The sequence below is a fragment of the Molossus molossus genome, unplaced genomic scaffold (assembly GCF_014108415.1).
Source record: "Molossus molossus isolate mMolMol1 unplaced genomic scaffold, mMolMol1.p scaffold_m16_p_8, whole genome shotgun sequence".
NCBI classification, from domain to species: domain Eukaryota; kingdom Metazoa; phylum Chordata; class Mammalia; order Chiroptera; family Molossidae; genus Molossus; species Molossus molossus.
The window spans coordinates 24,998,294-25,142,472 of NW_023425402.1; the positions used below are offsets into that span (position 1 = coordinate 24,998,294).

At 37.3% G+C, this 144,179-nt stretch overlaps 1 protein-coding gene across 1 annotated transcript; it reads left to right on the forward strand.

Annotated features, from left to right (window-relative positions):
* Positions 1-36,342: 36,342 nt before the first annotated feature.
* FAM83B (family with sequence similarity 83 member B) lies at positions 36,343-97,845 on the forward strand. The gene is made up of 4 exons (XM_036249007.1): positions 36,343-36,843; positions 86,084-86,248; positions 87,256-87,380; positions 95,455-97,845. Exons 1-4 carry the CDS (start codon positions 36,400-36,402, stop codon positions 97,748-97,750), a joined length of 3,030 nt encoding a protein of 1,009 aa, XP_036104900.1. The 5' UTR covers positions 36,343-36,399; the 3' UTR covers positions 97,751-97,845.
* Positions 97,846-144,179: the final 46,334 nt, after the last annotated feature.

Here is a 144,179-nt window from a genome sequence, read left to right on the forward strand (position 1 = left end):
GAACTATTTCAGTATAATTCTTAGAAGTCTCATTAACTTTGAGAATGATTCCTCCTTGAGAAAAACTCATTGGTAATGAAAATCTATTTAAATTTCATAAATATTTTGTATGAGAGGTATGTGTTTGATTGTCATGTTTCACACTGGGAGATCAGAATTCATGTAGCAGCACTTCTAATCTCACCCATGAAGCCATTATTAAATGAGTAATTAATACTAGTATAAAATATACAGAAAAGCAAAGTTAATGAACTCAAAAATTATTATTTTTTTTACAATGAATATTAACTTTTTTTTTCTAACTCCCATTGAATGCCTTCTCTTGCCAAAGCTATTCTTGGTGTTTCTGGGTAGCATAATGAATAAATATGCTGAAGTCCATGCCCTTGAAAAGACTACATGCTAATAGGAAAAGATCACAAAAATCATAGAGACATAGAAAAAAGGCAATATAAAAGTAAGTAAATTAAATAAAACAAAGAAGGGTGAAAGGGACTAGAAAATGACCAAGTGTGTTTCTCTTGTATAGAGTGATGGGAGAAGCCCTCACTATGAGGTCATATCTAGTAAGCCATGTGAGCACTTGAGGAATGGATGTTTCAGCCCAAAGGAATGGTAAGTGCAAAGGTGCTGCAATGAGACTATGTGTGAAATGTATGAGTATGAGGATACTGTGTATGTAGCATTATAAAAAAGGGGGAAGTCAAAGGCAAGGAAATCAGAGAGGCCCAAAGAGGAGAATTTATGTACTTTGCAGACTATTGTACGAACACTGGATGCTACTCTGAGTGGGATGAAATGTCATTAGGAAGTTTGATAATGAAGAATTATATGATCAGATATGCTTTTAAAAAATGTTACTCTTGTTGCTCTGTGAGAGTAGACATTATGGGGCAAGGGTAGGGAAACCAGCTAAAAGGCTCTTCCAATAATTAAGGAGATAGATTTCATTCATACGGTGATTAGATGTCTGGGTGGTTGTTCTTGCTGAAAATAACTGGATGCTGAAGAATACACTATAAGAAAGTGTAGCAGAAACTGCTAGATGCATCCCAATTTTTACTTTCATTCTCTAGTAACATTATTAGATCAACACATTGATGGAAGGTTCACATACCTCCTCACTTCTCTTGTAGTTAGACATGGCCAATATTCCTGCTATTCATTAGGAGGGTAGAAACATCATATGAGGACTCCTAGAAATACTCCTTAAAAGGTGGGTGCCACCTTTTCTTTGTGCTTCCTTCTCTCCTTGCTCCTGAGAATGCAGGCAGGTGCTGGCTGAAGCATAAATCTTAGATTGTGAAACTTTTCAGCCAGTACAGTGGAACAGTGAGATAAAAGGATGCTTGGTCCCTGATAAATATGGAACCTCCTGGAAATTTCTATCTTGTTCATGCCACTGCTTGTGTATTTCTATTCAATAGAGCAGAGTCAAAGCTTAACAAACACAGGGGCAGATTAACAGGTTTGGAGACTTCTGTAATAGTCCAAGAAAGAAATGACCAGAATTAAGACATAATGGGATAATAATAAGTGGTAAGACATGAGATATATTTTAAAGGATAATTCAGCAAGATTTGTTGGTATATTGAATGCAGATTATATTAGAAAGGGAGAAATCAAGCATGCATTCATATTTTTGCTGATATAAAAAGAAATGGAATTGCTATTTACTGATTTGGGGAAGATTACAAGTGGGGCAGAATTGTATTTTTTTGTTTGTTTGTTTTACTTTTTAATGCCTGGCCTAAAAAAGACTTTTTTTTGATACATTGGTTTTATATGCTCTTATATATCGAAATTGAAATATGGTGAGGGCATCTAATAAGTGATTCTGCAGTTCAGTGGAGAGGACCAGGGTGGAAATAAAATTATAGACCTATCAGAGATCATCTAAGGAATAAGTATAGATAAAGAAGAGGTAATAGAATGAGCCGAGGTGTGCCGGTGTTTGTAACTCCAAAAGATGAAGATGAATCAACAAAGAAACTCAAAAGGAGCAGCCAGTGGAGCAAAGAAATGAGAAAGTAGCTTGTAAATTTTTAAATTTTTTTAGATGGGGCTGTGTTCATGGAAAATGTTCAGTGGAGAGAATTGGTGGACAGGATGAAACAAGAGAGAGGAAGCCATGTCCTATCTATGAGTGGGTGACAAGGGATGGAACCTAGTGCGCCTGTGGAGGGTTGAACTTTTGCAGAAATAAGGATAGTTTATCCAAAGGGTAAAGCAAGATTTTATTTTTAGGTTTTTATATTTGGTTACTGAAATGTTTGGACATTTTCTTCTGATGTCTTCAATTTTCTCAGAGGGTGCCATTATTGGTAATGACAAGGTCCAGGATATGATCATGAGAGTGGTTACCTGAGATAGGTTGGAGAAGAGATAAAAAAGCAAACAAATAAACAAATAAACAGTGATCAAAGTATATTGGAAAGATAATCTATGTAGATACTGCACTCACCAAAAATTAAAGAGCTATACAGGTGCTAGAATTGAAGAGCATGACTAAAAAATCATGGGTGATCACAACAAGAAGAGATAATAGGTGGCCAACTACTCATGCATTTCTTCAATTGAACTATCTTAGCTATGTGAATGCACTGGAACCTTGAGATAATTCTGTGTTTGATACAATATTGATTTATTTTTTCCATTTTTTGTCAAGTACGCACCAAAGAAGGAAAGGTGAATTAGGATGGCATAGTCTTTGATGTTGAGTACATCATTCTGATAGAGGAGACAAATATAAAATAAATGGTAATGCAGAGAAAATGCATTGCAGCAATCTGAATGTCTAACAACAGGAACTTATGGTAGTGGCGAATTGTTGAAATAAAAACCTTCTGGACCATATACAAGTCACCCCTAGATGTAGTTAAAATATAGATCGACCTTTCATTGATTTTTCTCAAAAGAATCTACTGAGTACTTCATAAAAGGGTCAAAGTGCAGAAGAAGATACAAATGTATATTAGATTAAAATCCAGTCTTTATATTGAATTATAAGAGGTCATGTCATAGGTGAGATTTCCCATGGTTAATTTTATCCTGACATTTTATTTAGGCAGCCATATTAAGTTCTGTTCAGCTAGGGGAAAAGTTGGTTTTTCCTGTTATAGCAAATTGTCTGAGTCATGGAAGCTTTAGTTTAAAATGTAAAGCCATAGTTTCAACTAAGAAAAATATCAGGGGAAAACGAAACTAGATACTGAAGACAGAGTGCACCAAGTGTTATCTCTCTAAACATATTCACAAGATTTTCTATGAGAACTTAAAACAATCTCAGTATCAGTGGGACATATATTTTTTCTTTTATATTTTGGGTCAAATAATCATACACACCAAAATGACTCATAATGCCACCTGATGGTTGGCATTTTCCTCTTAATAACTATCACACTGTGCTAGTGAATAACCAACGTCAAAAAAAAAAAAAAAAAAAGTTGCTTACTTCCGGGGATTATTACTCACCTTTCCTGTTGGAAATTTAATATAATGACATAGTTTATTTAAAGAAACTAAATATTTAATGATTTTTAATCTATAGTAATATTTTAGTTGAATAGTTTTTCAACTAAGCATATAATAGTATAAGTTAGTATTTACTTAATCATATTTAAATTGGGCATACTGATATATTTCATGAGGTTACAATGAAGATTAAATGATATATGTAAAGCTATGAAAAATGTTCAATAAATTTTAGCTAACTTTATTACCACTGTTATCAAAATTGTTATTACAACAATACAGATACATTATTTTAAAACAAAACCCAACTAGTAATAGGGCAAGTACACAATGAAGCTTAGTTGACTTGGAGAAATGAAGGAGTGAAATAAAGGGCTAAAATAACGTTGAGCTTCAGAAGGCCCAGGAGAACCATCAGAATTATTTTTCCACCCTTCTTCTTAATCTCTTCCCATGCACAATAGTTTTTTCATCTTAGTACAATGGTGTTCTGTGCTTTCCATCTTCAGGGTAGAGTCATGTTGCCATAATGTTGTAGTTTCAGCCACAGGCCATGACTAACTAGCTAACTCTCAAGGTCATTTCCAAATAAGACAGAAAATGCAAGCAGTCCACCTTGGCTCAGTCATCTCCTGAGGTTTTTGGGATCAAGGAGTAGATACAATTTAAAAATCACTGTCATCTCACTCTTGTGGTGCTTGGGACAGTTTCCAAAGGAAAGAGGATTAGTGTGAGCACTGCAAACAAGGCATACTTGATCGTATTCTTATTTCTCAGCACACGTTTGTGTTTTTTCCATATATATCCAAAATATATCCACGATTCAGCTAACTGATGCCTAACAGTGAACATATCCCACTATTCCATACATGGAGGAAGCCTAAAATAAAAGTTATTGCTTTACCCAGAGGCATTCCATAGGACATCTATTGGGACTTTTTTTTTTTTTTAGGAAACAACTCAGACATTTAAAACTAAAAGGAAAATTCACTAAATCATAATTGGGAAGTCCAAAGATATGTCTAGATTCAGGCTTAACTAGATTCTAGAGTTGAAACAATTTTCCAGTATGTGTATCTCTATGGCCACAGCTTTGTTCTGGGTGTGACCTTAATATTCTCTGCTTCAGAGGGACTTCCTCCCTGTGTCTGGGGTAGATGGGTCACTGTTAGACTCATATGGTACGAATCCGGTTTTCTCTTCACTATCTAAATATATCATCCAGAGAAGGACTGTTGTAATTTATCTTGTTTTAGCCATAGGAGCAGTTGTTCTATTTAAGGAAAATGGAGTTCGAATTGTGAACAGGCCTGTGTCACGTGTTTATTTCTGAGGCCTGATATTCAGGTGTAGCATACAGATGTGCTCTGTGATTGACAGCCCCACTGGAATCTCAGGAATGGGAAAAGAATGATTCCACAAAGGTAGAAGTGCTCATAAAATATTGTCCAATCCATTTCTATATTCTATGCATGGCTGCCAATCATCCGGGTTGTAACCAATTATTAAATGTCTTCACCTAACATGCTATAATAATTCTAAGCATTGCCAGATATATACCAGCCCCTCTCCATAGGGCAACAGATCAATATCATCTCCAGATGATACATGTATTGATGTGTACTTTCCCTTGATCAAGTCTGGATATGGGGGTTTCTGTGATGTATTTAACCACCCCAACAGAATCTGGCGGTGGGCAGGTAAAAAAGATAACTGCAGTAAACCTACTATTGTGAAAAGGGGACAGGAAGAAGTCATAACTGTTACTAGATTTTAGCCAAAAATATATTCCATAGGAAGGAATCCCTTCTTGGCCATGGAGTAAATAGTCACAGATTCACTTCCTTTTGCTCTGAAGGCTGGGATGATTGCCCGAGTCCATTTTCCTCAATGACCAAGTCTGAAAGTAACAGATGGAAAGATTCCCTCTGTAGGACTGTAATTGCTTAATCCACCCCTATTCTGCAGATATGGTTATAATAACCTGAGTATCGAGTTGATGGGTGAGCAATAATAGATTTCTGCTTTTCAAGCTTGAGTGTTTTCTGGCAATTAAACATCCTAAAACCACACTCTTCTACTTGTTAATTTATTTCTGAAATCTCCACAGCATAATAAGCAGCAGTAGCAATCTTGGATTAAGAGCACTGGTGTTTCTCCCACTAATTGTCCTTAATGATCTGCTGATTTCTCGAAGCCATTGCCAAATGACTTCTAGTGAGCTGGTGGTGGTAAAGTGAGTCCATCTCTGCCCTGTCCTGCTGAATCACAATAGATAGTGCTTTATACTATCTACTATCTAGAGAGAACACTTCCTCTGTCCGTCTGGCTACATACAGTGGGAGAGTCCATTTGGAAGATGAGTCTATGACTTATGCAGTTCCTAGGTACCAACCTTATTTCCTCACCTCCTTGCTTTTGCTTGTTGCAACGTTTTTTGTTTTTTTTTTTTTTGAGCAAATAATATTTTTGTTTTATAATTAACAAAGCACAGGTTTTAGGGCTCTCGGCGATCTCAGATTCCAGTGTTGTGATTTATTAACAAATTAAAATATTCCCTTTCTACTTGCAGATCACTAGATTGAGCATCAAAGCTTATCCCCTCTCTTGCAGGATCTTACCAGAAGATGCTAAAAATAACCTATGTTTGGTAACATTCTCATCTTTTTACTAGGGCCCCAAATTTTTCACCTCAGGAAGGTAGGGGCTGTGCATTCTTGGATGGATCAACCAACACTTCCAACTTCTGATCCAGAGACAGAAATCACTGCTGCTCAGACAGTTTCCCATGTCAGGGAAAAACCCACAATATTTCTTTTCAGGACACCAATTTATATATGAGGACTCTTTGGGGTGTGAGGGACAAAGCCTAATTTAAATCAGGTTAATTTTAAAATGGGATCTGGGTTGATGGTTTTGTACTTGGTTGTATCCAGGACTCAGTCATTTTAGGAAACTCTGCCTCTCCCCCCACCCCTGCCACACACACACATGCACACACACACACACACTATTTATGGCTATTTTTCCTTATAAGTTGGTTTGATGTTCTCCCCTTCAGCATTCCTCCATGCAGTCAGTGAAGAGGGAGGCCAACACTCCAGGCTCCCTCACCTCAGATTAGTTGCCTCAGCAGAAGGATGGCTGCTGAATTCTCTAATTGCTTTATGCTCTTTTGATATAGTTTTAAGCCTTACAAAACAATTTTGTATATCATTTAGGAATGCATACATATCTAAAGAAAAAAGTATCAGGACCAATATAAGAGCAATAAACACCAAATTGGGGAGAGGAATTACCTCTGTGTGGGCACGGGGCAATGAGCTATGGTGGGTACATAGAAACTTCAGCTATTTGGGTGATATTATTTCTTGTTTTATATACATATATTTACACATTTAGTCTGGCCAAGATATTTTATAATTAAAAAAAGGAAAAGAATGTTATGTACAGTGAGATTTTGATTGCAGAGGTAGTCTCTATTTGGCTAATTGAAGCAGTCCATTCCCTCACTTTTATTTGGCTAATTTGAGCACTGCATTCCCTCACTTTTATTTTTTTCAGTAAAAATTACAAGACTAAGTGACATGCTGACCACTGTGGCTGTGGGTAGAATGAGAAGACAATGTACTCAGCCCCATCAGATCCAAAAGAAACAGGGAAAATATGGTTTAAAGAAAAAAAAAAGAGGTGTTAGTTGGGCAAACACGACTGAAGGATATTTTAATGGATTAATTTTCTCTAAGTGAAACTCATTTCTTCTCTAGCTCATTTTCAATCGGTCCAGGTATGGATTCTTATCATCTTATATACTATCAACTGAAATCATAACTAACCATGGCCAGTATACCTGGTAAACAATAGTGGGGCAAACAAGGGGAATCTTACATACAGTAAGTCTTAATCTTTTCCTTGTGCAGTGTCATTCAAGGCCACCCCCAGGAGGAGCATGAGGAAGGTTCCTCCATGTGTGGGTGTGTGTATATGCACACACACTTAGGTATGCAAACACCACTTATTTCCTAGTCGTGCTTGAATTTGGATCTGAGGGTAATCCAAGTGGATAACATTCCCCATACTATTTATTATTATGAGCCATTGTGCCTCAGAGTTTCACACCACTGTGAAACCTTCTGGGCTATCATCTTTTGACTTAATTTTGGTGGACTCAACTATGCAAAATAGTGTTGTGTTCCCTCAAAAAATCAAAAATAGAAATGCAATTTAACCCAGTGATCCCATTTCTAGGAATATATCCTAAGAATCCTGAAACACCAACCAGAAAGAATATATGCACCCCAATGTTCACAGCAGTATTATTTACAATAGCTAAGATCTGGAAATATCCTCAGTGCCCATCAGTATATGAGTGAATAAGAAAGCATGGTGCATTTACACAATGGAATACCATGCAGCTGTAAAAAAGGATTTGTTACCCTTTGAGATAGCATGGGGGGGGGGGGGGGCTGATGATGATTATGCTGAGTGAAATAAGCCAAACAGAGAAAGCCAAGTATCATATGATCTCACTTTTATGTAGAAGATTCCACATATTTTGTAATGAACAAAATAAACTTATGAATAAAATAGAACCAAAGGCATGGAAACATGGAACAGACTAATGAACCTCAGAGGGAAGCAGGGGTTGGAGGGGGAGAAAAAGATTAACCAAAGAATTTATATGCATATATGCATTTCCCAGGGACACAGACAGCAGTGCCATGAAGGCCTGGGTGGAGGACAGGCGCAGGGTGAAGGAGAGAAAAGCAGGACATCTGTAATACTCTTAACAATAAAGTTAAAAAATAAAAATAGAAAACAAACAGAAATAAAACTAAAACACTTTCACAACACACTGCCTTCTTGGTCACTCTCCAAACCTTATTTTACCATGAATACTTTCTGCAGATGATAGTAAGCTGTCACCAATGCTCAAACCTCATTTTTCTTTGCTCTTGACCTCAGCCAGCAACCAGGAATGGGTAACAATGGGTGAAGAAGGAGTCGTTCTTACCATGCCCACATTCTGCTCCTTCTTCCTAACAGTGTGCTGATTGAATGAGCTTTGCAATGGAAATCAGAGATACTCACTGTTGGGAACAAATGTTTAAAGACATGCAAGGGGGTAGGGGTCAGGTTGAATAGATATACACCCAGTATTCAGATTCTGTGGTTTTCAATCAGTGCATCAGTCTTATCTACAGTACCTTGTGAGTCTACCTACTGCAGTTCTATAATTTATGATTAATTTTTTTTCTATATAGACCTCAAATATTTTAAATCATTGACCCAGTTTTTCTTTATATGCTTGAAGCTGAATGCAGAACTGAAGAATGGGCAAAAACAAAAAATTTCAAGGTGCAAACCACACGTATGCTGTTATTTGCTACTATTCCCACTAATGCTGCATCGTTAACTCATATTTCATCATTAGGTAAGCACTCTGCTTAAGTCTCAAGAGTCCACAGATAATAGTTTAATCAAATACTTCATTGTGGCATGGTATGGGCTATCAACTTTCTCCTCTGGGGTGGGAAACGCCTCCCTGGTCCTGACCCTTTCCTGACTTGTCCCATCTGTCTGACATTCTCTGAGCTCTGTTATTCTTAGATCTCCAACTGATTCTAAAATATGTCATTAATTCTCAAGAATTCTAACAAAAATGAAAATCAGCTTGTGTTATAACAATGGATGCACACCTCCCAAAGACCAAGAACAGGACTGCATTTAAGCCCACAACAGAATCTGGATTTAGGAAACAAAACGCAATTAAGCCTCAGTTTTTCTTTTGACTTCGTGCTGTCCCATTGTGTCCATGTTCTCTTTGCAGGCCATTTGTTTTACTGTCTACATGACTACATATTGCTCTACAGACTCCAGATACATGCTAAAGTCATCTCTAAATTCCAAGAGAAAATCTCTTTGGCTTAATTTAAGACCAATGCTTTCCCCCAAGTCCACAGGTTGTGCTAGGTGCAGACTTAATTTGGGGGGTTATTTTGAAACATTAGATAATCTCTTGAGAGCATGATCAGTCAAGGTGAAACATCAGCATGGAATTCTACCACGTAGTGAATAATACTGTGTTTTCCATCTTAATTTATCTTAGAGCTCGTCTTGGCTTTGATGTTGGAAATAGGTGTACAATGTCTGCAGTAATGATAACCATATTAATATAAGACTTTTGTACAATAATTGCAGGTTTTCTCAGCTATCCAACATCTCTTTGAGGTTTGTTGGTATTACTATAATTATGCCAGATTTAGGGATATAGATACAGAGAGACAAGAATTTAAGATGCTGTGCTAGGGGTCAGGACAAATCCCGGATCTGTATGCAAATCAACTGACTCCACAACTTGGGCTCGATAAATTTAGACACTGGTATTTGATTCCAATCTTTGTTCTACCTGGATGTCTTTCTTTTGTTTTTATTTATTTATTTATTGGTTAATCTTTACCCGAGAACATTTTTCCTTTTTTTGTGTGTGTTTGTTTGTGTTTTTTTTAGAGAGAGTGGAAGGGAGGGAAGGACAGAGAGAGAGAAAGACATTGATGTGAGAGAAACACATCGATTGATCTCTTCCCACATGACCCTGACTGACCCCTGGGGCCTGGGATCGAACCTGCAACCCATGTACATGCCCTTGACTAGGAAATGAACCACTGACCCTTTGGTCCATGGGCCAGTGCACTAACTGCTGAGCCAAACCAGCCAGGGCTCTACCTAGATTTCTATTTTCCTCTCATCAGTTCTCATTCTAGATACTCTAATGTCCCAATTGATTTGTATAGTAGTTTTTTTTTTAATTTAAAAGAAACTTATTCATATAATAACAAATAGCAAGTAATCTGTCTGCAGCAGTAGTATCCTATATGTTTTGCACTTTTTTTGTTGTTGTTGTTAAACATTCTCCCTTAATTCCCTTTTTCCAAATAATAATCATATTGATGGTGGATTTTATTTTGCCTATGCTTATAAGCAGAGTTGGAGTCTGAGAGAACATCTGCCTAAATGAAGTTTAGTGAGTTTAAATTAAATTCCTGTTTAATTCCGACTGGGGAAATATAGTTTGGGTTGGAATATGGGGGCAGAAAAAGACACTGTTCAAAAGTGAGTCTGCTTGTGTTTAAATATGAATCATTTCACTCAATAATTAAAGCAGTGATTAAGAGATTAATTTTAATATTGGAAGTTTGATACTGAGGAATATAGAAGGCAGATCTTTGAAGCTCATGGTACCTTTCGTGTATCCTTTTCAATTCTCAAATCTCAGAAGAAAAAGAGGAAATGTCAGCTACAGGAGTTTAGAGACAAAAGAGACTATGCAAGCATTATTTTCAAGAGTTAAGTAGAGGATGCTCTAAGTTATATTATTTTAAGAATTCATTCACTTTATTCACTTCCTCATTCATTCTTCATATTTATTGAGTTTCTATCATGCAGGAGGGATACAGTGGTGGACAGAAAGAGATGGATGCTCGCTCTCTGGGAACAAGTGTGAGTTCTCCTGGAACTAGAGGAGTTGGGCTTTTGCATAAATAAACCTAAAGTTATAATTATGACCATTTTTAGGAAGACAAAGTAAGTGGAAGTTTATAATCTTAGAACTTACCTGGTTTGTGGAGCCAGAAAGACTTTCCTATGGCAAAAAGAGTTGCATTTAACTCTGAAATGGAGTTTATAGATTATTTTTCTTAAATGCACAAGGATGTTTATTGCAACACTGTGACTAGCAGAACAATACAAAAGAGATACAAAAGTCTAATCAATAGGGAAATGTCACGTAGATAATAGAGTATATCCTCACAAAAAGACATTATGTACCTATTACAAGAATTGATTAGAGTTTTCCTTTTGACACAAAGTTATACTGAGTAAGGATAGGAACAAGTATATATAGGAAGAATCAGCATTTGCCAATGTCCCGAGGAAGATGAGAGCCTGGTGAAACAAATGAACTCAGAGAACTTTGGTGGAGTTAGAGCTCAGAAATGCGGGCGAGAGTGCAGGACAAGGGGAGGAGGAAAGACCAGGTCAAGTAGAGAAGTACACAGGCCAGATCACACAAGAATAGGCCATGCTTAGGACTTTGTTACCATTCAATAAATGATTTATACCTTAAACGATTTGTTCTTTCATTACTTAGCCATTACATGCCATCACTGAGCTGGTCCTGCAGACTAGTGAGCATATGGTAGAATGGAAGGCACTATGTCTGGTACAAAGGAACTACTCAGTAAATCCTAGCTTTTGACTTCACTTAACTTCTCCTTTGCATCCTGCTTCTCCCAAGGAAGGTATAATCTGGTTCTGTAGTTCTCAACTCTCACACTCATGTTCCTCAATGTTTTTGAACAAATCAGGTTAAGAAGATTAATGTCCCCTTATTATAGCAAAACCAAATAAAATGTATTGATAAAATAACTTTAACCCACACATTTAAAAAAAATAATGCATGCCTAATTATAATATAAATTTATAAAAAGTACTATTTATTTTAGTATGTAAATATTCACAGACAACCAGACCAGAAAACAGGTGGTTGTCAGATGTTTGACTTACAGGTGCCCAGGGAGACCCATGCATTTTATTGTTAACTTTGATGTAGTTATGTTAGTGCTGTGAGTTACAAAATACAGAATAATTCTTAGAAAATGTCTAAATTAAGGAAAATATGTTGTAAATTGGATTTTTGGAATTTGGTGTATGTTAAAACTTCACAAAACAATTCTTGGATTTGTGTATGAAACAGAGAGCAGCTCTAGTTTTGGGCAATTATAATGGATTTTTCACTCTTATTATATCTGTTGGGAGCTGCTATTATTTGCACAAGACATGGGGTAATTTTCTATTGCGCAGGACTCATTACAGGACAAATGTCATTCCTCCAGGTCCTTGCCCACCAAGTGCCATTAGAGATTGAGAAATGCCTCAGTCATTTATAGCATTTTTAAAATGTCTCCTATGGGCTGGACTGGTTGGTATCCCTTCCACTGAGAGTCACTGATCTGATTGGAAGACAAAGCACTGGGGAGGTTATATCATACCAGCAAACTTCAATAACAGCCCAGAAAAATAAAAGAGTCACAGTTTTTGGCTCATGCATCTGAAGGGACTCACACAAGTCAAAGTTAGAACTAGACGATGTGGAGTATAGATGGGTCTTGAGTCATGGCTACCCTGCAGAGAGGCAGAAAGGAGCAAGGAAGGCACCCCAGGCTGGAGATCTGCTGAGAAGAGCTGCGCAAAGGTATGAAATGCAAAGAGACACGAGATGTCTGGGTGACATGATACAGAATTGCAGACATCTGTGAATTAGACCTTCCAGAAAAGGCATTTGAATTTGCAAATTCATTGCTACTTCTCTCTCTCTCTCTCTCTCTCTCTCTCTCTCTCTCTCTCTCTCTTACAAAAGTATATCCTGGACCTCAGCTGACCTCTGTGAAATCCAGTTCCCCTGTCCAGACAATGACTGCTTCTGAGAACACCTAGAATGATCACTACTGATGTATTTCTATCTAACTCATACAACGTGGAATAGTAACAGATGTGTAAACAATATTGGTGATAATGACTGTTATATACTACATGATAAAATACCTCTGAAGATGGCTATTTGTATTCATCCATAAAAATGATTAATAGCTAATGACTTTTGGGAAATTAGGTGAAGTACTTTAAAAGATATTGTAACAGGGCAATGTATGTCTCAGTAAATACTAGTAACAAAGACAAATAGATATATTTAAAATGGAATAATTACAATAATTAGTATTTTATATTAAATATCTTTTTATTAGCATCACTGCACATTCTGTCCAGCCTCCTAACTGCGTGATTATGTATTTTACCAATTGATAGTGGCAAGGTTTTTAGTTATTTATGTGTGTTTTCAAAAATGTAATAAACTTCATATTTTCATGTCTTTGATCTGCAGAAAAAAAGAGAAGAGGAAATACATTCACGAGAGAGGAGGATATGATGAGTTTAGGTACTTAAAAATAAAGGACCATGGTTTTCTGTTGTTTTATCATTTTATTTTTTCCCTCATTCCCTAAAATAATTTGTTATAGTTATCTATCTTTTACAGATACTTATGAATTAAAAAATAATAATTATACAGTACTACACCATAATTTTGAAAGAGTGGGGAGGTACAAAGTACAATAATGTTTCCCATCCTTCTAAAGGAATTTAGTATAAGAAAAAAAAACAGCAAACAGAAACACAATTATTAATCTATATATCTATCTAATTTGATTTAATTACATCTATTTTCACACCTCCTTTCACAAATACTCATACATCTTTTTTTTTTTTTATCCTAACCCGAGGACATTTTTTTTTCCATTTTTTGTTCAGATAGAATGGGAGGGAAAGAGAGGAACAGAGAGAGAGAGAGAAACATCGATGTGAAAGAAACACATCAAGTGGCTGCCACCCGCACGACCCAACAAGGGCCGGGGACAAACTGCAACCGAGGTACACGCCCTTAGCGGGAACCAAACCCGGGTCTCTCAGGACCGCAGGCCCACGCTCTAACCGCTAAGCCAAACCGGCCAGGGCCATCTTTTTTAACTTAAAATTGTATTTAATTTTTTCCATTTCTACACACACATGAATGCACACACACAGACAAGTCAAGGATTCAAATAAACCAATCCTAATTATATTACTATTCTTTATTAATCTTGCCATTTTCTGCCCCAACCGGTTCCTGGCACAATGCCTTTCCTAGAGAAAACTCTCAATAAATATATGTTAAATTAATAGCACTTACATAATACTTTATGTAACAATTTAAACATAGCAGGTATATACAATGATCACAAAGTTTATTTCAAAGTTCAATAATTCAAAAATTCAATAATTTTACAGTAGTCTTACATGAAATGTCATAAGACTATTAAACTAATGTTATGATTCAGCCAACAAAAGGTTTTGCCAACACTAACAGGAGTTTTGCTTCTTAACTTCCCCAAACTAGTTGGGGAAAATATTAGACATGGCATTCTTTCTGTATCAGTGGCTTTATATACCTGGAAGCCATTGTCTTGAAGTGCATTAAAATATGAATATATTAAAGCTCTTAAAATAGTAGAAGCTTAATCTACAAATAATTACTTTTATCTACAAACAATGACTGAGACTTTATAACCCAATGAAATAACTTCTTATCATATTTTTAAAGAAACGAGTTTGTTAAATGCAATATAAACAATTAGGAAAAAAAGTCACCAAGAATATAATTCTCTTCATTCCCAATAAACTGTAGTTGCTTCCTCTCTTCTATAATCGTGTGCCTTTTATTTTTATTTGTATTTTTGTGCATATCTATAGTAATCTCTATATTATTCTATTTTATATATATTTTGTTTTCTCAATTAAATTATAAGTTCTTTGAGGATAAAAAAAAACGTAAAAAACTGATACTGCTTTATAATCCCCTTGTATACTTGAACTCAATATGGGAAGTAAATTGAGATCTGTTTAATGCAATTTAACATGTCCACTATTTTGTACTTGAACTTCAGACTAAATTTTGTAGCATGAGATAAAGTTCCAATAATGATTGACTTGCTATTTTATCAACAAATAGTGCCTTGGGGACTCTTAATCATGAGCACAATCTTCTCATTCAACTAATTATGTTTTAGATATTAATCATAAAATTCTAATTTTAGTTTCTGTTTTTAATATAACCTATTGGTTGTAAAAAAGAAATCAGAGTTGAGGATTTATTAGGCTCAGTTTTCATATGGAAAGACTGAGGTTCAAGTCTCCCTGCCCACAACATTTGGACCTTGTTCCTTACCTACTATTTTTTTCTATCCTCTACTTCCTCCCCGCAGTCCTTCTCTGAGTGCCTGTAGAGAGGTCCCCAACATCTTAAAAATAACCTCCCACTTGACTCTGTTCCTGCCTCTTTATACTTTTTACACATGTCTATTGTACTCTTTCCTTCCCTCCACTGATAGCTTTTAGCAGCTTGAAACTCTAGTTATTCTTTATTTCTTTCCCTTTAACTTCCACATCCAATCTGACCTCAGATGAAATTGACTTTCAATCTAATTGGCTCTCAAATTGATCTCCTCCTTTTCATTTTTATTGTTCGAACTCTTGTAACCCTTTTCATACCACAGCTGGGCTGAACTGATCTTCCCGACTTCCTAGAATTTATACTAAAGGTCACCAAGTGTTAAATAAGTCACGATTATCACACCATCAGTAGACACAAGTTCGTATTCTTTGCCTTGCAATCAGGGCTCATTCACCTAATTATGCTTTAGATATTTGTATTTTTGAGCATATCTATAGTAATCTCTATATTATTCTATTTTATATATTTTTTGTTTTCTCAATTAAATTATAAGTACTTTGAGGGTAAAAACAACAACAACTGATAGTGCTTTAGTCTGACCCCCAGCACAAGTATAGTGGCCACTTATTGAGGTCTTACCATCTATCAGGTGCTGTGACAAGGGATTTTACGTATCTATTTCTAATTCATAATTCTCATAACAATCCTAGATGGTAAATAATACTGACCTCATTCTGTCAGTGAGAAAATGACTCTAAGCTTGATTTCTAAACTTACCTTCCAACACAGCCATACCAAGTTCATGGCCAAATCTCGCAATTGATGTGTATGGGCCTGGAACTTTTTCACACCCAGCCTTTACTCTGTACCATCAACATCTAGTCCTATGTTAATTTCAGACTCCTGACAAGTCTGCTCATCAGTCAGGACCCAATTCAAATGCCAATAGTTCTGTGGAGTTTTGTCAGCATACTCCAATGATCTAAACAGTTAATCATTTCTTTCTCTTACCTCTTAAAGGACTTGCGTTCTTTCCACTTAAAGTCCTCACACCGGCTTGTACTAATTAGCTCCTTTTCCTTGAGCACAGGTCCTCTCTGCTCACCTAGTTTGTAGGCACCTTAATGGGCCAGGTCAATTTTATATATTCTCCTATCCCATGAAGGATGGAAAGCCCTTACATGGTGCCTCTAATGAATTTTCCCTCTTCATTTAAATTTTCCTCTTTTATTAGCTTTGAGTAAGTAACACTGTAGTAGATGCCCTTCCTTGTGATTTCACTGGATTTATGCATATCAATAAATTTAAACTTCCCATGGGACCATTTTAATTTGTTGCATCTAAATATTCTTGCTGTTTTTATAAATAAGTGTGTATTATGAATGCAGTCTCCGAATGCTCATAAATATTGCTCCTTTGAGAAATATCTAGAATCATTTTTGAACACTGAAAAGGAATACCAGCACATAAAGTACCACACAGAAGACATGCATTGAGTGAGACAATGGCATGTCAAAAATGAAGACCAGAATTGCAAAAATATTAAAAGATAAGGCATGAAATTAGTAGAAACAGAAGAAAAAAAGTAAAATATGTTAAACAAGACAATTTTCTGTATGCTGTTGAAGGAAAAAACAAACAAACAAACAAACAATAACACACAAAAACTATAGTTCACAGATGCCACAATCCAGAAGCTTAGTTTTGTACTATCCTGGAGTTTGCTTTTACTTTCTGCCTTTGGCCTTTGCTTTGTTTCGCCATCTAGAATATGAAAATTTAATTGTCCTATCTAAGTCTTCTCATCAGTCAAGACTTAATTCAAATCCCAACAATTCAGCATTTCCCCAAGTGTTTTATTCAGAGCAAAAGAGCCATGAAAGTCATTTTTTTAGGTGAATTCCATTTTATGGCAATTTGCATATTCTGGAAGCTTAAAAGATTCCTATTATTACCCTTAGTTTCATTCTTCCCTTAGGGGGCTGCATTTTTACCATTTGCTGCTAATGACTATATCTATCTTGAAGACTATGTGGACTGTAAACACTTATAATTGATTTACTGAGATGTAGACAAGGAAATAAAAGTGAATTTTATTAATTGCTGTTTCTATATTAAAACCAAATTATAAAGTCTCTAATGCCATAACGTTGCTTTACAACATCTCACCTAGAGTGACCGGCTTATCACTCAGGTGTTCCGATTTAAAACAATGTCTTTTCATTCCAAGTGAGTAACCAGGGCAATCCTAAGTCCAACCAAATCTTTACTGATACTTGAAATTCTTCTTTCATATAAAAATATAAATACACAAGTACTTTTTCTTCCATCTTTGCACTCCCTGGTCTTTTCCAAGCCTGAAAACACTCAAGCGGTTGGGGAGGGGTCTGCATTACTGGCTGTTGATAGGAATTACTAACTGTGGGCTGAATCTGCCCCACTCTCTGGAGGGTGGCAGGAGCCTGGCTCCCCCCTGCACCCCCCTTGGCCTCCCCTCTGTGCATTCCGGAGCTAAGGAAGGGCGGGGAATGGGAGCACAGCCCTGCTCCGCCGGGTCCACCCTCTTCCCAGGTGAGCGCCACGGTCCTCCGGGTCTCTGCCCGCCCAGGCCGAGATGCGGGACTTGTCATTGCTGGGTAGTCTGGGGCTGATAGGAAAGGTCGCTTTCCACTTTGCTGGTGGAGGGTTGGGTTTTTGAGTTCAGACAGGTTCCGAAGCACTTTCGGGCTGCACGGAGTTTGGTGTGACACGACTTCGGACTTGTTGTAACTGGTCCCCACACCTGCCCTGGCTCAGCTCTGCACCTAGCCCCGGGCGTGCGGGCGCGGTGCGGGCCGAATCGGCTTCCCTGCGCCGACCTGACGCTCGGCAGGTAACTCCCCTCCCCGCCCTCCCCTGCGCTCGCCGCTTCCTGGGCGGCAAACCGGCGGCGGCGGGCGCGGCGGCGCGGGCTCCGGGAGCTGCTGGCGGTGAGTGCGGCTCTGCGCCCCTCCGGGGGCTGCGGACGGCGGGCGGGGCTCGTGGGCTGCGCCCCCCGGGGGAGGGAAGGGGATCTCTGCCCTGCGAGCGCGGGTCGGGTTCACCTGGGCAGTGTTTCCTGTGCCCCATCTACTTTGCTGTCCTGGCCGGGACGTGAGAGTGAGTTGGGAAGTTTGAAAAGTTAAGTCTCAGGCGGGGTGGGGTCGGGTTTCCCCAGGGACCTGCGCTGCCCTGTGGACTCTGGGTTTGTTTCCTCTTTCTGCGGAGAGTCGGGACCGGGGAGGAAGGGCCCCGGGGAGGAAGGGACCCGGGGAGGAAGCGGTGGAGAAGGGCCGGGAAGCGCCTCGTGGGAGGAAGTCAGGGGTGGAAGTGGAGGGGCATGTGTGGAGGGGGTGGGAAGTACTGGGAAAGGTAGGGAGCTTAGGCTGCTGAGCGTACGGGGTGTCCTTTAGATCTCCTGTGAGGGCCAGGGCTGGGAAAGGAAAAGTTTTCCTTGAGAAAAATCTTTTTTTTTTTTCCAGAGTAGTGGTGAACTGTTTTCATGCTTTAGTTGACCTGAGCCTGGGTCCTCTTCCTTGATCAGCTTGCTAGGTGGTTGCATCCGATTTTGAGAACTACTGTTCTAGGTTGTGGTGACCTTTAAAGGAGAGTGTGACTAGAGGAGATTGCTCCAGGAAAGGTAGTTGGAAACTTTCGTCCTTGTGTTTGTGACATGCAGGGAGAATTACTACCTATATAAGTAAGGTGGGTGAGGAGGCACACAACGTGCGTCTGTTAGTTGTTGAAATCAAGGGTCTGTAAAGAGGCAATAGTGCTTTACAGGGCGGCGTCTGGAGGTTATGGGAACACAGAGCAGCATGTTGACTGTGCGTGGAGTATGAGGTTGTAGGATCTCTGGCTGGAAAGCGGAGATGAAAACCAAGGAGGCCAGAGCGTTAAGTAAAAGCCATGCTGGTGGTGAGCAGTCAAGACTAGACTGTGATGTTCAACAGCTCACATCCACATTCCCACATGCTAGACATTTTGCCAGGTTACTTACAGAGGGGAACCTCCCTTCTTTCCCTTTCTCATCCTCAACAAATGCAGGAGCCCCAGGGAAATCCATGACTGAGGCTGAATCAGTCCTAACAAGCAACATAGGACAATGATGAAAGGGACTTGTGAGAGAAAGCTGATCTTTTTGTTTTTTCAAAATAACTAAAGAATGAGAATGGTGTGAAACAGGATGAAGGAGGGGGGTGTGGGTGGGTCTTTGTTTGTTTTTCCCCTGTCTTCCTACACTTCCCAGAATGATAGAGGTTCCCACACTTTCCAGATCCAAATTCCACCCCCCTTGCTTTTGGGCTTAGGTCACACATGATGTACACACCTATTACGGGTGCTGACTTCGCCCTGCAGAGCCTGCCCAAGGGGCTGGGTGGATCCTACCTTCACAGCTGGCACATTCTAGACCACAGATGCTCAGAAGGTATTATGGGAAGCATCGCCAAGTGAACAGTTGCTGAAAGGGATTGCTTAGATGCAGACAAACCACACCTCTGATGCTGACTCAGTGATGTTGCTTGTGATTACTCTCTGGACAGTATTACTTTAGTTAAAACTGGGTAAATGCTTTTGGGTTAATTTTATTATTCTTTTTATTACATCCCCTTCTGTTACCATAAGCTCCTTTCAGTTTACGGTGGAGGATCATGCATTGATTATTTTGTGACCATGACTTACCCTGCAACAACTCACATAGTTTCCCATTCGATTACATTATTCAATAATGAGTTTCCAAGATGCAACATTGTCCTTTAAGCCGACAGAATCTCATGATGAAATTGTGGTCCCAGCAAAGCAGGTCTCTTCTGTAACATAAATCTGGTTGGCAGAGACTTTTTGGGAAGGCTCCATTTAGCTTAACTTAACTAGTTATTTGTAAAATTACAAGTTGGCCTTGTTCTGCTAGTTAGGTAAGTTTACATGTCTGTCCCTCTGTAACTTGCAAAACATGAGCGCTCTAGGGATGTTTCACAATTCACAGAGTTTGTTAAACATGTCACTGTTAATTTTGAAATGTACTTTCATTCATTTAATTATTTATAATCTGGAAGTAAAATATATTTTAGAACTTGGTTAGTGAATTTATTATTATTTGAAAATCAAAATACATCCCCTCCTCACCCTCCTTACCCCCAATGGAAATATAGTTCCAAAGGATGGTTATGGATTTGAAAGATACCATTTTATACAAATAAGTTAAATTTTGTACAGACGACACCCAAGCTCCCTCAAAAAAACAATCCCATGAACATTTCTCTGAGAAAAAATATGCTGGAGCTTTCAGATGGTGCCTCCTTCCTTCCTACAGAGGTGGGAGCGTGGGGTGTCTGTCACAGCCCATAAGGCTGAGTAGGGTTCCCAGAGGAATTGGCACTGCCAGCCCTTGGAGACTGAGTACTGTGGGGTGGTGATACAAGAGCTGGGGAAATGGTGAACTTCCGTGGAAAAGGTATATGTGTGGGTGACCGGGATGGAGTGGAGTGGGGAGCACATCAGACCAAGGATTGGGGATCAGGGTTCACTAAGGAGTCAGGAGGCTAACATACACAGGAGATGGGGCTGGGGGGTCAGGGAGACGAAAGATATTTTCAGCAGCTGTGATGCTGTGAGGAAGATAAGCCTGGGTTGGAGCAATGATCCCAATATAAGGAATTTTCTCACCCATTGGGCACGTTTATGTTGGGAAGTACTTGAATAACATGATTGTGAATGATATGAGGAAACTTTTCCTCTGGGGACAGCTAATTACTACCTAGTTTATATTTTGTTTTATTTTCATAAAGTCCTTAGGAGTGAGGCCAGATGTCTCCTAAAGGCACATGGCGTTTATCTTTTGAGCTATGTATCAAGTAATTTGTAGACTGCACCCATCCCTTGGGAAGGTAAAGTAGTAATGGTCAGCCTCTTGAGTACTGGCGTTGGATCAGGTGTAATCCCCATGTTATTGTCAGTGGCCCATTTTAAAGAGTTTATATAAAAGCTATGTAGTCATGATATCTAAAGGTCATAACTGTACTCTTGCACTCTGTCCATCCATTCATTAAACACATGTTATAGGCATTTGTGCACTCAGCACTGTGTTTCGCTCTGGGGATGTGAAGGTAATAAGATACTGTTCCTGAATCTCAGGAGGCTCACCTAATAATCATTATTAAGTACAAACAGAAATTAATGGATCGGTTTCAATTACTTAGTTTTTCTTTCATATTCTCTGAAGGTTTCATCTGATATTGTGTATGTTCATTAATCATTTGGGAAATTGAACATTAGCAGATCTGAGTTCGTTGTGAGCTTGGACAAAGTACTTAAATTCTGTTGGCCTCTCGGGTTTTTTATTGGCATGGTGAAGGGTTTGAACTACGTGATCACTAGTGTGTCACATTCTGCTCTGAAATTCTCAGTGATCACTTTGTATCAAGGGTACCATAAAATAATATTAACTAAGGTCTCCCCCAAGTATCACCGGGAAGCTCATTATTTCCACTTTTACTGTCAATTTTCATTTCAAAGGATTTTAGTTCTCTGTCATCAGGTTGCTTCTCTGATTATATAATCATTACTCACGTGGGTAAGAAAAGGCAGTTTTTAAAGCACTAAAAAGTGGCATCTTCCACCTCGTTGGCTGTAATAGACTCACTCACCATGGAATGGTTGTCTGGCTGTCATTTTTGTACATGCACAAGCAATGATGGCTTTAATTCTTAACAGCACGTGTCTCCAAATACTCAGTCTCATCTGACTCATTCAACAGCTGTTTCCTGATGTTTTAAAAAGAGTGTTTTTCTCAAATAAATTTAATTTTGAGTTATTTGTTAGAGAAGAGCAAAATAAAATGAAGTGGTTTTTAGAATAAGGAACTATTGATAATGTTCCCAACTAACTCATTTTCCCATTTCAACCCTTTCTTTCCTTCCTTATCTCTATAGTCCCTTGATTCCTTTTGTCTGATCTTATCTCTTCAAGCCCCTTTTTGTTCCTTCTTGTTTCTTGTCTTCCCTGTCCTTCCTTTCTTCCCAGTGTGTCTCCTCTCTTCCCTTTCTTTATTTGCCTTCATTCCCCTTCCCTTCTTTACTGATCTCTTCTTACAGTTTCTTGTATTTTCTTTTTCTACTCCACCTTTCATCTTTCTTTTTCCTTCTTCTCTCCCATTTTCTACTTCTATTTATTTGTCTATTTTTTCATCTGTTCATCTATTTATTTTTAAATTTTTATATGTAGTATCTTCTATCAGTACAGCTCTCTACTGTGGTATATTGTAATTTTCCAAAAATAAATAAAAATCAAATAACAAAAAATGTCCAGTTATACTTTGAATGCTAACTAAAATATATAGTCAACATTTTATACAGATTTTTAAAAATTTGTTGTTTGTCTTCACAAGGGAGCATGTGTATAGTGATTATCCTGGTAAAACTAATGATTTGCCTTTTATGGTATATATAGTGATTTTTATATTTTCTTTTTTTTTTTTTTTTTATCCTCACCCGAGGACATTTTTCCATTTTTTTGTACAGATAGAGTGGGAGGGAGAGAGAGAGAGAAACATCGACGTGAAGGGACACATCGAGTGGCTGCCACCCGCACAACCGACCAGGGCCGGGGACAAACTGCAACCGAAGTACGTGCCCTATATTTTCTATTATATTCAGTTTATTAGATAAACTCTGTATCACTAACATCAAGACTTGCATTTTTCCATTTTCCAAAAGCTTATAAATTCAAGTTGCAATAAAATATTCAAATAAGAGTGCAAATCAGACTGTAAAAAGGATAATGATGTTATTAAAACTGTGAAACTGTATGTTGACATGCTGATAGCCCCACTGTGCAGTACACAGAAACATTTTTTTAACTGATGGATTAAAGATTGGATTTATCACAGGAAAGGTACTTTGAGTATCAGTGTCTAATGCAGAAAAATTTGAAGGTCAAGAGAACTAAGTAGGGAGCCACTTATGTATATAATTGGACCTTTCTTTAAAAAGAAAATCTCAATATGGATATGATACCAAAGGAAATTAAAATTATGGTAAAACTCAACATTTCCTTTGTCTCTTAATGTCGGGCAAAAAACCCCATTAGTGTACATACATTGAAAGTAATATAGAAAGTACTTGCAAAAGTATTTATTTGTGCAACACTGGACCAGTTGTAGTACACTCATATCTGAAAGTATGATCTCAGAAAGCTGTCACTTCTGGAATACACTCAAGGCCTTGATTCAGAGCCCTGTTACTGAGATAGGATCTCAAGCTATTTTAAAATTCCATATTTGTTTTTAGAGAAAACTTACTCCCTTTCAGCAGGTTAAATCTTATATGTAGAAAGTTACCACAAAAAAAGTCTTAAAAGTGCATAAAATCTCTTCAAGGGTATTGGATACAAAATGTGATTCCACAGAAAATTGGGACAGGAGCCCTTGAGCATAATAAGTAGGTGTGTTCATGTATCACACATAGAGTGAATGGCTTGATAAAATTATTAATTATCTGAGTTAAGGAAACGATTGTCTAAGATTTTAATATCACAACATAGTGACACCATTATTTGGGGGAAGCCCCAAATAGTTCATTTTATTTTGTATACATTTCATATGAGTAATTTTCTAGATTTGTATAGACGATGGCTAAAACTAAAGAGAAGATAGTTTTATTTTTTATATCTTTAAACATTTTTTTTTTCTTTATTGATTTTAGAGAGAAAGGGAGAGGGAAAGAGAGACATTGATGAAAGAGAACATTAATTGGCTGCCTCCTGCATGCGCCCCCCCCCCCCCCCCCCAGGGAATCAGGCCACAACCTGGGCATGTGCCCTGACTGGGAATCAAACCGAGACCTCTCAGTCCATGGGACAACACTCAATCCACTGAGCCACACTGGCAAGTCTGATATTTTTAGATAATATAATCATGATAATACCTTCAGGAAAATGCCAAGGTCTTTCTACTTAAAAATGTATGTTGTAGGAATTGCTCAATACTAGCCATATTTGGGGAGGGCAGGGGCTAAGTTGAGAGACTAAGAGATGATTTCTGCTTTTGAAGTCAGAACTCTGAACAGCAAAAGAATGGAAGGGGCAAGATTCACACACATGCACACACGTACAAACACACACGAATGAATGTGCAGAACAGAAAGTCATCTGTGATAGTCATGATGCTGTGTGGCCATGCCATCTCCTCCTTCACACAGGCCTTAGGGACAAATGAAAGTGAAACAAAGGAGCTGACAGGTGCCCTTTCTGGTTCAGGTCTGGTTTAGGCAACTGCGACTGAAGTTTTATAAACATCAGCTTTGTCTCAGTCATTATAGTCCCCCAGATTAGAACCACTGTCAGAGGAATTAAACACAGTTATGAAGCGAGATTACAGGGAACCCAGGTTCACATGTAATCCACAAGAGGTAGAAGTTCATCTATTCAAATCCAGCATCTTTTTACACACTTAAAGGTGTGTTCACTTCTATCTTTTTTTTTTCTTTTTTTTTTTTTATCCTCACCCGAGGACATTTTTCCATTTTTTGTACAGATAGAGTGGGAGGGAGAGAGAGGAAGAGAGAGAGAGAGAGAGAGAGAGAGAGAGAGAGAAACATCGATGTGAAGGGACACATCGAGTGGCTGCCACCCACACGACCAACCAGGGCCGGGGACAAACTGCAACCGAGGTACATGCCCTTAGCGGGAACCGAACCCGAGTCTCTCTGGACCGCAGGCTGATGCTCTAACCGCTGAGCCAAACCGGCCAGGGCTGTTCACTTCTATCTTATTGATTCATTTCAATGTGTGCTAGTGTTCTATAAACAAGTGAGAGGAGCCAATGAAGATTATTTTGAAACCAATAAAAGGTCTGAACTAGTGTGGTGTAGTTTTCCAATCAGATTTTTTTTGGAATTTCTGTGGAAAAATAAAAGGATCACTTTATTTCAACTGTGATACAGCTGTATAAGCAGGCTTGATTAAAAGGGAATCTTAAGGGAAAAGATGAATAAAGGATTGCTAGACACTGAGATTGTTTTAGATGTTCTGTTTGTGGCTCTTTACACAAATCAAAATTAAACCTTATCTGGCTAGATATGATAATGACATTTAATATATTTTGGTATTTTAATAAAATAAATCTCTGCCTACTCACATGATTTTTACATTATCTCTGTTTTAAACCTCTACTTTTTAACAGTACAAGATTGCTTTTTTGGCCACTAAATATTTATACCATTTGAATTTTGATAGCTGGTCACAGCATACCTAAACAAAATACATTTTCTTAAGGCATTTAATTTGCAAACTTTCACTTTTTCATAGATGAAGCACACTGATTTATTAAATGTATTCAGAAAGCCACTTGAATGGCTCATATTGAGGCATATATTTATTGTGTTTTCCTACATCTCCTGTCCCTCTGTGAATGTGAAAGTGTACTGAGATTGACTTTTTATTGTCTTAAATAGATGCGTGCATATAACACATATTCAACCTTTCACTCCTTCGGACCCCTGTTGCCTGTGATGCTATCATTTGAATCTATAAAGTCTCTGGTATAAATTATACTGAAGTTCAGAAATAGGTTGGATGATCCTGAACCCCACTTCCTCTGGTAATCAGGGAACTGTGGATAAGTGTTGTGAAGTCCGGAGGACAGGCAGGCAAACAAGTGAGGAGATGAATGAATGGACGAATAGATGGACAGATGGACAGGCAGATAGATGATAGATAGATAGATAGATAGATAGATAGATAGATAGATAGATGGATAGATCGATCCCTTGTTGTTTCTCCTTTATGCTTACCCAATGAGGAAAGAATGGAACATAGACCCCAACATACTTAAAATGCCAGACAATAGGCATTATCCAAAACAGCCGTGTTGCTCAGTATATGCAATAACCAGAATGGCAGGGACACTGATAAATTAGAATATACCAGCTTGGTGGCATTTGAGGAGTTTCATTCTAGTGAAGGGGATACACGCAGTCACAAGTAAACAGACCCCTTATTACTGTATGTAATGATAAGTTCTATAAGTTAAATAAAGCCAGGTAATACCATTAAGCATGGCAGAGAGCGTGGATTCTTTTCAAAGTGGGTAGTCTGAAAGACCCCTGTAAGGACATGGCCTATGAGTAAGATAGGAATGGAAATAAGAAACATTCCAGGCCCTGGCTGGTTAGACTCAGCGGTTAGAGCATTGGCCCATGGAGTAAGAGTCACAGTTCTGATTCCCAGTCAAGGGCACAGACCTTAGTTGTGGGTTGATCCCCTGCCCCAGTCCAGCCCCAGTCCGTGTCTTCGGGAGGCAGCCAGTGGTGTGTCTCATACATCGATGTTTCTCTCTCTACCCCCCCTCCACCTCTCTCCCACTCTATCTGAAAGAATCAGTGGGAAAATATCCTCAGGTGAGGATTAAAAAAGAAGAAGAAACATTCCAGGCTGGTGGAACAACTAGAACAAAGATCCTAAGATAGGAATTAACTGGGCTTGTTAAAGTGTAAAGAAGGAAAACCTGTTAGATAGCCAGGGAGGGTGTCCAGAAACCTCTTGAATGTGTGTCTGAAATCTAGGGGAGCAGTCAAATCTGGAGATTATCGATTCATCTGTGGGTACATGTTAGACTTCATGAGATTACCCTGGGGAGAGCATTGACATAGGGTTGTCCTTACACAAATAAGCCAAATATTTCTCCAGTAAAATGTATTTTGTTTTTTATAGGGGCGGGGGCGGGGGGCATACAACAGAGAATTGCGATTCAGAACATGCAGTCTAATGGCCAATCAAGGCAAGTCCCGAGAAACAAAGGAATGCTCTTTTATGGACTTGGGAGGAACTGTTGTAAACAGAATCTGTTGGAGAAAACTGAAAGTTCAAAGTATAGTGACTTTTCTTTGGCTGAGCTAAGGCTGTCTCCCATTGACTGAGCTGTTACTGGGCAAGGAGTAATCTCCCTCCTCCCCAGGTAGTCAGGTAGTGTCACTTCCTGTTAGAGATGCAAGGTCCTTACCTCTCTTCCTCTCCGGGTCAGTAGTGGTGCCTTAAGTGACACGTGCATGGGAGTTCTCTGTTCTAGCCTCTGGAATCCATTTTACATGAGATTTCTGGTTATTAATTTTCACAGTAAAGATGAGTCAAGCTCCCAAGAAAAAAAATAAGTAGCTCTGAAGGCATTTGAAGGAAAGTCTTAGCCTTCTGTCCTAGAACTGGGCATTGAGGATTTCTCAGCAATGATTTTCAGATACCATCAGTACTATCAGTAATCACTATTAAAAATCATGTGCCCTCCACTGTGGTATTCTCAAAAAACAAAACATTCTGATCCTGTTGCAAGTTTTACCAGCTTTTAGACTAGAGAGATATACCTATTTCTTGAAACCAGAATTTGGCTTGGGATCTGGATGATTTATTGGATACATTTAAGCCTCACACTGCTGTTTTATCAAGTTGTAAACTATGCACTTCTAGACTTCCCAGGGCTGCTCTGGAATATTTTGTTTATTCCAACTTCATCTTAATGATTAACATCTCTACTCATAATTCGTTTAAATACCCACTTATTTCTTTCTGCTGAAGTAAGTTCATATTAGAACAGAACTGATACCAAAATCATGAGAAATGAGTCATGTTTTGCAGCTAATATTTATCAACACTTATGTTGAAAAACATAAGACTTAGAACTTTATTTATTAAAGGTAACTTAAATACACAGAAACTATTTTCAGAATGATTTTAACATAATTAACATTTTTAAATACAAATTTGGGGGAGGATCCCCAAACAACACTTGATAAGATATCTGTTTTTCTGATAGAGTGCACATTTGAAATCAGTATTTATATTTTTTGGCAGAGATCTGTGGATTTATCTAATTACTTTTACAGTACTCAGTGGGTTTCTACTTACAAATGGGTAATATTTTGCATTATCAAAAACCGAACCTTCATTTAACATAAACAAATACATGCTTCAATCATGTAAAATTCTGTATGGGTAGGATCATACTTTAAAAATAGATTTCAGCATTTTTTGGGGACTTATCATACTTTAATCAACTCTCATGCTGTTACATTAAGTTGTTAAGGTAGTATATTATTGTTCTCAGGATTAATAATTGCACTAACAGATAGTCTCTGCCGTCGCAGAGCTTATCGGCTAGTGAAGAAGGCGGAGAAGAATGCCTTTAACTAATGCAGAAGAAGTGGTCACCTGTGGGAATTCCTGTGGGAGCTCCAGGGAGTGGCTCTGGTCCTCGCCCCTGAGAGTTAGTGATGATACTGTGTCAGTGAGCTGCTTGCTGAGGCCTCATTAAGTGCATGTAGTTATTTTTATTTTTATTTCCTTTATGATCCCTTACCCAGATAACTTTAGTTTCTGGATATTCTGTACTTGCTCATGTGTTTCTCTGTAAGAATCATTAAACTATTTTATATGTAAGGGGTTAAATTACCTATTACGATCAACTTAGTACATGAACGAAAAGAGGAAGATATTCTAAAGTGAAAAAAATAAACACTATTAGGGTACTTATTTCTTTCAAAACTTTTCATTTTCTCCAGTGCAAAACAATGCATATGCACTGCTAAACATTTGGTAGTTGTGTTTTTTATCAAATGTAAGAGAACCATAGACCCACCACTCAAAGACAGCTGCCCTTATTTTTATGCATATGTTTTTCCTTTTGTTTTTGAATGAATTTTATTTAATTATAATTTTGTTCTTATGTTGTTTGGTAGCCTGCTTGTTGTCCACATCATAACATAAGCATTTTTCCATGCTCTTAAAAGTGCTAGAGGTGGCTTTTGACTTTCTTGAGTTTTCTGTTTGTTTGTTTTGCATTCGAAAATGGGTGGACATACTGTTTATTTAACTTGAAAAAAATGAAACTGAACTGTGAAGGCTGACTCAGAAGAAACTGGGAAGAGGAATAAGGAATCAAAGGCAGTTCCTTGTCCCACCAGAGTAAGAAATACTGTCCTAACCACGTCCCTACTTCCAGGCAATGTTAGCAAGTGTGTGAGCATCACTCATCTTTTCAGCTGGCAAAATAAATATCATCTTAGAAATTTGAAACAAGGGGTGTCTCAAAATCCAACTTGTTACACATTGTAGAACTGTGTCAAAAATATGTCCTCTGCTTGAATACATACAGAAAGAGGGTATTCAGTAAGAAAGTGATATATGAGCTTTATTAATAGATAAAACTCTTCCTATTTTCCTACCTATGTTGTAGTACTTTTTTATTAATTATTTATTTTTGTTACAGATGTTTCTCCTTTTTCTCCCACTGATTCCCCCCCTCCCTCCCTGCCCTGCCCCCAGTTTTGTTGTCCATTACCATTGTTCATGCATACATGCATGTAAGTTCTGTGGTTTATCTCTCCTCCCCACCCCCTCTTCTGGGGATTATCAGTTTGTATCCCATTCCTCAGACTGTTATGTTTATTATATTCCTGTTGTAGTACTTTTTATGGCTAATATAAAGTTGGGAGCTTTCATCTCATTTAGTTGCTATTACGCATACTTATCAGAACCAGGATGAGATGGACTTTGGCACAGCCCAAGATACAATCTCAGCATTTTGTGCTTCTGGAATGTTAATATCATGACAGAATATGATTTAGGAGTAGTTTGGGTGTTGGTAACAGGGTATTTTGCTTTAATTTCACTTTCATTTTTAGCCATGCATAGAGTATTCCTCTGCAATTTGACTATTGAGTATATGCTCTGAGTAAAGGGTTTATTGATTTTTCTATGAATTTCTCTACAGGAATCACTCAGTGGTTCCAAATGATAGTGAATGATTATATTTTAATGGCATTAATATATATTGAAGGCCTTTATATTCTTATATCTGAACTATAGTTTAGACTGTGGTTGGCAAATATATTGAATAACAACCAATATAAATAAACCCTGGGATTAGTGATTCATTATCACTTTATCCCCCAATTCAATTCAATTAAGGAAACTAAGAAATATTTTGGTATAAGGAAATAGAATTTTTATTTCAGGTTTATAAAATTAATTTGAGTGTGTTTAGGTTTGTCTTTTTCATAAGTTTGATGGGTTGGGTGATTCCACTGGTGATCTGAATATGGAGATGCTTGTACCTGGCACTCTGTGACTGAGTGTGTTGTATGTTCTTGTATTCCTTAGCATGCCAAAAATTATGCTCTGGAAGAATGATCTGTGCCATTGAGATATTTGTGTATGTGTTATTATGAAGCCAGCTTAGAATTTTTAAATAAGTTTTAATGCTAAATTAGATTTCGAATTGTACTTGAAAACTTGAATACCATAGTGAATTTTTAATTTAATAGTAACTTCTTGAATGTTTTAGTTGTCATCTTAAATTTTTGGCAATAAAATTCAAAGCAAAGACAATTTTGGCCACTAAAATTTTGAAGGAAAAAGAGATATGTGATTTTCAACTCTTATGGATCATGGATTATGATTTTATGAGACAGAGATGTTCCAAAAAAATCCTTTATAAAACATTTTCTTATATTCTGTAGGTAGACATTTTGATAGACATCATAAAGTCAATTACCCTAAAAAGATTGTTTGAGATTTTCTTGTCAATATTTGAAAAACTAGAAACTATTTTTTAATAAAATTTGCTCAAGATTTAAGTTATGTCAGAGAATTAGTTTTATATATAATCACATAAGCTAGGAAAAGTACTTGAAATAATTTCTGAATGAAAAATTATGTTTTTATTTATTATATCTATTTAAAAATTTTAAGATTTAAAAATAAACTTCACACACCCAGCTGGTGTGGCTCAGTGGTTGAACGCCAACCCATGCACCAAGATGTTGCCAGTTCGATTCCCAGTCAGGGCACATGCCCAGGTTGTGGGCCCGATTCCCAGTTGGGAGCATGCAGGAGGCAGCCAATAGATGTTCTTTCTCATCTATGTTTCTCTCTCTCTCTCTCTCTCTCTCTCTCTCTCTCTCTCCCTCCCTCCCTCCCTCCCTCCCTCCCTCCCTCCCTCTCCCTTTGTCTCTCTCTAAAATCAATAAAGAAAAAAAATAAAAATAAAAGTATTTATGTGTATTTGTATTAGCTTCATGGTGCTGCTGTAACAAAATAAAACAACAAAATTAAAAAAAAAATTATTCTCTTATAGTTCTAGACGCTTGTAAATACTCCTAAATTGATGCATCATCATCAGGACCATGTTCTCCCTTTGAAGGCTCTAGGAAAGAATCTGTTCCATGCCTTACTCTTAGCTCTGGTGTTGCAATGGATCGTGGTGTTCTGATCTCCACCTCTGTATTCACCTGGCCTTTGCCTGTGTGTTTGTCTGTGTCAACTCTCTCCTTATATAAAGACACCAGTCATATTGGATTGGGTCCCACTCTGATTGAACATGTGCTCATCTTAACTTGATTACATCTACAGAGAAGACCCTATTTCCAGATAAGATTACATTCACTGGTACTGAGGATTTGTCCTTGAACATATCTTGATGGAGGACACAGTTCAATCCATAACAGTGTTCAATAGTTGAACAGAAACAGCCTTAAATAGACTTTGGAAAAGGGACATCAGAGATATTAGCAGCTGTGACACGTTGGGTCTTCTGCTTACATATTAGTTAAGTACAGTAATCATAACCTCAGACTATTTGTGATTTAAGAACATTGTAATTTCTCTTTGAAACATTTTCCATTGACATTTCAGAAGTATTTTCAGTGAATCTCAGATCAGAAACCATAAATAAATTGACACTAGATTTGGCTGTTTATTTAATACTGCAGTTGCCGAAATAGTGAACAACAATGCTAATGGTATGGCAGAATCATTATCTTTTCTTGAATCTTAAAAAACTATTGTTGACATAAGTGACCTGTCCAAGAGCTTCATTGGAATTGGGCAAGCTCCCTTTGAACTTAGCAGTCTGATCCTACAGATGAGCTCTCACCTTCTATTCTATCTATTGTTGTTGTTGTTTTCTGTTCAAGGCCCATGAAATTGCTCATTGGTATGCTTTTGTCAATTAAACTTTTTTATTTTGAGATTATTGTCCATTCGCAGGTGGTTGAGAGAAATATCTGACAGATTCCTTATATCCTTTTTTCAGTTTCCCCCAGCGGTAACTTGCCAAACTATAATATTATATCTCAACCAATACATAGACATTGTTACTGTCAAGATACAGACCATTTCCATCACCACAAAAAGGCACAGCTCTTGCTCTTCTAGGTCACGACTACCTCTCTCCTTCCATACATCTTTCTTAGAATGACTCAGGGAGGTGAACCCTGGCAGCCACTACTCTGATCTCCATTTCTATAATTTTGTTAATATTATATCAATGGAATCACGCACATAACCTTTGGGGATATTTTTTTTTTCTACTTAGCACAATTCTCTGGATATTTAAGCTATAACATGTATCAATAGTTTGTTCAGGTTATTGCTGATTAGTATTCCACAACAGTTTAATATTTACCTGCTGAAGGACATTTTAGTTGTTTCCTGTTGGGTTGCTATGAATAAAGCCACCATGAACATTAAATGTCAGTTTTTGTGTGAAGATAAGTTTTCATTTCTCTGAGATAAATCCCAGGCATGCAATTGTTGTATCATATGTCCTTTGCATATTTAATTTTAAAAAATGAAACTGCAACCTCTTCTGAAATCTAATTTTTTACACCTTGTTTTGTATCCTTTGTATTTACATATTTAACATTTGGAAATTATACCTTGCAAAAATGACATTAAACATTTACTATTAAATGCAATTTGTAATGGTTTTGAGGCATGGTTGTGATTCTCTTATTATATAAGGCTATTTTTCTGGAATGAGTCACTTAACTAGTAGATGAGCCTAGCAGGTTGTCCAGCTTTTACATCATAGCGAGATCTTATTTTTCTCTACTCATTAACTCCATTGTGTATGCTAATATACTTTCTAGGAGTGTTTAGTGGTTATTAATAGAGTAATGTGCTTTTGTATGTCTAAAGGCATACCCAATTAATTTTATCCTCAATTTAAGCCCTTCAAATGTTCAGTGATCGAACTCTTGAGAGTTCGATGTTAAGTCTGTCTCTAAATACAGGTTCTGCTTGATTGCAGTATCCATTCATGCAAGTGCCCTGACCTTGCTGTTCTCCTTTAAAATTTCTTTGTAGATTGTTCCTTCCCCAAAACAACCTTTGAGATGATAAATGCATATATCTCTAGACAGTGGTTAGAGTGTTGCTTCTTCAGTAGGACAATATCAAGTGTGTTTATTTCTTATCTTAACCCTTGTACCTACTATCTCAACTTCCATACTCACAGGTACTGCATTTTTTTTTTTATCATATAGTTTTTGGCTTTGTATCTGGCATTGCTATTTGATTAGTCCTATAGTGTTTTACTTTTTCTCATCTTTAATTTTTGTTTCTTTCATGATTAACTTTTCAACTGGGTCTTTGTGGTTTTATTTTACTTTCATAGTTCTCTTGATCTCTATGATTTCTGAGATTACCCATAGTTCAAGAACAATTTTTTTACAACAGCAAAGTATATATCTGCATTGATGAAACTCAGAAATGAATACAGTTTTTAAAAGTACTTTATGCATTTTAACTTCCAAATAGGTAATAGGTTTTTAATATCACATGTGATGGGAATTCAAAAGTTAAAATTTTAAAATGAAGATATAAGTGCTAAGAAAACTTAAGATTTTTTATTTTTTTTTTTAACAACCAGTAGTTACCTGCCATTTTTAACATCTACCAATAATAAATGTGATTTTTATGCGATCGCTGGATGTTTGTCCTGTCATAGTCTGCATATACCAAATGAAAATCACACTTCACTAAACCTTAGGAAAGTATACTTTGATCAAATGGATTTATTCTGTTAAATAAATACAAACCTTTCTTCTTTGTTACAAATGGCTACTCCATGTAAAAGAAAACTTTAATGAATGCTGAAAAGGTCATTGATTAGTAGTATGATACCATGCATGTAAAGTGAACAAGCTGAAGATTACCTTGGCAACCTTGACATCTTGGGCCAGATATGTAGGTGGCTGTCCTGTGCATTAAAGAATGTTCAGCAGCATCCGTAGCCATGCCAGTAGTAGCAGGAACATAGTCTGTCTTTATTCTTACATCAGATTTAATCTTTAGGCTCTCTATATTTTTAGACTGTGTTAAGGAAAATTCTGAGCCTAGAGATGGGGACAGGATTGTTTCCACTAAAACAGCAAAGTGGACTTCTTATTTTGCTCCTCAGCTCTGCTTAGTATATGCTGGATCTATTTTGGTCTCTGCCCAGCAAAACTTGTGACCCTGTTGTCTATTCCTTTTCAACTTCTCTGTATGATTAGTGACTCTTATCACATATTTTGAGCTGAGGAATGAATAAATGCTAATGGTTCCTCAGTTACCCACTCCAATCAGATTTAAATTTTTGTACGCCTGAATCTGAAAAGGCTGAGTTACATGGAAAATTTTAAATTAGGGTGAGGCTCTCCATATGAACAATTATAAACCTAATTTTGCCCCACCCTGTATTATAATAACTATATATAGTTTCAGATGGGCACTAGACATACTGGGTGATTACTTTGTAAATTATATAAATGTCTAAAATTAATATAATAATTGCATGTCAACTGTAATTGAAAAAAAATATTAAAAATAAATAAATAAAAAGTAAATAAAGGTAGGGCAAGGCCACTGACAAAGATGTTTGTGGTCAAATTAGCCCTTCAATGCTTGCAGCACATCACAGAGTTGTACTTTATCTCTATCCTCACAATGGAGATCATGATTTCAAAAGCCTGGAAAGTCCATTATTTGAGTGAAATAAAGTCCAGTCCAGTATCTCACACAGTGAGTGGTTGAATGAATACCATTGTGTGGCATTGTGAAGGATGGGGTATGAGCTTGAATAGGCAGATTTTGATTCCTCAGAGAAATCCCTGAATTATATTAATATCTTAAATTTCTCCATCACCTATACGCTGTCAAGCCACCAGATCTCAGTTCTTCCTTTGAACCAACTCTTGAATACACGTATCACTTCTTCATTGTATTTGAATGCTGAAGACTCTCCTAACTACTTGTCTCTCCTCCATTGCCCTCTGCCAGACTGTTTGTCTGTTTTTTTCAAGTTTTGCTGAACCACAAAAATCTCCTGTGTTTCTTCACACCTGGCTCCATTGGGTCTATTCAGCATTATCTCCTACTTCTACTGAAAGGAACCTGCTTTCTCACAGACCACATTTTTTCACTAAGTCCTGACCGTGCAAACTCATACCTGTTCTGTGCTTTTTGTTTGTTTTTCACTTTTGTGTGAGATGAAAACATTCTTGCCACCTGATTTTATTCTTACTCAGTACCCCAGGTTCACCTGAGGCCCGCCTCCTGCACAGGGGTATCCATCAGTCCTTTATTCCATATTGATTTCTCCTTGCTTTTATCTAACAGTATTGATGGCAGGCAGTGCTTATTTTGGCCCTTACAATAAATACCTTTGTTCAAAGTAGTAACAAATAGCTTTGTGTGTGCATTTTGCCTCTTTATCTAATTAATAAATTCCTGGAAAGCAAGTGTTTTGTGCTTTTTATATTTCATTAGTATGTGATTATATGCATAACAAGTACTCAGTGAAGACTTAGATCAATGGCTGGCCAGGTACTGATGGCATTCTAATTCCATTTTTAAATATCTTAAAACCAAAATCAAATAGGCTTATAGAAACTGATAGCACCATGTGTAGTTATCAGGCTAAAGTTAAGAACATGGACTTTCTGGATGTCAGAGAAGGAAAATGTATTTCCTCAGAAGAGAACTGAAAGTAGAGGCCTTGGAAATGGAAAATCAACTAATAGTCTATAAAAGGACATCTATTTCTGATAGTGTTAGAATTATGGGGCAATTAATGGCACTTCTGATATGAAATGCATGTCATTATTGACCTACAGGTAGTAGAAATGAGTAAATAACTGGTAGTTGACATGGATCATAAAACATTTGATTACAGAATTCTAACTGATCTTAATTTTTTTCTCTTCAGAACCCAGATACCTCTCGCTGCACAAATGGACATTTGAAAGTGCTGTTGTCAAACACTTGCAAGCATGGAGACTTCGTCACTGCTGTCCTCATTGAATGATGAGTGTAAATCTGACAATTACATTGAGCCTCACTACAAGGAATACTATCGAGTAGCCATCGATACGCTGATTGAACATGGGTTAGAAGCATACCAAGAATTTCTTGTCAAGGAGCGAGTATCAGACTTTCTAGCTGAGGAAGAAGTTAATTATATTTTGAATAATGTCCAAAAAATTGCACAAAGTACAGTACATGCTACTGATGATTCCTGTGATGATACCTCGTCCTCAGGGACTTACTGGCCCATTGAATCTGATGTGGAAGCTCCCGATCTTGACTTGGGCTGGCCATATGTGTTGCCTGGACTCTTAGGGGTTACCCATGTAGACCTCCTCTTTCATCCACCAAGAGCACAGCTACTTACAATTAAGGAAACTATTCGGAAAATGATAAAAGAAGCAAGAAAGGTAAAAATATTTTATTTCTAAGTGAAATATTTGAAATATGTGGAAAAGCACCAGAATAGTATAACACATATGTATAGTAAAGTAATCTCTATATGTATGAACCATGCCTATTATTTTTAGGTAATATACATATGGACATATAGGAAGATTGTACTTCTGATATCTTGCATATATCTGAGACAGTTGTAGATGCCCTGCTAATGGTGGAAATTTCATTATCTTTATAATGTTCATACACCTGAGAACTTATGTCCATGAAGGCTAAGGTGTGTGGACACCTGAATGAGATAATTTAACATATTTACAAAGTTCAAAGCACTTAAATTTTTCTTAATCTCTGAAAGGAAATATGTTGTTGGTAAATCTGGTGAAATTTTCTTTGTTCTCAATAGGACTGAGCCTTAATTTTTGTTCTGGATATAGTTTATACTATTAAATAAATCATGCATTTACTTATTTATTTCCTGAGTTGTGTGGAATCAGTATAAAATCCGGCATGGTAATGTAAAATTCCAAAGGAAGGTCCTGACGTACTTCCTATTTTGGGGCAGTATTTCTTATGAAATATTGATGTTGGTTTATAAATCTCAGAAATTCTATTCTAGAGCTCATAAGTAACTGCACAAATTTTCTTTGAATCCTTTAAATAAAAGCTACAGAGAGTTATCTATGTACTCAGTACCATGATAGGCACTTTGGAGACTATAACAAAATTTCCTAAGCAGTTTATTGAACTCAACCTAGAGGTTTAAAATGTGTGGACAGCCTGGCTGGTGTGGCTCAGTGGTTGAGCATCGACTCATGCACCAAGAGGTCACAGGTTCAATTCCCGTTCAGGGCATATGCCCAGATTGTGGGCCAAATCCCCAATGGGGGGCATGCAGGAGATAGCCAGTCGATGTTCTCTCTCATTGATGTTTCTATTTCTCTCTCTCTCTTCATTCCTCTCTCTCCAAAATCAATAAAGAAAAAAAATACATGTATATAAAAATGTATGGGCATAAAAGTGGCTAGTTCTTAGTTACAGATACTATGTAATATAGAAATTTAGATCTAAAAGATCCTTGTTCACATGCACGGAGTTGTTTTCTTTTATGTCAACAAGGCACAGAAATGCATGAAAAGCATGCATTTATGAAGTACAAGATCCTTGAAATCTACAGTGACACTGTAGAGTGCAGAACAGGCAACTGAAACCCTCTCAATCATGTTAGGGAGACACAATGTTCTGAGGCTGATGTCAAATGGAAGTTTTCTCCTCAAACCTCTTAAGCTCAGATAACCTGACTTTTTAGTTGTGTTGACTCCTTTAGCAGGATTATCTTAAAGAAAGCACTAATCTATTTCATTTGTTAAAAATTGGCAATAGAATCTGACATACCGTAGGTATCCAAACTTTTATTGAATGAATTGAAATGTCAGTTCAGTTTCCTGAATTGAACCATGAGTATTTTGAAAACTGTACTACCCTATGCTCTGTGAACAAAGTATACAGTTTTATTTTATAAAACTACAGAACAAAAGTTTAGACTATATAGATGAGCCCTTGCCAAGGTAAAATTAATATCAAGTACCGACATTTGCTAATTTTTGTTTGGGAACACAGTATGTTTTTGAACCACTGTGTCATTAACTGAAAATTTAAAAATGCAATTGTGAAGATGATTATTATTGTTATTATCATCATCATAGTAAACTTAGTAGTTGCGAATTCCCAGCCCATACCACAGCTAGTTTCCTGTGGGGCATTGCATTTCTGTGACACAAAATTAAATTCAGGAGGTATCATGAGTTCTTGGGCTAGCACTAACTAGAAACTAAACAGTAGGCACAAGCATTTGATGTATTTTTCTTTTCAACGTGGCAGCTATTTATATAGAAAGACTCTACAAGTAATATTCTCTGTCTGGTCATTGTCTTCAGGGAATTCCCATGTGCATTAATGAGCTGAGAAACTTGAAGTCTGTACTGCGAAACAGTAGTGTGGTATTAGGTTTCTTTTACACAAAATCAAAGTGACATAAGATAAGAAAGAGAATTTCTACCTTTATTCAATTTGTATATACATATCCAAGATGAATTCAAAGAAAGGTAATTATTTGAACCTTGTAAATTGCAAATATTGTAGTTGAATATAAATCATAACAGGCAAATTCGTGTTCCTTTTTTTCCCTCAAAGCATTGAAGAATGTGTTAGTTTCTCCCCAGCTGCAATAAGTATTGAGGTCAAATTATATATATATATATATATATATATATATATATATATATATATGCATGGAATATATTTTTCTGAAGTATTTTGGAAATTTCTTCATATGTCACTATGTTTATTTAAAGATTTTTGAAGGATCCAGCACTCCAGAAATAAAGAAAAAATTATTGGCCTCCTTTTCCAAGAGTTTAGACTGTCTAGCCCATACTGGACAAGGTCCTCTGATAATTTTTGAAATAAGAGCAAATGTTATGAAATAAAAACCTGTGAGAATACATTGCTTTTAAAAATATTAAACACAGTTCTCATGACAATCACTTGTTCAGCAGACAAGTCAGTTTCTTATAATTCTTCAGGATCAATGGAAGCCTATTATTTATCAGGATAAACTTTCTGTTTTTGAACTCTTTTCAGAGGACAAGTTCTCTTTATCGGTAACTCTCAATGAATTATCATGGCATTATAAATAGGATGATCTTTTTTCCAGAAAATGTCTGATTAGTGTATATTTTCATGGATAGAAGAAAGTTTCATGTCTCCAAATTTCTCAGGGATATTTTTTTGGTAATCAACATTATGAAACTCTATGGAGATACGAGGCCAAACAAGTAGGGCTAGAAAACAGCAAACAGAAGCCAGAAAGCCATCTCAGAGAAAAATTTAAATCCATTTTCACTTTTCTGTTTGCAGTTGAGATAAGGTACTTCTGATTACAAATGTCATATTATTGAAAAATCTTAAAATTAATAAGAATCAAAAAGCAATTCTGTTAGTGGTCTAAACATCTGAAGTCTAATCATGACCACCAAGTTAATGTTTCAGTCCCTTGAGAAAGTAAATACAAATACTATATTTTATTTATCTTTACTGGAAATATTTTGTTTTTGAATTTCACTAATTTATCTGTAATTAATTTGTTGACCTTAAACAATTAGCTAGATGTTTCTCTAGCAAAAATGGGTTATTCAGGAACAAAAATGAAGAGCCATTTGGGACATGTGATCTAACCATGAACCATGCACAAATCCAGAGAACAAAGGAGACGAATATGTTTTTATAAAGGGAATGAGGGACTTAGAGGGGCTGTTGTGAATAGAATCCATTGGAGGAAAATGAGAATTTGTAAGGTAGTGGCTTTTCTTTGGCTGAGTTATACCAGTCTTTTATTGGCTGAGTAGGAGAAGATTCTCCTCCTTGCTGCAGTGGTAGTAGAAAAACATCTTCCTGTTGGAGGTGGAAATTGACAGAGTTGGTACAAGAGAGCCTCCCCCTCAACTACAATATAAATGAGTTTCTGTTTCTTAATCTTTATAATTTCTATCTTAATACAATCTTTAAGTCATTATGCTTTTATAAGAAGGATATACTCTTCATAATATTTTAGAAATCCATAGATTTTTTTTATTCATTTTATTTTTGCCGTTGTCACTTGAAGTTGTTTAGAGCTCCCCTCCCCCTTTTCTTTTGCTTTTCCCACATTTCTATTTGCTTATATTGTTATTCGAATTTTCCTTTGGGAAAATGCAATTGCAGGTAACATCTTATGTGTACCCTAAAAGGGCCATATTTGTACTTACTGGCCATTTTTCTAACCTTTTTCTATTTTTTACTATGTGGTTGACATAATTATATTTGGGTCAACTTTGTGAAGTCTGATAGCGTCTAGCAAGACTTTCCCAGGTAATTATTTGTCTCTCAAGAGGTGTTCCCAAGATGATATATGCATATATTCCTAATTACTATGAATAACTCTTATGAAAATACCCTCTCTCATTACTGAAAAATGTCATCTTTCATTAAAGTAATTTTTCTTCTAGCCACTCAGTGTTAGATATCCATAAATTATAACTCTTGATAGTCTTGAATATGTAAATGTTTAACCAGAATGCTATTTGCCCCTCTGTTTCCTAATTCTAGGCTAGCTGCTTCTGGGAGATGTGAATCTTACTCTTGTGAAATAGGCATCAAGAAGATACATAAGCAAGAGTCTAGTGAGAATTAGGGCAGAGTAATTCCTGAGGTGCTCTCTGCTGCATCTGCTGAGTTCGGGACTTGGTTCCTCCCTGAGTCACTGTTCCTGGGTGTGTCTGTTATGGCCTAGGGAGTTATTAGTAATACAGAGAAACATTAACTACCAGCTGGTCCCATGGCAGCAACTGGGAAGGTGAAGAGATGATGGGGCGTTTCCTGGGATGTGACTGGTATTGTAAAAATAGGACTAGATTAGAGGCTTTATCACCAGGGTTCTTCCAGTAACTAGGTATGGATTCAACAAGTTACTGCACCGCCCCGGTGTCTTCATTTATTTAGTGAAATATATGAAGCAAAGCATTTTAGTGTGTTTTTATAAAAATCAGATGATCCTATCAAAATCTCTAAATGGTGCTTACCAACTCAAGATTATGTCAGTGTTATACACCTTGCTGAATTAGTCCATTTATGAATAATTTTATTGTGTCATAGTGTGTCACTTCCATCTGCATTACTTTGCAACTATATCCTGCCCGGTTAACTGATATTTATGCATTCTTCCTTGTTAGTCTGAGACCGTCTCTCTCCTAATGTTCTCAATTTTTGTTAATTTCCTCTCTGCCCCTGCCCTATTCTGTCTCACTGTGAATACTTTTAGAGTACTTGGAGTTTGAGTCAAAATTACTTTCTCCCAGGAAATATCTTTTGTTTGGTGAGATTTAATGACATTTTCTATCGTTTGATGTTAATTTGAACATCTCTTCTCTGAATAAGATGCATTATTTGTTAACATATATTTGTGTGCATGTGAGAGAGAGAAAGAGAAATCTTAACTCTGCACTGGCTTTGCCACCAGGGAACGGTTGCTATGTATGGGAATACTCTTTCTTTGCCAAACTACTTCTAGTGCTATACAGAGAGATAACATGTTCTGTATTCTGCTCAGTTCATTCACATACTACTCCCTCCACTACTACCAATAACTATGATACTGTCAAGTATATAATTTTTAATATAGTTACTGAAGGGAGAGGAGAGAGGAAGGAAGATAGCATATGGAGACTCTTGAACTTTATTGCAAGATAGAGTTTTGGGCTTCCTTGATTGATTTGATAACAAAGCTGCAGTCCCTCTCTCGTCCCCCTCTTTCTCTTTTTTTAATTGCCAAATTCAAATGATGCTTTTTGAAAATGAGGATTCATGGAATGGTATGAAGGCTCTGAATCTTAATGTCCCAAACAGCTGTTTGTATTTAGACATTACACTACAGTCTGTCTGCGCTTTATTTTCTGCATCTGTAACTTGGAGATCCCAATACTTCATAGGATCCTTGTGAGAATGGAATGATGTAGGTGTCATATCTAATGTGACACCTACCACATATTCAATACCCTGTGTGCTGTTGAGATGACAACTCCTCTTCCTGCGCCCCCTACTCTTACCACATTATTCCAGAGCTTTATTCTGTAAAAAAAAAAAAAAAAAAATTGTGAAGTCATCAGTCTGTATTTTTGCATCACTGTGATTGGGAATTTTTTTATTTTATTTTAACTTTTTAAAAATTGATTTTAGAGAGAGGATGGGAGAAAGATAAACATCAACTTTTCCCACATTTTTATGCATTTATTGGTTGCTTCTTATATATGCCTTGATTACAGATTGAACCCGCAACCTTGGCATATGAGGATGACACTCTAACCAGCGGAGTTACCTGGCCAGAGCTGGGCATTTGTTGTTTAAAAGTTCAGCATCTCACAAGATAGGATGTTACTAGTTATGCCATCTAGGATTTTTAGCTGTTTGTGAAATGACTATTCCCAAAAATACTTGAGCGCATTTCTGAAGTATCATGATGGTTGTGTCCACTGCATTAGCTGGAGAGCAGCACAGCATTTTCCCAGGGCTATTTCTTAGAAAGTTCAAAATGGGGAAACACTGATTCAACATAGTATATTTGAAAATAAGACCTACTGTGGAGATAGCTTATATTCAGAATGTGCTGAAAGATGTCCTCTTTTACCGGAAGCAGGTAAGTGTAAGAGACAAAATTTGAAACCATACTTTCTTACCTAAAGTTCTGAAAATCTAAAAAACAACAATGCTCCAATGAAAATCTAAGGGAGGGAGGGCATGAGCTATAGACAAAAAGATAAAAATAATCTTTCCATTTTCACCTAGAACTCTAAATATCTTTTTTTAAATTTATTTTTTTAGAGTGGAAGGGAGAGAGATAGAAACATATTCATCAGCTGCCTCCTGCATGCTCCCTACTGGGGATGGAGCCTGCCACTCAGGCATGTGCCCTGACCGGGAGTTGAACCGGGACCTCTGAGTCCATGGGATAACACTCAATCCACTGAGCCACACAGACCAGGCTCAGCTAGAATTTTTAAAAGTGATAATTTTATTAGCTTTTTAAATAAAAACATTATAAAAGGGTTTTATATTTATAGGAAAAAAACAAGGTTTTGCAACATTTTAAAGTTAATATTTATCATAGACCTACCATTTGTTGTCAAAATTTGGTTTAAAAACTCTTGGGTTTTTGAAATATTATTACTACTTAACTTAGTATTTCTGACATAATTCAAAAAGTGATAATATTATTTAAAGAGTACAGTAAATAGCCTTAGCTTAAAACAAACAAATAAACAAACAAAAAACCCAATGTTTTCTTGATAGAGGGGCTACTTTATGCTTTGTTGAAGCAAAAAAATATCAGGGCTATGAAAAAATAAAATTGTGAGACAAATTCTTGGTTGCACACTAAAGTCATCTTTATGAGTTTCAGATGTTTTACTAGACAGTGTGTTATCAGGTAAAAGTTAAAGATCACCCATGATTTCTATTTTTATCCAACTTTATTTGAAAATTAGCAACTTGGGAAAGAGTTCAACCATAAAAAGAAAAATTAGAATTATTATGAGAGATAATAAATTCACCAGAAATGCTGCCTTGACAATATTACACTATACCTCCATTAGTAGTTGGGGGGAATTTAAAAAAAAAAAAATTATTTTCTTTTAGAGTGCACATGACTTATGTCATCAAAGGAAATGTTTTTAAAACCATTTTCTCTGCCCAGTTATTATACCTTGATACTCTTTTATTTATTTATTTTTCAAAAATAAGCTGTGAGAAACCGTTCCTGCAGGGACTGTACGTGGTTTGTATAATAATCTTTCCATTAAACTTTGAGGGATTGTTACGGACTATGGGGAAATTTTAGTTCTGTGACTTCTCAGATCTTTTAAGTAGAGAGCTTATTTTTTATGATTATATATGTTATTCATTTTTCTTTCTGTTACAGGATTAAAACAAAACCCCAAAATTCATCTAGTTACTTTTTGAATCGTCTAATATTTTTTCTGATAACACATCTTTCGTAGTTTGTTGGAATGGCAAATCTAATTTTTATCATCAAACATTACGTTAATAAAAAACAGTTTTCCTAATGTGTAAATAACACCTAAATTTCATAGGGATAGAATTTAGCAAACTCAGATGCCTTCAAGGCCAAGCCAGAAAAATAACCCGATAGAGGAAAAGGGGGCAAGGGGTATTCCAGGGAGTGAACGCAACGTGGAGGAAGAGAAGATGACTGGACTCTATAGGAATTCTTATTTGTTTATTTTTTTATTTTTTATGGAAATTAATTTTTATGATATATATTTGTTGCTGAAAGTATTACAGATGTCCCTGCTTTTTTCCCCTATTTTGACATCCCCCTCCCCGCTCCCGCCTCCCAACTCTGCCTTCACTGCATTGATGTTTCTGTCCATTGGTTAACTTGTTTAAAATGTTATAAATAAAATGTAGCTTGCAGCTGAATGTGATGATACGCTTAGGACCTCAGGTACACCTTGAGACATCCTATCAAAAGTTAATTTCCTTAAGAATAAGAGCACATAGCATTCCTTATCTGTCCTCCTCATGAGATGTAAAATCTTGTAAAGGTTAGTTATGAGGGTCTTTTTGAGATGATTAAGGCTGTTAACACTGGATGGACATTTTGTATTTTAAGGATTCTGCCTGGTCTTCTAGAGTTGCCACAGATTCATCATGTGGTATATGCTTTTATATCAATCACTGAGATCTTTTAACTAGTCACTCTTCAAATTATTGTGAAAAAACTGTTTGTCTTTTATACTCAGGAATGGATTGCCTTCTGATTCTATGTTATGAAATTACATTATATGATCTAATAAAGAGTAACAGGTAATATTGATTGAGCACTTTTGTTATACACTGTGTTAAGCACTTTAGATACATTATGTTAAATTGACCTTTAAAACCATCCTGTGAAATACTTACTTTTATCATTCATATTTTACAGATGAATAATCTGTATTCTTATGATAGGTGTGCCTCTAGTCAGTGGTAATGACCCAAGATGATGATAATTGGAAAGTAATCATGACTGCATATTCCTAAATAGAGGTGATGGAGGACTTAGTTCAGAGAATCTAGGATTGACACCAGTGGGTGATGTGGAAGTATTAGTTTCTAAATTAGCCAGGTACAAGGACATTATGGGATTGCTATTAGAAGTCAGAAGTAACATACATGGAACTGAGAGAAGGTTACAATGAGTAGATGAGGTGTAGCACCTAGAATGCAGACTAGATCAGGAGACACTGAAAAGAAATGGGTTTTCTGAGTTCAGATATGGGGGAAATTTTAAAAAGTAAAAAAGTAAGAGAAAGACAGTCAGACAATGAAGTTGTCTTTTGGCCTCTGCTGGGTTCGGCTATGAGGAAGATCATTCAGTCTTTGGCTAGCCTTACAGGTGAAAAGTCTGGCAGGCGATTCTCACTCAGCAAATGTTTATTTAATACCTACTGTATGCCAGGTGCTATTCTAGACTCTGGGGATATGTAAGAGAATAAAATACCAAAAAAAAAAAAAAAAACACATACCTTTGCATGGACCTTTCATACAAATGGGGAGAGAGATAATAAGCATAATAAATGAGGATTGCTATGGAGAAACACAAAACAACCCATAAATATGGTTGGATATGAGGTTTGGTGGTGGGGGTTAATTTTAGATAGAATTCTCAGAGTAGACCTCATCAAGAAAGTGACTTTGGAGTCTAGATTTGAGGAAAGAGGGAATGAGCCATGCATCTATTTTTGGCAGACCAGACCAGACTCTGTGTGTGTGTGTGTGTGTGTGTGTGTGTGTGTGTGTGTGTGTGTGTGTTGACAGAGAGAGAGATGGTAAGGTTTAGGGCAAAAGCATGGCTTCTTGTTTGTTAGAAGAACAGTATGGTTGGCAAGTGCTGGACCCATAAAAGCAAAGGGGATATGAGTAGGTGAGTTGAGAGAGGTAATGTGAAATAAGTTGAAAAAGATAAGACTACTCCACTAATTTTGGCTTGAGAAACCGGAATGACGGTGTTGTCATCCAAAGTTGGAGACAGAGTCAGCAGGGGGTTGGATTAGAAAGCAGGCACAGAGGCCAGGTTACATTTGGCCATTTTACCTCAGCCATAGGATGGTTGGCCACTATTACCTCAGCCACCAAGACTTACAGATATGTCTAAGTAGAGATTAGGGTTCACATTAGAATGTAAACACAGAGTGCCTGGAGTTGGAGATCAGTCCTCATTTTGAGGGCGTAGATGAGGGATGACAGGCATTAAAAGTAACTTGGATAAGATTCAGATACAAAGGAATGGGTAAATACAGAGTATGAGATAAGAAGAAGACTGACTGGATGCTGACCCAGGACCTGATAAAGCAGATTATATAACCTGCCAAGAAGTAGAACCTCCCAAAGGCAATTATTGAGCTACTCCCATATACTTGGGTCAGGTGTGTGAAAGACGGAATAAGGAACCAGGAAGGTATCATTTGGGTGATCCCTTTTTTCATAAGTCATTTTGGTTGAATGAATTTTGAGAAGTAGGACATTTGTGATGGAGAGCATGGCGTTTTTAAAGGGGGATTTGGGGGGAGTAGTGTTGGGTGGAAAAGGGAAGTGGGGGTTGGTGAGAGAGGTATATTGAAATCAAATTGTGCTGGTTCCATAACTCAGATTTGTGGATACGGATGGTGGGAAGTTATGAAATGTTTCTGAATAAGTCAGAGATGCCATCATACCTGACATTGGACATGCTAACATTTTGTTGGTGTGCTAAAACATAGAGGAAAATATTAAACAGATTATAAGGGATAATTCTCACCAATAGGCTAACAATAGCCTGTAGTCAATTAAAATTCAATATAAAACACAGTCTCATCTTGAAGAGGATATACCATTAATTTCCTGCTAGAATTTTCTGCAAAATATAACTACATATTTGATTCTGTATCTTAAGGAAGGTGATTTTTGGGGTCTTAAAGCTATTTTTAAAAGTTCTTTATCTGATTTTAAGTCAACAAAATTTATTTCTGTATAAAAAGTTTCAACTATATATGCATAGTTTAGTTCTATATGTACTTACTGAATCCCTGCTATGTACAAAACACTCTGTTAGGTCATATATTTATGGGAGATTTATAGGTGAAATACTGTGGGAGTATTGACATTTATGTGCATAACCTATGTATTACAAAGGGTTTGGATTCCTCCCTGCCCCCTACCTTTTTACTCTTTAGGTATTAAAGTAGAGACACTTCCTGAAATTTCAAAGTAGAAAAAAAATTGATACCTTTAAAATATATATTGGCAAACACAATTGTGTTTTCTTACTAGTTCAAGTTATTAGTTCAACAAATGTATATAGTAAAGGCTTATTTATTTTTTAGTAAGAGTACATATATTCTTTATAGAAAATTTTCAAAAAAAAAAACTACAGTGAAGGCTTAAGAAAATAAAATTTAAACATTTTCTTCCTTGTTAGATGAATAGATGGATAGAGACGTACATGTACATATGTTTGTGTGTGCAGGCATATATAATACCTTGTATAGGTCTCCAAAATAGAATATACATGTGTAATATACTGAGATCACACTTGAGATTATGTATAAAAATGTGCCTCCTGATTGTTTTCACTTTTCCCATAACAAAGTCATATATTTCCTATACCGGTAAGCAGTAGCATTACAAAAGACGCAGCACTGGGAGCTCCCTGCCCTGTGTGCAGGTAATAAGGAAGCTCATAGTCTCTAAGGAATTTAAAATCAATGCTAAGATTGACCAAAATGCAGTCTGCTTTTTCTTACACCATGTGCCAGCAGTTGTAAATAATATCAGTAATACTTTGTTCCTCCTCCCCAGGACAGACACTCATACAGGCAGAGCAGATCCCTGCAGCATCCACCCGTCCCTACCTCTCCTCCCACCGCTCGGTGCACCAGTGCTGATATAACAAGGGTGTCATGGTAATCTTCCTGTAGAAATGAAGAAAGCCTCATAATTGTTTGCGTGTAATCATTAGCCACTCAATAATCAGTTGAGGCTTTAAAAGCTTTAAAAGCGGAAAAATCAGTAGGTGCACATTTTTTTTCACAAACCAAAACTTCCCTTTGGGCTGGACTAATTTCTTGTTAATAATTACATTTTGATTTCCCCCCCAAGAATTCAAACAAATATTTTAAACAAGTTAATAAATGTGACAGGCAAAAACATTGCCATCTGGCTAAATATCAATCCAATATGTGCTACTGGAAAATCCATAATAATGAATAAAAAGCAGCATCTGAGTCATAGAAGTCAAATTCAAGCCTGCTGAAATTCTGGAGCATTTATGGGTGGAAAATAAATAAATAAATATATCTGAGGGTTGTGACCAGGTGGTCTTTTTACAGATGAGCAGTTGGAAATTGAGCAAGTCCAAGAGCCTAAAATCACCCAACTGATTAGTATCTACCAAGTCAAATAGGATTCAGGCATCTCAATTTCCATTCCAAGACTCTCACATCGTGTCACTTTTCTACTTGGGAAGGAGAACTAAATTTATTAACGACATTAATAATACATTTGTTGAGTGATATGTGCCAGACAGTGTTTGGAGCTTTTTATATGTATTAACACTTAGGTATTAGAGGGTACACAGTACCCTTTAAGATAGTACTTCTATTGTTTCCTTTCAGAGAACAGTGAGGACCAAATAATTTAAATCATTTATACTAGGATTTAGAAGTAGAAGATGGCAGTGCTGGTATTTGAGCCCAAGCAGTGGGCCCGAACAGAGCACTTCACCATCAGCATCACCTCTGATAGACCATTCCATATTGGTACTATGCAAACCAGCTGAATTCTCACAACACTTGTGTTGGTACTATGACCTTTGATTCCTGGTTGTGCATCAGACACAGTCCAACTCAATTAGCATGTGGTTCTTGATGTTTGAAAGAGGCCTGCATGATCCTTGCCTCTGTGATTTATCTTTTCCCCCTTCCTTCACAGTCTCCTTATATTCCAGTGTTACTGAATTCTCTGGGCCTTCCATGGCAGCTCATTCCTTCCTAATTTTGTACATGGTCATTCCCCTACTTCAAGCATCCTTTCTCATATTCCCTGCCTTCCATTTATCCCTTAAAATTTGTGTTAAATTTCATGCTTGGTTGAGTTCTAATCTATTCCCTTACCTGACTTTGATTATTCATCCTCTATGCTGTTATGCTACTATCCTTTGGTTTTAAATGAGGTGTATTCTTCTTTATTCTGTCATAGGCCCTGGGGTTCTTGCTGTGGATTTTTTTTTTTTTCCTCAACATAGTCTTTCATTTTGATTGTAAAATCACCTGGCTTTTGCCCTGGCCGGTTTGGCTCAGCGGGTAGAGCATCGGCCTGCGGTCCAGAGAGACTCGGGTTGGTTCCCACTAGGGGCATGTACTTCAGTTGCAGTTTGTCCCCGGCCCTGATTGGTTGTGCAGGTGGTGGCCACTCAATGTGTCCCTTTCACGTCGATGTTTCTCTCTCTCTCTCTTCCTCTCTCGCCCTCCCGCTCTATCTGAATAAAGAATGGAAAAACGTCCTCGGGTGAGGATAAAAAAATAAAAAAAAATCACCTGGCTTTTTGTGTGTGTGCCTGTGTGGCTAATTTAAAGATTATGTTTTGTTTTTTTTCCTATGTTTGCTTTTAAGACTTCCTTTTTATGAAGCTCTAATATAATGTAACTATGTGAATACTTATTTTTCTTTTTTTTCCCCTCCTTAACAGCTTCTTGAATCTATGTCTTAAGGTCTATCTGCTGTTTGGGAAATATCTCAGTTAGAATTTTTCACATATTGCTTCTGCCTTATTCTATTTCTTCTCTTCTAGAAATTCTAATTTTATTTTATATATATATATATATACACACACACACACACACACACATATATATATAAATATATGACTTACAGCTTTTTTCTTTATTTAAACACAGCTCATGTATGTTTTATATTCATTTTAATGTTTTCCATAATTTTCACTCCCTACTTAATTGTCGATGTTTTCTATGTAGCTATATTTAAGTCACTGATTCTTATAAATACTGTCATATAAATACTGAATGCATCAGTAACAGTTATTTTAAAGTTTGTTTCTGATAACACCAATATCTGGATCACCTGTAGGTCTGTTTCTGTTGTCTGTTTTGTTGTTGTTGTTGTTTTACTAGTGGTGTTTGGTCATTTGGTTCTTTTCTCTTGGAATTTTGGGATTTTTGATTGAATGATGGATATTTAGTATGAAAGTTGCAGAGGTAATCTCTTTTAGAGAGGATTTAGGTGTTTTTGTTTTGTTTTTCCTTTGGGTTGACAGTTAAAGTAAGAGTAGATCACCTTATTTCAGACAGGCATTCAGATGTCATGAGGCTGAGATTTAGTCTTTCAGATTAGTGATCTATTTCCAGTTTTCACTTTTTCTTGAGGTAATTCTAGTGGGGTTTCCTTTAAACAGTGGAGATTTTTACAGGAGTCTCTCTTCAAAGAATCTGAACTAAAACTTTTATTTTCTCAATATGATTGTTAATAGCTTTCTTAAGCTTTTTACTCTTATATCAACTTCCATTTATTTGGTTTCTCTTCCTTTTGGTCAGTGACAATTTAGGATTTAGTAAATGTGTTAAGGTCAGTAACTGCATAGAATCTTGAGTTCACTTTATTTTGATTCTCTTCTCTCTGTGATTAGGGGATCTTCAAGTCCTTTTTGCCGTGGTGGTACTGGAGTCCAGGTTTTATTTTCTTTATCCCTCTGAGATTGCTGAAAGCACTTCAGCAGAGTTTACTGTTTGGCCTCCTCGCTCTGAATTGGCAAATGTGACAAAGGTGTTAGGTGAAAAGGTGGCAGGAAAAACTTGGCTTACCTTATTGTTTCTCCTTTATGATCTTGACCCCACAATCCTGGCTGACTTTATTTTTGTTTTCCTGCCCCTATCATTGTTCCCAATACAAGCTATCATAGTCTTATATTAGAGTAGTCCATTTCATTTTATTTTGAATGAATTAGTATGATTAAATATCACAAAATCTGCATGTGAATTTAAGAAAAAAATATACATGTTAGGTATATATTAAAGTTTTAAATAAAAAGAAATGATAAGCTGTCACTATTTTAATATTTAGAGAAAATTATTTGAAATGTATGTCTAGTGCTAAAATATAAATATTGCTCATTCAGTTAAAGGCTATTTTTATTTTATTTTGAGCATTTCCAACATTTTTATGCATAAAAATCATCTTGCATTTTTTTTCTCTTGCCTTACTTATCTAACATTTTCCTGTGTTGTGTACATCATAAAACTCACTATTTCAATTATCATTTTAATGAAGTTTTGTCTATCTAAGCTACAGAGATACATTTTTGTGTTTAAAATACTACTTAAAAATAGTATGCATGTAAGAATATGTTTGTGTGTTATATTTGATTTTTATATTTATGTGTTATATTTTAGCTATGTAAGGATAGATGTTCATGTATCTTTACAAAGCTAAGGATATCTATCTATCTATCTATCTATCTATCTATCTATCTATGTATGAATACATATGAATATATATGCGCACACTTTTCAGTTCATCATGTTTAAAATCTTACAAGGAGACTTCTGAGTCCTTGAAACACACACATTTTAATTCTATGAGAAGTAATAATGTGGTTTAAGGGCTCCTAGATTTAAAGCCTTAAAGAATTAACTCTTTATGTCTTTTTAAAATGGCATTTGTGCTGTAATGATTTTGAACTTTGGAGGATACTGGGATGGGATAAACCTAGTTTGCGAATAGAAAAATTTGGGGAAGTGGATAGTGTTAGGCTGAATAATAGCCCCTGAAAGATATTCATGTTCTAATCCCTAGAACCTGTAAATGATACTTCACATGGCAAAAAAGGATAGTACAGATGAACGAAGTGAAGGACCCTGAGATCAGGAGGTTGTCCAATGGGCCCTAAATGCAGTCCCATCTGTGTAAGATGGAGGCAGAGAGAGAGGTTAGACTGAAGAGGAGGAGGCATGAACCACATTCGCAGAGATTGCTAGTCCCTGGAACTAGTATAATATTAGCTAGGGCATGCTGGAAGCCTCCAGAATCTGGAAGAGGCAAGGGATGGATTTTTCTAAGGCAGGTGCAGCCCTGGCTACACCTTGATTTCAGCCCAATGAAACTGATTTCCATTTTAGGGCCTCCAAAACTTAGAATAAAGTCTGTTGTTGTAAGCCACATTTGTGGTAATTTGTTACAGTGGATTCAGGAAACAAATGCAGGCACCATATAACCACAGGTGTTCTCTAAATGCAGAAATAAAGCTCCTTGAGCAATAGAAACCTCTTGACTGAATACATGGCAGTTTTAAAAAACTAATCTTTTATTTTTCAATTGCACTCAACATACAATATTGTGTTAGTTCCAGATGTACCACCCAGTGATTAGACATTTATAAAACTTATGAAGTGACCACTCTAATAAATCTAGTATCCATCTGACACCATACATACATAGTTATAAAAAATGGCATTAGAATGATCATAAATATTATGAAGGATATAATTTAGTTGTAAAGTTTATATGTAAACATTATATATACATATATATATAATTTTTATATTTTAACTATTTCTGTTAATCTTTATTTTTTAAACAAATATATATAATGCCATAATCTACTCAAAACATGCAGATGAAAATAAACAGCTCCAAATGAAACCAAATACAAGAATTCTATAACCTTATATCCTTCACATTTATATTCTAGAAAACATAGATTTGGGAAAGTGTATGTTAATTGTTTTGAGTATATGTTTATTTCATCTTTTTTGTAAATTGTTTGTCATATTTAAATAATAAATGTATTCATTGAGTCAAGCACACCAACCTTTTTTCTAAATTACATTTCAAATAGTTCATTTCAGTTAACAATCCAATTTGAAAATGATTCAGTTCATTCTTATATATATATATATATAAAAAAAGATTGTTATGCCATCTGTCTTAATTTTTTGTAAAGGAAGATGGATTCTGATTCAATCAACAGAGCTTATAGGATTTATTTACATAGTTTCACAGTAGCAAAATCTCTGGAGCTCAAAGTCACAGATTTCCCAGAGTTTAGTTTCACATTAATGTGTACATCTGCACTGTCTTATTTTTAAGGCTGAGAACAAAGAAATTGAGAATGCCCAAACAATTATTTAAAAATAGCACTTCAGGAAATGTGACCCAAAGAATGCACTCAAACTGTTCACATGTGAAAATCTCCCCTCAACCTCACAAGTAGAAAAAGCGCCCCCCTTTTTTTTTTCTGGTAACTGCTGAAGAAACTGCTACATAGGTTGCCATAACCTGTGTAACAGTATGTTCAACTCATGTAATCATATTAGTGAGAAAAAACAGTGATAAAAACAATGTTTAAAATTATTCTTGTTTGTCATGGGGCTTAATATTCTGGATTGAATATCTTCATTCCCCTCAAATACTAAGGGCTACTTCCTTGGAAAGTTCCTGATGCTTAATTCCTGATTCCGGACTTCCCAGGTGGTGTCCTTTAAAATTCCAGCTCTTCCACATCAAAAGCCTAATTCCAGCCCAGACGTAGTGGCTCAGTTGGTTGAGCATAGCCCTCAGTTGCCAGTTCGATTCCTGGTAAGGGCACATACCTTACCTGGGTTGTGGGTTTGTTCCCTGATCGGGACATGTAGAGAAGGCAACTGATTGATATTTCTTTCACATTGATGTTTCTCTCTCTCCCTTCCTCTCCCTAAGCATGTCCTCAGTGGGGATTAAAAAAATAAAGAGAGAAAGCCTAATTTTAGCTACCCTTTCTTCTAACAATTTCTTCAGAAGGTTAAAAAAAAAATCTGCTCTTGACAACCTCTCTCTCCCCTTTGCAATTCTATAACTTTGATTTTTATACTTTTAATTTCAGGTGTATTTATAGTTATTTCCCTTCTACTTTTCAATACATCACTCCTCTAGAGTATTGCTTGCCTCCATCTACTATCATCTCTTTCTATCATTCTTTATCTCTTACTTTTTAACCATTATACTTCCTTAAAAAAGTGTCCATCAAGCATCCCTACTTCTTTATTCCTCTTTCCTCCCAACCCTTCCGTACGGATTTCTCTTCCATTCCTCTCCTAACCTGGTGCCTCATAGTCCACCATTGTCCACATGGTCAGGACATGCTGGCGGCTTCCTAATGACCTGCAGTTTCTTCTCTTTTCCATCAGTGATGTTCACCCTTAATTCTCCTACCATTGGTTTCTGTGTGTTTCTCTCTGTTCTTTCCCTGTCCTACTGTGTCTTAATGCTCTCTTTCCATCTCTTGCAAGTGAATGCTTAATGCATTTTTTATTCTTGGATCTGTTCTTTCTCCACATTTTTTTCCTTAATGCTGCTTTCCAATTCCATACCTTCAGCTACTGCTGCTCTTTACAGCTCTGGTCTTCTCAACATTGGCCTCTAACCCTGACAGTCCAGCGCCTGTACCTGTATGGCCCACTGGACTTGCAAATGATGTATGTCCAAAATAGTACCAAGAAGTTTATGAAGTTCACTGAAGTTTTTCTGTCTTCTCACTGTTAAAGGCATCATCGTGTTCTTAGACACCAAGTCCACAGTATCTCAGAAGCACATGTGATTCATCCCTCTCTCTTCTTATGCCTCCGGTTTTGTCATCAGTCAGAGCTTTGGACTTCTGCCGCATCTACCTCCTCCTAATTCTCTCCATTGCTTCAGGTTAATTGCACCAGTCCCTCTAACTCATCTTGCTACATAATAATTCTTCTTTCTCCAGTGTTTCTGCAGTCACTTGCCAGAATGATCAATGACCATGTCATTCTTTCTAATTACATACCTTTGTATCTTTGCATTCTGTAAGTGACACAGAAGCGCTGACCTCATCCAGCATCCGCCTTTCTAGATTTAACATGCCTTTAAGTCTTTGCCTTTGGTCCTTCCCTTTTTCAGAAATATTCCGATCTCTACTTACTAATATTGTATATGTTTTTGTGCACCAGATTTTAATGTTGCATGTGCTAATTTTTAAATGCGTCCACAACTGTTTAAAGGTCCCCCTTCCAAATGATGGATCTGAATTCCCTTCCCATTGAGTGTGGACTGCACGTAGTGACTCCCTTCTAACAAATGGATGTGACCAGGTGGTGTGACCAGACATTTTGCTTCCTCCTCGCTCTATTTTGATTACTTGTTCTGGGGGAAACCAGCTGCTGTGCATGAGTTCACCCAGTAGTTCATATAGAGGCCCATGGGGAGAGGCACTAAGATCTGTGAGCGAACCGTCTTGGAAGCAGGTACTGCTTGCCAGCCACTTTCTGGTTACTGCGTCGCTGATTCCGAGTCAGAACCCCAGAGCTAAACAACTCTCAAACTCTTCACCCACACAAACTGTGAGATGATAAATATTTGTTGTTTCAAGCCACTGAACGGTGGGGGCGATTTGCTCTGCAGCGATAGTAACTAACACCGGAAGCCTGATCCCTCCCAGTGAGAGGAGATCACTCCTGAGGATTCTCTTGATTCATGCGGCTGACACGTTCTTTGACGCGGTCTATTTATATTGGAGTTGCTAATACGTGTTATCATTTGGTATATTGTGGCAAATTTTTACAAGTCTGAGCTGTTTAGTAAACTGCGTAAATACATCCGAGCTTAAAATATGACCAAGCCCTGGCTGGTTTGGCTCAGCAGTTAGAGCATTGGCCTGCGGTCCAGAGAGACCCGGTTCGGTTTCCGCTAAGGGCACGTACCTCAGCTGCGGTTTGTCCCCGGCCCTGGTTGGTCGTGCGGGTGGCAACCACTCGATGTGTCCCTTTCACGTCGATGTTTCTCTCTCTCTCTCCTTCCCACTCTATCTGAGCAAAGAATAGAAAAATGTCCTTGGGTGAGAATTAAAAAAAAAAATGAACCAAATTTCTAATATCAGTTCAGTAACTTAACACTATATATCAAAAAGAGTTTTAGATATGCATGTTTACTATCACCTGGTGGGTCTTAAAAGACATTCTTAGCATCTTAAGTTTCACGTTTCCAATTATAAGTCCAAGAGCCATAGCCAATTAAAATATTATGATTCTACTGAATCTAGTTACATACAGAGCCAATCTTTAAATTAAATCTATGGCCAAATACGTAAACAAAGTGATGGAGATGGAAAGTTATTCTTTTTTGTTAAGATTTTCTAAAACTAAACACCAAGAATTCTCCTTTGATAATATTTATGTGCAGAGAAATATAAAAGAAATCTCCAAAGAGCACTTCATAGTGCACATGTATATCTGTGAGAGGCCTCAAGATTTAATTGCTAGAGTCCTCCTACCATTTTGCAAGTGATTTGACATTCTAATGATGCTATAATGACATTCTAATGTCGTAAGTGCTAAAATATAATTGGTTTCTTGTCACCTTATTTTAACCTGAATCAGTGTGTTTTATGGTGAGAACAGTACTCTTCCATTATTCCAAGAAGGAAGCTGTTCATTTCCATTTGGATATTTATATTTTTCTGTAGAGGGTTAATTTAATGGTGAGGGAGATGAGTTCTCTCTAGGCTTATATTTAAGCATCTTTGCACTTTAATCACAGCAATGCTGTAGAACTTGTAGCCAGTGACCTTCCGTCACTGTGGTGTGGTATTCATTGATTTACGTGGCTCTTCCAAGTGTTCCATATCTTAATTCAAGAAGCAATGGATTGGCCAAGAATTTGCAAACTCCAAGTCCTAGAAACATTTTCCTTCTTTTCTAATAAGATAGTGGTCAGATGGTACATGCTGTCTATTTGGATCCTGACTTTTTTCTAAGATGACTGTCTCATGGGTAAATTGGGGGAAATATAATCTACTTTTTTAACATATGTACGTGGTGTCTGTCAATAAAAAAAAAACACACATGCACCCCTAAATTTACAAATAGTCTAGTTTACACAGGTGTCTTATATTTTAAAGAACATATTTAAAGAGATATAAATTAAGAATATGTGTCATCTTAAAGATACTAAGACACAAACTCTGCATGGGTTTGTCCTCAACCATCTGGTGGCTTAGTATTTTTGGTTTTGACTGAAATAGAATACATAGCCTGTTCCTTCAGTCTTCAGTAGAATACATGTTAGCAAGGGTAACCAGCCCTTGGAATTTAGGATTCTACTGGTGAATGGCTTTGTTTGATCAAAAGAGTGTTAGGAATAAGCAGGGACAAATCTCATATTATACATTGTAGAAAGAAACTTCAAGCTATACAGATGTATGTGGCTTTTTAGGTCATTCATTATGAGCATGAACTCTGGGTCCGCACTGTCTGACTTTGAATCTCACTCATCTCTACCACTTAGCTTTTACTACTGGGTACTAAGTGTGATGCTATGAGCCTAAAGGAGAATTTATTTGATCCTTGAAAACACCATTGGGGTACATTTTATTTTACCATTTTTCAGACAAAAACTGAAATTCCAAGAAGTTAACTAATTTATCCAAGGTTAGCAAATCACACGTGGGAGATCTAAGACTGGAAACTAAGTCTCTGACTCATTGTCAGAGTGTTTACAAATAAGTTGTTGTTTGTGAACCCAGTAATTCAGAAGGGATTCGGGAAGACAACAACAACATTAACCTCCAAACTCTGGATCAGCGAGAATAAGCATTACAAAGGAGTATCGAAGAAATGATCACTGTTGAGCTAGAAAGATCACATTTTGGATAGACTGGAGCAGATATGTTCTTGGGAAGATAAAGGATAGATTCAGTACCCTGCCAAGGTCCCTTCAGTCTATCATTTTAGCCTTGTGTAAAGTTCTGTTATACTTTGTTGCACTTCCTTGAGATTTATACATTTCTTTTTATAATATATGTGTGTCTTTTTTTTATCCTTAGGTAGATGTGCCAGTTTGTGGTTCTGATTTCACTTTCACATGCAGTATGTGTTCAAATACAATTGTTGCACCAGAGAATTCTGTTGTTGTTAATTTATCTTTGTTGTTAAGTATTACAGATGTACCCCATTTTTCTCCCATTGACCCCTCAGTATCAACACACACGTATCAAGACATAATATATTCTAAAAATAAACAGATGAGGTTCATGTTTGTAGCTTCTACTTTGTGCTATTTCTGTCGAAATTGGCTTCCACTAAGTCAGGAGAAAAATGAGTTCTGAAACCAGCAACCAATAGTATGTTATAGATTTGTAAAGATCATTGATTAAAATACTTTATCCGTTGCTTAAACTAAAAGTATTTACTTTGTATGCTGCCTTTCCAGGTCTGGCTGCCGGTTCATAGCATCCATATAGATTGATGCAGAGAACCAAGAAATAAATGATCAGCCCTAGGACAGCCAAAATAGACTTGATGAAAAATCCCAGCTTTCTGGTGAAGCAGGCCTCTTGGTTCCACCTCAGAGCCCATTTATCCTTACTTTGCACACATTTCAAAGGATCTCCCTTATCTCCTTTCCCAAAGCAGATCAGATCACAAGTCTTAAATTATAATACAAGGAATACTGAGAAGAAATTGAAGTGTTAGCTCGACACCCTGATAGTATGAGAAAAACAGTAAGAAGTATACAAAAGTATACCATAAGCCCGGCCAGTGTGGCTCAGTGGATTGAGCATTGTCCTTTGGACTGAGAGGCCATGGTTTGATTCCCAGTCAGGGTACATGCCCTGGTTGTGAGCTCAATCCCCAGTCGAGGGCGTGTGGGAGGCAGCTGATCGAGGTTTCTCTCTCACATCCATGTGTCTATCTCTCCCTTCATCTCTCTCTAAACAATCAATACATACATATTAAAAAACAAACAATCAAAAGTATAGCATACGCATAGCTGTTAAGGCCCCAGAAAATAGTAATTGCCACTGTCAATAACCTTAAAAGTTTTTGTTGTCTTAGAGTATACTTCATTAATACTGGATTTAAATTATATTCAGCAATGCTTGAGAAGTCAGAGATGATAGGCTACATTTAAGAATATTTTCCACTTCAAATTGATAGAACAAAAACAATAAAAATATTTTGGTGCCTTAAGTCACATTTCTACAACTTTCAGGAAAAGTTGTGTAATTTGTGTTTATTCACATGAGCCAGAATACTAGAAGGAACTTCTTTAATAAAATTCAGTTCGTTAAAAAATTAAACATAGCCCTGCCAGTGTGGCTCAGTGGTTGAGCATCCATCCATGCACAAAGAGGTCACTGGTTCAATTCCTGGCCAGGGCACATACCCAGGTTGTGGGCCCGATCCCCAGTGGGAGGCATGCAGGAGGCGGCCAATTGATGTTCTCTCTCATCGATTTCTCTCTCTCTCTCTCACCCTTCCTCTCTCTCTAAAATCAATAAAACTATTTTTAATTTAACATAATTGAATGTCATCCTCAAATCTAGATTCTTAGAGGTGATATGGAAATAATAGGACTGCAAACTAGCACGAGAAGACATTTGACACCATCCTGACAGTATTTAGCTAAACATTATTTCTGTATTTCCTTCTCTTGAGTCTTATTTGTTGTTATTAGTGTTATCGTGGCTTTTGTTGTTATTTTCCTGTCCAACACAGTACATTCCTTCTCATGCCCTGTCTCTGAGATCCTTTAGCCTACTTGCTACCTTGCAACAGTCTTGGGGAAGATTCCTCAGCTAATAAGGCCACTGCACCAGAACGGCAGTGACCCGCCATGTGACCTCATAGAAACAAGAGCATCTCAGTGGTAGGGGAACCACCGAAGGGGAGCAGCCGTCGGCACCATCATTAATCTGAAATAACATTTATAATCTTGCTGATAATGAAAACTGGCCTGCCTTATGTGTTCTGAGTAGTTTAAATGTTATAAATAGGAAAGCCCTTCACTGAAGTTAAAATTTCTGACATTTTCTTACCTGTTACTATATTGTCTACGAAGAGAATATAGGTACAGAGGGCTAAGCAAATTTTCTTAGAACTTTTGATAGGAATCCTAGTAACAATTTCCATCTGAAAAACTGTAGATTTCTGGGGGGGAAAAAAAAGACAAAAGAACGCACAAACACCAACTGTTACATTCGCTGTCAAATTCCAGTCAAGGTGTTTAAGCTTTTTGTTCAGTAGATTTATATTCTAGGACTTCTAGGCACACAGGTTACACTAAGCCATATAACTGAAGAAGAATTCAGCAGGTGGGGACTAGACTTGTATAAAATGGAAACAGTGCCTGTACTATTTTCCTAATGAGCCACTTCAAGGTTTAAGGAATTTCAGTGTTATAATTAAGCATATTTAAATAAGACAGTCAGTTATTTGGGCCAAAGAGAAAATCTGAGTGAGGAAAATATCTGAATTATACATTTTTACTTAGTTGTCAGTGTCAGGGGGAGGGAATCCCCTTTCCACTCTCCTTGAGTTCTTGTGTGCAGGCTACTGATGAAATTGGCTCAAAGCAGAATAATAAGAGACTCTCCCAAGTTTTGTTACGTGTACACAGCAGAATTAAAAGAATAATTCTCTGTGAGAGAAGTGGAACAGGCAGTTCCTGTGTCCTTTAGGTAAAGAAGCAGTACATTTCTGGAGATTTGAAAGACAAAAGAAAACAGGTTTTAGAGTACTGAGCAAGAAATTGGAGAAGAATGTGTGTTAGGGCAGTAAATTAGTAAAACTAACCAAGGTTTGTTTACAAAGGTTTCTTCGGAGCTCTGGATTATCTGTTTGGCCACGATGCTGTCTCTTCCTTATCTGATTGCTCCTTATCCCTTTGATAGCAGAAAGAACACCTTTCCAATCACATCTACTGCATTTAGAGAGACAGGGGAGAGTCAAGAAGCTCCTCTGGCTGCTGCTTAAGTGATTTTAACTTGAAATAATCTATATGTTATTGTGGGATATTTGGGGATGGCCTGCCCTAGGCCCCAACATCAGATGGCTAACATTGTTTTCTTCCTCCCCCTTTGGATGTTTAAACTTGTTTGCTACTGTCCCAAGGATCCAACATTATATATATCCCCTGGGAATTAATTCCCAAGATAAACAAGAAGATTCAGGCATATTTGAACCTGCCCATCGCTGCTATCTGATGTTCTCCTAGCTCAAGAAAGAATTCCCTGTGTACCTGAAGCAGTGCAGGAACGGCTGGGTCCCTTGGGAGACTTATCATTAGCTCTGTTTGGTTTGAAGCAGACTCTGGTGCTCTCTACACTTTGCAGAGACTCAGACATGGCAATGCTGGCCTTTGGAGGTTTGTTACTTTGTGAGAACTGGGACAAAGGCCAGGAAGAATGTAGGGCTGCCTATCACCGGTTCACAGTCACCATCTTCTGCTTATTTCCACCTGAGAGTTTCATTAAGTGCTAAATTTAGTACTTCCCCAAATGAACTCCTTGTCTCAACCCCTCCTTCCAAATTGCACATTGCATTTATATTTTCTGACTAGGGTGATGGTGTCATCATCTTACCATATATTCAAAATCGTAACCATCTTACCATGCGTTCAAAATCTTAACCTGCAAATCAGATTTTTTTAACTCCTTCCTCTCCCATATAACTTCCCATACCCCCATTCAAATTTCTGTCAAGATGTTTTGATTCTATCACCAACATATGCCGAATTGGCTCCCTCCGCTCTGACCCTACTGCCATCTGCTCTACTTCCGGCTTGCCTGGTCTCCTGCGTGGACAGTTCTGGGAACCCCTTATCCCTCTGTTCTCCTGTAATGCTCCTTCCTGTTCACTGCTTTTTCACCTTCCCGTTTTAATTAATATATCTTCGCCACCGAGCATTTCCTGAACTTCCCAAGTTGGTTCAGTATTGCCTTCCATGCTCCCATGCACATCTTTGCAACGATCGTGCTGTGATTCAAATCTTTGTTTATGTGCCTGTTTTTTCTACTTTGAAGTCCTGGAGAGAGGAGCTTTCTTATACATTTTAACATTACTTGCATGTAGTAAATAAAAATGAGAAATAAAAGAGGTGCATTCCAATTAGTTATGAAATCCAAATCAGTGTTATACATTGATGAAGTAGAAATTAGGAAGTCCTTATTATTATAGTTTAAGCAGGCATTACATACAGCATTGGTGTGAGTGGGAGAATAGGTTCAAGGTTTTCCCAAACATTTCTCTTTTAATAAGCATTTTAAAAATCACAAGTAAGTTTAATTTTGCACTGAGATTTTAGATGTAGTAGGAAATGCCTCAACTCTCTGCCTGGCTCAAAACCACATTTTGTCTTTTGTCATATCTAAACATCTCAGTGCTCTCTGTACTTGGTACCTCCGTCATCAGTGTTTTGTTCAAAAGCTAGCAGAGATTGCCAATTTGAGTGCTGTTCAAATGTTCTCGCATTTTGGTGACTGAAGATGAGTTGAGCTACTGGGGCAAATGACCTCAAGTACAATTTTTAAGTGTAATGAAATGATTCAGGTTAAAACAAACAAACTAAAACCTGATATATGAAACAGGTAAAATAGTTTATCCCATGATACTTTGCATTTATAGTATATATACACATAAAATGTATGTATATATTATATATATGTCTACACACATACACATATATCTTTTTTTTTTTTTTTTTTTACTTTATTGATTTTGAGAGAGAGGAAGGGAGAGGGAGAGAGAGAGAAAACCATCAATGAGAGAGAACATCGATTGGCCACCTCCTGCACTCCCCCACTGGGGATTGGGCCCACAGCCTGGGCGGGCATATGTCCTAACCGGGAATGGAACTGGTGACCTCTTGATGCATGAGTCGACACTCCCTCTGAGCCACACCAGCGGGCTATATCTTAAAGAATATAATAAAATCCAGTATCTTCTTTAAAACTGACTAAGATTTTGGAAAATGTATGTGAGGTTATTAACGGAATAATTATAGCATACTTCAGCTTAATAGCAGGGTTTTCAGCTTTTAGTATCTTCATGTTAATACAAGGCACAACGGGGAAGCAAGAACAAAGGACTTTCCTATCTCGAGATCATTGCCTTTCAGTGGGTGAAATGAAGGAAGGAGAGCACGGCACCTGCAGCCTCATCCCACCCCACAGCAGCCTTGTCAGAATCCCTGGGGCACTTCGCAGATGCTCATTCTCCTCGGCCCCAGCAAGGACTGCCATGTGTAAAGAGACATTTTACTTGCCTGTAGAGTGGTATTCTTAATAAATATTGAGGCAGAAAAAGGTGAGAGCACTACTGAAGAAGTCAACAGTGGATATAATTTCTGTTTCCTATTTCAGAAATACCGAAAGTGTAATTAATACCTTTTAGATTTTTACATACTGAAATTGAAGCATTTATAGAAGAATGATTTTGGTGCCACAGATTCAGTCTTTGCTCTCAATCAAGTAAATGTTGACAACTGAGGGAAGAGGAACATTTCAATGACAATATATACATATACATGTAACAAATACACATAGCAAGTTAAATGCTTAACATAGAAGGCTGCATTGACTCTCTGCTTGCCACTAAATAGTGGTATGCCTCATATAAGTTCTTTTAATAAGAAAGTGAAAGATGTAAAAAAACTGGGGTGGGGGTGGGGGATGAGAAATGCCAAAACTGATAAGTGTGCTAGACCACCCCATTCAACTTAGTAAGAATGGCCTGGAAATGTGGGTGCAAGACCCAAGAACTAGATCCACACATGTAACCACTAAGTAATATCAGGCACTGGTATAGTCCACATTCAAAGCAACCCTGTGTTTTCAGACATTAAAGGGCAATTATAGGTTAAATTTTTTTCAATAGAACATAACTGTTGACACATGCAGAGAGAACTGGGCATCTGTCTATATATCTAGCCAAACCAGGATTCTTGAATAGTCTAAAAATAAAAAAGCCTGAAGGTTAAATATGACAAATGCCTCAGAATACAATTCATATTTATCCCGCTTTTTAGGCTATTATCCTTAAGTTCTTTTGTTCTTCTCTTAATATATTTAGCAAATTTCCCTAGACTGGAAGCACCACTTGGACTGGGATATTTGGTAAATATCTAGATCAGTGTAGAATCTTGGTAACTAAAATGATATCAGGTTTATAGTATTGCTCACCACTATGGAAAAAAAAAAGTGTGTATTGTTATCTTGAAACAAATGTGGTCAAAGCCTGTTACATAGTAAGGCAAAGGGATGATAGTCTTACCTCCTAAAAGTAGCATTGTAAAAAATTTCCTGTCATATGAAAGAATGTATAATATCACATACTCACCAAAAGAAGCTTTTTAAAGTGTTGTAGTGACTCAGCATTGTCACAATATAGAAAATTAATAAAATAATGTATGTAGGTTCTTATAAAATTAGCATTGTTTTCTTTATTCACTCCTTTAATATTGAAACATAGAAGAAACAGCAGTTACTGGTTGAAGTTATGTTGCTGAGGTACTGAGTTCGACCTTGGAATGACTTTGAAGAGAAGTCAGTATTTTATATTCAGATCATTTGTATTAACCAGATTTGTAAAGAAGTAATTGGTTGATATATTTTTTAGTGACAGGTGTATCATTTGTATGGAAAGTAGCAGACTGTATTTCCTTCCATGAGTCCCTCCCGTGCCTTCTTTTCAAGTGTCTAGGGATCAGCTGGTCTTCCCATCCCTGGGCCTTTCTTATTTAGGGAAGATAATACTGATGTTATTTTCATCATAGTATGGGAATTTGCCATCTTTTGCCTGAATCACTTTGAGCACAGTTATTTCTTTTTCATATATGTCATGGCAAAGAGATTGCATTGTTGGGTCAAACACTGTTTTCTATCTCTGTTTTTTTTTTTTTTTCTGACATTGACATCAAACTGCATGTTGTGAGATAACAAAGTAATTTTGTTCCATGATGTTGACTCCAGAAATAGGAGTGTCCCCAAATTCTTCCATGTTCTATTTCAGAGGTATTTGTGACTATAAATCATGAATTCACTTTTAGTCATTCTGGATTGTACATTTATTATTTAGACTCTACAAACTTCCAGAGGTAGAAATTTCACAAGTCCAATATCTACTATATGGAATTTCTTTGTATCTGGGACTACGTTAGTAAGAATTAGTTAAGTCTCTCATGATTTTGGTTTTCAACTCTGTTGTGATCAGAGTCTTTCTGAGAATTTGAATCAGTTTGTCTTGGTTATTGAGGAGGCTACACATGCTCTTCTTAATCAGTATAGTTAGCTTGTGTTTGACAATTTCCAATACTTTTGTGTCTGTCCTGTCAATAGAAGGTTGTTGGTGCTCACTCAGTGCCAATAAGAATCCCCAATCTGGGGTGGGGTGAAGAATGAAACTTCATTCAGTGCAGACAGTGATACAGCAGGGCTGTGAAATAGCACGGTCATGGAACAGCTGTGGGGCTAGGCGGCCCTCAGGCCGAGCCCCTCCCTGGCTGGACAGTTCTGCTTCACTTCCAGATGGTCAGTTCTGCTGTGCTCCAGTGAAATATCTTTGTTTTTTCAGCTCTAGCTAGGGAAATCAGTCTTCAGTCTTTGGAAGAAAGTGTGCTCTTTGTGAGCCAGAGGAAAGCTAATTTATATAGAAAGAAGTCCCTGCTCCCAGTTCCTGATTGGTCCATCTTCATGCAAATGAGAAGTCCCTGCTCCCAGGTTGATTGGCCCTAAAGGCACTGCTCTGATTGGTCAGAATAGAGCCTCTCTGATTGGTCACAGCTGCACAGCTCCAATTGGATGGGGAAAGCCTCAATCCTGTTGGTTGAAATAGATTCCAGGAAACCTTTATAAGGGCTGGGGCAGATGGCAGAAACACAGTGCAGGCAGGCAGTTCATTGCAAAGGAAGATTCAGGGATGAGGCAGGCAAGTTAGACCAGAGGTTCATGACTGCTAGGCTCTGCCTTTTTTTTTTTTTTTTGAGCCCAGTTAGGCTTTAGGAGCCTTGTTAGTAGGTGTCTCCCCTTCCCCCACTTACCCCCCAGAGTTCACAGTCCTAAGATAAAAGAACTGTAGAATTTCAGGCAAACCTCACTAATTTGTATGCATCAAATTGCTCTTTATATTTTGTTTCTAGTATTATACTAGTGACATCTAAAATCTTATATATATGTACCTTATAGCTCACTTAGACATCAATAATTTTCATTAAGACATATTTTTCTTAAGGAATGGTGGTTAATGATTGGCTCTCTCTATATACAAGAATCTTGAAGGGTTCTTCAACTTTAAAGCCTTTAGACTAAAACAAAATGATTTGTTCAGAATGACTGAATTCCTAATATTTAAGGTGAAATTTATGTAGTTTAATTTCATAAATATTTAACAAATACATTTTGTAATTAAAAATAGAACTAATCATACTTACAATAATATTAGTACAACACAAAAGGTAGATAGAAGACAATAAAAACAACCTGACCTAATTTTGGTGTACTTTTTTTCTATGTGTATATTCTCTATATTACAATAAATGGGTTTTTATCCTAGATACTGCTTTGAACCTGGCTTGTTTTCACCATCACCCCTCCCCCACCATTATATGTATGTACTATAACTGTAATGTACTATTATTTATTGAATATTTAGATTGCTAACATATGTATGTAATTATAGAGAGTGCAGTGTTGAACCTGCAAGTAGATGCATCTTTACATCTGAGTAATGTTTCCCCTTAGGATAAGTCCAGAGAATTGGTCTGGTGTGGTAAAAGGGTGTGGTTTGGTCACCTATTAATTGTAAAGAACATTACTGGGTTGTCATCTAGGAAAGTTGTCTCAATGTACACTCCTAATGAGATTTCATATTAATAGCTATTTGTCTCTTATTACTTGCCAACATTGAATGTTGTCAGTCACTTCACTTTTATTGATGCAATCCATGATAGATAAAGTATGATAGTTTAATTTGTAATCCTGTCTGGTATTGAGGACTTGTACATCTTCTCATATGTTTATTGGTCACATGTTCTTTCTTTAATTATTTTTCTATTGGGTTATTTGTCTTTATTTTCTTTTTTCCTAACTCCATTAATGTAATGTATTGTATTAACTGTTCAAAACCATCTTTATCAAAAAAGTATCTTGAATATGTTTTATTACTCATTCTTTTATTTTTTTTTCTCCATTCATTTTCAGTGCTATGTGTTTGTGTGTGTGCGTTTTGTATACCAGATGCAGAGTACTTTATTCTATAATAATACTGTAATTTTAATTATTCTTTTCTCTGATTTTTCTATATATTCACATTTCATTTTCCAGGCAAATAATAGAATCATTGCTCTGTATGCTTACAGGGCATGCACGTATAGGGCAGGTTTCAATATCACTTTCCAGCTCTTCCCTAAGGAATTAGTATCAATCCTTACCCGGAATCTGTCCTGTGCATCCATTCTTGTTGTCCCACCCCATTTGGCCAAGATACGTGCTTCTTATTTCCAGCCTCCTATAATTAATCACAAATGGTTTAAAGTCTTTGTTTACTTCAATTGTTAAGTCATTGTTTATTTGTTTTTGAAATTATAGAGAAAACACTATTTCTCCCTCCTCTAAAATGCTCCGCATGGTCGTTGGTCTTCTTAGATATCTAATGGTATTAGAGAAGGCTGATCAGTAAATAAGCTGATATGGAGGCAGTTATAAAAAGTTTACCTGAGTAACAAAACTTGTTCAAAAGTAGTGAGTAGAGCCCGGCCGGTGTCCCTCAGTGGTTGAGCATGAACCCATGCACCAAGAGGTTGTCGGTTCGATTCCCAGTCAGGGTACATGCCCAGGAAGTAGGCCCAATCCCCAGTGGGGGGCATGCAGGAGGCTGTCAATCAATATTCTCTCTCATTGATGTTTCTCTCTCTCTCTCTTTTTCTCTCTCTCCTATCATCTCTATCTAAAATCAATAAAGAAAAACTATTTTTTTTTTTTTTTTTAAAAAGCAGTGAGTAGAATTATTTTCCAAAAGTCCAAAGGTGCTGTCCTCGGTGAATTTACAGATATTACCATTTCTACCTAAAAGTACAATTGTCCCCAAATTAAGTATTGTTCTAACCTAGATTATTGCCTCCCTACTTCCTTCTCAGATAATTGAAGATAAGCACTCCCCCATCATACCCTGCCCCTTCCTCCAGCCTCATTTTAATACCTGTCACGGTGTCTGACAGAGAATGAGAGCTCAGTACATTATGTTTTTTAATAAAAAATAAACATGGACATGTCCCCACCTCTGCCCAGTTGTTAGTTTGTTCCATGGGTGGGCCAAAAACGATTCTGAACATTAAGACATTACACTAACAGATTCAGGGTCTGAGTCAGCAGGTGCAATTAGCACTGGAACTACGAGGCCAAGAAATAGTGAGAACCGGAGTCTAGCTCTGGTTACATGAAACTCACAGAAGGCAGCGTTGGCAGAATGACAGTGGGAGGCAAAAACTAACTTTGTAGAGAAGCCACGCAGTAAGAGAAGTAATGAGAAAAAGAAGTATCCAGTAGGAGAAGTAAAAGGAAAGAGGGACTGTGAGAGGGGGAAGAGGAAAGAGCAGGAGAGAGGAGAAGGGAGTCAGTACTTAGAAAGGAAGGATGTTCTGGGGAGGCATGGAGATGATTCCCAGTGGCAGCAGCCCTGATGGAAGGCAGGGATAGAGGAGGCAAATATGAGGAGCCAGCTGCAGGCCACCTGCGAGGGCCATGCTTCTTCTGGGTGTAAGGTCTTCTCTGCTTCCATTCCAGGTAAGAGGGAGAAGTGGAGAAAAGGGCTTGTGCTAAGCGGGGAGCAGCTATTTGCTGCAGAGAAAATGCAAGGCTGTGGAGCAGGTTGACATTGCTGGTGGCTCCATCTGGGCCTCTCATAACTGCTTCCATGCAGACCAGGTGCCAGGATCCCCTCCTCCAGAAATGCTTCCCTCTCATGCTCCAACACGAAGCTACCAGTGTACGTGTGATTGTGCTGAAAGGTCTATATTAAGAATCCAAAAGTTTTGTCTCAACTAAACATCCTGTTCTATCTCAATGGAGAACCTATCCCATTTAAATGGAATTTTCAAAGGACCACAGCTTGCAGAATGTTTGGTTCAGTTAGTTCATTTTTACTATTAAGAGCAGATAAAAGTATCAGAACCTGTGACAGTGACCCCACATAGGTAACATACATGGACTGGTGTTTATCTATTTTATCTGACTTGATCATCTATGTTTAAATTTAGAAAATTTTCAAAATTTTTCTAGATGTTTCTCACATTGATATTTCTCTCTCTCTCTCCCTCTCTCTCTCAAAAAATCATATTTAAAAAAATATGGTGGCTTTATATAATGTTGCTAGAAATTATCTTTAAGTTTTGGTAAAATATTATGACTAAATAACAACATAGTGAAATATCTATTCACAGGTACAGCAGGCATTATGCAATCTGTTTCATCCAGTAGGTATTTATGAACCCTTTTTGTATCGACATTATTTCCTGGTATATCAAAATACATTCTGTTACATGAAGTGCCCATTTCCATTTATTCTGTTGTTATGCGTTTGGTTTAAACAGTGCCATCAAATAATAAACCTCATTGACGTTATATGGAGAAAAGCTATTTCTTAATATGTGCATTTTCATCCTGTACCTTTTCTTGGATGCTGGTTAACTGTAAAAAAAAGACAAATGTTAGAAACATTTTCTAGCCTTTTTTTGTTATTATTTTTTAAAGTAGGTTTTAATTGATTTTTTTTTTTTTTTTTTTTTTTTAAAGAGGGAGGGAAAGAGGTATAGAAATATTGATGTGAGAGAGAAACATCAACCGCTGCCTCCTCCACACCCCCTACTGGGGATCTAGCCCTCAGCCCAGGCCTGTGCCCTGACCAGGAATCCAGCTAGGACCTATCAGTCTGTGGGATGATGCTCAATCCATTGAGCCACACTGGCTGGGCCTTTTTTGTTATTACTTTAGTAAAGAAAGCTATTATCTCAATTAGTCTTATCATGTTTTTCATTAATATATAGAAGATTATCCTATATCATTTTTTTATTCAATCAAATGGTATTTAAGACTATTATTTTTCTTGAATAATATAATTGTATTTACTGATCTCGATTGTTTCGAAATGTTACCATGGAAAACATCCAAAACAACTCAAAAGCATTGTTCAATGTAGCTAAAATATAAAAGTAAAAAAATTCAGCGTGGCTAACATTTTTGAGTAATGTTAGTGCCATTCTCATAAGCTGAGTGCTATATCTCTTCATTCTGTATTTTCTTTGCTCTCATTTGATCTTTACTTTCAACTTTTGTACTTAACACCTCATTAGCTTACAACACAAGGAGCCTCCTGATGCCTTGAGACTGAGGAGGTAGAAGAGAAAGTCTTATTATTGTTTTCATAGGGAGTGTTTTATGAATTTTTTTTTTTTCATTAAAGTGTAGAATTTCAAGGTTTAAAAGCACTTCAGAGGTCAGAATTGATCAAACACATTTCTTTATTCAATGAATGAATTTCTTCTATTCTACGCAGAATTCCAGTTAAACACTGTAGTGTTGACCAATATTCAGACAGTGTATTAAGATTTGAAGGAACCTCAATTTCTAATGCTAGCATTTTTCGTGACTTGAAAAATGACCTAATGCCATAAATGTTATACATTGAATAAGTTGCCATGTGATTTTTAGTAAAGGAATGGCATTAAAAAGATGTCATAGAGAATCCTCTATAACAGAAAATCCACTCAAGGGATTAAAAAATATATCATTGTTTATTTAAGGCTTTTGTTTACCATAATATAGAAAAAGAAAAAAGTAAATGGGCTTGATGCTTGTGCAATATGAGGTAGGTATTGCTACCTAATTTGATGACCAGACCCCTGCCATCGTGGGGCTTCACGAGGGAAAAGAAAATACAGTGAATGGTGGAAAACGTGTTTTGTAAAAGATATTTCACTAATGGAAGCTATATTCAGTGACTTCATTCATCTTCAAATTCCTTATTCCTTCATACCACTTTCTTCTTTCCTCTATTTCTTTTCTAGAAACTAAATAATTTCTTCAATGGGCCATTCTATTTACACTTTTGGGGCTCTGACTCCTTAATAGGTAAGGTTCTTCCATTTTGAGAAATATTCCTAGTGTATATTTCTATACCAAGAACGAATGACTTTTTTAAACCCCCTGAAGCCTGTCTTATTTAAATATTCTGTATATTTTAGCATGGATGAACATGTGACTTACTCTCATTACTTTCTTTTTCACTTTAAAATTAATGAGGTGGATTTTTCAAAAAACCACTTTTCAGTTGTATTTATTTTATTTATTTTTTATATTAATTTATTTTTGTTACAGATGTTTCTCCTTTTCTCCCCACTGACACCCTCCTCCCCATCACCCCCACCCCATCCCTGGCTTTGTTGTTTGTGTCCATCGGTTATGCATACTTGCATATAAGTTCTGTGGTTTATCTATTTCCTTCCCCCAACACACCCTGTAACCATAATTTTTATCTCGTATCACTGATGCATATATTGGAAATCATCCATAAAGAGTTTAGATACATTTGAAACAGAGCCTCTCAGACCAAGATTCTCCCAAGATGGCTTCAGTATGGCCCTAAATAGACTATAGAGACAAAGTAAAAGTGAATATTCTTAACCCAATGGCAATATCATGAAGATTGTCAGAACTTTGAGATATAAGATTCAGAATGTAGGGAGTGATATTTCAAGAATGGGACTCTGCATCCAACTATTTTTTGCCTCTCATTATCAATGAAGTGTTAACCACAATCTGGAATCAAATTGGATTCTATAAAAAGAGACGGCCATCATGTCCTGGAAGGCCCTTAGGTATGCACATTTTCTCCTGATTCAGGCAGGGAACTGAAGTCATATGGTATCATAATAGAGTCCTGAACTAGAAGAAAATTAGTTGTAGTCACAGTCTCATCACTTATTACATAATCCTAAATAAAGATCTTAGTTCCTGATATTGTTGGCGTGTAACACTACTTGTCTAGCCCAATTCATAGGGCTGTTTTGAGAAATATGATTCTTATAACACCTTCCACAGTGCAAGTGTTAATATGCTCAACCTACTAGGACCCTCTTCATTTAGTACTTGTGGCATGTAGAATATATTTCAAGTCATACTTCATTTGAATAGCAGGCAGATGACCTTGACCTTTAAGAGTATTCTACCTATTTCAATAGGTACACATGCATAAAATATTTCCAAGAACCAGAAGGGTGGTAAACAAAGTCACAACAACAGTCCATGTTCTGCAACCTTCCTCCTTCTCAGAACTCTTAAGCTTCCAATAAAAAGTACCATTCATTTCTGAGACAGTGATTTATTTAGTAAATCACTAGAATTTTGAGGAATCCAAAAGAAGAAATGTAAATATTTGCTTGTTTACACCTTGAAAATAACTTCATGATCCTTAGGGAGAAACAACAATAAATAATTTAATAAATTTTATTGAAGTATATTAATAAGTTAAATGGGGATAACCAAATCAAACAATGACTGAGGTACTCCCTACCTTTAGGTATCTGATTACTCTATTGGAAGTAATAGTTAAGCAACAATAAATGAAATAAATGCTGTTAACCATGCTCACACTTCTGTAATAGTCTTTTTATAAATCTCTCAATATTGAACTTGAAGAAAATTCTTTTTCCTGCCAGAACACTGAATGATTTAATCCCTTTGCTAGTTAGATTTCTGGACCCCTGCAGCAGATTTCTAGCTGGTCTTCCTGTGTTCAGAATTCATTCTTTTTTTCAACTTTTTGTTTGTATTTATTTATATTTTTTAAAGAGAGAAGGGAGAGAGGATAGAAACAGCTATTTGAGAGAGAAACATCAATCAGCCACCTCCTGCACACTCCCCACTGGGGATCAAGCTCACAATGTGGGCGTGTGCCCCGGCTCGGAGTCGAACTGAGGCCTCTCAGTCCATGGGATGATGCTCAATCCACTGAGCCACACCAGCTGGGCAGAACACAACTTTTTATCACATTGTTTAGTGCGTTGTTTTGGGCTTCCTCATATATAAAAATGAAATACTACTTCTGAATTTTACGTTTTCTTTTATAATAGTACAATAATTAGCCATGTAATTTAGGTCTCTCACACCTAATGATTCCTGACTAGCACCTCTCGTCTTCCACAAGCACTGAGACATTGAGTCTTGTCCAGTCATTCTTTACAGCTTTACCTCTAACCCTTCGTTGTATCCCTGCTGCCACCATCCACTTTAAGATCTTGTACATTTATGCTACATTAGGACTGAAACCCCCTAACTCCTCTACCTACTGGTAGGTGTTCCAACTTCTAACTGAGCCTACATATATTAATGTATTAATTCTTGGTCATAATTTTATAAGTGCAAGTGCCACATTGCTATGTAGTTCTGCAAACAAACCTCGTAAAGCTATGTGCTCCTTGAGAACAGGTACCATGTAGCCACTGCATTTCAACAAAATTTATTGCACACCTGGCATATTTCAGTCTTACCTACCTTGGGAGCTAGGCAAAAAAGAGTAAATATACTCAAGTTTATGTGGCATTGATTACAGAGAGATCTAACTAACCCAATAATTATAAAACACATATTCAGAAAGATCAAATATGCTTTGGTCTAACATAGAGGTTTTACTTATAATTAAAGTTTTCACTAAAACATTTTCATAAAATGATTTCTTTTTTTCATTCCTAATTAATTTCTTCCTAAATAGCTTCTCTCAAATTTAGAAAAATATTTAATACCATTTTAATACTCATAATTAGTGAAACTTAAAAAACCAAGAAAATTTCTAAAGTATAATAGCAGTCTATTCTTTGTTACACTTCTACCTCCTTATCATAATGCTGAGTAGTTTTGCTTGGTTAATTAAATTAATGATTAAAAATCACACTTACTATAATAATGTTCTCCCTAATAGGTTTTTAAAAAAATATTATTGGTGAAAATAACCAATTGCACATAGAATTTTAGTGCAAAATGGAAAGGTTAGTAGCAAGCTATTAAGAAATTAAATATGAAACATTTATTACATTTAATGAATGGCTTTTGGTCTCAAGTAAATCTTCCATTTCAGCAAGTTGCTTTATATATCCACCCCAGCTTTCTTCCTAACCCTGGATGAAAATTATAGCCATAAATAAATTTATTTCAGTTTTTACTCTGGATTTTGATCCCAAATCTCTTAATATATTTATGTAAAATTAAATGAAATATAAAATGTTTTTCAAATATTAAGTGTAAATATTCATTGTATTATTTTTTAAACTTTTCTGTATGTTTGACTATTTTAACAATAAAAGTTAAGAATGAAATAGAAAAAAAGTCATTCATGAATATTACATTTTGCTACATATTTAAGTTCTTTTCTAGTGAGGTAATGCTACTACATGCCTATACTACTATATACCTGCATACCTGGATGAATAAGTGTACTATACAGCATGCACTTTGACTTTGAAAATTATGAGCTTCATAGTTTCCTAGTACTCTATTATTGCTTTTGTTGTTGTTATTAATTCTTGCCAGAGGATATTTCTTTTCCATCAATTTTTAAAGAGAGTAGTGGGGAAGGTGGAAGGGGGAGAGAGAGAGAAATGTCAATGTCAATATAAGAGAGACATTGATCGGTTGCCTGGGCATGCAGGGTACATGCCCTGGACTGGGTACAACCCTCCGGTGCACAGGTCGATGCTCTAACCACCGGCCAGGGCCTATTATTACTTGTAAATAAATATATACATTTAACTCTCTCCTCTTCATAAAATGTTACCAGAATGTGACTAAAATGTGGCTCTGATGCTTTGTAGCAGCAGAACAGACTGGCATTTCTAGTGCTATGACAGAACACAAATCTATTTTAAAGAGCATCCCTTTAAAAGCTCACCAGGAGTTGGGTTTTGCACAGAGTTAGGGGTCCTGTCACTGCTTTCTGGCTGAACAGAATCCACTTTAGTGTCTCCCATGTGTCTGTCTCCCAGGCTCTTTCAGTGATGCGCCACAGAGCTCCTTCTTAGGCTCTGTGAGGTGGGCTGCCTTCCTTAAATATGACAAAGATAAAAACATTATTTTTATGGTTGTCTGACTCTGGGCTACTATAACTAAAATACCATAGACAGGGTGGCTTGGACACCAAGCATTTGTTTCTCACAGTTCTGGGGCCCAAGATTAAGACACTGGCAAATGTGGTGTCTGGTGGGGATCCCTTCCTGCTTCCTAGACAGCGTCTTCTCACTCCGGTGAAGTGGTAGAAGGGCTGAGAGCTCTCTGTGGTCTCTTTTATAAGAGCACTAACACTATTCATGAGGGCTCCACCCTTATGACCTAATCACCTCCCAAAGTCCCTACCTCAAAGCATGATCACATTGAGTATTAGGATTTCAACCTATGAATTTTGAGAGAGCACAGATATCTTGTCTGTAAAGTGCTGTATAAGGACTTTCAATTGTATAATACAATGCAAAAAATCTGGGAAATAATTTATGCAGTTTCCCTTCTGAGTTGTCAGACATACGCATTAATTCTACAAATGTATGTTGTAGCCATAGCAGAGACCAAACATCTCCCTTTACATCTCCTATTGACTTTTATTACAGTACCTCCCCCCCTTCTTTTTAACTTTCACCAAGTCGCGTTTGGTGCGATTTTTACAAGCTGAGTACAATGTACGTTTTAATCCAATTTTTGGATAATTGGAAGTAAAACATAGAATTTTAGAACTTGGTACATGCACAATGTCCTCTGGTTTATTTAATATGTAATAGGTGTCATTAGGACTCAGATTTATTTCAGTGACTTCCCCAAGATTACTTAATTTAGGGCAGTCCAAAGTTGATATATCAATACAGCCAGAAGTCTATACTAACAGACACTTAAATATATGTAAAAATTAAAGTATTTATGATGTAAATCTGTAACTTACTAAATGATATTATAATGAACATAATATATTTTATATACAATTTCACACAAAATGGATACTTAGGCTGCAGAAAGATAAGGGCGAGAAGCACTTATTTGTAATATCAGCTGCTGTATTTTTCTGAAATCCATTTAGCACATTGCTTTTGACAGGGTTTACAGACTCAGAAATATATTTTTCCTAAGTGATCATTTTCCTTGATTTCTATTACTCAATTCTTCTAATTGTGTTGAATTTGCTTATAAATAGAGTTATGATAGAGCTCCCTTTATTTATTTATTTTTAATTTTAACTCCTTATTAGCTTTTCTTCTTTGGGAAAAAGTAAATCCTCCTGTATCTTTGCAGGCAATTACCAAAGAAGTCTGAATCCTTTCAAACGGTGCTTAGTATTTTGAAGCAGAAACGGTATAATGTTCGATTTTTTAATTTTAAGGGTGATAATGACCTTTCTGTGACTACAGAACATTAACCCAAGGTACATTTACATTTTGTTAAGTATGTAGGTCATATAGAAGCATATTACTAATAGCTTTCTATCCTAATAGATTGCAAAGGAATAAACAACACAGGATTCTAAATTAAAATGCTGTAGTGAAGCATATTTCTAAGGAAATGCATGTATTTATTCAGTGTCAACATTGTGATGAACATTTTCTATCAAAACTATCATCAATTTTCAGTTCTTTACTTTTCATCTTTTCTACCGATGGTTTTGACCTCACATTGTTTTGGTATTTCAGTACATAAATATGAATGTTATAATGAAAATGATAAAAGGGAGATATATAATCTTTATCAGTAGATATGACTGAATAGAATTTAGATATTTTTAATATGAATATTGCTATGAGACACGTTTTTCCAAGGTACTATTATTTTTTTTATGAATTTTTTATTTATTTATTTTTTACAGATATTTTACCTTTTTTACCCCATTGGCACCCCCCATCCCACCCCACCTCCGCCCCGGCCCCGGCTTAGTTGTCCATGTCCATTGGTCATGCATACATGCATATAAGTTCTGTGGTTTATCTCTTCCCAACCCCCCACCCCCTCTTCTGAGGGATGTCAGTCTGTGCCCTACTTCCATGTGTCTGGGTCTACTGTATTCCTCAGACTGTAATGTTCATTATATTTCACATATAAGTGAGATCATGTGGTATTTGTCTTTTTCTGCTTGGCTTCTTTCACTTAGGATAATACTTTCCAGGTCCCTCCATGTCGTCTCAAAGGATAAGAGATCTTTCTTTCTTACCGCTGCATAGTACTCCATTGTGTATATGTACCACTGCTTTTTTATCCATTCGTCTACTGATGGACATTTGGGCTGTTTCCAGATCTTAGCTATTGTAAATAGTGCTGCTATGAACATGGGGGTACATATATTCTTTCTGATTGGTGTTTCAGGCTTCTTAGGGTATATTCCCAGCAGTGGGATCACTGGGTCAAATGGAAGTTCAATTTTGAATTTCTTGAGGTAGCACCATATTGTTTTCCATAGCGGCTGCACCAGTCTGCATTCCCACCAGCAGTGTACTAGAGTCCCCTTTACTCCACACCCTCGCCAACACTTGTTGTTTGAGGATTGGTTGATGGCAGCCATTCTGACAGGTGTGAGGTGATACCTCATTGTTGTTTTAATTTGCATCACTCTGATGATTAGTGATGTTGAGCATTTCTTCATATGTCTCTTGGCCATTTGTATGTCCTGTTTGGAGAGGTGTCTATTTAGTTCCTCTGCCCATTTTTTACTTGGGTTCTTTGTCTTGCTTTTGTTGAGTTGTATGAGCACTCTATATATATTGGAAATTAACCCCTTATCTGATACATCATTGGCAATGATGTTCTCCCATACAGTGGGTTGCCTTTCCATTTTGATGATTGTTTCTTTTGCTGTGCAGAAGCTTTTTAGTTTGATGTAGTCCCATGTGTTCATTTTCTCCTTTATTTCTGTTGCCTTAGGTGATGTATCAGTGAAAATTCTGCTCCGTATGATGTCCGAAATTTTCTTGCCTACATTTTCTTCTAGAATTTTTATGGATTCACAGGTCACATTTAAGTCTTTTATCCATTTTGAGTTTATTTTTGTGTATAGTGTAAGTTGATGGTCTAGTTTCATTTTTTTGCATGTAGCTGTCCAATTTTCCCAACACCATTTATTAAAGAGGCTGTCTTCACTCCACTGTATGCTCTTGCCACCTTTGTCAAATATTAATTGAGAGTATTGCCTTGGGTCCATTTCTGGGTTTTCAGTTCTGTTCCACTGGTCTATATGCCTGTTCTTGTGCCAGTACCAGGCGGTTTGGTTACAGTTGCTTTGTAGTATAACCTGATATCTGGTATTGTGATCCCACCTACTTTGTTCTTTTTTTTCAAGATTGCTGTGGTTATTCGGGGTCTTTTTTGGTTCCATATGAACTTTTGAAGTATTTGTTCTAGTTCTATGAAATATGTCGTTGGTATTTTGATGGGGATTGCATTGAATCTATAGATTGCTTTGGGTAGTATGGACATTTTAATGATGTTAATTATTCCAATCCATGAACAGGGTATGTGCTTCCACTTTTTAATATCTTCCTCTATTTCTTTTTTCAATGACCTGTAGTTTTCTGCAAATAGGTTCTTTACTTCTTTGGTTAAGTTTATTCCTAGGTATCGTAATTTTTTTGGCGCAACGGTAAATGGGATTGTTTTTTTCAGTTTCTCTTTCTGTGAGTTCATCATTGGTGTACAAGAATGCCATCAATTTCTTGACGTTAATTTTGTATCCTGCTACTTTGACAAATTCATTTATTAAGTCTAGTAGATTTTTGATGGAGTCTTTAGGGTTTCTATGTATAATATGTCATCTGCAAATAATGACAGTTTCACTTCCTCCCTTCCAATTTGGATCCCTTTTATTTTTTCTTCATGTCTGATTGCTGTGGCCAAGACTTCCAGTACAATGTTAAATAAGAGTGGCGAAAGTGGACATCCCTGTCTTGTTCCTGTTCTTAATGGAAATGTTTTTAGTTTCTGTCCATTGAGTATGATGTTGGCTGTAGGTCTTTCATATATGGCCTTTATTATGTCGAGATACGATCCCTCTATTCCCACGCTGCTGAGCGTTTTTATCAGAAATGGATGCTGGATTTTGCCGAATGCTTTTTCAGCATCTATTGATATGATTATGTGGTTTTTATTCTTCAATTTGTTTATGTGGTGTATCACGTTTATTGATTGGCGAATATTGTACCAGCCTTGCATCCCTGGAATGAATCCCACTTGGTCATGGTGAATAATTTTTTTGATGTATTTCTGGATCCGATTTGCTAATATTTTGTTCAGGATTTTGGCGTCTATGTTCATCAGGGATATTGGCCTGTAGTTTTCTTTCTGCGTAGTGTCTTTTACTGGTTTTGGAATTAGAATTATACTGGCCTCATAGAACATGTTTGGAAGTCTTCCTTCTTCTTGAAATTTTTGAAATAGTTTGAGGAGAATGGGTGTTAGTTCTTTTTTGAATGTTCGGTAAAACTCCCCCGTGAAGCCATCTGGGCCTGGGCTTTTGTTTGCTGGGAGAGTCTTGATTACCTTTTCAATTTCCTTAGTTGTTATTGGTCTGTTCAAGTTTTCTATCTCTTCCGGGAATAGTTTTGGGAGACTGTGTGTTTCTAGAAATTTGTCCATTTCGCTTAGATTGTCGAATTTGTTGCCATATAGTTGTTCATAGTAGTTGTTAATGATCTTTTGTATTTCCGTGGTGTTGGTTGTTACTTCTCCTCTTTCATTTCTGATTTTGTGTATTTGGGTTCTCTCTCTTTGTTTCTTGGTGAGTCTAGCTCAGGGTCCATCAATTTTGTTTATCTTTTCGAAAAACCAGCTCTTTGTTTCATTGATCCTTTGAATTGTTTTTTTGGTCTCTATGTCATTTATTTCAGCTCTGATCTTCACTATTTCCTTCCTTCTACTTGCTCTGGGGTTATCTTTTTGTTTCCTTTCTAATTCTTTAAGTTGTGAGGTTAGACAGTCAATTAGAAATTTTTCTTGTTTTTTGAGGTAGGCCTATAGTGTTCATTTTCATTGGTTTCCAGGAAGTTTTTAATTTCTTCCTTGATCTCCTCAGTGACCCATTCATTGTTTAATAACATGCTATTTAGCCTCCATGTGTTGAAATGTCTTTGCATGTTCTTGTTGCAATTAATTTCTAGTTTCATGCCATTGTGATCTGAGAAGATGCTTGATATGATTTCAATCTTCTTGAACTTGTAGAGATTTAGTTTGTGTCCTATCATGTGGTCTATCTTTGAGAATGTCCCATGTGCACTTGAGAAGAATGTATATTCTGTAGTTTTGGGGTGTAATTCTCTGTAGATATCTATTAAATCCATTTGGTCTAGTGCTTCATTTAGAGTCTCTGTTTCCTTGCTAATTTTTTGCCTAGAGGATCTATCCAGTGCTGTCAACGGGGTGTTGAAGTCCCCTGCTACGATTGTATTGTTGTCGATTTCTCCTCGGAAGTCCTCCAGAAGATTTTTAATATATTTTGGTGCTCCTGTATTGGGTGCATATATGTTTATCAAGGTTATATCTTCCTGTTGGATAGATCCTTTCAATATTATGCAGTGGCCACCTTTGTCTCTAGTTATGGTCTTCATTTTGAAATCTATTTTATCAGATATGAGAATTGCTACCCCAGCTTTTTTTTTGCTTTCCATTTGCTTGGAAAATTTTTTTCCATCCCTTCACTTTCAACCTATGTGAGTCTTTTGTTGAGAGGTGGGTCTCTTGTAAGCAACATATAGATGAGTCATGCTTTCTTATCCAATCAGCTACTCTGTGTCTTTTTATGGGAGCATTCAATCCATTTATGTTTAAGGTGATTATTGATATGTACTTATTTATTGCCATTTTTGTTTAGTGTGGTTCTATTTTTCTTCCCATTTCTACTGCTAATTACAGCAGTCCTTTTAACATTTCTTGCAGTGCTGGTTTGGTGCTAATGTATTCCCTTAGCCTTTTTTTTTTTTTGTCTGGGAAGCTCTTTATTTGATCTTCTACTTTGAATGATAGCCTTGCTGGGTAGAGTAGTCTTGGATTCAGATTTTTGTTTTTCATGGCTTTGATTACTTCATGACATTCTCTTCTGGCCTGTAGTGTTTTTTGTGAGAAGTCAGCTGAGAGCCTTATGGGGTTCCCTTTGTAGGTAACCTGTTGCTTATCTCTTGCTGCTTTTAGGATTCTCTCTTTGTCTTTAATTTGTGGCATTTTAATTACTATGTGTCTTGGTGTGGGCCTGTTTGGGTTCTTCTTACTTGGGACTCTCTGTGCTTCTTGAACTTGAATGCCTTCTTCCTTCACCAAATTAGGGAAGTTTTCTCTCACTATTTTTTTTAATATATTCTCTATCCCTTGCTCATTTTCTTCTTCTTTGGGGACTCCTATGATGCGAATATTATTACGTTTCCAGTTGTCCCATAGTTCTCTTAAGCTGTCTTCCTGTTTTTTAATAGTTTTTTCCTTTTGTTTTTCTGATTGGTTGATTTTTTCTTCCCTGTCTTCTAATTCACTGATCCGGTCCTCAGCTTCCTCTACTCTGCTTTTTAAACCTTCCAATGTGTTTTTCATTTCTGATATGTCATTTTTTATCTCTTCTTGTTGGTTTTTAATTTCCAATTGGCTTATTTTCAGTGTCTCTATGTCCTTACTCATGCTGTTCAGCTTCCTCAAGATCATGGCTCTGAATTCTAGCTCTGTTAACATGCCTAATTGCTCCACATTGATCTCATCTCTCTTGCTCTTTCATTTGGCTTCTGTTTCTGTGTTTCACCATTTTGGCTATCACTGTGGGCTTTGGAGCCTGTCAAGTTCTCCCTGTGGGTGTTGGTGTTCTGCTGTTTGTGGCTCCCTCTCCTGTGTTTAGATGAACGAGGGAGGACCCACGTTGAACACCACTGTCAAGTCTTACTTTCCTGGTTAAAGTTGCCAGCCCAGGAAAGGTACTGTTACCCTCTAGCTTTTTGCCTGGAGGCTAGCAGTCCTGGTTACTTGATGAGTTTTGGGTTGTCAGTTGATTGAAAAGCTCCCTCAAGTCCTTAGCACAAGGGGATTTCAGGAGGGTGGGGCAGATGCTGGTTGTTAGTGAGCCTCAATTAACACTTCAATGGCCCACAGGGTGGGGTTGGATCTCCGAGGGAGGGGCTGCTGCCTCTCCTCAGAGCCCTGGGAAGGAGCAATATGCCCACCATCCTGAGTGGCTGCACTCAGCCAAAGCTCTGAGCGCCCTCCAAATCCTGAGTGTCCCGACACAGTTCCAGTCCATTCTGCCCTCCCTCTGCCGGAGCCCAAGGTGAGTGGCTGTGGCTGTTTCAGCCTCTGTCCCGGCTGCGCTGTGGAGCCACCTGGGAGTGTGACCCGAGGGCGCTGCTCCCAGCTAAGGCCGCTGCCGAGCTGCCAACCGTGGGCTCCCAGCTCCCAGCTCCTGTCTCGTGCTACCAGGATTGAGTCAGTGTCCCTGGTTGTATGGTCCTCGCAATCTGCTTTTCTGTTGCTTTTTCCTGTCGATTTGTCTGTGTTATAGTTGTAATTCCAGTTTGGTTCTGGGAGACGGTCTGTGTAGCTCCGTTCACTCCGCCGCCATTTTTCCTCTCTGTCCCAAGGTACTATTTTGACCAGATATTTTCTTCTTTAAGATTTATAATGTTCTTTAGATACAATCTAAGTATGTCACAATTTAAAGAGACTTTATAATCTGTATAAATCCTAACTAAACTTATTCCATATCTATAAATATAAGTGTTTAACTTTAGGTTAGTTCAGTAAATGTATTAAAATATACTATCACTTTCAATGCTACTCTTCCAACTTGGGGGGGTAAAAATAACTTTTATTCATTATTTAAGGCTTTTCCATGAAACCCTGTTTCATTCTACTATGTACCCCCCACAACACTCATGTATGTATAGAGCAATTTTTTTCTGAATTATTACAATATATTTCTTTAAAAGTGATTATTGTCCTGAATGGCCTCAAATTGTGTCATGAATATGAATTTATCATAAATTTATTGTCAGTGTTTATATTATTTCAATTCAGTGTGACCTCCACTGTCTCAGTCACTTCAGGAAAATTTACTACTGTGAGAAAGATAAGAGAACGCAGATACCCTTGAGTCAGATTCTCTGAAACCACTAAAAGATGTGAAGTTTCACTCAAATCTTAAAAACAACTAGGAAGGTCTTTCTAAAAAATTTTAAGTCTCGTGTTTTGATTAATGCATTTATTTATTTACTTTTTTTTAACTTTTAAAGCAAGAATAAAACAGAAATTAAAGAAGAAGAAAAAGAAGAATTCAAATAGTATATAATACCCTGGTGGTTTCTTGAATGCCATTTAATATAACTGGTTTCTGTATTGACTTATAAAATGAATTGATGTACCTTTTGAAAAGCCTTCTCCTAATCAGGTTTATAATTTATTTTATTATATATAGCCATGGTAGTCATTTGTAAAACACAGTGCAAATTGAATGACTGAGAATATAATACCTTCAGATTTGATTTGGCATACCTAATTTCTAATTATGTATTCCTTTCCTGGAATTTAACCCACCATTAAAAAAAAAAAGAACTACATTTTATTTTGCCTCTCTTGGCACAACTAAAATTTTCTGTAGACTTTCTATTCTTCTTCAACATATCGAGTGACGATACAGTGCACCAGAAGTCTTGATAAGCTACCAGACTCAACTGATATCAAATAAGCTTTGTCAAAGATGTGTGATCTAGTCTCCTGGATTCTGGTCCAGTGTGTTATCTGTCATGCAAGAGAGACTGGCATTTGTTTTCCCTTTGGTGTGCTAGAATCATCTGTTGGCTGAGTGACTTCAATTACTTTTTGCAAACAGAAACTTTTATTTATCCTGGTAATGTGTATTTGTTCATTTCCAAGTTTCCAGTAATTTGTTACATGAAACTATCTGGCAAATTAAAAATAAACTCTTTAGGTATGCTGATTATTACTTCAAGAGTATCATGTTTTATAATAACGTTTTCCTATTTAAAAAATTCCTTTCTAGTTTAAAAAGTTATGGTGCCAGACTGCTCCAGACATATATTTCTAAGAGTTATTTTGTAAAATAAGTTGATAATATGGACGTTTTTTCTCTTCATCTCAGTGCCCATACATCTTCACACCACTTCTTGTTGCAGGGTACACTCATGGACCACAGGCAACCCCGGCGAAGGCCGGTGGGGGGAGCGCAAAGAGGAGGAAAATGGGAGATACATGTAATAGTGTCAATAATAAAAAAATAATCATGAGTGTGATTTGAAGGTTTTCACATATTTGAGGTTATAAATAATATTCCTGAGACATGAATGAGGTGGTTTCAATAGCTTCTTCATTCTTCTGTCACTTCATGCCATTTATAAATAAGAAAAGGTTCATGAGAGGCCACTAGAATGATGGAAATTGTTCTTCCTAGAGAAAATCTAACTCAAGTGTGCTTCCCAGGTAGTTTGGAGAATGTCATCAACTTGTGTAATTTATTCACAGTCCAGTATTTTGTTTGAACATCGTATTAGAGAAAATGAAATGATTTAATATGTTGTCCATGACTTTCCTCATCTTCTAATATATTCCCAGTGTATACATTACATTATCCTGGCTGTTGTTACCATGTGTATCTTCCTAGGTCATTCCATTTTCTCTCATTTCTATTTTTTTTTTTAATCCTCACCTGAGGACATTTTTCCATTTTTTGTTCAGATAGAGTGGGAGGGAGAGAGAGGAAGAGATAGAGAGAGAGAAACATCGACGTGAAAGGGACACATTGAGTGGCTGCCACCCGCATGACCAACCAGGGCCGGGGACAAACTGCAACCGAGGTACATGCCCTTAGCGGGAACCAAACCCGGGTCTCTCTAGACCACAGGCCGACGCTCTAACCGCTGAGCCAAACAGGCCAGGGCTCTCTCATTTCTTGATGATTTTTGTTCTCTGCCACTCCTTTTACTTCTATTCCTGTCTCAGTTCCTAGCAATTTCCGTAAAGACCAGTCCCTTGACCTTCTCTCCTCTCATGATATTGTCCTACATATACTCAGCCATTGACTCCCAATCATGTTTTTTTGTAGTATCATAGCCTATAACTGCAGATATTATATAGCCTATTTCATATATTCCCATATGATTACCATCTGTACTTGTATTTCTGGCTTTTTTCCCTCTGATACCTGGTAATATACAATATTACTTTAATTCTTTTTAACTTTGTGCTATGGAACTTTTCAGAAGTTTTCTTTTTTTTTTTTGCTTATTCTGTTTTCTAAACTAACTTTAGACACGTGTATTTAATTTTCTGGTCTTAAAGTCTTTTTATACCCTTTCTCATCTTTGGCTCTTACTTAATTATATTTCTGTTTCTAGAAAAAATTTTTTTGTTTGTCCCAGGTCTCCAGTACTTTTATTCTTAACAACTTATCCAGAAACATTGCTTTTCCTTGGAAATATTTCCTATGTAAATATGTGATACTGATTTCCACCTTCCATCTAACTGTCCCCTTTATCCAGCCTATGGCAGCCTTGTAATTCATGATTCCAGCTGGCCCTTCACTCAACACTGTACTGAAATGCATATTCCCTTTGACTTAAAGCTAGTATGAACTTACTTAGTGTTACATATGTGTATATAATCATTTGTTTATTTTCAACATACTTTTTTATTGTCTATCTTCTATTTTTGAAAACACAAATATTTGTGTATACATTTGTATGTATCATGTATTTAATGTTCTGTTTCATCCAATTTTTATTGAAAGCACCACTTTCTAGATCTTTTCCTTGTGGGTATCTAAAATGGTTTGACATTCTTATCTTGAACAGGTCATTGCTTTAGTGATGGACATGTTTACAGATGTGGACATTTTCAAAGAAATAGTGGAGGCATCAACTCGAGGGATATCTGTGTACATTCTGCTCGATGAATCCAACTTTAATCATTTCCTAAATATGTCTGAGAAACAGGGTTGTCAAGTTCAACGTCTCAGGGTAAGCATTCCATGTTTTTTCCCTCAGGTACTCTTTTTATAGAGTGTGTACTATTCTCTCAGTCAAATTTAAGACATGTTAAGCTATATTACTCTAAAAGTAAAATAGAAAAAAATTACATATATCTATAAGTTAAGGTAGAATAATGATAAATCACAAAAGGGGACCCTTGTACTTTTGCAAATGTTACTGAAAACACACATCTTTGTGACAAATATATATGGTGTTTTCGTTCTTTTTTTTTAAATCCTCATGCAAGGACATTTTTCCATTTTTTTGTTCAGGTAGAGTGGGAGGGAGAGAGAGGAACAGAGAGAGAGAGAGAAACATTGACCAAAAGTGACACATTGAGTGGCTGCCACCCGCACGACCAACCAGTGCCAGGGACAAACCAACCGAGGCACGCGCCCCTAGCCGGAACCGAACCTGGGTCTCTCAGGACTGCAGGCCAGTGCTCTAACCGCTGAACCAAACTGGCCAGGGCTATGGTGCTTTTCTTGATAATGAGGCGCTCGAGCTTCTGAGTTTCCTTTGCTGCCAGTCGTGATGCTTCTGTTTGTATGTACAACCTTGACACCACTACTTGGGTGATTCTCTCATGCAGCAGGCGTTGCTTAGTGCAATCATTCGGCAGTGATTTCAGTTCCATTTGACTTTGTAAAAGGCGGGTGCATTTTATGTTAGTTATTTTCAAATCATGAATCTATATCCTGAAAAGATCTTGTAATAGGACCCTAAGTGGTTTATGAAACCACCCTGTGTAAATGTAAAGTAGTACCTCCATATTGTAAGTTACTCTTTTCCTAGAGTATTTCTTTTTTGGGTGATGTTTCAAAACTTGCTTTTCTCTGTTTTATTTGTTTGGTTGTTTTGGTTATGTGTTTAAAAGTTATTTTAAGTACACTTTTTTTTTTTTGGTACTGAGGTTTTATATTAACATGTTTAACTTTGCAAAGTATTCCCATTCTAACCTTCATTTTTTACATTATATTTACATATAATTCTAGAATATTCGAGTGCGGACAGTAAAAGGCCAAGATTATCTTTCAAAAACAGGAGCCAAATTTCATGGAAAATTGGAACAGAAATTTTTGTTAATTGACTGCCAGAAAGTTATGTATGGTTCTTACAGGTAAGATCATTATGTTTACCTCCCACATTAATAATCATTTATAGAACGTATTAGTTTCACATTTTAGTGTAATATGTTTAGTTATTTTTATTTTATTTTTTAGTTATAATTGACATGTAACATTATATTAGTTTCAGATATAATGGTTTAATATTTGTATATAATGTTAAATGATCATGATAATTCTAGTTAACATCCATCACCATACATAGTCACAAAAATCTTTTTTTTCCCTTGTGATGAGGACTTTCAGCATTACTTTCTTAGCAACTTTTAAATATGTAATATAGTATTATTAACTATAGTCACCATGCTGTACATTACACCTCTGTGACATTTATTTTGCAACTGGAAGTTTGCACCTTTTGAAACATGCACCTATTGTGCACATGCCATACCTCCTGCCTCTGGCAACTAGCAACCTGTGCTCTGTATCTGTAAACTTTTTTTTTCTTCTTCTTCTGGTTCTACACATAAGTGAGATCATACTGTATTTGTCTGTCTCTGCCTGACGTATTTCACTTAGAATAATGACCTCAAGTCCATCCATGTTGTTGCAAATGGCAAGATTTCATTCTTTTTATGCCTGAATAGTATTCTGTTGTATACATGTACCATATCTTTTTTATCCATCCGTCTACTGAGGGACCCTTAAGTTGCTTCCATATCTTGGCTATTGTAAATAATAGCCAATGCAGTGAACATGGGAATGCAGATATCTTATTGAGTTAGTGTTTTTGTTTTCTTCAGATAAATACCCAGAAGTGGAATTGCTGGGTTTTGTGGTAATTTTTTTTTAATTTTGGGGAAGGCTCTATGCCGTTTTCCACAGTGGCTGCACCTATTCACATTCCCACCAACAGTGCACAAGGGTTCCCTTTCCTCTCACCAACACGTATTCTTGTCTTTTTTAATAATAGCCTAGTTTGTGTTTGCCTGCAGTATTATATCATTTACAGAAATTATTAGTTTCAAATTTTAGTGTAATCTGTTTAGTTATTTCTTAAAAATAAAAAACAGAATTCTTCCATAGACCCTTGGAGACTTGGGTTTCAGTTCTGGCTATACCTCTAAAGAATATTAAGACATTGGGCAAATCACATAACTTCCTTTGGCTTCAAGTTCTTTACCCCAAAAATAAGGAGGTTTGACTAATATTTCAGGTTCCCTACAGCTCTACATTATAAAAAGCGTTTTTGTTCCTTTTGAAAATACTACATAGTATAAACTTATTAATAGTTGTTCTTAAAAATAGAAGCTGTTTTTCATCTCTGAAGAATCTATCAAACAGATTTTTTCGATTTCAGCACTGTTAAGAAGCTGATAATTATCACGTAGTCACTATAGTACTACCAAAAATACATTGAGGAGCCTGGCTGTTAAAAATGTTGTGGTAGACACTAGACAGATGACTCAGATTCTACTCTCTGGCATTTTCCAAGGCTTCCATTGGTGATATATTTTACTCTGTTCTAGCTTCGCTCTTTTACATATTTCAACACCATCCTTAGCTTATCTGTGGGGCTATTGTTTTCATCTCTAGTTTATAAATTATGAAATTGAAGTTCCAAAAGTTTAAATGACCTGTCTCAAACCCCACAGCTAGGGGCCACAGGCAGTCCAGGACTGGCAGCTGGCTCCAGGGTGTAAGGGCTGCCCTAATATTCTCTTATACATGTCAGGCGTCCTGCATGGGATGCACAGGGAGGCGATACCAACAGGCAGATTAAGCAGCAGTAAGCATGGATGCACCGCTAGGTCACCAGGGCAGAGTTCAATCGTTACTAAAGACTGTGGGAAAAAGCCAGGAGAGCTGTGGATGTAAGCGGGGCAGTGTGAGAGGAAATCTTAGGGACCTAAGTCCACAAGAGGAAGGCTGTGGGCAAGGTACTTCACTTGATTGCACTTTAGCTTGCTCCTCTGTAAACTGAGGGTAACTAATAGAACTACCTCATGGCGTTGTTGTGAGAATTAGAATTTATGCATCCAAAGCCTCTAATGGTAACTATTATTTTAGGCCTTTTTAAAAAGTACCTGCTAACTTTCCCTTTCTGAGGCATCTTTTTTTGAAAATGTAGTTTGGAGTTCTAAAGGGAAACATGTTAGCCTGGCCAGTATGGCTCAGTGGTTGAGCTTCGACCCATGCACCAAGAGGTCACCAGTTTGAATCCCAGTCAGGGCACATGCCCAGGTTGTGAGCCCAATCTCTAGTAGGGGGCATGCAGGAAGTGGCTAATCGATGTCCTCTCTCATCGATATTTCTGTCTCTCCCTCTCTCTTCCTTTCTCTCTAAAATCAATAAAGAATAAAAAATAAATAAAGGGAAACATGTTAAGAGCATAAATTACAATTAGTGCTTAAATTAATGTTCTTTTAAAACTCATTATATGTGTATATATTTGTTCAGATCCACCTGATTTTAATTGAAATTTTTAAATTAAAATTGTGAGTTCACTTGACTTATAGAATGGTGTTTATTGGTTAAATCTCATCATAATGAATACTTTCTATTTTTATTTAACTTGGCTTTTAAGATTATTTTTCAACAGTAAATTCACTTAAACTTTGTTTTCCTACCACTCAGTATTAATAGGTGCTGTATGTTGAGATGACTATAGCTGAGCTACTTTCAGGGTGATGTTGGGAAAATAAACAACAGCAACCAAACTCTTTGTCTTTTTATCTATATCATAAGCTAGAGGCAAAATTTAAGTTATTCTTTATTGGAGTGGATATGGAATGTCTAGGACCACAGATTATAAAAATTCATCAAAACTCTTATCTAACAAGTCTCTCTTTATGATTTCACGTTAATTTTATTTATTTTTTATTATTGTTTTTTTTTTTTTAATCATCACCTGAGGATCTTTTCCTATTTTTCTTCAGATAGAGGGGAAGGGAGGGAGAGAGAGAGGAACATCGATGTGAGAGAGACACATCAACTGGCCGCCTTCCGCACGTCCCGACCAAGGCCGGAGACAAACCACAACCAAGTTATGTACCTTTGACTGGAATTGAACCCATGACCCATTGGTCCATGGGCCAATGCTCTAACCACAGAGCCAAATTGGCAAGGCGATTTCATGTTAATTTTAATTTTTTTTTTTTAATTAATGGTTGTCAGTCCTTGTCACTTTTGTTTTTCCTGACTAATGATCATGAAACTTTCCTATTGTTAACAATATTCCAACAGGATCTGGTGGAACAGTTGTGAACCAGTCTTCATAGAAATTAGCCAAAATTTTTATTTCCTCTGGTTAAAACCATTCTTTGTCGCTCTCATTTTATAACTGTCACTGTTTTCCTCATAGGCAAATACAAAATGCCTTTCCCTTTATTTCAAAATTATTTGCCATAAAATGTCTTCATGTTTCAAACACCCAGCATTTCTAGACAGGCCTCGTGTCCCTAGTCACACATCCTGTGGCAGCTCTCTCATCACGGTGGTGGTTTTATCAGGAAAACGTGACAAGTGTTTTGTCATATTGTGATACTAACATTGATGAGATAAAACACTGACATACTTTTTATCGATGTGTAAAATCAGTTTTTGAATTGGATACCCTCATTTGAAATTGTCATATGAAAATCTGGAAGACATTTAGTGTTGTTCACACAATTGACTGACAGAGAATTTCACAAGCCTTTTTCTTTTTTTATGATCTTATAAAAGTTACTTTCAATAGATAAGTTTCAGTGGAGGTATTGGCTCTAAGATGTCATCTTTGATCAGACTTGCAGGTCATCCCATTTAGAAATCCATGCCACAACTCATCCCCCTTTTCACTCTGTGTACTTCACTTTATTACCTCTGATCAGGAACTCCGAGTTCTTGAGCCACTTTTTAATATGTGACTTCATAACTACACTCCCAACTTTGTGACTAATATATGACAGTGTGTTTAGAAGGGGTGGGGTAGTAAGTTATGATACAGAGGACAAACTGACATGTGTCAGAGGAAAGGGGAGTTGGGGAGCTGGGTGCAAAAAAGAGAAGGTATTAGGCAGTACACATTGGTAGCTGCAGAATAGCCACAGGGATGCAGTTTTCAGCATGAGGAACTTAGTCAATAATGTTGAGGTAACTGGGTATGGGGCCAGGTAGGTGCTTGGAGCGGTGGGCCTAGGGGGAGCACTCTGTGAGGTGCATGCTCGTCCAGCCACTTCGCTGTACACTCTGAAACTGGTGTGGAATGGTACTGAATATAAATGGTGATTGAAAAATAAAGTACATTTATTTTTTTATTCAAGTAAATAGATGCACATATTTTAAAAAATCAATACTGAGAGATATGCAATACAAAACGTATTTTGTACTCCATCTCAATATACTCCTAATTCCTGACCACTAGGTACAATTCTTTAATTAGTTTAGCTAGTTCTGATTTGTATTTTATTCTCTTAAATAGTGGGATTATACTGCTATTTTTAGATTTATCACTTTTAGATATGATCTTTTGAGTTTATATTATGGCAATTGAGGAGTTATAACCTGTACCCACCCATATCCACTTGCCCTCCTGATCCCTGTTCACCCAATACAGTTTTATCACAATATTTTGGTTAAATGAGAAGTCTGTGTATACATTACTCCAGTTGTGTCAAATTTATCATTGATGAGAGATGGAGTGACTTATGATATGTTTTCTCTTTCATAACAGAGTTAATAATGACCATTTTATCTTGGTTTTATTTGTTGTTTTTGTCTTCTATTTAATTATTGTTATTTTTTTTTCCAGTTGACTACAGAATTCTTAGCACATAAACAACCTTTCCAAATGTCTGATTACTACCAATAATTTCTGATGTCCAGTCTGGACTAGCAGGTCTTTAACCTGCAGCACAGCTGGGGTCCTGGTATTTTCTATATTCCTGGATAGTTTGAGCTACAGTTTTTAAAATCCTGCTTTTAATCCTATTTTAACTCCCTTTTGTTACCAGTCATGGTTTTTCCCAAGTTTGCTCAAGGACATCTTCTATCAGCATGGAATTTTTAAGTCCAGAAATTCATAATTTTAGATGATTTGTGTTTTAACTGAGGATGACACTCTAAGTTGAATCATTTTTTTCTCCGAATTTGGAAGGCATCACCTTACATTCAAAATCGCGATTTAAGACGTCTCAAACTATTATCATTCTGGTTCTCTTCAAGTTATTTATTTATTTTTCTTTCTGGAAGTATCTAGAATTTCTCTTCTTTTATTTATTGATTGATCTTTAGAGACAGAGAGAAAGAAGACAGAGAGATTTGTTATTCTACTTATTTATGCATTGACTGGTTGGTTCTTGTATGTGTCCTGAGATCGAACATTGGCATTTCAGGAAGACTCTCTGATCAACTCAGCTACCCAGCCAAGGGCCTAGGATTTCCCTTTATTTCATGCTGTTCACAGATTCATTATGATATTTCTAGGTCTTGGCCTTCTCTTCATTTGTTGTTCTGCGCAATGCAAATACTTACACCTTTCGATTCTGAGTTTTCTGAATTTATTCTTTGACAATTTCTTCTCCTTAATTATCTCTTTTGTCTTTCTCTGGAATTCTTAGTAACTAGATTTCTGCTCCCATTGTATTTTTTCCTCCAATTTTTCATCCAGGGATGGGGGGCATTATTAATGACTGGGGGATTTTCTCGATTACATCTTTCCATCCTCCTATTTATTATCTTTTGCTGTCAAGTATTTTGAATATCAGCTACTTGAAACATTTTTCTAACATTCTATTTGTGTTTTATAAATTTACTCTTTTCTCTCTTTATTTCTTTGAAGATATTGTATGCATGTGTGTTTATTCTTATTTGTGCATTATCTCTGTTTCCTCCAGGTGACTTTTTTCTGTTTGGTTCGGTTTCTGTATTGAATCTAAGCTTTTAAGCTTTATAAGCTATCTTCTAAATTTATTCTAATGTCTGACAATCTTTTGTATGTCTTTATATTATGAGGGACCGTAAAACTTATTGGAAATTGTGCGGGAAATCTTATCAACAGTTGAGTTCAGAGCAGTGATTGGCTGGGGTCCTGGGAATTTTACAGGAAGATGCCCAAACATTGATATAAGTAGGTCTTTTATCTCTGAGAGCGGTCAGTGTTTCCAGAGAATAATGTCTAAATTAAATATTCCCAATTAAATGTCTTTCCATTGCCTGAAATTATATTACAATATTATTTCCTGATTTACCAAAGCATAGAACCTTTTCCAGCTGTCACGCATTCACCAGTACCATTATCTTCTCAGATTCCTGAGCGCCACACCTGGGGGCAATTCTTACTTCATAACCAATGCACATTCTTATGACATGCAAGTATTCCTAGTCTTTCTTCTCATTTCTGGCTCAACGTTTTACTCATTCCAGTTTCCGCTATGGTTTAGTCTCTTATCACCTATTCCAACTACTTTTCTCATCCTAGTAAGCACAGTCACTCATCTTTTAAGTCTTTAATACAATTAGCTATGGAAAGAAAATTCATTCTTCAAACATCTTTTTATTATACTTTATTCAAACCTGGAAACAGATTCTACACAAACTTTGCTTTCAAGGTTCATCTCTTACATAGCTTCTTTACTTTAGTTAAATAGAGTTTGTTTCTGTGTTCAATCAATGCATGGCCATTTTTACTTCTTTTTCTACATTTCTTCTTCCACACAAACTGTCCTCCCACAGCTTTCGAGTCTGAACTTCAGGCCTGTCTAGTTTCTATCAAAATATTGCTGAACTCTTTCTCCAGGGATTTTTTCTCATATTTGATAGCTAACCATTCATTCCTTTACTTGCTGTTTCTAACATATTTTGTACTCCTATCTTAAGCTGGATTGAAAATTTCTTTAACGATTCACTTTTGCACCATTTCTTTTAAGTCAGCCTGGTGGCCAACACATCTGTAAATAAAGAGCACCTCGTAAATGTCCTACTCATACCATCATTCAGTAACTATTCCAGGAAACATTAAGCATATCAGAATAACTACTAAGTTTCACACTGTTATTTATAATATACTATGTATTTAAAATTATTAGTCTACACATTGTTTTAATAATTTCATCTGCCTTTATTATTGTCTCCCCTGCCTGTATAAACAGTAAACGCCTTCGTTGTGGAGAATGTCTCTATTGTTCTTTCTTTTGTATTAAAACCTATTGCATCATGTACATTATTGGATACATAACATATTAACACTTTCTTTTTCAGCTCAGTGACTCTGTAGGTTAATTATTTAGATTTTCAAGCATCAGATTTAAAATTTTACATGAAGCTTCAAGATAACTGTTAGCTCTAAACTTTGGAAAAGTGATTGGAAATTCTACAAAATACTATAAAGTAGTTACAGATTTACTTTCCTAGAAATTGTACCTGTATCAAAAGATCTTAATTGGCTTTCTGACTCGCATGGTTTGTGAGGATTAAATTTACCAATCCCGTGTAGACTGAGTGTACTGTTTAATGACCGAGGCTGCTGCCTACAAATCCTCTCTCTGTTTACAACTCTCACATCTTCAATTACACTTCCTAAGTCATAGAGAGAAAATGCATGTATTAGCACAGACCTACAGTGCATTATAACATGTTAGAACTCTAAGGAATCGCAGCGATTAGGCTGTTTGTGTCCTCATTTTGGATGCAAGTAAACTGGGGCCCAACCTCATGTGACTGGAGAGCTCAGCAGAAGCCAGTTCTGTCACCTTTTCCTGTGATAGTAGCTTACCTGGACCGTGCCAGGATGCTATACATGAAATATAGTATCATTTTTACCCCATAAACTCTTAGTAGGCAGAGATGCAAAGTGCATAGCATGGTTTTCTTTGGACTTCTCGTAAGTAGTGTCAAGAATTATGGGCAGATTCAGCCGAGGACTTAAGTTGATTTGTTGTTTATAGTATGAATATGGAGTGGGGGACATATGTATTACAAGCATGTCATGACTGGAGATGTTCTCATTTATGGTAGTCAAGGAAAACAAACAAAATATACTCTTTTGTCAACATTAAATGACACATTTTACTTAGTAGAGGTATGTATATTGTCATTAATCTTTTAACTCAGCAAATGTATAATTCTCCAACTTTAATTTTTTTTCAGCTACATGTGGTCATTTGAAAAAGCTCACTTCAGCATGGTTCAGATCATCACAGGACAACTTGTTGAGTCCTTTGATGAAGAGTTTAGAACGCTCTATGCCAGATCGTGTGTCCCCAGGCCATTCGCGCAGGAAGAATCCACCAGGCAAATTCATCAGCATGGCAAAGCCCTGTGGGAGAGCGGCAGTCACCAGCGTTCACTCTCTTCCTTAGCTTCTGTTTCCAGCCAAAGAAACTTCCTTGGTAGACAAGACAAAATTCATAAACTAGATTCTAATTACTTCAAAAACAGAGGGATATATACTCGGAATGAACATGACAATTTTCACATAAGAAATCAAGGTTACAAACCTCATTTTGTTCCAAACTTTAATGGTCCAAACACAATCCGTCAGTATCAACCCAGTCAGAATGAAAATTGGAAGAGACATAGTTATGCTGGGGAGCAGCCAGAAACGGCACCATACCTGTTGCTGAACAGGGCTATGAATAGAACCATCAATCCCCCTGCTAATTGGAAGAAGTCTTCGGATAGTCTTAGTGTGGCATCCTCATCGCGGGGAGGCTATGCCACCCACCATGACCCACCTGCCCAGAGTTTTGGCAATTGGCTTGCCCAGAGGAAAACACATCTTGCAGACAGGAATTCTAATGTGCGGAGGTCTTTTAACGGGACAGATAATCATGTTCGCTTTTTGCAACAACGAATGCCAACCCTTGAAAATACCACGAAGTCATTCTTGCGTAACTGGAGAATTGAATCCTACTTAAATGACCATTCAGAAGCCGCACCTGATTCTAATGGATCAGCTCTAGGTGACCGTTTTGAGAACTATGATAGTTCTGAGAATTTGAAAGCCAATGCCCTGTATACCCATGCACGGCTTCGCCCCTCTTTTGTGTTTAAACCAACTCTACCTGAGCAGCAGGAAGTCAACAGTTGTACAACTGGCTCCTCAAATTCAACTATCATTGGTTCCCAGGGAAGTGACACACCTAAAGAGGTCCCAGACACCCCTACTAGTGTAGAACTTTTGACAGATGAACCTTTGCCAGAGTCAATCCCCAAGCAACCGTCGCAGTCAGAGACACCAAAACTGCACCACCTGCAGGCTCCTGAAAACCACCCAGCAGTCTTGAACCAAACTACACTTGGCCATCCGGAGTCAAACTATTTATATACAAACTTGTGTGTAAATAAGCAGACAGAGAACCTAAAGAATCAACAAAATGAGAACCTGCTTAAAAGGCGAAGTTTCCCCTTCTTTGACCAGGCAAAAGTCAATTTAGATCCTGGACATAATAAGCATTACGTATATAGTACGCTTACCAGGAATCGAATTAGACAACCAGAGAAACCCAAAGAGGATTTACTGAAAAGTTCTAAAAGCATGCACAATGTTACTGACAGCGTGGAAGAGGAGGAGGTGACCAAGAGAGACCCTCCCAGTGGCGCAGCTACCAAGTCCATTTCCATCGCTGCTTTGCTTGATGTAAATAAAGAGGAACCTAACAGAGAACTCACTACAAAGAAAGAAGTGAAGGGTTCCCCAAGTTTTTTGAAAAAAGGATCTCAGAAGCTAAGGTCATTGCTTAGCCTTACTCCAGAAAAGAAAGAAAATCTATCCAAAAGCAAAGCATCTCCCTTTTATAGGATGTGTAGTAGTTCTGACACTTTAGCATCTGAGGCTGAAGATAGTCAAAACCCAAGAAAGTCAGAACCAAAAGTTGATTCATCCCCAAGAAGAAAGCGTGCCTCCTCGTCAACCTCTCAGGGCAGCCTCCACAAGAGTAAGGAAGATGTGACAGTTAGCTCGTCTCAGGGGGCGCATTCTCCATCCAGTGACAGGAATGAGATGATGCCTTCTTCAAGTCCAGTTGAAAACAAGTTCTTGGAAAGAGCAGGGGATGCCTCTGCCCCAAGATTTAACACAGAACAGATCCAGTACCGAGATTCGAAGGAGATTAATCGAGTTGTTGCTCCTGTAAGAAAACCAGTTTCTCCTTCCAGGTCAAAGCCCAATGAGCTGCTGAGAACTCAGTCTACTGACCGGCGCATTTACAGTCGTTTTGAGCCATTTTGTAAGATTGAGAATTCTATTCAGCCAACAAGCAACATGCCAAATACCAGTATACACCGCCCAGAAATAAAATCCACAACTGTGGGCAACAGCTATGGTAGGTCCAGCCCAAGGCTTAATTACAACACTAATGTTTACCACACATACCAGCCAAATGAAAACAAGTTTCGAGGATTTATGCAGAAGTTTGGAAACTTCATACATAAAAATAAATGAAAAAAATAAATTGAAAATAGATATTAAAATACAAAATGAATGTGGCTATAAATATTTGTCCAAAGAACATTGTGGACAGTTTTTGTAACATGCCAATAGATTTCTGTAGGGACAGAATTTGGGGTATGATGTATATTTTTACCAACATACCATGTACAGTAAAGTTATTGTTCTGTGTGACAAAGTTAGTTGTGCTTAATTATGGTATTGATGGAATGTCTCTATAAACACATGATTGTTAAATGGTAATGGTAAAAACATGTAATTAAATTGTTTTCTTCAGACTGAAGATCTTCTTAAGTCTTAAATAGAAACTTTAGTGGAGAAATGGTGCATGGGTTTTAACCATTTATTCCAAAGTCTTTCCTTTTATAAAAGGATCCTAATACTTTCAATGACCCTTTATAACATGTCTTCGTGGGTTTTCATAACTTTGGATTATGAGAAAATAAGACATAGCCTTTTCGTTTTTAATTATCTTTAAATTTGACAGGATAACTTGTTATATTTTATTAATGTTTTATTACTTTTCCTGTGGAACATACACAGCTGGTTGGGTAGCACAGTAAATTATACAGCATATTTTTTATTTTGCCTGAGAGTGTTTGCAAAGGATCAGCCTCATGTAGTACAAGTACACCCTGGGAATGTGTTTCCTTCCTTGAAAACCATCCAGGACGGGCTTCTTTCCACGCTTTCCCGGGGTCTGTACTTCACTCACCCATCAGCTGCTGGCCTCTGACAGTCATTTCTTCCTTCAGACTTACTGCAAGACAGCAGGAATTGAAAAACCTGAATTATTCCTCCCTTTTTTCTAATATATAAAAGAAATTTAGAAATATAAATTTCTACATGAATTTTTTAATCTTAAAATTAGTATGACAATGCTTAGAGGGTTTGCTCGCAGAAGACTGCTTTTCTTTTCTTTTTTTTCATCCTCACCTGAGGACATTTTTTCATTTTTGTTCAGGTAGAGTGGGAGGGAGAGAGAAACATCGACGGGAAAGGGACACATCAGGTGGCTGCCTCCCGCACAACCCCAACCAGAGCTGGGGACGAATCACAACCAAGGTACATGCCCTTGACCAGAATCGAACCTGCGACTCATCGGTTCACAGGCTGACGCTCTAACTGCTGTGCCAAACCGGCCAGGGCGACTTTGCTCTTCTTTTATGCTATTCCAAATACTGGGTGACTGGGCAATGTTTTCTTAGGAGCGCCGTGATGATTATGAAAAATGGTACCTGGTCTATTCTGCCATGACCATGGGACCTGGTTGAAGGTTTTAAAGCTTACTGTGTCTTAATTTGATGATGATACTCACATAATAAGTGACCCTTTGCCTTTCTTAGAGTAGTGAAATAATAGCTCCATATCCATTACTGAGACTTTAACCTGGCTTTACTTCATCCACAAAGAACAGAATTCAAGAAACAGCACATCATTTGAGAAGTAGGAAGGGTTTCTACAACACTTTAAATTTAACACCTAAGTTGCTGGGTGGGGCAGTATTTTATTGTTTAAAAATTCAAGATTCAGCCCTGGCCAGTTTGGCTCGGTGGTTAGAGCGTCGGCCTGCAGTATAGAGAGACCCAGGTTTGGTTCCCACTACGGGCATGTACCTCGGTTGCAGTTTGTCCCCGGCCCTGGTTGGGTTGTGTGGGTGGCAACCACTTGATGTGTTCCTTTCATGTCGATGTTTCTCTCTCTCCCTCCCACTCTATGTGAACAAAACATTTTTAAAAAATGTAAAAATATCCTCGGGTGAGGATAAAAAAAAAAAAAAAATTCAAGATTCAGTCAATATGACTATCTGTGTTATAAAATAATTAAAATAATGGCTTTAAAATATCTATCATTTAAATAATTTTCCATAATATTTTAAAACCATCGATGTTTCTCTCTCTGTCTCCCTCCCACACAAAAAATGGAAAAATGTTCTCGGGTGAGGATAAAAAAAAACAAAACATGATAAGAAATATGTTGGAAAAAAACATGACAGTTTGGAAAAGAAAACATTTCCTGAGCACTGCACTAGACCAGGCCTTGACCTGTCCCTAAACTGCCCTCATTGTTTATAGGTGATCATTGAGGTGATCATTGAGACATTGAGATTCAAAGAGGTAATGCCCAAGCCACATAACTAATACGTAATGTTACTAAAGTGCCTGTAACACACTGACTTATCACATGACCTCCCAAACGTGTTCAACTCCTGCCTCTCCCAAACTGTTGGGAATTCAGTGACAAAAGTCTGTATTTCCTGTGTGAACAGTGATCAACCAAAAAGGGTTTAGTTGAATTCCATCAGACAGCAAGGACACATGGGGCTTAAAATAATCATAATAGGTGAGATTAAAGAATCTGGTTGAGATTGATTTGTGAATATAACCTAGCAGGCCAGTTAGAATTGCCAGGCAGTCATTTTGACCCCCTTCCTGTTGACCTGTGGCAATGAGAGGAAGGGAAAAGGCACCATTAGTGAGCTGTAACCTGCTCGTGTACTAGAGAAGGAAGCCCATTGGAGTAGGAAGCTAGGTAGGGAATCTAGTTGAACATTCACAATAACCCTGTGAAGTAAGTACCTTCTTTTTGCAAAGAAGGACTGTACGCCTCAAAAAACTTACATTAATTTTCCAAGAGTTACACAGCTCTGGATTGGTGGAGCTGGGGTTTAAACACAAAAGCCTGCATTTTGAATTCCATACTACACCATGCCTTACCAGCTTCTCATTCCCCTAGGCTTAAGGAACGTCCTTTGTAAGTAATCACCCTCTTTTGATCTCTCTTTATAAATTGCACAACTATAACAGTAACTTGACAGCAATAGCATTTTATAAACACAAATCCAGAATATAATATTCAGTTTCACATTATTCACAAAAGTTGGTTTTAAAATTCTCTTTATAACCTAGGGAATTCCCAAGTACTACAACATAGGATTTTTTTGTTTTGGTAAGCTGAGTATAATAGATCAAAAGTTTTGCACCCTTTGTAATAAATTAATAGCATAAAAATAAAACTGAGAGGGAAGAGTCATTTTCCACAGGACAGGTAGCCATGTATATCTACTAAAAAATGAATTTTAAAAAGACTTTGAAATGTGCATTTCCTTGTAATCAGAAAAGGAGGTCAGTTGCAATGAAAGGCTGTTACTAATTATTAGTGGGTTTTGTTTTTTTTTCTTTTTCTATCCTGACCCAAGGACATTTTTGCATTTATGTTCAGATAGAGCGGGAGGGAGAGAGGGAGGAAGAGAGAAAAAACATCGATGTAAGAGAGACACATCAAGTGGTTACCACCCACACGACCCCAACCAGGGCCAGGGACAAACTGCAACCGAGGTACATGCCCGTAGCAGGAACCAAACCTGGGACTGTCTGGTCCGTGGGGCCAATGCTCTAACCACTGAGCCAAACTTGCCAGGGCTAGTGGGTTAATTTTTAGAGTCATCTGGAAATTGTATGATCTTCATAGATAATATCAGGTTATTGAAAAACAGTATCAATGAATGAAGGATTTTTAATTTTGCTCTTAGAAGAATTGACTTCTGTAATTCTGGACCATAGTCCTTATGAGTTTAGTCAAGGCAGAACCCACAGTTAACCAAACAAGATTGACTTTAGTATCTCACCCATTCTTTGTTATTGATAAATGGGTCATCCTTCAGAGAGAAGGGGATAAAGGCTAATTGTCTTTAGATAGCTCTGAAATTGAAATCCTGAAACTGTAGAGCAATGTAACTTTAAAGGTGAAATTACAAAAAGACTAGAGGGTACATCATATTTAATTACAAGAAAGAGCTTCTTACCTTTTTGTACAACAACTGCTGTTTCTGAAAACAGCTTTTAAAAAGTTTCTGAGTTTCTCCTTTGCCTAGTGAAATAGAAAGTGCAGGATGCTTTATTTTAGCCACTTGTGATGGATAAGCTTAGGCTTTTGCACAGCAGATTTATTCTCTGCCTTTCTTCTTTGATTATTTTTCTTCAGAAATATCTATATATCAGAATCTGTACATAATAACTGTCCAGTTTCTTTGGCTGAGAAACAACTCAAGGTTAAGTTTGACCTTTTAAACATACTCCAAACTTCATGGATGTATTTATTGCAAGCAATACACTTTATTTTTCTCCCAAATTAATTTTGGTGGAAAGATAATGTCACGTAAGTGCACTTTCATATTAAAGTTTGGTAAGGTGATTTTTACTCTTTACACAGTACATTAGTTTGTAAGCAGAAACTCAAGAAAACAGGTGTGGTTTCAAAGTCATTTTTGATAGATAGCTTCAGAATAGTTTCAGTGCCTGTACCTGAATACAGTGATGTCCCTCTGTCCAAACGATTAGATTTAGCCTCGATTCTGACTCCGTATGTTGTGGTATTCCACAGATATTTGTCTCTTGTGAGTATCTGTTTAATCTTAAAGTGCCTATGGCTAAGGGATATAAAGTGGAATCATTATTTCATGTTAACTATGTGTGAAGCTGTTTTTTGTTTTGTTTTTTTTTAAGTTTATCATATTGTTTGGTTCTAGAATATTTAAAATAAAAAAGATGAAATTGTAAACCAAAAAGTCATTTTTAATATTCATACAATGTTAGCAAAGAAATACTTGTCCAAATTAACTTTTGTTTTTAGATCTAATAAATCAATATTAAATAATTTTGTACAACATCAATACATTGTAAGTTGTTTCTTTTCTATCTTCATACCCTGGATTTTTCTGTATATACTTACACTTTCACTTAGTTATTACATTATGGCTTTAGATTTTTATACATTTTTTTAATATTTCTCCATAAATTTGCAATCTTATCTTAAACACTTTTAGATTTATTTTGATTATCAATTATATTTTATATAAAACTTTATCCATAGTTGATACCCAGTGAGAATATTCTTCTCTTTACAATATTATATACTCTCATCCTCTTCATTTTATTTTTACTGCATTATAGTAGTTATTTTAAATAACTTGTGATGTTGAAAAATCGAGACTCTATTTTGTTTTAAAAATGAGTATCTGATTTGTACAACTTTGTAGCATTTAGTTTGAATAAAATATTCTAAGGGGACATTTGTATGAGACTGATTAGTGACATTAAATAAGCTAAAGTCTGAAAGATATTTAAAACTCCAAATGTGTTTTACTTAGAAAAAAACAATTCCTCTTAGATCACAGATTAAGATACTGTTGAAATACTGTGTTTTGAAAATTAAACAGTGTCTTTGTAAAGGCAAATATGAATTTTAAATGGGTAAAAATAATTTTAAGTAGTTAAACAATTTTTTTTTTTCCCATCAGTGCCAATGCTTAAGAAAAACCTTGTTCAATGGAATAGTGAGGGAAATAGATAAGGTTTTACTTTTTGTGGCCATCCTAATGGAAACATTTGAATGGGCTCAGATGATTCAAGGAGTCAGCATCCTGAGGTCACTGGACTAGATAAATACGAAGCATTCAAAGGAGTGTGTATCCTGCCTGAGAAAAGACTCATGGGAGGTGGAATCACCTGAGCTGAAAGGTGTAGGAAACAGGAGGCAGCAATATATAGGAAAAAACTCTCAAGTTAAGAAAGAAAAGTGTATCATGTCAAACTGAACATTTTTATCAAAGTAATGTTTCAACAGTCTGGCTCATTTATTTATTTAACACTCACACTGGGAACCTATTTTATTACAAGTATGTAGGTTCTAGTAAAATTTTGACAAAAGAAAAAGGAGAAAGTCTTAAATAATCAGAAACTGTAGCAAGTTTTCGTGTGTTTTAAGACGAGCTCAAACTAACAGCAAAATGTATATGCTATTTGTCCAACCTGTGCTCCTGGTGCCTAGCGAAGGGTTCACATAGAGATGCCTGGTAAATATTCTGTGTGTGAATCCAGTCGCTTCCTAACTGTAATTGGTATATATATTCCATCAATCCCCATGCATTAATATCTGCATTTTATGACTCCGTGAACAGCCATTTTTATTAAAGGAATGGATGGGTTCATGAAGCAGAGGTTTCTAGTTTAAATTTCAGTCACATTCACCCGATGATAAGGGCATCTTTAGCGATCCAGCAGGGCTGATGTCTTGAGAAATTTTTTTTTTTTTTTTTTTTATAAAACCCCTGATGAAGAATTCATTCTAAAAAAACAGAGTAGACCTGTTCAAATTGAGTTCAGAGGCAACTGGCACACAGGGGAAAGAAGTAGTGACTTGTGTTAGCCATTTAGATTGTCGAGCAACGTGGGCCGAATATGTAAGTCTGTTAGGGAACAACGGTTCCTCTAAAATCTCCTGGATGTTATATTCCACAAATAAGTGAGATCAAGTGATATTTGTCTTTCTCTGCTTGGCTTGTTTTGCTTAGGATAATACTCTCCAGGTCCCTCCATGTCATCTCAAAGGATAAGAGATCTTTTTTTTTATAGCTGCATAGTACTCCATTGTGTATATGTACCACGGCTTTTTTATCCATTTGTCTACTGATGGACACTTGGGTTGTTTCCAGATCTTAGCTATTGTAAATAGTGCTGCTATGAACATGGGGGTACATATATTCGTTCTGATTGGTGTTTCAGGCTTCCTAGGGTATATTCCTAGAAGTGGGATCATTGGGTCAAATGGTAATTCAATTTTTAATTTTTTAAGGTAACACCATATTGTTTTTCATAGTGGTTGCACCAGTCTGCATTCTTATATGTATGTACTCATAACCGATGGACATGGACAACAAAGCTGGCGATGGAGTGAGGAGGAGGGTGTCAATGGGGAAAAAAAGAGAAACATCTGTAACAAAAATAAATTAATAATAATAAAGTAAATGAAATCTCCTGGATGTTGCTTAGAGCCAGGTGTCGGGGACTGTGCCATGGCATCCTCACCGTGGCCTCTGATTCCCCATAGCAACCTCTCTGCTCACGTTAAAAGGTTGTAGCAATAACTGCAGACCCACTGGGCAACAATTAGGCACATGGACTATCTTGGGGTGTGGAAGTTAATTAGCAGGATTACCATACTGGGCCAGAGCAGGAAAGAATAGATGCCAGGAGGTAGCCAAGAGGATGAAGCCACCTAGGGACTTCTAGAACATATGTGGTGGGAATTAGAGGGTGCTGAAATTGCACCAGAACAGATTGAGATAGGAACTTACTGCACCCATATTCTTACTGGGTTAGAATGGCCAAGAGATACAAGTCATGTCTGTAACATAGCCACAACAAAACACAAAATATTTGTCACAAAATTTACAAAATAAATTCGACAGAATGGCCTCTACTATTTCACTTTTCTAAGATAGAGGTAAGTGTGGGTAGAGGGGGAACCAACAACCCCTAAAATAACTAAAATTAAATTTTAATCAAGGATTTATATTTGAAAAAAAATTCAGGGAATATCCTGATTCTAGTATATTGTGTCTAAATTTCTTCTTGCGATAGCTGTAGCAGAATCAATAGACTAAATTTTAGAAAGAACATTTGTGTGTGTTTTATTTGTTTGGTTGTTTTACAAAATACCAAATTTTTAGCCAAGGCTATATAAGTTAGATGTTGATTAAATTAAAATAAGTATTCTAGTTAATGAGGGTCTATCATAAAGCTCAGAATTAGATGTATTCCGGTAAATTAGGAGTCTAAAATACTTGAAGTTTGACTTATTTTTCTTACCCAAGCAGAATATAACTCTGCTCCTTTAAAGACAAGATAAAATTTTGTTATATATTTTGCTAATTCAAGTATTAAAGAAAAATTTATTGAATTTTGCAAAGCGCTTTTTAAAATATATTTTATGTGATTCAAAATTAAACAATATTTGTCATATCAAGCACATTCACAGTGCGTGGCATAGGGAAAGGACTGTGAGTAAGTACTAATTCCATTTGATTTCCAGAGGGAAAATGCAAGAGATATATTTTGCATTCTAATAATGATAAGGTGGAAGACATTGTTGTAAAATAAAATTAAATAAAACTTGATGGAAGAACAGAGAGAAAGTACAAAGCTGAATATTACTTCTATATTCTGACAGAACGCTTTTTGAGATGGAACTTCTTTGTGCTTGTTTTCTCTCATATTTAATGAAAGTGAGAGTTTGTGCTTCATCAGAGTACGTGCATATTAAAGACATCGACCTTGTCATGTGAGCCCCCCTAAGAGAAGGGCACAAGGTAGAAGGATCATCTCCATGGCATTGTATTGTATGTTGCTGTTGTTTTAACTTGGCTAAAGGCAATGATAGATTTCAAATACTTAGTTCTCTCCAGTGAACTCAAAGTTTGGCAAGGAGGTTGCTTTCCAGATGCTGGGAATTAAAATGGTAAGTGTGTGAAGGTAACATATGTTTTTTAATGTCACCTAGCTTAAAATGTTTTTGTGTGAGGTTCCAAGAAATATAAGGCCAGAGGTCAGAGATCGGCCAGAACCGAGCAACTTTGAGAGCAAGCAGGTCAGTGTTCCTGCACAGCCCCTTTAACAGCACAGGGTAACAACTCAGTCAGAAAGGACAGAGTCTCCTGGCTCTTCTTGGGATATTAAAGACAATGGTTTACGAGAGTGCAAGATTTCTTAAAGTTTAGTGAAATTGGGAAGTTTGTTTTTAGTTGTCTTTATCTCATGTTTGCTCAATGACAAAGTGTGCATTTAATGTGTAGTGACCAGGCCTGATTCTTTTTTAAAAAAAATATGTTTTCATGGATTTTTTTTTTTAGTGAGAGAGAGAAACATCGATCGGCTGCCTCCTGCATGACCCCTATTGGGGATCAAACCTGCAACCTAGGTATGAGCCCTGACCAGGAATAGAACTGGGACCTCTCAGTCCATGGGACAACATCCAATCCACTAAACCACTCCAGCCAGGCAGGCCTGATTCTTTTAATACACAGTAAATTATAGATTTTAGATTAGTTACAAACCCTTCTACATCAGGTTTCATATCGACTCATCCAAATTTATGCAAGTTTTTTTTTCATGTTACTCAATATATGATCAGTAAAAACTATAGTCTCATTTTTTCAAACACTTAAATTATTTTCTTTTCTACACCTATATATTGTCCTATATCTCCCTATGTCAGAGTAATAAACAGACAGAATAAATTGGGATTTTCATTCAATATGCATACTATTAATTTACCTAGAGATATCAAACACTGTCCTCTACATTATTGAGTAAGGACCCCAAAGATTACAGGATACATGTGTGGAAATTATGTAAACACATAAGTACAAGTACAGAAATAAAAGCTTTAGCACAATGTATCAGTTTATATATTCATCTTTGTCAAGACTTTTGGTTATTAAATGTCATACTGTAAATGAATGTCTACTAAATCACCCAAAAACTGTTAAGTTTGTCACTTTAGATGTCTACATGACCTCTTAGTGGTACTCCATTGTTCATTGCTTAATACATTTATTTGATCAGTTTAAATAGAATTGAGGCTTGAATAGAGTGTCACTGTGTGGGAGGGGACAGCAAACAAGGCAGTTCAGTGGGCCTGCAGAGTATTCGACTCTATCCCGGAGCTGAAGGGCTCAATATAAAGAGTATTTTGTCTGTGTACATAGCACCATCTCAGGAGGCCTAGCTTGGGTCATGAAAATAAGATTGAAAGTGACCTTGGTAAATAAAAAAGTATTTTAAAACACAGAATGGTATTCAAATTTTTAAAAAATCAGAAAACCAGGCCACAGAAATATAAACTAAGGAATAACTTTTGTTGCCTGGAAGGTCTATGAAACTGGACATTTCACTGTGGTTACAAAGCTAAAGAATAATCAGAATGTAATACCAGGAAGACCAGCACAATGAGAGTACAGATGTTTATACTCAGAGTGGAATGCGTTTTACAGAGGACTTTTGTTTCATACTAGGGTCAAGTAAGGACTTAACCACTAGAACTCTTTAAAAAACATACTATTGATATATATATTTTATTCAGATTAAATTTAAATAACTAATGAATTATAAGATATACTTGAATACATCTTACTATTTGAAGCTAGTTAAAAAAATTGAAAAATAGCCTGGCTGGAGTGGCTCAGTGGTTGAGCATTGACCCATGCACCAAGATGTCACTGGTTCGAGTCCCAGTCAGGGCATATGCCCAGGTTGTGGACCAAATCCCCAGTGGGGGGCATGCAGGAGGCAGCCAATTGATGTTCTCTCTCATTGATGTTTCTATTTCTCTTTCCCTCTCCCTTTTTTGTCTCTGAAATCAATAAAGAAAAAAAAATTTTAAATTGAAATAAAAATGGGAAGGTTGTCAAGATGGATGATTCTGTGTTTTGTTAAGTATGAAGAGAGAAAACTAAGGACTCACAGGCTTGGGAGAGTTATTTTTATATAAAGCATTCTGAATGGAAAAATACTATCTTATTAAAGTTTGTTTAATAAATACAAACTTTATCAGCATTAACTATGCATTTAAAAATGCCCCAGGGGCCAAGAGAGCCATAGTAGGGACAGCTGCACAATAGATCATCACTGATTGTAATAGTATTAATAGCTAGTATTTACTGAGAGCTTATAATGTACAGAGTATTGTAATTGATTTTTAAAATATGTTTTTATTGATTTTTTAGAGAGAGAGGAAAAAAGAGATCAAAACATCAATGTGAGAGAGAAATGTCAATTGGCTGCCTGCTACAAGCCCCTCCACTGGGGATCAAGCCCACAACCCAGGCAGGTGCCCTGACAGGGAATCGAACTGGGACCTCTCAGTCCATGGGACGATGCTCAATCCACTGAGGCACACCAACTGGGCAATGTGCAGGTTATTTTAAGTGCACTGTTCCAAGTGATACTCGCACAAATTTTATGAGCTAAATTGTACTATTATTCCCATTTACCCAATGGGGAAACTGAAGCTTTTGGAACTTCCTTAATGGTTTCAAAGGATAAGGAGATAGTAAATGGTAAAATCAGAATTCAGATTAAGATGATTTGATTTCAAAGCCCATACAAGGGAAAAAAATAATGTGTTTAGAACTGATGCATCTTTCAGTGGATTAATTGACTGTGGTTCAAAACACATTGTATGCCCACTAGTGCCTTAACCACACAGTCTGTTCAGACCAGTTTTGTTATCACAGATTAAAATAAATAATCCTATTTATCTACTCACCTTAGCAAAATTAATTTGAGGCACTTAGAACACAAAATATTATGGTGCCTGGAACATTACTGGGCATATACTGAATGTTCCACGAGTATTAGAGATGAGACAAGAAAGGAACGTTCTTGGATGCTGTGATTGCACCTGGAAGAAAGATGATGCTGAAAAATATGCCCAGATTGGACACTGTCTCCAATGCCCCTAATATTTTATTTTATGCCTTCCTTGACTTGGGAATTGCATGTTCTTTTCAGATCTAATCTTCTTACATCTTTCTGAAGTTCCCCTCCCTTCTCCTTAGCTACTTTCTCCTTAAAAAAAAAAAAAGTAAAATTTCCTCTCTCCCCTTATTTACTCTTCATCTTTGCAAATGATCAAAGCAAAACAGACATTCACTGTGAACAGATTTTCATTAGTTTGACACAGGAAATTTTGTGGCACATAACAGTGTCCCTGTGTCTGTCCAACAAAAGCACACATCTTTCCTTATATCGGCATCTGCATGATTAAATATTTCATTCAGTTTAAGTCAATAATTTTTCATAAATTTATTATATTAGGAAATGAAAATATTTTTTAAGGTTCAGCACCTGCCTTCAAAGAGTTTATAATATGTTAAATCCAGCAGAACGACTCAAGTAAATCAACAGCAATAAGGAAATAACAAAAGTTCAACCAGAGGCGTGCAGACAAAACACTAAGATGACAGAAGAGAGACATAACCAGGTGAAGATTCACATGTTTACTTACTATGTGCATGAAAGTAGCTTAATTTTGAAGCAAGCTTTGTCCATAAAAATGAGTCAAAGACACTAAAAGTAATATCTTATTTGCTTCTTTTTTTTTAATTTAAAGATTAATTTTTAGAGCAGTTTTGGTTTATTAACAAAATTAAAAGGAGAGTTCAGAGATTTTTCTTATATTCCCCTTCCCCACACATGTATATTCTCATTATCGACATCATTCATTAGAATGGTAGCATTCTTTTTTTTGGTTCTTTATTAGGATTTTCATCTCCCTGTTTGTCCTTGTGTCCTTGTATACTGTGTATTTTATCCATTAGATCCCCTAGCATATTAATCAGGGTTGTTTTGTATGCTCAGTCTGATTACTCCAATATTCCCACCATGTCTAGTAATTATGCTTGCTCTATCTTTTTTGTGGGTTTTTGCTTTTGGGTATACATTGTACTTTGTGGGGTGGGGAGGTGGGGAACATGGTTTACTGGGTAAAAGAAATTGTTCTAAGTAAGCCTGAATCAAGTGGTGTTGAGGTGTGGAGAAGAAAGCATTCCATGGTCCTAAGATTAAGTCTCAGACCTCTAGTGGGACTTCACAAGTCTTCCTCAGTCACTAACCCCCCACCTCCTCCCAGCCATGGTAGAACAGGATGGCTAGAGAGAACTTGAGTTGTGTATTTGCCTTACCCGAATTATTTTGGGGTCTGATAAAACCTCAGCAGATTAGGATCTTGTTAACTAATGTCTCCTGAGGGCAGGCCTTGTTAAGAACAGAGTGCTCTAAAGTATTTCAACATTTTCCACTCTCCTGTGGGAATCTGGCTGAGTTCTTCTGGTAAATCCAAGTGTATGGGGTTCCTCATCTGACTGCAGTTGGGTGTTCCTACTCTGACACTTTCCCAAGGCGATTTCTGCCGTGATGGCTGCTCCGTAAGCCTGGACTCTCTGCATTCACTTTGTATATCTCTCCAGTTTTTAGGGCACTTGTTCCCAGGTGTTTTCTTCCCATCTCTTATAGATTCCAGAGAGTTACCGATTTTTTAGTCTGTACAGCTTTTTGCCTGTTGTTACTATAGAATGACAACTTCTAAGCTCCTTACAAATAGAAATAGAATAGGAAGGCCAGATTTAATTTTTAGCAAATAACTCACCCTTTACAATTTTCTAATACTTATATCCATTTTTCTTACCTACCATTTAAAAAACAATAATACATTGCCTCTTTCACTTCTCCACTAAGGTAAAGAATAGTTCTACAAAAGCAGTGCTATCCCGAGATGAGCCACTGACTTTATAGCCAAGGGACAAAAACAGATGTTCTAAGACCCAACATAGCAATAATTGGAGGATAAAGCCTTGCAGAATAGACAGCATGTCACAAATACAGATTAAATGTTTTAGTCCAAAGATCCTCATACATCAACAATGAGGATAGCATGTGATAATACCATTATGAGTTTGTTAATTTATAGGTCAATGTCACATCACAATACTATTAATTTATCACTTGCCACAATCTATACAGAGATTGTCTATGAGTCTATGCAGCTCTGGAAATGTTTTAAAACAATGTTCCTAAATCCTTCATGCCCCTACTGATATACTCTAACATATAAAATAATAACATCCTTGAAAATTAACATCACGTGCCCCTGTGGTGAAGAAGAACAAAAACAAACTGTACAATTATTTTAAGTCGTGAGGTCTAAAATGTAACAGTTGTTAAGATACAAATAAAATATCATAAAAAAATTTAATATTTATAGTAAAAGCTGATCTTAAAATGAATGTTGGATATTAAAATGTTACCCTCAGATAGTGATTATTAATATGCAGTTCTTTTTTATTTAATGGATTGAATCTTTTGCCACTATATCTGGCTTCTGAAACCAAGAAAGGATTATTTTTTTCACTCTACTGGCAATTAAGTGAATGTATAATTTGAATAATCATTTGTAATTATTTCCTGGGCATGGTCCCATACCTTTCATGCAATTCCAAAAGCTTAGCATATGTGCTGTGCTTTTGAAGTTAGGTTAGAAGTAGAAGTGTTTATAATATGGAGCTTGGCAATCATTCCCCTTGAAGTATGACCAGAACTTCACTACACCATACAGATGTCAGCAAAGCAAAATGCTCTCCTTGTAAACTCAGCCACACACCATTTTACAGAAGTGGTAGCCGTCACCTTCTGCCAAACATATCTGCAATGGTCAAGAGAAAAATATGACCACAGAGTCATTAAAAGTTGATTACTTTCTGTGTGTGAGAGTCACCAAATTTTATGATAACCAGAACCATAGCCACAGCACATAGTTGTATGGTCTCTTGACTCAGCCAACCCAGATTTTCTGTTAGTTTCACCACCTATTTTTAGGGGAGGCCAGGGGGAGTTACTGAATTGTCTGATCTTTAGTTTCACTACCTATAAATGGGGTCAGCAAAGTTTTTCAACTAAGCGTAGACAGTAAGTATTTTTGGTTTTGCCGGCCATGGGTCTCTGTTGCAGCTACAGTACTCCGCTCTGCCTTGTAGAGCAAACTCACCCATAGACAGAATGGAAATAAGTAGATGTGGCTGTATTCTACTGATAATTCATTTACGTATAGGCAATTTAAATTTTATGTAATTTCCCCATGTCAAAAAGTAGTATTCTTTCTTTGATTATGTTTCAACCACTTAATAATGTAAAAACCGTCCATAGTTGATGGGCCCCACAGAAATCCGCGGCAGCCCATAGATGTGTGCAGGGAAAAGCATTGCTTAGCTAGCCCTGCTAGGGTAGGGCTTCCAGAAACGGGGATAATTTTTAATAGAAATGTGAACACTGGGTTTATTATTTTTTTCAATAGTAAGGTTTTAAAAACAAAAAGGCCAAAAAAAAAAACCTTCACAGAACACAACTTACAGGTATAGTCATCCCTCGTTTATCACGGTTAATCTGTTCCAGACTCCAGTGGTTGCACCCGGGGTTGAAGGATTCCTGGGGTGCTCGGATACATAGGCCTACAGTCCACACATACAGCAATTTTAATTGTAATTGTAATATAGGGGTGTATAATTGACTCAGACAACCGAGCGTGCACTGTATCATTTTCACTGTCTCAATCAACTTTTTATTTATTTATTTATATATATATTTAATTTTTTCTCTTTTTTGATTTTAGAGAGAGAGGAAAAGAGAAGGAGAGAGAGAGAGAAACATCGATGAGAGAGAACATCGATTGGCTACCTCCTGCATGCTCCCACTGGGGATTGGACCCACAACCTGGCCACGTGCCCCCACCAGGAATCGAATCAGCGACCTCTTGGTGCATGGATCGATGCTCAACCACTCAGCCACACGGCCAGGTTCGATCAACTTTTTTTATGAATATATTTGAAAAACTCACGAGAGACTGAAGCCACTGAAGTTGAAGCACACAGTGGAGAGGTATAGGTCTTAAACTGAGAGGCATGGCTGTGGTTTTTATTCTCTTTTACTTTTGGTTTGTTTTTTGTTTTTTGTTTTTATAGGAGAGACTTGAGATGGTACTTTATTCTAATAAAAAATAAAGTTTTGATCCAGCTAGTGTAGCTCAGTGTTGAGCATCCACCCGTGCACCAAGAGGTCACTGGTTCGATTCTAGTCAGGGCACATGCCCGGGATTTCTGGCCAGATCCCCAGCAGGGGGCAGCCAATTGATGTTTGTCTCTCATGTGGTCTCTCTCTCTCTCTCTCCCCCCTTCTCACTTACTGTTTCTCTAAAATCAATAAAAACATATTTTAAAAAAATAAAAGATAAAATAATAATAGTTTTGTAGTGGGACCAGAAACTTATTCAATCCCCCCTCCCATCCTACCCTACCCCACTCCCACCCCCATCCGAGAGATTCTGCTGGGTTGAAAGTTCCAGGCCTGCTGTCAGGCTTTCTGTTTGCCAGACCACCTGGTGTCCTCCCTACAAAATGCAGCCCTTGCAGCCATGAACTGAAGGGTGAGCCCACAAGCCCTGCAGTGCAGGTCCCACCCCAGGGGAGTGGGCAGGCCAGAACCGGGAGTGGGCAGGTCCAGAACCCAGGGATCAAGTAGGCAGCTTCCTCCTCCCTTGAGAAGGGGGACCAATTCTCTGTCAACCTGTGGTCCAGGGGGCCTAGGCTCTGGAGCCATGACCTTGGGTCTCCTGGCCCCTCTGTCCCAGGTAAATGTGAATGGAGACAGGGGTGAGAACCTGTCCTCAACCTTGATGCCCCCAAGCCCCCACCCCACTCACCCCAGCCTCACAATGGTGCTACCTAGGAAAGTCTTCCTCCAACCCCACACTTGCCTGGTCAGTGGTCAGACAATTGGAGGAGGAGCCAACGGAGGAGCCAAGGTGGAATAAAATGTCTTGATTATACGTTTGTGGCTTAGCTATGTATTTAAAAAAAGAAAAGAAACGTCAAAAGTATTTGTCATCATAAAAAATAAAACAAAAATTAAAATATTTATTGCCAAAAAAATAGGTGGTAGCCCAGACCCAGTGGCCATAGTATGGCAAGTTCTCATCTATATAATGGGCATAATTTTAGTAGGTCTCTTATGGAGTTCCAATGAGTAAGAGAAAGAAGGACACTAAAGTTCTTAGCATTATTTTAATCTTGACAATTTTTATTCAAATAAATTTTATTTTCATAGACTAGTCATCCTGGGAGTTAATATGTATTTTTCAGCCATGGTGTTATTCGGTTGTGTGTACCTCTTGGGAAAGTGGCTTAAGAGGCTGGATTAGATCCTCCTACTTGCTGAGAATTTGGCAGCATGAGCCAGCAGGAAAGAGAAGAATGAATGCACTCGATGAAATCAAGTGACTTAACTTTGTAACCAGCCACTCGGTGCCACGGGGCTTGGATAATTCTAGGTCTCAGACAGGCTAGCAACAATGCTGAGGGAAATCCAATTTAGTGGGTTGAACGAGATAGCAAGAGTCACTCACATCACGTCAGTAAGTCATGAATGCAAAGTATCCTCATTATGAATATATTCAGAATTAGTCGACTGAGTGGAGATTTACAACAAGGGTTCAATCCAGTGTGGTGTGACGTAAACGCAAAAAGGCAAAATGAGACAAAGAGGACAGAGATTGATGTTGGCTGTGACTTTTTGTATATTTAATTATCGGTGCTCAATGAGGCCACCTGCCTAACAAGTTTACAGCAATAAAACTCACTCCACTGGTGAAGAATATTTGTCTTGATTGGTTCGGAGAGATGTAGGATTTTAACGTTAAACATGTATAGGCTATGCAACTCACTCATTTGCACATGTTATATCTCATTTCATCTCTCCTCAATGGTCGACAGTATGTATTACTCCCATTTTACAGAAATAGTGAGAGGTAAAGTCCAACATGGTCTAGCTGAATCTAAAGCTCATTCTCTTTTTTTTATTGTTTTAATTGTATTTATTTATTTTTTATTTACTTATTTATTTTTATTCTCACCTGAGTACATTTTTGTATTTATCTTCGGATAGAGAGGGAGGGAAAAATCAATGTGAGAGAGACACATTGACTGGCCGCCACCCACACGACCCCAACCAGGGCTGGGGACAAACTGCAACTGAGGTATGTGCCCTTAGCGGAAACCGAACCCAGGACTCTCTGGTCTGTGGGCCAATGCTCTAACCACTGAGCAAACCAGACAGGGCTATTTATTTTTGTTATTAATTTATTTTTGTTACTGATGTTTCTCCTTTTTCCCACTTTGACACCCTCCCTTTGATGCCACCCCCATTTTTTTTTTTTTTTTTTTGGCATTCAGGAGAGATTTTATTTTTCTCCCAAATGCCTCTGTTGACTTGCTTTCTCTTGAAGTTTTAAGAACCTAACAGAAAGTTGGCTAGCCAACTGAGCCAGTTCAAAAGAAGAATCCAGAGTCTCCAGATAAATGCAAGCTGGTATTCTCATACTCACCTGGATTTTCTCATTTTCTAAGAAGCCATTTCCCTGGTTTAAACACATTCCTAGTTGTATAGTCTGTGAGATGTCACTTGTCATCTCCTACTTCTGTGTAAACATGTCAAGTATTATACTCAGAAAGACAATGAAGCATGGGTTGGTGCCCTCTTCATAGTAGATGTGGAGAGGTGCTGCGAGTGTGGTGTGCTTTCTGGCATGGGTAACACCCTCTGTCCCATGATGGTGACCCTGAGGCTGAGGACAGGCCAATAGGTTAGCAGATTTACCTCCAACAGATAGATTTGTGCTTGGTAGACCTCATCAGTCATTGGATCTCATCTTTGACTTAAAGAAACAGGAGTAGATTTAGAGTCTGCTTCATTGCTCCCTGCTCAGAGATGACCATGACCAGGCCATGTAGCTCTGCCATGCTCCACACACCCATGTCCTGATGAGGCTGGAACGGGGAGGGGTCAAGGTATGGGGAGGACTTGGCCAACTGTGTATGCAATTCTCATTGCAGTCCTCTGATGACTTACCTCTACGCAATAAGTACTTTCTAAACAGATGTGGCATTATCAGAAAAAAAAAAAAGGGATATAGAAAGATACTTAAGTCAATGGTTTATAAAAACACACCCAAATTTCCATCAGCCATGCTAGAGGGGCAGAATATTACTTTCCTATTCTCTCTTTAGAAAGGTTATATTACGAAATCATTGTCATTGGAAGAAGCAAAGAATATGCACCAAAAGTTATAGAAGATAAAGTATTCACAGTTGTATCAGGTTGCTGATATTAATGTTATTTTTCTGCATTATGCAATACGTGTGGTACTTGGTGGTTTCAGTTTTTTAATTCTTTGAGATTTTTTTATTCCTAATAAATATTCACTTTTATACTTTTATAATATTTTTAAAGAGGATTTCTCAAATTAAATATGCTTCAGGGACCACAGCACTTGAATCTGCCTGAGTCCAAGGGTGAGGCCCCTCCTTGGGCCTGCAATGCTGCCCAGTGTGAGCCTGCTTCCCTGACAGCCAGAGAGCTTGTCTGCTCTCTGCACATGCTTTCATTCTTAGACCATAAGTCTTTCGTGTTCACTCTGTGCATTGCTAGTAGTCAGTTTGTGTCAGTTACCCATGTATTCCTTGCCTTGGTCATAAATGACTTGAAAATGGGCAATTTGAACTTAAATACTCTGTAGAGCATTTAAGTAGCTATGGCCATAAGCAAATTATGCAATCTCTCGATATCTTATTTAAAAGTCCATTTATACAAGTTCTGCAGAGTATTACAAGAAATTATTCAAATAAAGGACCTAGAATAGTTTCTGGGTTTAGGATATTTTTAGTAAGTGTCAGCTAATATGTTTATCAACATCATTTTCATTGAACTGATCTATGAAAGGCAGAAACTAGTGTGAGGGGTCTCCTTCTTTGGATATTTACGTTGGTGACAGAATGTTCATCATGAAGGTAAGTTTATAGATGGAAACAATAAGAGAAACAATAAAAATAAGCCTCAGCTGCCCAGCCGGTGTGGCTCAGTGGTAGAGCTTCAACCCATGTACCAGGAAGTCGCCGGTTTGATTCCCGGTCAGGGTACATGCCCATGTTGTGGGCCAAATCCCCAGTGGGAGGCATGCAGGCCAATCTGTGTTCTCTCTCATCAATGTTTCTATCTCTCTCTCCCTCTCCCTTCCTTTCTCTCTAAAATCAATAAAGAAGGGGGAAAAAAACTTAAAATAGATAAATAAATAAGCTGCAGCTGGGTTTCATGAAAATAGAATGTGCTCAGAATGCTGGGAGGCACTAAAGTGGCCCATGGACGGGCTCTGAAGGCAACACCGCCCTTCTTCCAAATACAGCTGATACAGTAGCACTTCATGGAATGTTGATCCTTCAAAGGTGACTACTTTGACAAGGTGCCTACAAACACAAGCCTGTACATGGCTGTATGAGGTTGATTGTGTCTAAAACAAAATCAGACTCATAACCCATACGGATCTCCTTGGTTCTGCTCAGCTCCCTTGATTAGAAGGCAGGAGGAGTTGGTGTTTGTTCTGCCAGACACATCTCCATGCATAAGAAAACACAATAAAGACTGGCAGACTGACACACATCATGTAAGAATAAAGGCTAGCTATTTTGAGTTCCTGGGGAAAAAAACAAAAACGACTTTATAAATTCAGGGCAGCCTTATATCTGACTTCCTGTCCTGATGCTTTGTTAAAATCGACTTTGAAATATCAAAGAACAAAGAAGCCCAGGCTTGCACTGTATTCAAAGGAAGGCATATTCGATTATATTTCATTTAAAATTATATATCTGAATTCCTTATTAATGAGAAAAAAACACACATTCTTTTCACATGATTAAATTAAATTCCCACACTTGCATTAATACAAAATAAACAACTATCTTAGTACCGGTGATAATGTGGGTATCATTGGTTTGAATTTTTTCTCTAATGCATAACTAATTGTTTGAAATACGTTTCAGTAGATTGGATTAATATGTCCCTCTCTTTTAGAAGTAATGTATCTTTTAAATGTTTTGACATTTTCCAGGAAATTTAAAAAAATGTATAGAGACAGTTTCCGTATTTTTAATGACACAGGTGAATGTACACATACAAAACAAACAAACAAAACACCAAGAAAACAAACCATTACTGAAAACACTTGACTCATCCGGCAATTTTATATTCATTTTTACAAAAAAGCAATTCCATTTCCAAAAATAGAGATAATTGTTTCTTTGAAGTATAGAATAATTATAATTAGGATGCACCATTTGAAATAATGTTTATACTTTTGTCAGAACATAGTTTGCATTTGGTATTCATAATTTTCTAAGAATCAACCAGAAAAACTATCCCGCCTGTGGTAATTTTCTAAATTTAATAAATCTGCAATTCGCAAACTGTTACGACTCAGCAGAGATCCCCAGGTGATGGTCATACAACTAAATTTTGAGAAACATGGTAGCTGCCAAATTTGAGCAATTAACCCTCATAATTTCCTCTTTTTTCCTCATATTTTATATTTATAGGTTTATTGAGGTATAATTGGCAAATAAAATGGTAAGATATTTAAAACGTACAACGAGGCCTGGCCAGTTTGGCTCAGCATTTGGAGTGTCAGCCCAAGGACCAAAGAGTCATGGGTTCGATTTTGGCCAAGGGCACTTACCTGCATTGCAATTCAGTCTCTGCCTTGGTTAGGGTTGTGTGGGAGGCAACCAATCGATGTGTCTCTTTCAGGTCAATGTTTCTATCTCCCTCTCCCTCCCACTCTATTTGAAGATAGATGAAAAAATATACTTGCTTGAGAATTTAAAAAAAAAGAAAAAAATAATAAAAACGTACAATGAAATGATTTTATGCATGAATACATTTTGAAAAGATTCCCCATCCAGTTAATTAACCTATCTATCACCTCACATATTTACCTTTTGTGTGCATGTGTGAGAACACTTAAGTTCTACTGTTTTTCACGTCCTTGGTTCAGTTTATTGCTAAGCATTTTATTATTTTTGACGCTGTCAATGGACTCATTTTCTTCTCTCTCTGATAGCTTGTTGTGGGTGTAAACAAACACAGCGAATTCTTGTATAGTGTTGATTGCAGGTTGATTAGAAGCTGGACTGTCAGGCAGCAACTGGGAAAGTATGTAGCTAATCCCCTTTCAGGCAGAAATGGGGAGGTAGGTGTTTTTGCCAATTTTCTCTGTGCTGGGCCCAGGTGTATGGCGGTAGGTGGGAAGGTGGGAGGTCAGCTGGGGGCCCCGTCCAGCAGTGGGACCCCTGAAAGCTGAGCTGCAGTATGTGTGTACACAGTCCTTCCAGGTGGCCGGTTTAATCATTGGAGCAATCTGGAGGTAGAAGAGGGGAGAGGTGTCCACTGGCATCCCTGGTCACCTGGAAGGATGGCAGCCAGCCCCTAGAAGCCCACTAAATTAGAAACCTGGCCCTCTGGTATCACCCCTCTCCAGAGAAGACTGGGGGTTTTTACCTGCTCCCTCTGTGCTGAGCTCTGGGAGGCCAGCTGTGGAGAGTGTCTGGAGCACCCTGTAAGTACAACTTCTTTGTTTGCTGCAGTCTGTGGGATTTGGGGAATAGATTAGTGTTGGTTATCAGAGCCAGGCAATCTGGGGCCCATAGCCCTTAGAGCTGGGATGCAGTTGTTTGAACAGCTACTTCCAGTAAGATACTGGCAACTTGGAAATGTGGGGAGAGGTGGCCTTTGGCTTCCTTGGTCTCTGGGAGGGTCACAGCCAGCTCCAAATGCCTGCTAAATTAGAAGCCTGCAGAGCACCTTTAAAAATGTACAGATAAACCTCTTTCCTGGAAGGACCTGGTGGTGAGTGGGTTTTGCCAGTTTCCTGAACTCGGAGTCCTCAGGAGATAGCTGTGGGAGATGTGCTTGCGCTTCTATTAAAAATTGCTTCTTGCCTGGCCAGTTTGGCTCAACGTTTAGAGCCTCGGCCTGTGGTCCAGATAGACCTGGGTTCGGTTCCAACTAAGGGCACGTACCTTGGTTGCAGTTTGTCCCTGGCCCTGGTTGGTTGTGCGGGAGGCAGCCATTCAATGTGTCCCTTTCACGTCGATGTTTTTCTCTCTCCCTTCCTCTCTCTACCTCCCACTATACCTGAACAAAAATTGGAAAAATGTCCTCAGGTGAGGATTAAAACAAAATTGCTTCTTGCCCTGGCTTGTGGGGCTCAGTGGGTTGAAGGTTGTCCCCTACACTGAAAAGCCTTGGGTCAGGGCACATACCCAGGTTGCGGGTTCGATCTCTAGGCGTGCGCGTGTGGAAGGCAACGGATCGATATTTCACTCTCACATCCATGTTTCTCTCTCTCTAAAGTAAATAAAAAGAAAGAAAGCTACTACTTAACCTAAAAAAAAAACATAAAAAAACAGAATTGCTTCTTTATTTGCTGTACTCTTTTGGGTCTCATGGACACACACCTTATTGGCCTTTAGAGCTAGGTGTTTTGGGAGCTCATCTCTCCAGGGCGAGTCTTAAAAGTTGGGACACCAGATGTGGAATCCAAACCCTTTGGGGATCTCCTGCAATTGTGTGGCGCTGAGATGGGGTGGGGTTTATGGCCAGAGTGTGTCTCAGCCTTTCCTACCCCTCTCAGGGTGGCTGTTTTCTCCCGTGTTGGATGTGTAGCAGCTGCTCAGCCAGTTCCCGACACAGGGCAGTGCTCTGTGGCTACACCCAGTGTGTCTGTGCGGGGACTTCTCAGGACCCTCCTCTGTGGCCATCCTGGTTGATTCTCCCTCTCATATCTTATTTGACAGTCAAGTGTGTCTACTTTTCCTGTAGAGATTAGCATCTACATTATAGCACTTATTTTATTGGCATTGTTCCAAGGGTGTTGGAACAGAATGACAAAACAGGCACAATCTTCTGAGAAGTAGATGCATGAAAATTATTTCAACAAATATGTTAAGAACCCTCTTTTGCATAAAATGTGTTCCACAACATTTGGCTGTTTCTTGCATTGGCTCTGTTGTCTATAAACTGCTCTCTTTAAACCCATACTTAAGGAAAACTAAAAAGGAAGTCAAAATGACTTCGGTAAGGATGATTATATGTTGGCGGAGTGGCATGAAATGTGGAGCCTCTTCTGCCATGGTTAAAAGTGAAGATCCTATCCAAAGAGTTACTCTAAGCTTTGGTCCGTGACAGTCGCATCCCATGGTCAGCTAAGAAAAGCATATATTCTCTCAATGTTGCCTACATGCTGCTCTCAGGGGGCTCCGACTGACCTCTGGAGCCCAAGGTAGGGTCCTCAACCCTGCAATCTAGCATGAGGCAGGAGACAGAGAGCAGGTGGGAGACAGGCTGGGACTGAGCTGAGTCCAGGTTTTGGGGCAGGTGTTTTTACCATAACCATGACTCAGTGGGCTCAGTTCACTGGACTGCAAACATCCCCTCCTCTGCCTTGTGAGATTTTTCCAGTTTCTGTTTTTCCCTTTTAATCTCAATATCTAATTCCTTGCTAGGCTTAGCCCTGACCTAACTGACCTTTGATGCTGCCCAAACACCATGTCCTATCCCCTATACATAAATCACTTCTGGGGCGGATAAAAACAAGGTCAGTCAACCAGATGCTCAGCAAGGTCTTTTGCCTAGACTTAAGTGATTTCTGTGTTGGGATTTGACCTGTGGGGACATAGTTGCTAAATCAGGTCTGGGAGAATGGACCTGGTTAAGCCCCTTACATGCTGCAGTTACATTCTTGAGCACTTGCTGAGCCAGGGGGAGCTGTTGGCCTTCTATTAGAGCCAGCCAAGCCCTTAACCTTTGTTTCTTAATTGAGATTCCAACAAGCCTGAGTCATAGCCACCTGAGTTAAATGAGAGGTCCTTGTTGATAGATTATCAGACTGACCATGGCAAGTACCTGGCCCTCCCATCTTCGCCTTCCTGTGAAGCCTATGGGTATAACCACAAATTAATCTCGAAATTCTTTCTGAGCCCAACATAGACCCATAGACTCATAGCTCTTCTTAACTAACCACTATAGCAAAATACACACACACACACACACACACACACACACACAGCAATATATTAAAAGATGAAAAAAAAAATTAAATCTTAATCTATTTTCCACATGAAGTATGTTTTATCCAAAGAACTCTTTAAGAGACTTATAGACCCTTCTCATCAGGTCTTGAAAAATGCCATAGGAATTAGAGAACATGGGCAAGAATAGATGGATAAACTTTTTAAAAAGTTATGTCATTTTAGGCAATTCAATGATTAAAAGGCCCTCAGTATGAATCAAAATATTAATCCTCTTTTAAGATATGTCAAGATTCAGGGTGATTCCCTTCTCTGAGCTTGAGTTGTATATGATTCTTTTATTTTAAAAAATATTTTTTATTGATTTTTTTCTTTTTTTAAGCGAAAGAGGAAGAAAGAGGGAGAGAAACATTGATGTGAGAGTGATGTATTGATCGGCTGCCTCCTGCATGCCCCCTACAGGGGATAAAGCCCACAAGCGGGGCATGTGCCCTGACTAGGAATCAAACTGGGACCTCTCAGTCCATGGGACAATGCTCAATCCACTGAACTACACCAGCCATAAAGAGAGGGAAATGTCAAAGAAATTAGAGATACAAAACAGTCAAAGGGATATCCTGTCCTTCAAGTCCATATTAACTACGATGCTAAGCAATATGACTATGGTAGCGTTGCTTCCAACTTGGGCCTAAACTGAGATTTGTTACTTGTCCAGTAAATTCTGAACCTGGGGCTCATGGTGTTCTTGCAGCAACTGGGGATGGGGACAATGAAAAGTGCTTGAACTTTGTAGCTGTTGCAAGGTATGACCTCTGGGGCCAGTGGAATCTCTTTCTAAAGTATGAATTCATCCTGACTTCTTCCATTACCTGCACTTGGCAGATTTTGTGGATCTTTGGTGATTTTCAGTTATAACTACTTTGATTTATATCAACGAAGAGCAAGTTACCTTCAAATTCCTAACAAAAATATAATAAACCAAGCAAATAAACCCATTTTTAAAAACAGAGAGAGCCTTATAAGAGCAGAACTGTGACTTTCCATAATTTCCATTGTTTTACATGTTGCCTATGTTTTGAAAAGGGGTAGTAAGAAACTTTTCGTTTGTTTAAAAATAAAACTTACTGTTTCCTTTGTATTCTATAAGAAGGAATGATCATTATAAGACAGAGGTCTCAGGAATCGCAGAGATCTTATGAGGATTTCCCATAACAAATGTCTTTCTCAGTAGTTCTCTGTCTTTTCTGGTTCCCTTCTGCTTACTTTGCTTCGTTCTAGCCCTGAATGAGTTCTCTTTTAAGCAAAGTCCCAAAGCCTGTAGAGAAGCTTTCGTGTTGCATGGTTGATGGTGAAGTTTAGGATTTCCAGTCCTTAAGGGTCAAGCGAGTGGCTTAAGTTATTGAGGGGCACCAGTGTTGCTCAACCTTGAGTGGCGGTCAATGTGGCCAACTGGAGAGTCTTTCATCTATTATCGGTGGCTATAATTTGGCTTGAGGGCCACAAGATTGCCACCAATGGTAGTTGTTGGAATATTTGGATTTTATAAGCTTTGATTTGAACTTTGGTTCTCCCAGTTATTAACTATGAGAATTTGTCCATGAACAAATCTCTACTTCTACAAGTTTCATGAAAACAATTTTATTTGGCACAACTGATTCTCTGTGAGGTTGTTAGATAATTGTGTGCATGTGTGTGTGACAGGAAGAGAGAGAAGGCACATCATGAACCATAGTTCTATGAAGATGAAATACCATTTAGTAAAATAAAAAATACATATCAACTGTTTTAATATACATAAATGACTACAATTAATGATGCTATCATGCGACCCAAGAACATTTAGAAGATATGGTTCTTATTTTCAGGGAGATGATAACCTGTTTGAAGAAACAAAACTACTATACAGAAATCATCTACAAAAATGCAAGGAAATATCATTATTTTAAGTACAAGTGGTGTGCTTCATTTTTCACTGGGGTAGAAAACCGATTATATTTATTTTCATATTCAAATAATCAGAGCTCTAAGAAGAAATACTTCTGGCTCCAGGGTTTGGCTCAGTTTTTAGAGCAGATGTTTTATTCATATCCATAGCCTCTTATCCTGACACACCCACTCATGCTAAGTAAATGGCTTGGCCGGAGGAACCCCAGCACCTATCACAGTGCAGAGATCTAAACCAACACCACACCTAAGCCAAAGGTCTTTGCCAAGACAGAACATATGTAGTGATTTACTTGCTTAATTTTGAGGTAATAACTGGAGAGTGAATTCTAGTGAAACTTCCAAAATTTAGGCTTTGATATTTCTACCCCATGAAAGATAAACTGCCAACAACTTTTAAATGGCTTTTCTCTTAGGTAAAGATAAGATGAAATTTGGCATTCTTAAATTTCCCAATAATGATCAAGTGCTGAGAAATTCAAGATAGGGAGCAATTATCTTGGGAAAAATTATCTTGGAGGAAGTTGGGTCTATGGATCAGCAGATGCCTAGCTGACTTGCTAAGAAACCATTTAGGCAGCCGTAGGACAAATTTATGTCTGCATGTCATGCGTCTGGAATTTTGCAGCATTTCTCTGGATTCGGTATCATCGAGTAAGGCATACATGGAGCAGGAGAAATAACAAAGACAAAAACAACATCCCTGAAACAAAGAACCCTTAAAGTTTGCCTTTAATAATTACCGGGATATAAATTTCAGAGACCATCTATTTGAAATACCAGTTTTGCTTGAATTGTACTTAGATCTAAATTTTTTTTGCTATAAATCTTCATTTCACTCAGAATAACAACCAAAAAAAAAAAAAAGATGTTCAAATACAATGGGCTTGAATATAATCATAGCCCTTACATTTGAATATAGGGAATTTCAAACACAGACTCTCCATTTGGATGATCCACGGTTTCACAGAGGTAGGACACACATCTGTAATTTGGGTGTGGCTCTGAATAATTTCACTTTGTCAAAACCACTCATCCTGCTATAGTGAGCCTGAATGAATAAGGCCAAAGAAATTACTGTCCCTAAAAGAAATGGCATTTTCTCCCAGTGTGGTGTCATGGAGTCACACTGAGATAATGGTTTAGGGCTGATTCTGCAAGAGGCTGTCTCCGAGTTAGTTCCTGTGAGTCTGCCTAGAGATGCAACACTGGGCAGCCCATACAACTTTGATGTAGGGATGAAGTAGAATAAATTGCTCTGTAATTTAATATATAGCTCTAAATAATATATGCTGACACTGAATTCAAAGTCACTTTAAAACAAAAACACTTCCCCTGAATATAATTCATAATGCATACCAGAACATTATCATTCTTTCTATGGGCTGCCAAAGGAATAGGGTCGGGGGGGAGCCAGAAAAAAAAAATTAATAGTTAACTGCTTCCAGATTTCTCTCTTAATACTGTCTTCAAAATTAAGTAAAGAAGATTCCCTTCGAGGACTGAATTTTTAACCCACTTGGTGAATAAGTAATGCTTAGTATCTCCTGAGTACTAAATTGATACCTTATTTAATGTACTTTACTGAGAATTACCAAGACCATCTAACTTACCATATTGGTTATATATTTTCCCTTTTTATATTTTGAATGCAGATCTGTTGGGGGGGGCAAGGTAGCTGGCTCTGGGTTCATGTTTCATTTTCTGCTTTGAAATAGATACTACTACTGCTTCCGAGAGCAGTTTCTTTAAGCAAAATACCATGCATTAAATTAAGGAAGCAATTTAAAGGCTTACTAGGCATATTATCTAACATGACATTTCTGCCCCTTCTAATAATCCTGAGTCTTTTCTGCCTTACTTATCCCCAGCAAGCCAGGGTGGTGACAGCTTTTCTGTTCTGCTTCTCCTGCATTAGTGAGGAAGTTTGTCCCTTTTCCTGTGATATGATTACAGAGGTGCTGGAAATATCTTCCCGTCTGTCTGATTGCATGAGCCATTAGTGGTCATTAACCTCACCCTAAATCCAACCCTCTCCTTTGAAGACATTTCTAACTTATGGAGAAAAAGCCTCTAAGAAATGGAATATTCATTCAGCACCTATTGATAATCAAGAGGATTAAGAGATGTCTGGAGTTCAGAGATAATCTCTTTGAAGACAGGATAGGTAAAGCACCATAACTTGCAAGCAGGAGTATTAAGAGTTGAGTTATGTCCCTCTGGAAAAAACATATGTTGAAGTCCTAACTCCCAGCACCTCCAAATGTGACCTTGTTTGGAAATAGAGTCCTTACGGAGATAGTCAAGTCAAAATGAAATTACCGGGGTGAGCCCTAATCCGATCTGACTGGTGTCTTTATGAGAAGGAGAAATTTAACACAGAGACTGGGATGCACAGAAGGAAGGAGATGGAGGACATGGGGAGAAGTCCATGTGAAGATCGATGCAAAGACTGGAGTTCTGTCTTAAGCCAAGGAACACCAAGGATTGATGGGCACCACCAGAGACTAGGAGGAGGGAAGAAAGGATTTCCCCCTTCTGGCTTCAAGAGGATCTTGATTTGGATGGCTAGCCTCCAGGACTGTGCTACAATAAATCTCTTATTCTAAGCACCCATGATATTGGTTCTTTGTTATGGCAGCCCTAGGAAACTAATATAATAATTATTAGAAATGAAATTAAAGGGACGAATTCTGAGAAATACAGTATTTCTCAGGTGACTAGTTGTTAAAATAGCTTTTGTCACTGTGCATCAGGGTATTACTTTCTTAACACAAATGCTGTAAAAAAAAGAAGTTAAAGTAAAAAAAAAACAAATACATCAATTATATATAATCTTTGATATTTCCACATATCCTTTTAGTTTCTGGTTTATTTTTTAAGTTCAAAACAAATTGTATATACATAGTTATGCTGTACTTTTAAAACGTATTGTAAGCATGTCCCCATAAAATGTCTTTAGAAACATAAATTTTAATGCCCACATAATAATCTATAATGTGCTTGAACTATAATGTACTTCACTGTTATTCTATCATTGCACACTTTTTTATTCCTTTATAAATCTGTAAATCTGAGAAGAAATCAGTGGAATTCTTATCTTTGCTCCTTGTTTTTGTTTTGTTTTGTTTCTTCCCTCTGGCTTTTTCAGGATTTTTATTTATCTTTGATTTTCTCTAATTTGAAAATGATATGCGGAGACATGGTTTTGTTGGAACTTATTCTGCCTGGTGTCCTCAGTGCTACCCAGATCTGTGTGTTGGTTTCTGACATTAATTTTGGCAAATTCTCAGTAGTTATTGTTTATTGATCCAACTGTTTCTTCTCTTCCTTTCTCTCTTTCTTCCTCCTTTAGTATTTATATTATACATATTTTATACCCTTGTAGATGCCACACAGTCCTTGAATATTCTGTCCTGCTTTTTCAGTCTGTGTTTTCTTTGCTTTTCAGTTTTCTAGTGTTCTATTGCTATATCCTGTAGCTCAGAGACTTATACCTTGGCCACATCTAGTCGGCTAATAAACCCATCATAGGCATTCTTTACTTCTGTTACAGTGTTTTGTATCTCTAGCATTTTGGGATGGGAGGGGTTCTTTCTTGGTGTTTTCATCTTCGTATTTAACATTGCTAATCTGCTCTTGCATGATGTATACTTTATCCATTAGAGCCCTTAGCATATGAATAATAATTGTTTAAAATTCTTGGTCTGATAATTCCTGCTTTCATGTCTGATTCTGGTGTTTGCTCTCTCTCTTCAAACTGTTTTTTTTTTTGTTTATTTTTTATTTTTTTGCAGAATACATAATTGCATAATGTAGTAGGTAAAAGGAACTCCTGTAAATAGCTCTTTAGGCATGTGGTGTTGAGGTGTGTGGGGAAGAGGGCAGGGTTCTATAGAATTACTGTTTTAGTCCTGTGGTCAGGTCCAGTGTTTAGTGACTCTGCATCTCTGGACTATGAACTTCACATGTTTCTCAGTTTTTAATTCTCACCTAGGTGAGGGAACAGCTAGAGTGCACTGGACTTGGTTATTTCTCTGCTCCCACTTGGAACTCTCCAGCTGGCTAGGGTTGGGTATTTTCCTTACATCAGTTATGCTTTGCTACCCGTTAATGCATTTTCTATGAAAAAATAAGAACAGAGTGCTCTGTGTATTTCAAATTGAGCCCCATCTAATTTCACAGTTGGAGGAAGCCTGAGGGGATTTTTCTTGATATTTACTGTGGAAATCTGTTTGAGCTACTAGAGGTAAATCTCACAATATTGTGGGAACCCTCCCGTGAATGGTTCCCCTCAGAGGTTTTAACAGAGTTGTCCACACCAAGCCTCCAACAATGTATCAATTATAATTCAGGTTTTCCTACCCCAGCACAGGTTGCTGGGCTCTCTGCTGTGGTGACCATGACCCCCAATGTTTGCACGTCTGTCTCTCCAGTCTTGGACAGCAATTTACCTTGGGTCCTCCACTGTCTTATGAATCCAAGAAGAGTTATTGATTTTTTAGTCTGTTCAGTATCTACTTAATTTTAGGATGGAATGGTGACTTCCATGTTCTTTACACGAGGAGTTGAAAACCAGTTATAGTTATGTTTAATATGATTTTAACTTTTATACTACAGTCGAAACCATTTCTATACCATCATTACTATATTAGGGAATTCTGACTTTGACTATGTATTCACCTTTACTGATGAGCTTTATACATTCATATGTTTTTCTTTGTTTCTTAGTGTCCTTTCTTTCAGCTAGAAGAATTCTCTAAGCATTACTTGTGAGGCCGATTCATTGGTGATACACTCTCTCAGCTTTTGTTTGTTTGAGAAAGTATCTCTCCTTTATTTCTGAGGGACTCTTTTTGGAGAGCTATATTGAGAGTAACTAAGGTTCAGCCTTTGATGCAGTGTATTCATAGGATTCTATAGTAACCATCAAGAGAAAGACTGGTGTGTGTGTGTAAAAATTGGAAGTGTGCAAATATATATTCTCATATGTATATTCACAGAGTTGATTCTGGTTACTTATGGTAGTGACATTAAAATTTAAAATTTTTTTGTCAACTGAAATGCCATTTTCATTATACAGGGTAGTTTACCAATGTTTTTGTAAAACAAGCTAGTTTCATAATTGTTGAAAACCTGCTGTTCCACATGACCCTTTTCCTGTACAATAATTACCAAGTATTTTTTAATCATCTTGCCTGCCAGTGTAACATTACTCATGCAGTTATCGCCTTTGAAATGTGGGAGCCAGCTAGCACTGGCTAAGAAGGGTTTGCCATTTTCCTGACTCTGGGTAATGTGATCATAAATTTCTTTGGCTGTTAGCCTCCCATATGCTGACAACTGTGCTTTTTCTTAATCCATAATTATTTCATTAATTCCCAAGTTTAGCCACATCTCCCACTTTTCCATAGTTGCTTTATATACCATAGATGTTACTTTAGCACTTTGCAGAGCAGCCTTATACACAGAAAAGGAAATTTTCTCTTCCTTTTACTGGATGCACTATATTATTGGTTCATTAACAATGAACTCATGGCCAGTAGCACTATAACTCCTGCCTGAACAAAGTTTATCTAACACAGACATTTTCTTCATAAGGCATACCACAGCCTTCTTGTGCTTAGGAACACGAGATATCACTTCAACCACTCAGTGGTTAAAGTCATTTTTAAATAATTAAATCACCACCACAAAAAAAAAAAAAAAAAAAGTACCAAAATGCAAAAACATGACACTTATAGACTATGAAAAGAATACTTGTTTACAGTATGAGAGCTGAAACAAGAAGGAAGAGGCTTGCCTTGCTTGACCTCATCTGGGAATAGGTGTTGAGCTACTCAAAATTTTCAACATCCTTCACTTGTGTGTGAACAACAACAAAAGCTTGGGGAGTGTTGATTTGGGGGTTGCATAGATATTTTAGGGAATAGGCAAATTCACAAAAGTGAAATCCACAAATAATGAGGATTGATTTTGTGTTTGGAATGATGATAGCTAGCTATATCTAGATGGGTAGAAAAGATGTGAATTTGCACTCAAGGAATCAAAGAAAGAGTTGAAAAATGAGACCTCAGGAAAAACATGAAACAGCACACTGAATCTAGTTAGGGGGGAATCACTCAAAGTATCATCAGAATGTCACCACAAGCAAGAATCAGATCCACTGATTTTTTCTGTGCCATTTTTTTTGAGATTCATATTTCAGGAAAAAGCTTGATTGGTCTTGTTAGCTCATGTTATACTCCTCTGTTCAGGCAAGAACTGGGTACATAGATTGACAGTTCCATCAAGACTGCAAGCAATGCCTGGTCGATGTGGCTCAGTGGATTGAGCATCATCCCAGGTACCAGGAGGCCACTGGTTTGATTTCCAGGCAGGGCACATGCCCAGGTTGTAGGCTTGGTCCCCATTGGGGGTGTGCAAAATACAGATCATATATAGAAAATGAAGTTTCTGGAAGGTTACAGAAACTGAGTTTGTAGCAATGATCTGATTCATCTAAACAGCTAATTGAGAAAACAATGCTTGTCACCGCCAGAAGTCACACACAGGCCACTTTAGCTCTGGCTACTAACTACCATGCTGTGTGTACAACAAACTTCTCAAGTTTCTGCCATGCACCATGCAAGAGGAAAGCCACACACCCTGGACCCTCAACCAATGACAGGCAAAGCACTTTCAGGTTTTGATGTGACATTTCCAGAGACCCTGACTGTAACTGCTCCTTAACGCATCCTATTGCCATGTAGACACAGCCTCGGATCTTATGTGTAACTGCAGAGAAACGTCATTTTTTTAGTATGGCGTTTTCTCCTTTCTTTCATTTTGATTCAAACTGGCCTCATCCAGTACCCTGACTGACCTGCCTCCTTCTTTCTTGTACGTCCACTCCATAAATCATTAAACCCTCAGGATAATGGGGTTCTGAACTGCATCAGATCATCTGAGGAACAAAGCCTCGGGTTTGTTGACCACAGAGGCAGAGTTTCAGTCAAAGTAGAGATAACATATAGGCCTCAGTTGTGTTTCAGCTCCAGAACAACCCCACTGACCACAGCCATATGAAACCAGCCAAAGGGACTCCATGCTAACATCAGGACCAGATCGACTACCACCTACCGAGTGCCGACCAATCAGTACAGTTCACAATCCTAACTCCCTTAGTCACCATGGTTAATAATTTCCCCTTGTATAACCATCTGCTAGAAGCCATCTTAGCTCACCTGTGACTCTGGACATGGTACGTCTTCCTCAACTAGTAATCCCTTACTTTCTCTGCTGCAAACCCCTGTTTGTGTTTTACTGGGCTTTGCTGCACACAGGCAAACAGACCTCTTTTAGTCCAGTAACATTTCCTCATGTGCAAAATGAGAAGAAGAAAGACCTACTTCTTAGAGTTGCAATAATATGGTATTAAAATGGAAGTTCCAGCCAGTGTGGCTCCGTGGTTGAGCATCAACCCATGCACCAGGAGGTCACTGGTTCAATTTCAAGCCAGGTCAAATGCCCAGGTTGTGGTTCAGATCCCCAGTAGGGGGTGTGCAGGAGGCAGCCATTTAGTGTTATCTCTCATTGATGTTTCTATCTCTCTCTCCCTCCCTCTCTCTATAAAATCAATAAAGGAAAATAAATAAATAAATAAATAAATAAATAAATAAATAAATAAAATGGAAGCTCCACAAAGGCTGAAGTTTTTATATCTGTTTAGTTAACTACTGTCACTCTAATGCTTAAAATGTCAATCATACACAGCTGACATTCAATATATAGTACGTAGTTGAAGAAATTAAGTTAGCTAATATTTACTGGAATAGTATTAGACCTCTCCAGTATGTAGTTTAATTTTTAGAACAATTCTAGATGGTAGGCATTATTATTATTGTTATTTTGTGAGGAGGAAGTAAGTTAAATAATCTGCTAAAAAGTGGATTAAAAAATTCTTACTCAAGCATCTAGTTTTGGTGGTTAATATTCCTAAACTCTCTACCATACTACATCAGTAAAATAGGTCTAGTCCTGAAACATATTAAGTACTTAATAAAGAATCATACTTATTAGTGTATTAGAGTTACTGAAACTAGAACTTCTGATTCAACTGGGCTATCATGTCCATTTACTATAAGGGGCCCAAATAGTTCTATTTGGTGTGCTTTCTTGTTATTTTAATGTTTATTTTTGTAATGATTGGCTAAGGAAAGTCTTAATTCATCTGAAGACAACTTTTACGCTTAGGGAAAGGTGATCAATTTCAACATATTTAATAGACTTATATGGACCAAGTCAGTGTTTTTAAATTGTGAGTCAAAAATTCAAATGCTGTGTGTATTATTTTTGAAATAGAAAAAAAAAATTTTACTTTGCATGTAATATAAATGGATGTATACATTGAATCACATTGTAAATATTTTCTTGACTGTGGACATGGTTATCGAGGGTTTTGTTGCCACAGGGCTAAGCCTACCCGCAGTTTTATTGTTGAAGTTACAGGTATCCTCCTTCCACCTGTCACCCTGGCTTTGAAAACTGATGAGCTCAAGTTTACTGGTTGTCCTTGGAGAATAAAGTGAAAGGAAAAGAAATATGTAAAGATGTTTTAATGTCTCAGAAGAAGTGCCACCACATACAGCTTCATTTTCTAGGGGTAAACTGAGAGCCCTCCTGTATGAAAAGGAACAAATAGTAAAGAGGGCTGTTGGCAGCTTATACCCAAGGACATTTGCTATGATCCCCCAGTTTCCCAGTTGGAGAGTTCTTTCCCCCACCTCCAGGCTGGGTGTAGGGAGCCCAGTTATAGATTATAATTTCCAGTTTTCTAGGAGCTAAATTTGGCCATGCAACTAGGAGATTAGGCAATGAGATCTGAATAGAAGTCATAAGTGCAATTTCTGCTTTAAAAAAAATGCAGGTGCCTGCCCTTCATCCCATTTACTTCTCTCAGGCTAGGATGTAGATGGGAAGGTGAGGCAGATTAGACTCTGAACAAAATGTTCAGCACCTTTTGTGATGACAGAGGAACAAGTTACAAGGGACACGGGTCCCCGAATAACCTCATGGAACACTTACCTACTTCTGGAATTGCATACTTGAGAGCAAAACAAATTTATATCTTGATTGAATCATGAAGTGTTGATGTCTGTGCCAACAGATTAGCTTACACACCAAATGATATGTATTTCTTGAACTAAAATGTAGATAACGCCATCATAACTACCACCAACAACGAAAACAGGAACCACTTACTGAGCCCCTCTTTGTTCTTGGTTTTGTGCTGTATATTGTGAACTCATGATTTCATTTATAACTCAAAACAACCCAATGATGTGTTTCTTATCCTGAGACTTCAAATTTCTTAATTTCTTAAGCAATCTTCTCTCAGTCCTTAGTCAAGAATTGAGAACACTAAGATTGAAACCCAGGTCAGCATGATTACAAACTTTGTGAATTTTAATGCAAAGTAAACCCACTTTCAGCATTCCCAAAGCTTTATTTAGTTATGAGATCTTCTATACCAACTCTCATGATACCCATTAATGAATTTCAACTAAAAATAAAAGGTTGTGTTTTCAAATTCAATGTCAAAAGTTGAAGGAAAGACCATGTGGGTAGAAAAGAATAAAGAAGAAGAATAAATTATCTTAATGTATAATTTAGAGCATGATTCTTTCCTTCCCTTTTAAAAATAAATGCAAATCCTCCCCAATTTTCTTTCTTCTACCACATTATTTTCCCTAATTAATTTTTTCTTACACATGACTCTTATTACATCTCCAAATCTTAAAGTAAAGAAATGATTAGATACATGCTATGCATGCTTTGTCTTTCTTTTTATTTTAAATTCAAATCTCAGGCATAATTTCATAACTACAAATATTCCCTCTGTGTGTCTCTCTGCTTTCTGTTTATATGCCTTCCTCTGTCCCTGTCTTTATTATTCTTTGTTTAAAGAGGCTTAAAAATATAACTTGTAGGAACCCATTACTATTTAATTTTAAGGAACAGCTACCCAGACTGAAGGCACACTTAAGTTCTTTGTGAAGTTATAAAGGGAACTTTTTAGTAGTTTACTGAAATCAGTAGGCACTTTAAAACTTTAATAAGATCGCTGTCATTTTCTATGATATAATGTTGTAGCAAATACTATCAGTTGCCCACACATGTCCCTCTGACACTTAACCTTTCAGACCATGAAACCCCAATTTCCAGCTTCCAGTATCCAGTAGTATTTGTGGGCTCTCCTTGGTACAGGAGCCCACTCAGCCTGAGCCCAGGGCTGGGATCTTTCATTGTTCTGGTAGAAGCTGGTCAACAGGAGCTCTCTCCAGAAGAATCAACTTCTAATTGCCCACAATAGCAGTTTACTTGGCAATACCGTATTTGATCTCTTCCCCTTTCCTGTCTCACTTACCCAGTCCCCTATATTTATTGCTAGGGCCTCCCAAATAAACTACTTCCACTCAAATCTTAGCTCAGGGCCTACTTCTGGGGGAACTCTTACAAAGTCTTATGAGGCCTCATCCCAAGTTATTATGGAAATGGTGGAACAGTAATTTTGTAAGTAAAAACAGTCAAGAAAATATTTTTATTACAGAGCTTCTTATGTGAATGTTCTTGTATGACACTGGAAGAGTGATTCAAAGCAAGGAGAATGTTTTATTTTAAACTGAGCTGAAGCAGTAATGTCTTAGTAATGTAAAACCCATTATTTTTTCAATTGAGTTTAAAAATAAATGTAAAAAAAATGCTCTCATTAAATGATTTACAAACATTGTCTGATTCTGTTGACTCCTTATTTCAGTTCACTTTAATTTATTTCAATTCAGATTTTTATTAAAACAAGGCACAGTGGATAATATAAAAATATACAGGTTATTTCACTTGAAGAGTTTATAGAGTAATTGTTGTATAGATATCAATATATGAAACAAAATCAACTATCACTGCATATCATGCATAGGCCTTTAAAATAAATGAAAATAAAACTGTTAAAACAGAGAAATTCTATCTCATAGGCCCTCTACTGGGAATGCTACATTCATTCCTTCCCAAACAGTTCCCATGGCTAAAACTGCCAGCCAATTGCTGATGTTTCCCACATTTATTTCTCTAGCCTTGACTACTCTTCTGAACTCTAAAAGTTTTACATCCTGTTAGCTACTTCCTGTCTCTATGTTCATGTCTAAGAGGCACATCACACCTATCACAGTTAAATTAGGATTCCTATTTTTAGCCCGCACCTATTCATTTCCCCTGAGTTTTCTCCAAGCTGCCAGTTAGCCTGTTGATTTAACTAGCTGCTCAAGAATTTAGGTCTTACCCAGTTCAGCAGCAGGGCCTGTTGCTCATTCCTCCAACATACATTGCCAATGCCAATGCTCTTTCCATCTTTATTGTTTGCCTGTACCCTTCTCCCTTGGGGTCTTTCTACTTCCAATTTTGCTTCCATACAACCCATTCACCACTTAGTAACCAGAGCGATTATTTATTTATTTGATTATTTATTTATTTATTCTCACCCGAGGACATTTTTTTTTTCCATTTTTTGTTCAGATAGAGTGGGAGGTAAAGAGAGAGAGAGAGAGAAACATCGACGTGAAAGGGACACATCGAGTGGCTGCCACCCGCACGACCCAACCAGGGCCAGGGACAAACTGCAACCGAGGTACGTGCCCTTATGGGAACCGAACCCGGGTCTTTCTGGACTGCAGGCTGACGCTCCACCGCTGAGCCAAACTGGCCAGGGCTATTTTTTTGTTTTAATTAATTTATTTTTGTTATAGATGTTTCTCTTTTTTCCCCACATTGACTCCCTCCTCTCTATCCCTTCCCACCCTGTCCTCAATTTTATTGTCTATGTCCATCAGTTATGCATACATGCATATAAGTTCTGTGGTTTATCCCTTCCCTCCCCCACTTCTGAGGAATGTCAGTCTGTACCCTACTTCTATGTTTGTGAGTCTATTTTGTTCATCAGTTTGTTTAGTTCATTATATTCCAGAAATAACTGAGATCATGTTGTCTTTCTCTGCTTAGAGTGATCTCTTATAATGAGAAAGTAGAACATGCATTTTCCCTTTTTAAAATCCTCCATTAACTTTCACTGCATGTAAGTAAAGACTCATCACCATTGCTTTGATCTCTAATCTTATCTTCTTCCACTGTTCCCCGCCCCGTTATTCTAGCCCTAAGGGTCTCTTGATATACCTCAAACATGCCAAGTTCCTCCTTTTGTGCCTTTATGATTGACATCTGAGATACTTTGTTTTCGTTTTTGCACAAGTTGGCTTCTTGTTATTCATATCTCAGTTCAAACACTCCCTCCTCATTGACGCTTTCCCCACATCCAACCTAAAGTAGCTATCTAGGTCCTCTTGACCAGATCACAAACAAAGGGACCTCATCCTGTTTCTCAACAACCACTCAATATCATCTATATCACTACCAGGTACCAAATAGATAGTCAAGAAACATATATAGAAACAAGTAAATTATAAAGAAGGAGTGAATTTTATGAGAATGAGGTACAGATTATCTTCTGAAAGGCTGAGAGAAAGAACAGAAAGGGAATGGGAAGATGATTGTGGGGCAGCATTAGTCAGTTAGGAAATTCTGAATAGGGTGAGTCATTTGTGCACTTGAAGAAATGTGGGCTTTGTTCTTGGAAGGGAAGAGCGATTTATTGCCACATTTTAAAGGCATATTTGATGATGAGCTGAGATGTTCCAGGAAAGCCAAGACAGAAACATGAAGGGAGAGGGAGGAGTGCTGTTGAGCAGGTGAGGTACAAAGAAGCTTTAATATATGGGCTGAGTTCAGATGTGACCCAGGGTAAAAGAATAAACCATTGTTTGTGTTGGTGAGTGAATGGCATAAAGCATAAAAAATTATAAATAATTTATAGCATTGCCTCAGAATAAAAGTCTTATAGTGTCTGGTAACCTAACTGATGTTCCAAATTGATGCCTAGAACAATATGCTAAAAGTAATAACTTTGGCCCTAGCCGGGTCACTTAGTTAATTGGAGTATTGCCCCATATACCAAATGGCTGCGGGTTCCTTCCACAGTCACGGTGGGTAGGAGAGACAACACATATCTCTCTCTTCTCTCTTCTCTCTTCTCTCTCCTCTCTCCTCTCTCCTCTCTCCTCTCTCCTCTCTCCTCTCTCCTCTCTCCTCTCTCCTCTCTCATTTCTCCTCTCTCCTCTCTCCTCTCTCCTCTCTCCTCTCTCTCTCTCTCTCTCTCTCATATTCTGGGTGAGGATTTTAAAGAAAAAAAAGTAAGAATTTTGGAGTCACACAGATGTGAGTGGGCATGATAGCAGCAATTTGCTACCTGTCTGACCTTGAGTAATCTCTCCTTCTCAACTCCCAATTGCAGTGCTTTCTCTAAGATGAATTTTAAGGGTGTCCATAAATCACTCAATGCCATGCCTGCGGGATTATAAATGTTGTGCTCATTATCATTAATAATATGCTGAAATGTAGTATCTGATGTGGGTCTCAGCCCTATGTTTAGATTGTTCCCGTGATTCTGCAGCACCAGACAGCTTCTTATCTTCTCTCCACCCACCACATAGATGCTGACAAATGGTAGCATCCATGATAAAAATGGTAGAGTTCAGTTACTTAAAGAAATACTTTGTGATAAATAAAAATATGTGGAATTGCTTTGTAGGTGACAGTAATTATTGGGCTGAAAGAAAACTTTAAATACTGACATTGCTTATATCACAAATTGACATGTGGCTAAATCTTAAATAAAATCAAAATTTAAAAACTGAACTTTATGAAGGTAAGTTTCTTAGATTTTTGTGCTCAACTAATGATGAATGCATGCATTTTTAAAAAAGTTTATATATTCATTCAGAAACACCGAGAACTAAGATGTGACAATCAATGTTCTATGAACTTGGGAAATAGTTGCATAAAAGTGGACACGATTTTGTTCTCATTAAGCTATGGTACACTGAAAAAGACAGACATTAATAAATAATTTTTAAAGTATTATTAAGGTTTTACTGCCTATATTTTCTTCTAGGATTTTTATGGTTTCGAGTTTAACATTTAAGTCTTTAATCCATTTTGAGTTTATTCTTGTGTGCTTTGTAAGAAGGTGTTCTAGTTTCATTTTTAAAATGTATCTGTCCAATTTTACCAACACCATTCATTGAATAGACTATCTTTAGTTCATTGTATGTTTTTGCCTCTTTTGTCAAATATTAATTGGCTATAAAGGCATAGGCTTATTTATGGGCTCTCTATTCTGTTCATTCATGTGTGTGTGTGTGTATATCTATATCTATATATCTATATAGCTACATCTACATCTACATCTATATCTATATCATCTATATCTATATCTATATCTATATCAGTTTTTATGCCAGGACCATGCTGTTTTGATTACTATGGCCTTGTAGTATAGTTTGATATTAGGTAGCATGATTCCTCCAACTTTGTTCTTTTCTCTACTCAAAATCGATGTTGCTATTTGGGGTCTTTTGTGGTTCCATATAAATTTTTGAAACTTTTGTTTTAGTTCTGTGAAATACTCCATTGGTATCTTAATAGGAATTGATTGCATTGAATCTCTAGATTTCTTTGGGTATTTTGGACATTTTAATTATATTAATTCTTTCTATCCATAAACACAGTATACACTTCCACTTATTTGTATCTTTCTCAATTTCTTTAATGTCTTATAATTTTCTGAGTACAGGGCTTTTACATCCTTGATTAAATTTATTCCTAGGTACTTTTTTTTTTGTTTTTTAAAGCAATTGTGAATGGGATTGTTTTCTTAGTTTCCCTTTCTGATAGTTCATTATTGGTACACAAAAATGAAACTAATTTTTGGACATTTATTTTGTATCCTGCTACTTTACTGAATTAATTTATCAATCCTGGTAGTTTTTAGGAGGAATCTTTAAGGTTCACGATATACAATATCATGTCATTTGTAAATAATAACAGTTTTACTTCTTCCTTTTCAATTTGGATGCCTTTTATTTCTTCTTCTTGTCTGATTGCTGTGGCCAGAACTTCTAGCACTATGTTAAATAAGAGGGGTGAAAGTGGACATCCCTGTTTGTTCCAAATCTGAAGGGGAACACTGGTAGTTTTTATGAGTTGAGTATGATGTTGGCTGTGGGTTTGTCATACATGGCTTTTATTATGTTGAGGTATGTTCCTGATATTCCCACTTTGTTGAGAGTTTTTATCATAAATGGATGCTGGGTTTTATCAAATGCCTTTACTGCATCTATAGATATGATCATGTTGTTGTTATCCTTCAGTTTGTTATGTGTCATATTACATTTATTGATTTGTCAATATTGTACCAAACTTGCATCCCCGGAATAAATCCCACTTTATCATGGTATATGATCTCTTTAATGTATTGCTGGATTCAGTTTCCTAATAGTTTGTTGAGGATTTTAGCATGTATGTTAATTTCTCATAGCAATATTTTTTTCTGATATATATCCTTGGGTAGCAGAAACAATAGGAAAAAATGAACAAAAGGGACTACATCAAAGTAAATAGTTTTTGCACAGTGAAGGAAACCATCAACAAAATGAAGACAACCCACTGAATAGGAAAACATATTTGCAAATGCTACATCTGATAAGGGGTTAATATCTAAAATTTATAAGAACCTACAAAAATAAACACCAAAAAACAAAACAAAAACACAATTAAAAAATGGGCAAAAGTCCTGAAAAGGTACTTCTCCAAGAGGACATACAGATGGCCAATAGACATATGAAAAGATGCTCAACATTACTAAACATAAGAGAAATGCAAATTAAAACCACAATAAAATATCACCTTACAACTGTCCGAATGGCTATCATCAATAAATCAACAAACAAGAAGTGTTGAGGAGGAGGTGGACAAAAGGAAACCCTTGCACAGTGTTGGTGGAAATACAGAGTTGTACAGCCACTGTGGAAAATAGTATGGAGTTGCCTAAAAATTAAAAATGAAACAGACTATGACCCAGTGATTCCACTTCTGGGTATTTATCCAAAGACACCCAAAACACGAATTCAGAAGAATATATGCATCTCTATGTTCACTGCAGCATTATTTACAATAGCCAATATTTGGAAGCAGCCCAAGTGTCCATCAGTAGATGAGTGGATAAAAAACCTGTGGTACATTTACACAATGGAATACTACTTTGCTATAAAAAGGGGGGGGGGGGTAGAGGAATTGAGCAAAAAAAGAAAAAAAGGGCCTGGTCAATATGGCTCAGTGGATTAAGCATTGTCCTGTGGACCAAGAGGTGCTGGTTCAATTCCCAGTCAGGGCACATGCTCATCTTGTAGCTCGATCTCCAGTAGGGGGCGTGCAGGAGGCAACCGATTGGTGTATCTCTTTCACACTGATGTTTCTATCTCTCTCCCCCTCTCTCTCTCAAAAAATCAATAAAAACATATTTAAAAGAGAGAAAGAGAGAGAACTCATAAACAGGGACAACAGCGTGGTGATTGTGGGGGTGAAGGGTATGGGTGGAGGTTGAAGACAGCATAGAGGGGATACATGGTGATGGAAAAAATAAAATACAATACAATTAAATTTAAAATAGTAAATTAAAGTGGCAGGTACTATAAAAGAAAATTAGTTAATTCCAAGTGATATTATAATAAAGAAATCTACGGGAAACATAAATTTCTATAAAAATGTGCTTTTAGAACATAATGTCTCCATGGCAGAGTTAGCAAAGGGCTCTCATATAGACCAACTGAAATGTTTTATTATTATCATTATTACTATTTTTTTAATAGTATATCCTCTCCCAAGGATATTTTAATAATATCCTCTCCCAAGGATATTTTTTCATTTATCCTCAGATAGAGTGTGTGTGGGGGAGGTGGTGGGGAGGGAGAGAGAGAGACATCCATGTGAGAGAGACAAATCAGTAGGTTGCCTCCTGCACAACCCTGACCAGGGCCAGGGACTGAACCACAACCAACTCACGTGCTCTTGCCGGGTATCGAACCTACAACTCTTTGGTCTGCGGGCTGATGCTCTAACTGCTGAGCTGAACTGGCCAAGGCCCAACTGACATGTTTTTAATGGGAAATTACTAAGAAAATACTTAATTGTTTGTCATGTTGAATAGAGTACAATAAATTATACATAGTCATGTGATTTTCATTTACTATTTACATGTGTGCATGTATGTATACAGGTACGTATATGTGTGTGTGTGTGTGTGTGTGTGTGGAGGCCGTTCTAGAGCCCTCACTTTTCTTCACCACTTGACATGTAGTTTGTGACACGTACTGTTGATTGAACCCTCATTTTATCACACCTGACCCCCCTCTCCAGCCCCACTGCCACTGCCTTAGACAGGCTCTAACTCTTCCTTCATCTGTACTGTTTCCACCTGTTCCCTCCTCCAAAGTAGTCATGTCCCCATGTTGTCCTTCACACTAGAGTGACTTCCTAGTTTTTAACACCAATTTTTTTTCTCTGCCCAGTTTGAAGCCCTCTCATGACTTAGCAGTGGTATTCCCGGCACTGTTTTATCCCACTAATTTCGGGGGGGGGGGGGGTTCTGACCTTGGGTTACTTCTCATGCACACACTGATGGTCTCTACAGCAGAGGACCTGGAGGACGCACCACTGTCCCTGAAACCCTTCTCTGTGCTGCTTCCTTCTCTGTGATTCTCCCTGATAAATTCTCAGTGTTCATCTTGGTGAGATTCAGTGATACTGCTCTGTTTGGGTTCCCGGGATCAGCACAGTGGCCTGGAAACTGCCTCCAGGTGGTAATCACTGAGCTCATCTCTTCTCTTCCCTTCCTTCTGGGATCACAACCCTATGCTTCCTTTTGTCAAATGTCTAAAAATGATTGTTTCATATACCCGCTTTTCTAGCTGTTTAAAAGGTGGGAGAATAAATACAATTCCTGTTCATCCATCATAATAAAAGCAGAAATTCAGAAATATGCTTTATTAAAGAGATAAAAATACTGAGTTAATATTGATATTACCCATTCATAACAATACGGTGTCTAAAAACTTTTAAAAATGTACATTTTTATTATTAACATAATGCTGTCCCTCATCATACATTATGTATATACTAATTTCAAAATAACAATATTATAGTGGCAGGATAGTAAGAAGCAAAGAAATTCCTGGGCAATTAGAAGGTGGAAACTGAGGCAAGAAAATTAAACAAGGCCGCACAATTTAAACAACTTACAGCCAGTTAGTGAATCAAACTTTATCTTCCCCAATCAAGGGCACTTGAGAGCAAATGGTTTATACCTCCCCTCCCTAACCAGAGAACACTTAGCTTAAATCACCTTGGTGGCGAGATAGAGACCAATTGATGCCATTTGTGCCAGCCAGACTCAAGGGCAGAAGAAGTCAGGGGAACAAATTACAAACTCCCAGTAAAGCCAGACAGACCCCAGATAAAAGTAAAACAGTAAGCAGACCAAGGAATAATCCCAAACTCCCCCTTATGTTCCTTCTGATGCAACAGCATATCAAAAAGGCACCTGGAAGGCTGATGGATATTCTAATGAAACCCTCCCCTAAGAGTCTCACCTACAGGAAAAAATAAAATATAAAAAGCCCACAGGATAAAGTCTCAGTATGGGCTTCACTCTAGAGCATGTCCATGCCTCTTCCTGGGGATGAACACTTTCCTCCCTCCTTTTTTTTATTTAATTAATTTATTTTTGTTACAGATGTTTCTCATTTTTCCACCACTGATACCCCCTCCCCCACCATCCCCGCCCTTTGTTGTCCATGACCATTGTTCATGCATACATGCATGTAAGTTCTGTGGTTTATCTCCCCCACCCCCACTCTTCTGGGGATTGTCAGTCTGTACCCCATTTCGATGTCTCTGGGACTACCCCATTCCTCAGACTGTTATGTTCATTATATTCCACAAATACTTGAGATTATGTGATATTTGTCTTTCTCTGCTTGTCTTATTTTGCTTAGGATAATACTCGCCAGGTCCCTCCATGTTGTCGCAAAAGATAAGAGATCTGTCTTTCCTACACCTACATAGTACTCCATTGTGTATATGTACCATAGCTTTTTTATCCAATTGTCTACTGATAGACATTTGGGCTGTTTCCAGATCTTAGCTATTGTAAATAGTGCTGCTATGAACATGGAGGTATATATATTCTTTCTGATTGGTGTTTCAGAATTCTTAGGGTATAATCTTAGAAGTGGGATCACTGGGTCAAATGGAAGTTCAATTTTGAATTTTCTGAGGTAACACCATATTGTTTTCCATAGTGGCTGCACCAGTCTGCATTCCCACCAGCAGTGTACTAGAGTCCTCTTTTCTCCACACCCTCGCCAACACGTTGTTTGATGATTTGTTGATGGCGGCCATTCTGACGGGTGTGAGGTGATAGCTCATTGTTGTTTTAACGCGCATCTCTCTGATCATTAGTGATGTTGAGCATTTCTTCATATGTCTCTTAGCCATTTGTATGTCCTGTTTGGAGAGGTGTCTATTTAGTTTCTCTGCCCATTTTTTAATTGGGTTCTTTGTCTTCCTTTTGTTGAGCTGTCTGAGCACTCTATATATATATATAGGAAATTATCCCCTTATCTGATGTATCTTTGGCAATTATGCTCTCCCATAGAGTGGGTTGTCTTTCCATTTTGGAGGTTGTTTCTTTTGCTGTGCAGAAGCTTTTTAGTTTGATGTAGTCCCATGTGTTCATTTTCTCCTTTGTTTCTGTTGCCTTAGGTGATGTATCAGTGAAAATTCTGCTGCGTATGATGTCTGAAATTTTGTTGCCTACATTTTCTTCTAGGATTTTTATGGATTCACGGGTCACATTTAAGTCTTTTATCTATTTTGAGTTTATTCTTGTGTATGGTATAAGTTGATGGTCTAGTTTCATTTTTTTGCATGTAGCTGTCTAATTTTCCCAACATCATTTATTAAATGGCTATCTTTACTCCACTGTATGCTCTTGCTCCCTTTGTCAAATATTAATTGAGCATGTTGTCTTGGGTCCATTTCTGGGTTCTCTATTCTGATCCATTGATCTATCTGCCTGTTCTTGTGCAAGTACCAGGCTGTTTTGATTACAGTGGCTCTATAGTATAACCTAAAATCTGGTAATGTTATCCCTCTAACTTTGTTCTTCTTCTTCAAGATTGCTGTGGCTATTAT

Bases quoted from the DNA above. Each gene is read 5' to 3' on its own strand.
- FAM83B (XM_036249007.1), top strand. From the start codon at position 36,400: ATGGAGACTTCGTCACTGCTGTCCTCATTGAATGATGAGTGTAAATCT. The intron at 86,249-87,255 runs GTAAGCATTCCA...ATATAATTCTAG, and splicing joins GTCAAGTTCAACGTCTCAGG to AATATTCGAGTGCGGACAGT. The intron at 87,381-95,454 runs GTAAGATCATTA...ATTTTTTTTCAG, and splicing joins GTTATGTATGGTTCTTACAG to CTACATGTGGTCATTTGAAA.